Source organism: Aptenodytes patagonicus, chromosome Z (genome assembly GCF_965638725.1).
Source record: "Aptenodytes patagonicus chromosome Z, bAptPat1.pri.cur, whole genome shotgun sequence".
Taxonomy (NCBI): Eukaryota; Metazoa; Chordata; class Aves; order Sphenisciformes; family Spheniscidae; genus Aptenodytes; species Aptenodytes patagonicus.
Genome location: NC_134982.1, coordinates 16,730,180 through 16,874,358, shown reverse-complemented (window position 1 = coordinate 16,874,358; position 144,179 = coordinate 16,730,180). Strand labels below are relative to the sequence as shown.

Below are 144,179 nucleotides of genomic sequence, written 5' to 3'. Positions count from 1 at the left end.
TGCAGCTGTGTCGTACTCAGTTGCCGGCTGAGGTTAAACCATGACAGTCCTTTCTGGGGCCCTATTTTCTCACTTTTACTCTTCCGATTCTCTCCCCCATCCCACTGGCTGCAGGGAGAGTGAGTGAGCGGCTGAGTGGTGCTCAGTTGCTGGCTGAGGTGAAACCACGACACACTAGAAAAAAGCTATTTCATAGAGATAGCCCCTTTTGTATGAATTTGTTAAAGTGAGCCTGAAATTTTCCAAAGGTATTAGCTCGCTAGCCTGTGCTCTCACTGATAATGAGAGGTGAAGTGTAGAGTGGATATCTTTTAGATTTCAATGCTGAAGGAGAGGGTATAAAGTGGGTGGGGTTATAATACGTATTGAACATCAATCTGGTGCCAGAATATAAAACAAATACATCCAGAGAGAATAGATTCCTTGGATTAGAGGGGGATGAACAAAAACCAGACACAACTTTCCTACCTGGTGGAAAATGTCACGTCTTTTAGTACTAATAAAATGTTGTTTGTAGCAGCTGAGGTTCTGAAGTAATTAATCTCTTAGAGCCAGGATTACAGATGAAAAGTCTGTCCGTGAAGGTGTTATTACTTTGACCCCTTCACAACTTCATAAGCTTTTTTTCCCCCTAGAAGATAATATTGAATTTTAAAAGTCAGAGTTTCCTAGTAATGCCAGTTAGAGTTGTAGGTTTCTGAGGCAACCCACCAATTATGCCTTCAACATCCTGTTACATTATCAGTAAATGCAGGTATTGCAGTGTTAAACTTCTTGTCTTCCTTGAAAAAATATTAGATAACTGAAAAAAACACCATGAAAATTATGCAAGTACCTGAAATAATAAGCAGTCACACTGACATATGTATATATCTGTCCAAATAGGAATATTAAGCACAAACAGTTAGTGCTTTAAAGAGTATACTAGTATATGCACACCATTTATTTAAATGAATGGTTTATATGACCTTCTATTTCACTTCAGAAAATGAAAACCACATGTCTGTGTGTAGGAGAATAATTCCATCTGCAGTGACACAAATACCAAATGAAATGTTGTACCCCGTTTCTATGAAAGAAATACTACCAGTGATTTTTCAGTTATTATGACAATGATTGCACTAGATCACACCCTAAGACACCTTTCTTTGGTTGAGGAAGCACTTTCCTGTGAACTTGTTGACAGATACAGAGATACTTTTAAGCTTATGTAATCCCACAAGGCATCCTCATTAGCTCATACGGCAAAGATCTTAGCCCAACATTCGATGCCCATCACATATTTCAGAGACAGTGCTATGCTAAAGCTAAATGATATGAAGGAACTAGCTAACTAATAAATTTTATTTGCTAACACACCTGAAAACACACCTTATCCATCCTGAGAAGGCAACACTACCCACCCAGCCTACTCCAAACCCTGAATATATTTACTTTGGTCAGAAAGCAGCACACCTGGGACCAAACTGCTCCCACATTGGTTGTCAGCTGATTTCTGTTGCCTAATCTCACACACTTGTGTTGGATGTTAGTTAGAGCTTCATGGGAGCCCTCTGGCTTTCTGATACCCTTATGGTCTGCCAGGTAATCCAGCAGAGAAGGAGCAGAAGTGGCACCGCTTTTCCCCCTTAAGCTCTCTGTCCTGTAGATCTTCATGATTGGTTTAAGCCAATGTAAGTGGCGTGGCAGAAACAGTCAGCTAGGATGGGGGACGCGTATCCTGACACACAGCTCTCAGGGGGAAGAAGGAAGGAGAAGGGAACATTGGGTCTGGATGATTTGAGAGGCTGCTGAGATGTATTTCACAACTTTATAGTGAGAATTTTTTATTGGCCTTTTCCTCTTGCTTTATACCAGGTAAATGCAGAGCAGCCTTGAGAACTATCTTGCAAGCAAAATTATGGCTTTAAGTATCGCAGTTAGTAAAAGATCTATGACGTGCTCATTTTAAGCCACCTCCACTAAGGGGTCCATGCTCTTCTGTGTTACTACAACAAATTACAAGGGCTCTATAAATTCAGGCTCTGATTGTCCCTTAACCCACTGAATGGGATTTTGCTACTCCCCAGTTCATCATCACCTCTGGGATCAGTGTCCCCATACCAGATGTGGTGCTCCAGAAGTGGCCTCCCAAATGTGGTACAGGAGGGACACATCACTTCCCTCAGCCTGCAGGCTCCTGTCTTGCACTGTAGCCCAATATACAGGTAGCCTTCTTCACTGCAAGGGCACACTGCTGACAAGAAGAGCCCATACAGGTTTTTTTCCAAATTATATCAACTTATTTTAGTTTTGTGTGCAATAAACAGCTCCACAGCCCCTACTGCCATAGAGAAAAGAGCAATACCACCAGAGGTGAGTCTTGCATGAACCTCACTGCCAAGGAGATCAAATGGTGCAGCTGAATCTTTCGATTTACTTATTATTTGTTGGTACAAAGAGCTGAGATCCACCTCCCTCCTTTCCATTCCCCTCTTCCTCCTTAGGTGCCATCTGAAGGCAAGCAGAGAGGTGGGTCAGGAGGAGACAAAACAGATGAAAACCAGACTCCTCTGCTCTCTAGCTGCATTTCTTTGATACTCAAAAAGCCAGCTAACACTTTGCCTTTCTGAAGGCACCTGTGGTCTGTGCAGGCCCTGGAGGTCTCAGCAATGGCAGTGCTGCCTCACCTGGGGAGCGCCATGTCAGCTGTTGTCACTGCTGAGAGCTGCCTTATAGTGTGGCCGGGTCTGGCACCCACTCACAGGCTTCGTGTGAAAACACCTGATGAAACACTCCCGGCAGCTAGCTGGGACCTTTGCAACCAAAACACAACACATTTTGTCTTTTAATTGTGGCCTCTTCCCTCAGCGACAGGGTCTGCAGCTTGAGGGGAGGCCACAGCTCTCTGAGGCAAACCGAACATGGCAGATAGGGCTGCAGGTTCCCTGTGGGGTGGCCCAGGCACAGGGCCCTCACGGGAGCACCCAGGAGGCAGCTGTCTTCTGTAGGCTGAATTAAAAAGGCCTGTTGTAAGCAGGCTTAAAGTCATATAATGTAATTTCTACCCAGTCTAATGCTATTACCGTGACAGAGGGATGGTCAAAGACCTGTGGTGTAAATGGGAATGGGGCCATCAGTCTTCAGAGTAAACATCTGTGCACCTGTCAGTATAGATAGGCCAAAAGGAATTTATCACCTTTTTCCCCCTCTGTATTTGCATTTTTCTCACTCATTAAGCTTTGTAGCCTAACATGCAAGTCAAATGAGGATGATACAATCATTTCCCAGTCCCTCTGACGGAGAAGCCATAGCTGTAGCAAAGCGCAGAAAATATGCTGTGTTTTTTTCTTTTTGTGAGTGGGGCAGTTACAGGTTTTGTTGGGGTTTTTTAATTGTTGTTTTGGGGTTTTGTTTAACTTTTGGTTCAGGCAGTAAAGATTATCTCAACACAATGCTATTCCCTTTGAACTGGTAAACAGGAATCACTGAGCCGCTCGCCCATGTCCCTCTCCTCTCCACGGCCAGCTCCAGCTCCTGCTGTGGGCTGTCTCTCATGAGGCCTCTGGTGCAGAACAAGGTTTGAGGTCCTCTTCCAGTGAAATGTGCTTTCTTCTGTCATTTACATAGTATAGCATTTCACCTTTTGGCTAAGCTAGTGGCACAGATGAGGACATGAAATCAGGTTCTGAAGTTTAATTAGTGTGGTTAGAAATTGGATAGAAAAGCAATTTAGGATGCTGCTGCTAAGGGAGAAAACCCTTGCTGACAGCAGAGAATTGGACTTATAATGTACTATTCTCATAACACTAATCTCCTTATCTCTGAACTGACAAAGGTGTTTTTTCAGTAATTTGAACACCAGCTGGCATAAGGTTTTTGAATAACATGAACACTTGTAATACAGTTCTTATTGTGTCTGTTTATATCTCCTTTGCGGCTAAGAAAAGTTTCATTATGGGTTGATACTTACTTTCTCTACAAGGAGGGAGTGCAATTTGTCCTTCATACTTTTACTTGGCATACTGTCTCCAGCTGTTCAATGAGTTATCCAAATTTCAACTTAAAATTTAAAACTGCCACTGAACTCTTCAGTGTGGGTTCAATTCATTGCTCATCTTGCTCATCTACAGACTTTCTATGCTAACAAGGGCAAACAGACCATGCTCAGGTATCACAGCTGGGACTTTCTAAGTGATGCAAAACAGACTAGCCACTGTCAGGCATTACCTAATTGTCAAAGTTGCCTGAAATTCATCATGTCTAAGTTCTGTTGCAATTCAGAAATACTTTACCTACATCCCCTCTTACATGCCATTAGATCATATCCTGTTCAAATAGAAAACACTTAAAAATGAACGAGGAAGTTGGCAGGACCTTTCCAAAGTAGCTTAGTGGTAAAAGACTTGCAAAGGAAACAGGAGATTAAGGATTGAGGTCCCTTCAGCTTGGCATGACAGTGCCTGAAAGTGTGTTTCATCATCAGACTGAAGGCAGGGAAGTGCCAATACACAGTCAGAAATGCAAGAACCCTGTGACCGACTTACTCTTTTGTCTGGTAAGGTGAATAAGGAAAGAACATAGTTTCTGATCTCTGGGAGAACCATGTGTGTGTTTTCCACTTAAGAGCTCTGGGAGCAAGAAACAGAACTCAAGACAGTCTTCCCACTGAGTGGGAAAATCAGAAGTTCTCTTGATTATTATCTCTTCGGTGCCATGAGTTTTGCATTCCTTTTGCACTGGCTTAGCCTTGCAAAGATTTGCCCTACCTTAGGCTACTTCGTAGCTGTAAAGTTGGAGCAGTGGGGTAAAGTCCTTGCAGGCTGTTGAGGGTCAACAATGTGCTTTCTCATTTTGGGATATGCGTCATAACCACAAAACTATTGAACTAAAGAAATCGTTCTCCTCCTTGCAAGCCTCTCCAGTATATACAAAAGAGGACTCAAATTCTGAGTCTCAAACTCTTGTTTTTCTGTCCCATCTAGCCCTTTCCATTGGAAAGTATTTCCCTGCCTTCTCAGTGTTGCTGTGTATCACTGCTTTAAAGATCTTACAACTGCTGTTTGTGCCACATATGCTGGTGATGCACCTGAAATACCTTATTTCATGCATGTCCAGATTTTTCAAGTGTTTACGAAACCCACTCTGAATACTACAGTTTGTTTAGAGAAATCTGTCTCACACTGCCAGACAAGCGTGGCTAGACAAACTGGTTTTTATTTTTAACTGGGTTTTAGGCATAGTTTATTTGACAACCATTTTGTCAGTCTCAGTGATGACTGAATTCACGAATAGTATTTGCCAAAGGAAAAAAACAAGGAAGAAATGTCCAGAATGGCAAAACTATTAATTTACAATTCCCATAACAGAATATTTCAAATGTTTAGGCTATAACTAAAGAAATGTAGGTGAGGAAGAGGCAGTTACTTCAATGGTGCTGCTGTCTTTTACACACTATAGACTTTATGTTAAGAAGTTCATCCAGTCTTCAGAAGAAACAGAAATTCTATCTCCTTCTCTGGTTTGAGCCAAGATTTCCACCTCGTGAGAGAACAGCCCAAAGCTCTCACTAAAAGAGAGGTTTGGCTCAATCCTTTAATCAAGTCCTGTAAATTCTTGTCATATGGCCATCTGTACTTGCAGCCCTAGAGATGTGTACGTGAACTGAGAACTGTAGGAGACATGCAGGGTCATGCCATGTAGTGCCATTTCAGAAATGCTTCAGCTACATCTGAGTGAGCTCAGATGCCTACGTGACACTGCATGAAGAAAATACCACTGGCTTCAACCAGGTGCAGTGACGTAGATCTCTTGCGGTCCTCAGTCTGTCTTTCTGTTAGGGCAACATGATCCTGTTGTGTCATACCCTGATATTCTAGCAATCACATTTCATGATCCAACAGTTTCAAATACATCTTTGCCCAAGGTTTAAAAAAATAAATGGAGGCAGAAGTATGAATTTATTTTTCAAATAAATCTGAAAATACATTATACCTAGAAGACATTGCAGACTCATGATCTCACCTAGCTTAAAGCTAAAACCCATGTTTTCCATTTAATCCCTTCCTTTTTCATCCTACTGGCAATGAAGACCTCCAGAAATAGATTGAGGTGATTATTCATTGAACTTATATTGTTCAGATTATTAAGTTAGTTTGGCGTATTTGTCCTTCAGGAAACCTGCATGTGAATGGACTTTACAGCATTGTCTGCAGTCAAGTAGCCTACTTACAATGTTGGTATTAAATTACAGGTGGTTGTTGTTGCAGTGTTCCTATATAATGTGCTGAATTTACAGCAGGTGTAATTTAGTTAAGACTCAGGACTGAAACACTGGGTATTATTCTTGAATGACTAGATTTCACAGTCATCCATCACAGCTCCTTAGTTATTGAGGGACACGGGCATGTTAGTGAGAGTTAGAATGGATAAAGCTACATGTGAAATATGCAGAGAAATATTTAATGATGCACATGAAATCAGTCACAACAATTCCTGGTGCATCGACTTTTAACATTCAGGTAATGAGTTTCTTTACAGACCCAAAGACATAAAACAAGGAAGGTGCTCTTGAGAGGGCAGAATGCCACCAGGCCTCTTGCCTGATGTATACATGCAATTTTTTCCCCGTTAATAATGCTGCAGGGCACCTCCACACCTAAAAGCTAAGAACAAAATAACAGAATAACAACAGCCAAAACAAACAAACAAACAAACAAATAAACAAACACACAAACTGCTGGAGGTAGGATATTCCTTTAGTGCTTCCTCCTCCATGAGAAAGGTTGACTAGCTTATTTTCCCCCTTCTGTCTTCCAGTTCATCTTATTTGTATCCTTCCCAAACTGCCTAAAGAGTATTATAACAATTGGAATTAACACACTGCCTAACGTATCTGTCTGTATGGGAAGAAAAAAGGGAAAAAACCTCTTTCTCTTTATTTGTTTGGAACTATGTAGTGAGTTTTACTCAAAGCTAATGCTAGGTTCTAATAATACTCATTGGTCTAGTGAAATGGGTGCAACTTTTGGATTAAGCCACCAGTAATCAACATGAAATAGTAAGCATTCATAAAGTAGTTAAATCTATTTTTATGGTAAATTCTGCCACTAGCCCCATAAGAGAAGCTGTACTTTGGTAAAAAAATGCGAAGTGTTCCCAGCATTGCTGCACTCTTTGCTGTTTGTATGTTTAGTAGTAAGCATACAAATTTCATACTGTTTAAGCTTCTTTTTTAGTTCTAGGTAAATAAAAGAAAATAGTTGGTATGAGCACTGCAGAGCCAGTATTGAATTACCTCTTACCATACTGTTAATGATTCCTTTCAAGTACTGGGGCTGTTTTTTACAGTACATTGTGAAACACAAAGTCTTCCCTTCTCCAGTGCGTACCGTTTGGGCTTATTAGTATATCCTTTGCAACATGGCTCTGTGTCACCACAGCGGCAGCTGTTTGGTTCGGTGCTTTCTGCTCTTTTCTTGGTGACAAGCACATCCACTGTCATTTCTGCAGCAGACAGAGAACTAATTAGGCAGCAGTGATATTCTCCCTCATTGTCATAAGGAGAGAAATATTGAGGATTTTGTGTAGAATTCTGTTAGAAAGATAGAACTTTAAGCCTGTGGATGTCTGGCTGTGGAACCCTGCTTTGAGATGTGCTGTCTGCTATTACAGATCGCTCCAACATTTCCATACTGCATTTTCCATACATAGTTTTGAAGATACATATTCTTTCCATCACAATGCCTGCAGAAAATCAAGAAATTGTTATCACATATCTAAAATTCATTTTCCAAGATTTTCTGCACCTGGGGAAAATGACCAAAACCAAAAACACTTATTCAGTCTTTTTCTGGATTTAACAAAACAAAAAGAAAAAAATTGAAAAGGACAAATTCATGTGTGCTTGCTTGTAAGAAAGAATTTGTAACTTTCTTTACTGAGTAGTTTTCATGAGGAGTATCACAGCTATTTTTAACAGTACAAAGTACTTTTCTTGCGTTCAACAAAGAGCTAAAGTTGCATATTTCCATGCAAAAATAGGACATTTGATACAATTGTTAAAAATAGCTCACAGAATTTTCTGGAAATGAGAATTTATTTCCTGACTTTTTACCTATGGAGCAAACAGAGAGTAAGAGACTGTCAGTCTGATATTTTTATGAGAGTTGATTCTGAGCTGAGGGAAGAATCTGCTAAGACATGCATTGAAATATGTCTGATTTTGTTTGCCTTTTAAATTCTAAGAATTCAGTGGGTCCGAGAGCAGCACCACAGAAAAACACGTTTAGACCATCCAGTTTCTCTCCCAACCCTCCTCCCCCCAACCCAAACCTTTAGGTTTCATGTGCAGTTTTTATTATTTGCTATTAACCAGCAGACTGTTGTATGGCCCAGAAACCCACAAGCTCTTTTCAAGGGCAGTACATGAAAAGGTTCTCCTCATGTAGTGTGTAAAACTGATGATCATCAAAAGAGTGAGACTTAGAATTTGTAAAAGGGCTATTCACATAGAACATTTCTGAAGATGTTCTTCAGTTATCAAACATGAATAAGATTTTTTTTTAGGTGATAGGTTTCCCAGCTTCTTTTCCCTCCTCCTGATTTAGTGATGTGAACAGGAAAAAGAGTCTTTGATTCTTCTTAATAAAATGAAAGAAGCAGCAGTGAAAGTTTACACAATCTGGTTTTGCAGACAAGAGAAAGAAGCCACCGTGAGGATAACAAGTGGATGAACAATCCTGAAACACAGGGAAGATGACTGTTTACCTAAAGCAATATCAGAAAGGAAGTGGGTAAAGAAAGAAAAATGTCTTTAAAACTTTGTTTTACTGTGATTCCTGTATCACTGTGCAGAGCCATCCACTTTCATCCTATCCAAACACTCCCACTTACTTTTATCCACCTGGGTTTCTCATCTTAGAATTAAATGGTGAATGCACTGGAGTAAGGTCTGTCTTCCTGCCTTGGGTTTGAACAGTACCTTGCACAAATTGCTCCCATGTCTCTGGCTGAGAACAGTGGGTGCTGCAGAAATAAAAATAAAATCTGGATCCAGACACTTTGATAAAGAGATACCATGATTCACCTAGATAAAGAGATGATAGATGAGCTTGGCTTCAAAAACATGTAAAAAGAAAGGAGACAGCCACATAAAAAAGGGCAAGGAGGAGAAATTATTAGTGTTACTAGATGCAAAGATATCATGACTGCTTCAGAATACCTGAAAAAATGAATTGCTGGGGGCCAGGAAAGTACATTTCATCTCCAGTCACTGCAGATGATGTATCTATCTGCTAGAGATGATGGACTGACCCACTGTGGCCATTCTGATGACCTTATATAAATGACTAAGAGATACTGAAGAAACAGACAGAGATGTGGTGAGCAGACAGAGAAGGAAAAGGAGACTTGAAAGTCTGGAAAGCCCAGGGAAGGTGCAATTTTGAGAAGTACAGGTAATGGTAGAAAGTAAGAGCTCGAGCTAAAATGCAGCTGTTAGAATTGGAAAACAGCCAGGATATCTGAGGAAGGAAGGAGAGGGATTGGAGACTGGCAGGTCAAGCCCTGCTGGATTTCACCCACCTTGGTATTAAGAAGTCAGCTAGACTCTGTATGGAGACAGAGGAGAATCAGAATGGAGAACCAAAGTTCTCCCTGGGATTGGGAGGCCAGGATTAGGTCTGGTGGGAGAAAGGAGAAGGTCAGAGGAGTTGTGGGGCCAGGTGCAATGCACAGACGTTGAGTGCTGGAAAGGTACATATGGTGAGGATGTGGAGAATATGAGGAGATGCATCTCTGTCCATTCTGGTCAAACCCTTTGCAAGCAGGGTTGGAAGGAAGGAAGAGGAGAATGATGGTTAATGGAAATGGGGTCCATGCACAGATCAATAAAAATGCATTTGCATCTTGAATCAAAGTCAATAGTCACTAGTGACTTCAGTAGACTTTTTCCCTCACTGGTATTGATTGGTGTCTATTTCTTTGACAGAAAATTATACTGCTAATTCACTTTTGTTTAATTATGAAACCAAGTTCTTCTAGCCTCCCCTGGTTAGAGAGATTCTTCATTATGTTGTAGACTGAGTTATGCCAGAAACCAACTGAACCACAGGCCTGTAGCATGTTGCTAAATGAGGGAAAATCACTGCAGCAACCTCCAAAGTAAGCAAAGGGTGATTCTTGCTCTATACAGAGGGGAACTGGCAAGCACAGGACTCAATAAATCGCAGTCCTCAGTTTCTGACAACGAAATCAGCCAAGACATCTGTACCATCAAATAAACCTAGAGCTTCAAAATCAGTCTGATTAGAATACTTCAACTGAATAAGAAACCAATTTAATGAATTATTATATCTACATATATATCATTTATAATTTCTAAAGGAAAAGCAAGACACTCATTTTGCAAAGACTCACGTGCTAAATTTCAAGCATGTGAGTACTATTGACTTTGATGACCCTTGCCACGTATGTGGTACTTGAAGGATCTGAACCTGTAGGCAGATTTTAGAGCATATTAAGCATATTAAAGGAGTAATAGTGCTGACCCTATTACATTTATGGCAGAAATGCACTCTGATGTCCTAGACTTTAAAATAAACAGTCTGTACAGGAAGCTCTTATTATTCTGCAAACAATGGGGTAATTTCCCGGAGGGAACAGCACTGTGACCTCTGTGTGTGATCGATAGCAAGGAGCAAGACACGATATTGCCAGTGTCCAGACAAAAGCAGAGTATTAGCTGGGAGAGACTCCAGCACTTTTTTACCCAGGACTTTCAGGCTGTCTCAAACAGAAAAAACAAAAAAAGAATTAAATACCATAAACCAAATTCTTTAGGAGCAGTGATGTTGTAATGTGCTAAAGTAACACAGGATCTCCAAAATGCTCTCTGGGGATACCTGTCTCTCTCTCACTCTTTCTCTCTGTATGGGGACTTTGGGTCCCTAATTTTAGATACTCTCAACAACACCCTACTTAAATACCCTTGAATACTTGTATGATGAAACCTATCTTCAGAAACCTTGATAATAAATATGGGGGGGGCTATTTAGCAATTCCTTGATCTAGAGCAGCAAATTAGAGGATCCCAACCCTCTCTTAACTTGAGCCAGCAGGAACATGATTTTGGTGGATTCAGGCTACATCTATGCTCTGTTTAGGAACTGGTTCCAGCTCACTATCAATATGCCTGGGACTAAGTTTTAGGTTTTGGGTGGGGTCTGGTGCACTGGCACCTCAGAGGAGATAAGCCCACATTACTCCTTGTTACGGCTTGCTCTCACCCTGGATGGGCTGTGTGAGCTGTGCCTTCTGGGCCTGGGTCCACAAACATACAACTCACAATGCACTCTCTTGGCAATAAGCAACCATACAGGGCTGTCAAGGTGCAAACAGTGCTGCAGTGCATCTCTTTGGGATGTGCTGCAGCTGAAGTACAGTGTAAGCATGGCCCATAGCTTACTGAGGCCAGGATGTGTGCTTCACAGAGCCCCTGTGATCACAGTGTCAAACAATGATCCAAGAAGAAATAAAAAGACTTAATTCAAAGATTTAACTCACTGCATTTGTATTTTTGAAATACAATATTTGTTTATCTTACAGGACATTATCATTTAAGGCTTACCTTCTGTGAAGTTACTCTGGAACCATTTTATGACATTTTATCCCCGAGTATAAATCGGGGATAAAGTGCTGATGCTCTTTTCCCAGGACAGGAGTATGTCCTTCTGGTGTAGTTTAACCTACTTTGAATGAACAAAGAGCTCTTATTTTGGAATGAGAGTGGCCCTACTTGCAGTTGTTCAAGAATAGCAAATTTTTTCTAATTCACTTTCTATTTGGAGACAACTTTCCAATGTAGACAGTCTGTTTAGTTATTTCACAGAGGTGTCAGGAAGAAGATACCCATTCTGAGGAGTGGTGCCCTAGCTGCCATGCCAACTTCTACCTGCGCTCAGATAAATATGCAGCCTGACAATCTCTGGGTATGTTGCAAATGCCTCTCTGGAGCAACCTGAGCAGCCTTTCTGCTATTGCAGGGAATGGTGTGACAACAGTAATATTCCAGTATCCAAATATCTCCATTCCACTTTGATGTGCACAAAAAGAAATCAAACTAGCAACATATAAATGCACAGAAATATCTGAGCAGCATTTTCACCAGAAATACAGGATCGGGCTTCAGGAATTTCACTGCATATCGTGCCATAACTACTGAAATTCTGTGGATGTGGCTCAAATATTCTAAGACCCTCCTTTCTCCTGGTGTATGCAATTCTGTGTGCTCAAATACGGGGTAAATTTATACACCTGGGATGTGATGAGGATTAGGAGAGGGTTCCCGGTATATGGCTGCACCTCTGCGTGCAGAATCTCACGTGGGCTCCAGATGAAGCACGGTTCTGCATTTTCTTCCACCCCTGACTTCAGAATCATCTGCTCAGCAAATCACAGGTCAGGCCAATTAAATTAATTTGGTGCACAGAATAACAGAGCAGGAAAGAAACCGCTGTGCTGTACTGCTTAGAGACCAGAGACACATGGGAGAAAGTAAGGCAGGAGCTCACTGAGTCTCGTGCTCAGCATATGAGACTTGAGGGGGTGACTCAGATGGCAGTAGGGACACCAATAAACAATGGGCACTGTGGAAATATCAATATAAGGTTTTTGGATGTTAGCCAGAATTTTCCATTATTGGTGATTTTGGGTGCCTACCGGGAATCTTGTGGGTTGCCGTGGCAGCAGTTTCCAATGACTTCTTTTAAGTTGGGCCTTTCAAACTATTACACCCTCAGGCACACTCAGGCATATAAAGACACTCCTAAAAATCTTAACACCAACACTTCCTTTAAGTTATTTAATTTTCAGTTTATTTCTAAATTATTAGCTACTTGTGACTGGAACAAATGATAAGAGAACTGCTAGGGGAAAAATGTCTCATTGTGTGCCTGTACACCAGCTGATTTATATCAACTCACTTCCTGTGGTGAAAAGCAAGTTAAAAAACATAATTACTTGGTGGAAGTTTTTTGGGTTTAGTGAGTCCAAAAGCAGTTCAAGTCTATCAGCTGAAAAGAAGGATATTGATATTGGCTCAGCAGCAATTCTTTTCAACAAAAGACTGAAAGATGCTTGAATTCAAGTGCATAATTCAACCACATGTTGATTATACTCAGAGTTGTCCCTCTTATTTTATATGAATGTAGCAGTAATCAGGTAATTAGGTTCTTTGCTCTCAATAATTTATGTTTTTACAAAATTTGAGTCTCTAATTTTGGAAAAAACATAAGATTCTTTTAATATTTTTGTTAGTTAAACTTGTAATTTGCATTTATTTTCTTGCAAATAGCTTGTGCTTTTTAAAAGAAGCATAATGTGCAGCTGTATCATTGCAACCTTATGCTATACTATGCAAGGTTTGCACATGTGATGAATGAAGGTTATATTCTAAAAAGAGGTTTCCCAGGTAACTTGTTTACTTAAATCCTCGTGATTCAGATTCATGACAAAATTTAAAATAATTTATCCTACAGAATTTAATGTAGAGGTCAAATTTAAACTATTGCTTTCATATGAACTAAAGCTATGGACATTGCTTTAAATCTCCACAAAATTCAAGATGAAGCCAGCTGAATTTCAAAGGTAATTGGCTGTCAATACTATCAGTCTCACGGGAGAAAGTTCTAAGCAACTGCTGTTTCTAGAGTAATTTGTTTAGAAAACTTGTATAAAAACCTTTCATAAAAGACGAGCTGGATTTGATTCAAAGTAGAGAAAAAGGCTTGGTTTTGTTCTTGGAGAGTAGCCTTTATATGTTCACATTTGTGGAACATGTCTCCCCTGGTATCAGGCTGTGGAATTGCCTTCATAATTCAAGTCTGTGGAAAGATATAAAAGATGCCACACCAAAATGATATCCCTTTATCAATAGAACACTACTGATTAAGGAATACAGCCCTTAGTCCCTCAGTCACTACCTACCTCAGTTCCTTGACTGTCATTCCTGAGAACAAACAAAAGAGTTTATTTTATTGTTATCACTTTGCAGAGTGTAGTATTAAATAATTTAATGAATACAGTAGGTGTTTCTGGGTCATCACCAGGATCATTTCACAATGCAACTCTTTTCAGAGCTCGGTGAAAAGTACTTCTGGGACAATATCAGCCTTTCATATTCATCTCCCACCAGTTTGCCAAACTATGGAGGAATTTATTTTGAGGCTCTAAGACTAGTATTGTACAACTTTTTTGATGGAGCTGATGGCTTGATTGATTTCAGCCTTCAGGAAAAGACTGAATGCCTTTTTTCTCTCCCATCAAGTGCCTGATTCTACATGCTGTCATGTGCAGGGCCAGTGTTGCCAGAGATACCAGGCTTCTTGTGTGAGGACAGCCAGAAATACTGCAAGCATGCATTCGATGAGCCAACAGGTGCTTCAGGAACCTCCAGATGTTGAGCAAAGACAAACACAAAGTCCTGCATCTGGGAGGGAACACAGTGTGCATCAGTGCAGGTCAGGGACCGACTGGTTTGGCAGCAGCTCTGCAAAAGGGATCTGAGCTCCTGGTGGACCAGTGAACCTCGGCACCAGTGTGCCCATGCAGTGATAAAGGCTAACCACATACTGGGCTACACTGAGGACAAGTGTTCATTCCTCTCTGCCCAGGACTTCCGGGTCTGCATCTGGAGCAGGGTGTCCAGTTTTAAGCCTGCAGTATGGGAGATATAAACCAGAGAGAAACCAGCAAAGGGTCACTAAGATGGTTAAGAGGCTGAAGCACCTGCCCAGGGACCTTGGACAGTAATACCCAGACCGGTACCTGTGAGCAGTTGCGCAGCACAAACGGACAGGACTTTATGCCTGACCCTGGACCAGCTGTTACCTCCCTGCTGGGAAGGGTAGACATAGCAAACATAATGCTGGAGGGGGAGCAAGCTAGCGAGGGAGATAATCTAATCTCACTGGTTCTTAAATATACCCCTCTATCCAGATCCACTGTGTTTTGTTGTTTACTCTGTCTCACCCGTTGAACATCTCTGCTATATGCCTACCTACGGTCTTGATTTGTAGTTTCATCCTCCCGAGAGAGCTGAGAGCAGCCTGTGTGCAAACATCCTCTGGCTTGAGATTAAAGCACAAGCTCTAGCTATATCACCTTCTTTAACTGGCCAAAGAATACTATTTCTTTATCCTTGTACATAAGGAAAATAATTTATCCAGAACCACTAGTGCTAAAATGGCACAAAAGACAAACTAAATCACCAACTAAAGCATCAATCACCTTGCAATGATACCAGCAATTATTTCCATACAGCCTCCTGACAGCGACTCCAGCTATTCTCTTTAGCTGCAATACTCACCCTACCATACAAATTGATATTGATACCCATCAGATTAAAAGAAGAGGCAGCGTATCCCCTGTCTATAAGCCTTTGAAAAACATGTTGATTTTCTCATAGGGTTTTCTATAACTGCATCTGCTTGCTGCCATATCTGAGAAGGGAGTAAAATTGATTACTTGAAGCAATTTTGGCAACGGGTGTAGGGATGCTGCCTGGACGGCGTCAGTGGCTGATGTGGATCAGCAGTGCCATCCAGTGGGACACACAGTGAGCCACCGCTCCCCTCTGAAGCCGCAGGGAAGCGAAGGGTCCCCACTGCCGCTCCCGCGTGGAGCCTCCGCGACCACCCAGGGCCACTCCATTAGAAGAAACTGCAAGACACCTAGCAAGTTACAGGGACGCTGTCACTGTGCTGCCTCCTTTTGTCCTGCGAGCTTGGCAGGTACCCTCATTTACTGCTTTGGAGCTGGCAGCAGGCAAGTTTCAAAGACTTGAAAATTAGCATCCCCACTGGCACTTTCTTTTTGGGAAAGCTGCTCAGGGGAAGCCTCAGTAATTCAGTTTTCTTATAAATCACATGTACTGTCATTTGAACCTTTTATTTTGTGACCACTGTTTGGATAAACAACCTGCCTCAGTGGACAGGAAAGTGATTTTCTTTCTAGCACTGTTAGAATCCTTCATCCCAAGAACAAGATTGCTGGGATCCAGATCCTGATGGTTTTCTTTCTCACAAACCCATCATGGTTGCATTTACTGTGATAAATCAAAACCAAACAGGTTAAAATATTTTTTTTTTAATATTAAAAAGTTTTAAAATACCTTTTAGTGATGTTCTAATATTCCATATCCAACTAATGTTGAATTTGTAACAACTTAAGTCCCAAGCTTAATTGACTTACTACGCTTCTAAACTCGGGAGATTCAGGAATTTAAATAGTAGGAAGTGTTTGAGGTGAAATTTAAAAGGTAGTGCTAAACAAAATCCACAGTGCATCTCTGCAGCTATTTGCCATATGAATTCTCAACAGGCTGGCTGCCTCTTCCATAGCATACCTCCGTGCATCTAAGCTGTTCCTTTGCACAGCATACACACTCATGTTCCTTGCCTGTACTGATCCACCGCAGTACTCAAATCATGCAAGCTACCCCACCACCGGCTCTGCCGTTCCTACGATGCTGGAGCTCTGCGACTGCATGGACTTCTAATTCCCACTGTTTGTTTCCTAGGCTGCATCCTTAAAACTCATAACTCTTAATTCTTTAAGTTATCCTATCTTTAAGTTAATACAACTGATGTTCTTTAGGTTAAGAAAAATTATATTCCCTACATTATCTTGACCTTTTAAAATGACAGTGAATTAGTATCTGTTAATTAAACAGATAACATACAATAACATTGCTCACTAATGACTAATGACAGTAATTTTTTATCTGTTGTGACAGCATGACTACAGATTTGTGTGTGCGTGCACGCATGTGCACACATGCAGGGGAGCTTAACACACAGAAAGACTGTAAATACCGTTCTTTAAAAAATAATTTATTCCTCATGAAGAAAGAAGAATGGGGATCTTGCATAAAATAACATATTTGTAGTAACTAACATAGCAACAGGTTGCTGCATTCAACTCTTTACAGATTTATCACAGAATTATTATGACTAGCAGGGAAGTCACATACACCCAGTCACAAAGTGTGGAGTTTTCCCCCAAATACTCCTAAATCTTTTGTGTCTTCTCTATTCTAAAGGCCAAAGCACACATACCCTATTAAAAAACCATATGTCCTGATTAGAAGACATACAAAAATGTCTAGAAAGCGGAGTTAATTGTGCATAAAGATTAAAAAAAAAAACACTTCCTGTGTCTGTCCTAGCTCATTAAAAAATAAAAAACTTCTCAAATGGAGTGTTTCTGACATAGCTGTGTTGAGCATCGCACACATAAACCACAATGAGGGCAGTTACAGCTGAATGTGCACCATGTAGCCATTTATCTAGGTACCAAGAAAAAATTGTGAGACTACTGCATTTCCATGGAGAGAGGAGAAAAACAAAAAAACCCAGAACAAACCCCAAATACATGCATAGGCAAGAAATCCAAGGGAAGTTTCTAAGCATTCATCCAATAATTAGAAAAACATTAAAAAGGTGGAAGACTAGCACTATCCCAAATGACATCAATATGGAAAATGCAATTCCAGCTCTAAAATGTTGTTTCCCTTTTTATAAAAATATTTTCAACTGTGTAGAAAATTTTAAGCCAAGTACACTTCACATCTGCAAATGGCCACAACTAGTTGAGTAACTGATAGGTCCTACATATCCGATAAATGTCCTAAAGTACTAACGATTCTATTTAACATTTATTCATGACATCAGAGTAATGTCCAGTTCAAGCTGATAATTTCCCTGCATCAGAAAGCAGAAGATGCTGAAGTCTTGTGGTTGGTTAATAAATAAGATCACAAACAAGAAACAACCAATTCATACACAGTTATTTGTTTGCTTCTAAAAATTTTGGTCTGGGCCAGCAATTCTTCTGCAGGGGCTATTTCTTGTCTAGGCATTGTTTCTGGAAAAAATACAGGGGAATTTACTCTTTTGAAAGAGATATGTCTTTCTGTCAGCCTACTACTGTACAACGTACAGTATATTTTCTTTGGTTGGGAACCGTCACTGTCAAGATCTCCACTGAATATACTTACTAAATGTGTGATGCGTGCCATAGGGCTCTGCTGATAAACTAACCTAGTGTTAGGTACATTTACAGAAGAGATTAGATTATTAGAAATACTGAGAAAAGATTGCACGCTAAAGGCCCCAGCTTGAAAGAAAGAAAAAATCCAAAACACCCAGATTGCCCCCCAAAATCACTTCTTCATCAGCTGCTGGAATCCAGGCAATCCTACTTGTACTTCCAATTCAGGACTACCGTTGGAAGAATGTTAATTATTAAAGTACATGCAGTGAAATATACGCAGGTTTGCCTTTTAAATCTCCCTTCTGACAGTGCTCTGTCAGGACAAGATTCTCACTTCATCTGAACTGCAAAACAGCAAAGTCTCTATACAGTAAAACAATGCACACTTCCATTACTGTGCATTTTTACTATTTGCTTCTTCCAGGAGCCACTCAATTCCATTTAGCAATCCAGCTAAAGTTGCAGCTACAGTGTCCTGTACCTGTAAAAATAAAAAAAGCCTCATGTCATAGATAACAGGTAACGGGATCTAACAGCATTTTAGCATCACTCCATGTCTATCCCTGAAGTCAGAAATATTCATATCAAACCTAAATTTTTATCACTGGTTTAAAGGTGCCTTAGACAAAAAAGGTTTCTTAAGAGTAAGGTACAAAATGAATTGTAAGACCCATTAGGAAAGCCTTGCATTCTGGTATCAAGGTGAATTTTATCTCAATTGTTCCATCAGCTATTCTGGAACATTACAGTTGCTTTACAGATGAGAATCTACTTGAAAATTCTTCTTGTAACTCCTAAAGCAAAACTGCTGCTAGCTTTAGAATTCAATGCATATTATTAATTCTCAGATTTTGTAATGTATTATAAAGTGACTATTATAAATGGTATGTTTTTAAAAAAGCTTGTAAACATTTTCCTTAGGAAAACAAAGGAATTATCTCAAATCAGGATTTTGTTTTTTCTAATTAAGTATTATTCGTCGGCTACACAGTGTCACCAAAAATAAATTATGTGTGGCTGAGCCAAACTGATACATACTGTGCTTGACAAGCATAAAAGAACAGGTTCAGGACCTCACGTGCTAGGTAAAAAACTGATTTGTCAAAAACTCAATACATCACATCAAGCAAGTGGCAATTAACAGTCTCCTGAAAATGGCAGAAGAATCTACCTTGTGTCCAAGGCCTTGGGTCGTGACTCAGGAAATTTAGATTTCAATTAACTGAAGCTTCCTTACTCCCTTCAAGACCGGCATTTCGTCCTTCCTTACATTCTGGCTCCATCTGAAGTTTCTTGCGTGTTCCTGGGCAAACCACTTAGCTCCCCTATGTTCAGATAGGCTAATGCTTCATCTTAGAGGACCAGAGAAACTAAATTCTTCACTTCAGTGGAGACCTCACATACTAGTGTTGAAAGCTGCACACTTGCTTAGGTAGGTACAGTTCAGGAACTACCATCAGCCTAAATTAAATTTAAGCCACAGAGAAATATAAAATAAAGGTTTAAAAGCAAGTACCATCCAGGGCTGACGTAGCAGATTTAGTTGCAACTGGTGTGCCATGTAAACACACGGAATTCTTTTCACACCAATGTGAGAGATGCAAGACAAAACTAGCAGAGGTCTGTTCGGAGGCCCGAGGGCTGGATCAATCATTGCCAAAATACGAGCCAGTTCCTCTTGACGATCATGCTCTAAGAAACAATTTTTAATATATGAGTATTAAATATATGCAAATCCCAAGGAGAACTTTTTTTTTTTTTTACTTTTCAAATATTTAAGATTTCAGAGGTGAGGAAACAGGGGTGGAAGGGATATGGCCAAATTATCTAGTTCATCTTATCACAAGGCTGCATCATCCGCATTCGTGTCACACAGATGTTCATGTCGCACTTAGATGTTATTTAAAGATCTCCATAGATTCTACAGGCAGCCTATTCCAGTCCTTAACATCAGAGCATTTTCCAAGTACCTCACAGAGATCAAAACTGCAACAAGCCATTAAGAAATACTCACACACTGTACAATCAGCAGCCCTTCCCTACTGACTGTACTTTTCTCCTTAGTATATCCCTTCACATTTTTTTTACCCTGTTCTTTTATGAGCTAGCCCTTTCCCTCCATTTAAAGTTGATGAATGTAAAGACAATTATCATAATAGATATTTGGATTATCCTCTTACAGGACTATCCTAGTTTGGACTACTGCATCTTTTACTGCAGTTTTCCTGGTCAAGGTTCTGTTTCCAGGCTATTACACCACCACCGATGCATTTCAGCCGCCTTCTCCTACCCATGCCCAGGGTTTGTTTTGTTTTGGTTTTTTTTTAATCCAGATCATTTCCCACATGTAGCTTAGATAGCAACCATATCAGTATCCACCATAAATGGAAGAAGGGGCCATAACCCCTCAAAGGGAGATGAGGGAGTGTCTGGGTTAGGGGACCTCTTCGACTGGATAAGCCATGAAGAAATAGCACTAATGAAGCAGATTTTGGAAGAGTCAAAACATGGATTTTGATGTATTGCATATTCTCCGCAATCTTTTATGACATTCCAATCATTCACAAAATATGAATAAATAAAATAAAGAGACACCCCTTACTTTTATGAGCTTCTGCATTAGCAACATAAATGAATCCATCAACTACTTCGCACACCTTTTTCACTTGAGCTATTACACTGTAGTGCACGGCTCGCTGATTCCCTACTATGCTGTTCTCTTGGTAGAACATCTTATTCACAGCAACAGCTTGCTCTGCCCTCGCTCTCCTCCTTTCCACACTGAAAGATATTTCAATATTTCAGTAGTCAGGTTAATTGAGAACGTAAAAACTCAGTTTTGAGAGTCTAGGCAGCACAGGAAAGGGACAGGAAAATGGCCTGAGCCAGGAAAAGTTTCCTTTCTCCCTGCCCCCTCCTGCCCCCCCCCTCTTTTCTAGTGTACATATACAGACGGTTAGCCATCTGCAAGATGCATATGAAAATACACCCCAGGATGAGTTTATATAGTGTTTCAAAAGGGAATCAATCAAGGTATCGAGAGGGATAGAAGCACCTGTTATCTATTTGTCATACTCATTTGCTATGGATAAGGTTTGGAAAAGATTTATCACTTCCACGTGAAAATTTAGCGGTTGGAGAAAGAAAGAAAAAATGAAGACATGCATTGAAACTTCAGTTTATAAGGGATATCCATGCATGTGAATGCACGCATGAAAATCACATGACAAAAACATGAGCAAAAGTATGAAATAACCGAGAAACTGTACTTTTTTTTTGGTGGAGGACAAAACTTACCTGGTGGTTGAATACAATGTCAGAATATTGAATTTTTGATTGTGATTAAACTGAAAACTGACTCCTGATCCAATTCCTACAGGGAAAAAATGACTGTATGAGATTACAACTATTTGGTTACTGAATATGAAAACATGAGTATATGAGATTACAACTGTTTGGTTACTGAATACAACTAAGTGGAAGGCTGAAAGTTCCAGTGGTGCTATAAAATGGGTATACCCAAGCCTAGGTGTTGCCATTAGGGGTAGCATATTTACTATTTTACGATGAAATTTTATACATGGTCTCATTGATAAGACTATTAATTTAATTAAAATCAATTCAATAGTATTAAAAGAAAACAAGGAGGCATCTCCATGTTTCTGATACTTAAGACTTGAACCTAGAAACCTAAGTCAGAGAGGAGCTAGACTTGCGTTTATTAGCCGAAACTGGCATAGCAAAGGCTCTAGTCTGTTTACGATAAGCTGCATTGAAAAGGACATGAGAGAGAAAAGGTAACACTAAGAAACCGTATTTTCACACTTTCTATCAATACAATTTAATTATTCCAATTCTGCTGTGCTGAAATAAACATTAGTTAAAAAGTAATAAATTTTTGTCTCTGGTTTGGACTGAAGTGAAATTACAGATGTTCAAAACTATGTTTTTAAACGTTGAAAAAAATCCTTCACCTGCTCCTATAACTCTTCTAAATGAAATTTACACCATTTGGTACCACAAGACTGAATCATATAAAGGATCAGTCTTGACCTCCTGTATAAAAGCACAAGTGCGTTTTTTAGCCACTTACTGCAAGCAGTATCTAAAGAAAGTTCTGTCTGCATTTATCCATTACAACAGCAGGTGTAACATGTAATTTAGGGTGAAAATAGAAGTACAAGGAGCAAAATGATCCCTCTGACACTGTGCAAATTTAATCATAAATTCACTACAGTTGTAATTTTATCCCAAATGTTCATTGCATTTATCCTTCTGAATAAATACAAAGAGAGAAAATTTCATTTTTTCTTACCACTATGCTATTGAGTTTCAAGGGGAGAAAAAAGCATCCCTTTTCTGCATTTCTCCCCCAGTGTTTTTCGTGTTATATCTGTTTACAAAATAAAAAAGCCAAAAACCAAAACCAGCATTACCATGAATTTGTCTTTGAGGTAGGCCAGCTACTAGCAGAATTTCTGGGCATGTCATCATCTTTTGCACTAAAGAGTCGTCCAGCTCTTCCAAACCCGGCCCAAACATAGCAAAGCGAGGTTCTGCCTGAGTGACCAGTGATTGCAAAAAGGAAGTCACAGCCCCATACCGGGGACGGCTTGATTTCAAACTTCTTCTACTCTGAGGACAGCTTTTTTTATATCTGTGTAAAATAGACGCAACTAGAAATTAAATACAAAATATGAAAGAGGTATTAATCAAACAACATAAATTAATCTAGGTCCCACACTCCTCATGCTTTGTTACCGGTACAACTCAAGCACAGGTAAAAAATGATAAAGTTTCAAACTGATGGTTTCAAGCACCAGTACAAAGCAGGTAAAGGCATCAGTCCTTTCGAAGTCCAAATACAGACTTTTTGGACCTTAGTACACTTCTATCTATGGATTTTTTAGTTTACTTTAACAAATAAAATAAAATTACAAATTCCCCTATCCTCGCTGAACACACAATATTGGTTAAATAACATCAAAGCTGATGAGTTACATACAATATTAAAAAATATGAGACTTTTGATTGCATTTCAAACCTTAATTAGACCACTTGTGTTTAGTAACTATGAACCAGGTAACTCCACCTGAAAAGGGCCATTTCCCCTTGTAGGCACAGAGAATGCGTGTTGTGAAAGGAGACAGGTGTTGTCTGCAAGCTGATGTGCTCATTTGATGCAGAAGCTAGAAGGCATGAAAAGACTTTGGTAATCAAGGGAAAGAAGTTACAGTCATAGAAGTGACAGACTTCCTAGAGAAGCAGCTTCAGTCTTCTGTGGTCATGGCAGGCTGCTGCTGGACAAATCACTTCAAGGAAACATGAAATGTGTGCTCCTCTACACCCAAACTCAGTTGCTTCAGCTGAGATCAGCAAAACCACTAAGTGCTCACAGACACAATGGAAATCAGTGACAGGTGGTTTCAAATAGGTGATGCTCTGAAGTATTCAGACCTAAAGAGATTTAAATCCAGTAGATTCAAATAGATATTTGATATCTATTTGATATCAGTATTATTCAGTAGATATTTCGCACTTCAAATTCTGGGTGCGTCTTTCCCATCTGTGAAGTGGGGATGAAGGGCACAGAGATTGCAGAGGTTAGTGCACTTACCATGAAGCAAGAGTTTCATGAAATCACTTTGGAAAATTTAACTGCAAATTAAAAAAAAAAATACTGCAAATTAAGGGACTTGAATGAAGTTTTAAAAAAACCCCACAGAATAATCTGCTTGTCTTAAGAGTTCTTCTCAGTCATCCAAACACATTATGAGTGTTGCTATGCTTTTCAACTACACTAGCTGAAACCACAGTCTTTGCCTTACAGCCTTTGACCATCAGAGCTGAAGCAATACTACTTGTTATTCAATGCACATTCAAAAAAACCCTTTTTTTTCCCCCCCTAGGTCTTCCAGGTAAGATGAAAAAAACGAAGATTCATTCCATTTGCTGGAGTTTGAAGGCTTCTTAGTACTTTTATTAAGAAATCATTTGTCATTGTACTGAGAGCAAAGAACACATTTTTATCAAGATCAACAGTACACACAGTTTCTGAGATGACTGTTATTTCTGTGGCATAGTAGACATGCAGCGTACAGAAAGCTTTAGTTTTTTTAGAACGTTAGCTTTGACTTTTTTAAAACGTTTTACATTCTTGTGGAATTCCAAACAGAAAGAGCTGACCAAACTGTCAAACAACAGGAAACTGTATTTCCAAAATAAACAATGGATTTGAGATGCATCAAAATTTAAGCAGCGGCTTACAGCACAGCTTTACTGCTGTAAATATGAAACGTGCCTGTGGGCTGAATATTACTGCTGTAGCGAGGCTGTAAGAGAATACAAAGATACTTACACTGCCATGTAATCGTACAGCGCACTATCGCTGACCTCTGAAAAGGCTTTATTAAAAATTTCCACATCTGGGAGTGATTTCCAATCAACGGATGTCCAAAAGGGGAGATCCCTAAGGAGAAAATACCTCCACAACAACGGGTCTTGCACAGCCGCCCTCCAGTAACAACTCGTGCTTCCCAAATGGCACAAATCTTGGGGCGAGAGGAAGGACATGATGTTCAGCTGCACGTCGATCTGAAAACCGTCGAGAGCAGCGGTTGAACGACCCAGGAATCGAGCAGCGAAGATGCAAGAGGCGGGATGCCGAGCTTCCCTCCTCGCCCCCACGTCCCCCCAGCCCCGCCTGGGCATCACTCACCGGCAGAGCCTGCAGGGCGCTCACCTCCTCCACGTCCTCCGGGAGCGCTGGACGCGGGGGAGCCGCGAACACGGCGGTACCGCCGCGTTCGCGGCTCCCCCGCGTCCAGCGCTCCCGGAGGACGCGCAGGCGACCCCGCACGCCGGCCTCCAAACCGCCCCGCTCCTCCGCCCCGCCGGCCGCCATGCCGCCGAGCCCCGCCGCCGCCGCCCCTCGGACCTAACGCGCCGGCGCCGGTGGGCGAGGCGGGGCGGAGGGACCGGCAGCTCCGCCAGCGTGGAGGACACGCCATCACCCTTGCGTGCGAGTTCGTTACGCAGTCATTATTTTAACTAGAAATACTTGATTAGGCTTCCGACCTGTGTTCCAGGAGTTCTTTGAATGCACGTTTTTAATGCAACAAAAGCATACATTTTGGTAAGAAGAACCGTCAGACACTGAAGCAGAGACCACCTCCCTAAGCGTTCTCGTCGGGGACGAGGTTTCTTCCAGCACAGCCAAAGCGGCGTATTTTAGTTGTGGGATGTCACGAAGTAACGCAACATTTGTGTTGCAGTCGTTGTGTTCCACCCTTGGCCTTTTAAAGGTCCCTCACATACAGCCACATACTTCATTAACATGGTTTTGCCCATTTCTCGGAAATCCAGCAACACGCTCTGTGATCTGCGGCCCAGGTCACGGTTAGAGGCGGAATCTGTCGTCTCGAGGCTTTCCTGCTTCCCTTCTCCACAGTGACGCAGTCCCCAGTAGCACATTTCTCCACTGTACATCATCGCCAGTAAGTGAGTGTCACTAAATACACCTGCAAAAATAATTCAGATCAAGTACTTCATTGTTCTAAGCAAGTACACAGCTTGTTAACTTCGATTTTTTTTTTTTTTAAGTAACACTGGAAAAAAATTCCAAAATGGCAGTATAAGCCTTAAAGAGGTACACCAAAACCCCAAGTTTTAACCACGAGATGGCTGACACTGCCCAGAAGAGAACATGGATCAAGGCCTTGCTCATTACTCTATCCATTTTGCCCCTCCCTAATGCTAAAATCTTTTAAGATTGCCATATAAATACTATTCTGATAATTGTGTTTGCCTATTTATCTTGGAGAATTTCAGTATTGCTTTATAATCCGTTAAGCGCAGGCATGATTATGCGTACTTATGTTAGAATACTTCTGTGCCTCCCACAATTTAAGCCTAAAAGAAGATGCTGTTTGAGCATCATGTTAACTCAGGTTAACCAGCAGCAGCTTTAGTATTTGAATAGAAAGCCACATACATGCCTGTGATCACTGAAAAAAAAAAAAACCCTGCTAAATAAATCTACAAATCAGTTACTGAACTTGGCTTTGCATTGTGGAGCTGAATTGGAGCAATGCCACTTTCAGATGAAATTAAGTAAGAAGGTGCTCCATCCCCCCGTAGCCAGAGTAGAGCTAGTTTTGAGTGTGTACAACGTGGACATCATGTCCTCATCACCAGCTGTTTAACCTTACAAATCACCTCCTGCTGCATCACCCTACCTGCATCACACTGATGCAGCCTCAGATCCTCATGTAAAGTACTACAGTAATGCAACTTACTTTATGTAAAGATACATAAAGTGGAGACAGAGAGAATAAAAGTTTGCCAAATCTAACCAATTTGGCATGTACTTTCTACCTGGTCAGTAATTCTGTGTTCATATCTGTGTTCTCCTAAACAGGAGGACCAACATGGGAACATCTAGCACCCTCTGCAGTCGTATTTGTGCTTCCAACATTCGTCAGTTGACAACTGGATGGTTGTAAAACACACATGCTGTGCGTAAAACACCCATTGCCTCAGTTCACTTTCCTCCAGTGCACTCAGAAACAGAAAATGAGCACTGCCACCTCCTAAAATCCATGAGTCAAGAAGAAGGGGGGGAGGGGAGAGCACTTCTGCCTGGTTATCTGTCTCATCTGCGGGTTTTTTTGTTCTAAAAAGTGAGTTTTTGAATACAAATGAAGTCAAACAAAAATACGCAATAAAGCATTTCATAAAGTGGAGCAGTTATTAAGAGGAGCAGGTTGTGGGTTTTTTGGAGGTTTTGGGTTTTTTTTTTTTACCTTCACTGAGTAATCTAGCTGTGTCTTTATCTTGAAGTGAGACATCTTCATTTAGCTGAAGAGGGCATCTAAAGCTAAGCATCTTCATCAAGTAATGAACTCCATCATTAAGACACTGAGTACAGTTAAAAAATGAGGGAAAAAAAAACCTTTTAGATAAGTTCTGATTAATTTAACAATAGCCAGAAACACTTCTCACTACGAATTTCCCAAAACCTCATTTAAAAGGGGGGGGGGGGGGAAGCTGTATTTTAAAAGTGAAGAGTATTCACATGCTCATAGAACTTTTTAATCTCCTGTACCTTTTTAAATATGGCAATGTTTTCTTGTAGCCATTCACTCCTTTCTTTTGCTGTATGACAATACATGTAAAGCAGGGCTCCTTTTCTCCAGTAAAGACATTCTAACAACTCTGCACCAAGGATGTTGATGGGCTGAAATAAAATCCAACAAACTGAACTAACCCAAAAGTAAACCATCTGAACTACCCATATACACACTCACACATGCAAACAGTCTTATATTAAGTCTCTAACTTTAGAGGCTGTACTTAACAGCAACGGTCACAGACACAAGCCTAGTATGTTGGATTTAAACTGCCAAAAGCACATGAAATCACAAAATGTCAGCAAGAAAAATTCTGAGCATGCAACAAGTCACTTGAAAAAAATATTTTCAGGAATCACTATTTAAATACAATTAAGACTTGAAAATTTTTCAAAAGATCTTAAATTCTGCCCATCAAAAATACAAATACCACTACCCTGTTTCAGATTTTTTATTTTTAAATAACGAAATAATTAATTCTCTGGCTAAATAACATTAGTACTCACTTCTTCATTTACATTGCATTCCCTCACTAGGTCTTCTGGTTCTGAAAGAATACAAGTAAGTTCTTTAACTTTTTGCAAGGAAGATTCTTCTGGGAAATCTTCATCCACAAGCTGGTTTTCCTCAAAATATGTAATGTCTAAGACAGCCTGTGAAAACAAGAAGATACACAATGTAAAAATGCTACTAGCAAAATAATCAAATGGTGGTGTGCAGTAGCATACAAACTTGTTACAGTTTATAAAACATTACAATTTTAAGGTAAATTTTTAACATTTAGTTTACAAAAGCTGCAAGTTAACAAAACCCTTCCTGTCCTTACAGTACCAGCACAATTATCGACTCTAAGTTATCTTCCAATCCCGACAAAAGCAGCCCCGGACTTCATGGATGTTCACCGCACACACCAAATAACAGAGATCCCTTTCTGCTATACCCTCTTTCCTACACCCAACCCTCTCCCATACCCTACACAGTACATTTTCTTGAAAGGGAGTTCTTAATGCTTTAAATACACTACCTGCGTATAGAGCTGCAAAAGCGCGGAAGGATGTTCTTTCCCTTCGTTACAGAGGTCCTTCAATTTGTCCAGAGTAGCAGAGCCCTTTGCTAAGAAGGTATCTGAAGGAAGAATATAATGCTTCCTTAGCACTGAAGCGCACTCAGCAGGAGCCTTGCTTACTCTCCCTTTTCACTTCATATGGTTTTATCCATCCTTGCGGTATCTACAAGAGCAGCTGAATAATACAGCATTTAAACAGGCCTGCTGTCCCATTAGACTACACCTTTCACGACTAAATTATGGGCATTCATGGTTACGGTCTGATGTTTCAAAACCAATTCCATACACTCCATTTGCAAAGAAGCCATATACCAAAAGCACAACTTGCTAATGCACAGGTACACGTTCTAGGCCTCAGCCGCCCTGCTCCGCAGGAAAGTCTCCAGACGGAGGCCTGGGCCGGCAGCAGCCGCACTGCTCCCAGGGCGAGCCTCTTTTCGCAGGAGGGAGAAGCGGACCCCTCAGCCGCTGCCCCGGAGCCGGGGGTCCGCGCCCCCCGGCCCGCCCCCGCAGCGCTGCGGGATGCCGCACAGCGCGACGGCAGCAGAGGGCGGAGCGGGCCCGCGGGAACGCCGGGCAGGGCCCAGCCGCGTCCCCTCCCTCCTGCGGCCTCTCACCGTCGCCGCCCGCTCCCCCCGGCGCCGCCAGCCTCCGGCCCAGCGCCGCCAGCCGCGGCCGCAGCGCGAACACCGCACCCCCCGCCTCGGCACACCCCGCCGCCGCCATCGCCCGTCACCGCGCCCCGCCAGGCGCGACGCGGCGGCGGCTCGGGGCGGCGGCTCGGGCGGGCCTGCCCGCGGCCCCTGCCGTTGGGGCGGTGAGAGGCGCGCAGGCGCAGCGGCGCCGAGGTGCGCGGCGCCTGCCCCGCCGGGGCGGGACGGGGGACGGCCGGCTGCCGGTGGGGCTGCGTGGGGCAGGCTCGGGGGGAGCGGGGACAGCTGCGTGCCGGCGCCGCGGCTCCCCTCCCGCCTCCTGCCGGCTGGGCCTGCCACCACCGCAGGGGTGGTGAGGCTTAGTTGGCCTCGTCTGACCTTCCAGGCCACGGCAGCAGGAGGGCCAGGGCACCTCAGGTCTCCCCAGCACTGCCTCAGGCGGAGCGGACAGGCAGCGAACCGGCAGCCGGGCCTGCTGGGCAAGGCTTGTGCGCCCCGAAGGCTGGGACTTCAGTGTTATTTTTATGTGGACTTTAAAGCTCTTTCGTAACAGGCAGTTATGGCTTCTGCAGATCTGTGTCACGGTCTACAGGGGGAGTCCTTGGCATGTCCCTGTGTTGCCCCCATCGAACGATGCTCTCCAGCCTCGCTGCGAAATAGGTCTTGTCCATAAGCGAACCGAAACGAATGCTGAAAGGCAGCGAGGTTTTTTTAAGACCAAAACCATAGTTTTTATCAATAAATGCATCTTTATTGGAGGTTTTTTACTTACATTTTAGTATTGGATTACTTAACATGTAGAGGTACAACTGTAAAAGTACATGTTAAATCATCTTGAAACCGCATACCTTTGGTTAGAGGAATGAGACTTTTGTTCCAGTTTTTTGTCCAACTTTAAACAGTGCGCTTCATGAACTTCAGAAGTGCTAAATAGCTTCCACGTTACAAGGGGAAAACAGTAAGTTTTCCTTTTATTTTTAACAAAATCTTGCTACTACCCCACAGTAAATCATCAAACATTTTATGTTGTGTAATTACAAAAATGCTGTATTTCACTATATTGCTTCTCTAGCTTTCTCCATCTCTTTACCTGCCTGGAAAAAGCTAGTACCTCTGTGTCCACTGGAGTAACGTGTCATGCGCTCACACAATATTCTGGATTTTGTTAGCTTGAATATTTTAAAAGAATAATTGACTCACAACATTTTCCCCTTTTCAAGTCATATAGCATTCATTCTGTTAGTGCCTGTGTCCCACCAAAGTACTTAAAAAAACCCCCCAAAACCAGAAAAAAGCGCCATTTACTGGGGTAGTTTAGGTAGTGAAAAGCTGTCTACTTACAGACACACATGTTTTTGCTGTTGCCTGTGTTATGTCTTATGAAAGAGTTGCCAAACAGATCAAATACAACAAGAAAGTAAAACCTAAAAGGCAAAATTGTGTTTGCTTCCAGAAATGGTTTGATTTCTAGAAGAAACCTCTTAACATTTTGGTTGGATACGTATTGTCATTTATTCCTGCATAGTCCATAGCCAGATACAATTTTTCATCTAAGGAACAGCTGTGTTAACAATTCCAAAAGTATTACGGTAGTTAACCATATCATACCTGACAGTAGAGGAGATGGTGCTTCATGTTTTAAGTGAAACACACCACTTTCCATGTTGTCAGTTTTGGGACTGAAGAATGGCTGTGCATTGATAAGTTGCCTTCTTCAGATCCTTTGCTTGCTTGGTCTTGCCCCTCTCTGTTTCAATACCCAGCTATGATTTTGTTTTGCTTTCTTAGTTGCTTTCTTCATAACTAGTCAGGCGGGCAGGTGGGTCAGCCCTTAATAGTGAAGGAGACGTCATCCAGCTTTCAAGGTGTCTCTTTTTTAAAAAAAATTAAAAAAAACCAAACCAAAACAAAACCCCAAAATGGTTGTGTGCTGACTCATTTGATAAAGGAAGTGGTTATCTTTTTTTATTCCTGTGCTTCAGGCACTGCTGCAGCTTACTTTTAGCTGTATCTGTTTTGAAAGTTAGATGTATGTGCGACGACCTTTTTCCAGAAATTGTTATCCACTCTTTCTTTAAATATACAGTGAAATCTGGTTTTGACCTTTCTCATCAGTGTCTGAGATGGAAGAGGTGTGTTTCTGTTAATACCAAGGTGGTAAAATAGAAGCTGCTACAACTGTTAAAAGAAGGGGGTGATGTCCACTTCTCTGAGGAAAAGAGGACCTGGAAGATTTTTAGTGGGTTTATTTATTTACTCGTTTCCTTCCCAACCTGATTTTGCCATGAAATGTGTGAGGGAGTAGAAGACATCTCCAGTGGCTTTCAAGCGTTTTTCTTGTCTAATACCCTACATACCCCCTGTTGGGAGCTGGTTTGCAAGGAACGGGGGTGGCAGGACTTCTGGGCAAACACCTGAGAGACTGCAGAGCCTGGAGGAGCTGCTGGGCTGAGCCAGGGTGGGGTGCTGCCTCCTCACTGCAGTGGGCAAGCCCTCACCTCCCCCTGGGCTCTGCCTCGCTCCTGGCTGGAGTGGCCTCTGAACAGCCCCATGTCCACCCCTTCCTCAAGCTGTATTCCCTCCAGCACTAAAACCCTGAGCTGCATTTTGTAGTTTGTGGAGCTACTGTGCTAGTCTTCTCCCCACATCTTGCAAAGTGCTTTGGTCTGAAGACTGGTGAAAGACTAGGTGTCTGATTATTTGAGAAAACAGTGACCTCAGTTTGCCTTATATTTTGTTTTTGCTTAGAACCTGTTTAGATGAAATCCCTGCCAGATATTTGAAAGAGAATGGCCTGGCTTGGGGTTTGCTACCTCTCACCATTCTTTTCAGCGCTGGGAAATCTTAAAATTCAAATTATTAGAGCTTCACACAAAGATGAAGTTGCATCAAGTATTTTCCTGAAAATTTTCCATGTTAAAGAAGAAACACTCTTTCTGGGTGACACCTAACATAAATTATGTTGAAGCAAAAAACCCGTTTCACTCCATAAAGTTACTTTAGGGAATAGTTACAGTATGGTAAATGATCTCGGGTGAGGGGATTCGTGTGGGATTTGTGATCTTTCGGTGCCTAGCACTACCTGTTTTTAAGGCTACTGTTACTAGTAAGGGAAGGCGTAAGGTGTTGGCTGTTTAGAGGCAGGCTCTGTTCCTAAATTGGTGGAAGCACAACAGGAAAAGAGCTGCAGTGTGTAAACAGTTGCAGTTGATGGAAGAAGGAAGGTTCTTACAATTTTGTCCTGCAGAGCCAAGAATATGGCATTGCCACAACTGTTCTCCTGTGATTTTGGGCTTATATATAAATATATCTGTGTATATGTGCATGTATGTATATATGGTGTGAATGTAAAGTAGATTGCTACAGTAGATTCTGCTGCTTCTTTCCTTCCAAACCACATACTCTTTCTGTCCTTCTCAGATCTGTGTGCGTAAATGCGTATGCTGCTAGAAAACAGACTGGTTGTAACTATACACTTTGGAATTATTTTTGTCCTGTGGTATTCCATCAACACTTACTAACTGTCCTGATATATGTAACTGTGAAACTGGGCTAGCCTGGCATCTCTGAATACCTGAAAAATTTGAACATACTAGAACAACTGTCTTGGATATACATAATCTTTAGAAGTGTGTGTGTGTGTATATATCCACACATAATGCTTTAGAAGTTCTGTGACATCTTTTATTTCTGAAATAAACAATACTTAAACACAAGTGTGTTGTTCCTCTCTATATTTAGTATTATCCAAACTAGGAAAATGTTTTTAGCTTTAATTAAAAATATAGAACTGTCTAGAGAAAGCAGCTTTGCACAGCAATGATTGATATACTTTTATCATTATTAGCAGCTTCAAGAACTTTTAAGTTGTGCAGGTTGTACAAATTTTCTTGAACTATAGCACCTAAGTGGGGTGATAATGAACTCATACTAATTCTTGGAAAAAGTAGCTGAGAGAGAAATTTTGTTGGGTTCAAGTGAACTGTATATGTTCACAGAATCACAGAATATCTCCAGTTGGAAGGGACCCATCAGGATCATTAAGTCCAACTCCCTGCTCCTCGCAGGACCACCTAAAACTAAACCATATGACTAAGAGCCTCATCCAGACGCTCCTCCAACTCTGACAGGTTTGGTGCCGCGACCACTTCCCTGGGGAGCCTGTTCCAGTGACCGACCACCCTCTCAGTGAAGAACCTTTTCCTAATGTCCAACCTGAACTTCCCCTGACGCAGCTTCATTCCATTTCCTCGTGTCCTGTCTCTGGTCACCAGAGAGGGGAGATCAGCACCTCCCCCTCCACTGCCCCCCATGAGGAAGGTGGGGACTGCAATGAGGGCACCCCTCAGCCTTCCGATTGTGTGCTGTTTTGATCTCTAGAAAGAAAGCTGGAAGAAAGAGGCTTTCCTTTCAGCAAATTAGTCCTCTGACCAGAGGTTACTAAGCCTGGTGATGATTACTGGATTACTTACTGGTTGCTTTGGTTATGAACTGACTCTCAATGTTTAAAAATTTTTTTTAAAGAAAAAAAGGGGAAAAAAAGGAAAAAAAGAAAGGAAAAAAAGGATATGTGTGGAGGGGGAAGTAGTTGGTTATGGAAAAATTGAATGGAAAGACAGAGGTAGAAAAACTGTATTAGACCTGATCAAACAAGACTCAAAAGATGTCAGACATTGTCCCTTACCTGGCAGATTCCTAACAGTTTTAGAGTCTGTGGTCAAAATTTGTCTTCAAAGTGAACAGGGAAGACATAATGGATATTAATACAGATGTACATGGCTAATTTGAGTTTATAGCAGCATGCTTCAAGTCCTGTAGAACCTGGGAGAAATTATCATACTGTATTTGGTACAGCATCTCAGAATGACACTAAATTACTATGATTTCAAGAATAAATTTATGCCCTTATTTTGCAAGCATGAATAATATGTGATCCTCATAAATTTTTATAGGTAGTTTAAGTGTTAGACAGCTGTCTCTGAATTTAATACAGTAATTATAACTGAGACAGATGAGTTGACTTAGGAGAGATGAGATAGGCTTATTCAGCTGCACAAGAGATTTCACAAATGTATTTGATCTCTGGTAAATTACTTAAATTAGGGATATATTTGTAAAATGTTAAGTAGTTACGGTATATTTTTGTTAGCAAAGAAATAAGAAGTGACTTATCTTCTTCGGTGTTTTTGTTTTTTGTTTAAGAAAATTACAAACTTTGATAGTGTACAAAAGCATAACTACCTAAATCAGGGACAAATTCCATTTTATTGGGTGTTAGTGTGAATTCAGGATTTGATCAGAATCTGTGTGTGTGTGTGGTAGGCATTATGCTGATTTAGCTGTCTTAGAAATGAGGCTTTGCTGTTATGGTGTACCTCTAGTAATTAAGGAGCACTTTATAAAAATTAATCCAAGGTACTTGATCTTTTTACTTGTTTATATATATTAATGACATTTAGTCATACTTGTCTCCTGTGGATTTGAGTAATAGAAGTTTGCTCAAAGTAAGTTTGAAGTTTGCTCCAGGTCCATCTTGTTTCATTTTGCATCAGCTGATGAGCTTTAGTGAGCAAAGAGGTGAACTGAAGGGATGCGCCAGCTTCACAGTCTGTTTTGTGCCTCACCTGGTCAGAACTGCCTCAGTAACAACTGCATTGCTGCACTCAGGCTTAGATGTTGGGCTTGCACCATAAACTGTGTTAGTTGAGGTTTATAAGAAATGTTGTTTATAGAAATACTTGAGAGAAACTGAATTTATTAAAATGTGTTATAGAATATTTGGTCCTTCACATGTCTTTCGTCACTGTATTCTTTGAAGCAAATATTTCTGCACTTGAAAATAAGCAAAAAAAAATTGTGTTTATGCACAGAAACTATTAAACAAGGGTCTTTATTTATTGTATGTATTCATGAGTTTGTTGTATCTAAAAATATCTGTAAGAAAGGTGGTCAATATTACGGTGTCACATTTCAAATGTTCCTCGGATTCACAAAAGGAGATGTGTGTTCTCTTTCTCTTTCACTGTGTGGCTTTGCAATTACCAGAGAAAGGGTGTAAAACTGAAATTTATTCAGAATAATGCTAAGAAAGTGGAAGATAGTTACCAAAGATTTCCTCCATGTTTGTGGGATTAAGCACTATAAAATGATTTCCAGAATTCAGTGTCATAGCGGATAATGTCATGGCATTGAATAAGGAAGTATCAAATTCAGTCAGTCCCCTTAAAATAAAGCTATGTATTCAGCCTGAAACATATCCAAGTCAGAGCATGTGATATTCATACTGTTGATGCCAAATGTGAAATCAGGGCATAAGGGTGATCTGTAATGGAGTTTTACCTTTGTGTCAATAGATGTGAAATATATTTATTCTGGAGAGGCATGTGAGTGCCAACTATTAGTAGACATTGTAGGTGTGTCCTATTTTTGTTTGCCTAACCTTGCATGACCGTTCTTTGTTCTACCTGCCTTCTACTCTGTGCATAGTTCAGGTGGTGCCCTGACAAAATACAAACCAGCTGCTTTCTTACAATGTGGTCATCTGCAACCGGGACAACATGGTACCTGATTCGGATTTAAATAGGTTCTGAACATACAAGATGATTTAGCAGTTTGATTTTTGGTTCTTAGAAGTGACACGCACTGAACTTTGATGTCGGAACCTCTCTCTTCTGAAGTGACCTCTCTAGAAGAAGGGAGCATTAGAGGCTGACAAATAGGAACTGCTTCTTGCCACTCGAGGGAGAGCTGAAGTAGTTTCTTTTTAAAAAGCAAGTATAAAGTGTACAATCTTCTATAATGGAATGAAACAGTTTACTTGCAACAGGCAAGGAAACCTGTGTTTTTCTATTACATGGTTAGTGATCAAAGAACAGTGTGTACTGTGGACACCTTCATCCAGAAGAATGCTTGTGCCTGCCACATCTCATTTATGGGCTCCTGTACATGTCGATCTGGGAGAACTTGCTTGCAGCAATCTTCACCCCAGTCTCCAACTGTTATAGATTATTGTGTATGTAATTTGGGGTATTAGTTCACAGTTGACGTTGTGCTGGCTTTGGCTGGGATAGAGTTAATTTTCTTCACAGTAGCTGGAATGGGGCTATGTTTTGGATTTGTGCTGAAAAGAGTGTTGATAATACAGAGATGTTTTAGTTACTGCTGAGCCGTGCTGACACAGAGTCAAGGCCTTTTCTGCTTCTCACACCACCCTACCAGCGAGTAGGCTGGGGGTGCACAAGAAGTTGTGCGCACACTCTGGTCAGATCTATCGTTATCTCAACCCTTCAAGCCCCACGTTGGGCGCCAAAAAGGATTGTCATGGTTTAACCCCAGCCGACGACCATCACATAGCCACTTGCTTACTCCCGCCGTGGTGGGATGGGGGAGAGAATCAGAAGGGTAAAAGAGAGAAAACTCATGGGTTGAGATAAAGACAGCTTAATAGGGAAAGCAAAAGCCACGCACACAAGCAAACCAAAACAAGGAACTCCTTCACTACTTCCCATGGGCAGGCTGTTCATGGTGTTCATGTGTTCCCATGGTGTTCAGCCATCTCCAGGAAAGCAGGGATCCATCACGCATAACGGTGACTTGGGAAAACAAAACGCCATAATTCCGAGCGTTCCCCACTTCCTTCTTCTTCCCCCAGCTTTATATGCTGAGCATGATGTCATGTGGTATGGAATATCCCTTTGGTCAGGTGGGGTCAGCTGTCTTGGCTGTGTCCCCTCCCCACTGCTTGTGCACCCCCAGCCTACTCGCTGGTGGGGTGGGGTGAGAAGCAGAAAAGGCCTTGACTCTGTGTCAGCACGGCTCAGCAGTAATGAAAACATCCCTGTATTATCAACACTGTTTCCAGCACAAATCCAAAACATAGCCCCAAACTAGCTACTATGAAGAAAATTAATTCTATCCCAGCCAAAACCAGCACAGACTGCTAGCTAAAGCAGAAGTAATGTCATTTGGTCAAACAAGTGACCAGAGTCATGTCTGGTCTAACTGCATGTTCCCATCTTTAATTGTATTAATCCTGGAGTCACGTTACAGTTTGGTGTGTAAGGTCATCTCGCTTATCTGACTGAATGCTGCCCATTTTTTCCACAGACCTAGTCTGCAGTTGCATCACCAAGCTGATCTGGATGGCTATAAGCTGAGACTGTAATTTCCTTCTGAAACTGTAATGCGTAATGTACCCTCAGAGAACTTTCATCTGGCTTTTAGTAAACTTTTGTGCCACCATAAGAGGTTTTACACAGTTAATTCTCTTGGATCATAGCAAAATTAAATCTACTAACTGGGGTATTGTATTAATCTATGTAGCACTTAGCATTAAAGCTTTTCTGGTTCTTCTGGGGTTTCTCTTGAGAAAAAAAACCCTCTTGGAAGAGTAGTGGTTTAAACAGCTGCTCTGCTCTCTTGCCCCTTCTTCCCACTCTTCTATGATGCTGCCTTTTAAGTTGTGCTCATGTAATTGTGTCTTTCAGATGAACATGGCTGGGAAGCTCATCTGTGTTAAAAGGCTCCCCACCCCTTTTCCTGTACTACAGTTCAATGTTCAACTACGCAAATGCATGTACTGTCCTTGCTAGGGCAAGAAGTATGTGTTTCTTGTACGTTAAGCGTGGAGTAGGATGTGAACTGTCTGTGGTGTTCTGGTTGGCTTGCTGGAAATCTGCTACCTGGCAGCGTGACTGCCGAGAGTACCCTCTTGAGCCAAATACACTATCTTTCAAAGGCCTTAAGAAAATAAATATAAGCATACTGATTTTGAAGACCTATTCTTGTCACAGGTAATTCCTCTGTTACAGTGCACAACTGCTGGAGTGGCAAACCATGATAATGGTAATCAAGGTTTTACCCTGTGAGGTAAATGGGAAATCCATGATCGTTGACAAATTTTCCGATACCTGTTGTGGATAACTTGCAAGCTGAGTGAAATTCTGGAAGTGCTTGCCTGAATTTATTAACAATTTAAATGCACTACAACCAAAAAGCATCATGTTTATCACTTGGATAAATAATCTAGAGTCATGTGAATTATACATTCTAAAGGTGCTTTAAAATTATGTGGAATCTGAGACCCTTTTTGCTGTTCCTGTAGTAATTAGTTTCAACCCAGTCTTTCTGGTTACCATTGGTACTTAAAAGATCTCTATGCCAGACTTGCTACAGAAGTAGCACCTCATTGGGACCTGCTAGTCTTAAGTGAGGACAGGCATTGGTGCTGGAGGAAGGCAAATGCCAAACATCTTGAAGCCCTTTCTGTTTGAGACTTCAGCAGGATGCCACAGGGTGTCACCAGTGCGCTCAATATAGTCCAGCTTTTAACGGGGATGTTTCATGGTAGTGAAGTCAATCTGAAATGATTGTGTTTCCTGAAGCTCTGCAAAACCCCAAAAGCAGAGTACAGAAGTCTTCAGTGAACTGTTAGGCCATGGCGTCAAACTGGCTCCTGAAACAAACAATCCGGATCTTTGACGAGATGTTTGGAGCTGGTGAAACTGAGAGCAAGAGGGCCGAAAGCTTTGCAACAAGCAGCTGTGTGCTTGTAAATGCAGGGAACCTGCTGCTTAGGCTTAGCAGGCTTCCAAGCTCCTTTTGAATGTGTATTTGTAGAACCACATTTAAAATCAGACAGATATACTTTACCAGGACCAGTGGAGAGCTGAAGGAAAACCCGATATTCTAAGACTAACTGATTCTAAGAGGCCTTTTAAAAAGATGGACTAGTGAATGGTAGGGGTTCATTTTAAATCACCTTGTAAAAAATTTAACAACAGAAGTTTCAGATTTTGCCATGGTTTAAGCCCAGCTGCCAACCGAGCACCACAGAGCCGCTCGCTCACTCCCCCCCAGTAGGATGGGGGAGAGAATCAGAAGCATAAAAGTGAGAAAATTCGTGGGTTGACATAAGAACAGTTTAATAATTGAAATAAAATAGAATAATAATGATAATAGTAATAATAATAATAAAAAAAAAGTAAAGAAAAGGAAAATAACAGAGAGAAATAAAACCCAAGAAAGACAAGTGATGCAAATGAAAACAATTGCTCACCACCAACCGACTGATGCCCAGCCAGTCCCCAAGCAGTGCCCCCCCCCCCCGCCAATCTTCCCCCTAGTTTTTTATTGCTGAGCATGACGTCATATGGTATAGAATATTCCTTTGGTCAGTTGGGGTCAGCTGACCCAGCCATGTCCCCTCCCAACTTCTTGTGCACCCCCAGCCTACTCGCTGGTGGGGTGGGGTGAGAAGCAGAAAAGGCCTTGACTCTGTGTCAGCGCTGCTCAGCAGCAACGAAAACATCCCTGTATTATCAACACTGTTTCCAGCACCAATCCAAAACATAGCCCCATACCAGCCACTGTGAAGAAAATTAACTCTGTCCCAGCCAAAAACAGCACACCATATATCCCATGTGAAAGTTAAGTAACCTTCCTTACTAATTCTTCTGTTCATTTGATTGTGACTGAGAAATGAAATGTCGCAGAAGATGACTGTCTGCTTTCCCTATTAGCTGTGTAAGTTTTGGATCATTGAGAATATTAACCAAGCCATTGATGAGCTGCCCACTGTAGGGGGGGAAGCTGTTCTGAACTCCAGATGGCTGTTCCTCCAGCAGCTGGATGGACTAGAAGAATCAGACAAAACAATTCACACGAGGATGGATTAGCACTTGGTTTTGTCAGCGCACACAGGGAACTGGCTCCCTAGTCAGTGGATGATAAAATAATCACAAGGGCTTGGATTGCATGCGTGAGTTTGCATGCTAGATTCTTGTAGCCAAGAAATGGTGCTTGCCAATTAAGCTCCACACCCACGAAATGGATGGCAAAGTCCAAGTTTCAAAGAGGAAACCAGAGTTACAGGCGAAACTTGCAGACCAGGCAGGTGTTGCTTTTCCTCATTTCCAACTCTGGCGGCTGTCCTGTAGTCTTACCACACAGCACTAGCCGCAGTGAGGTACGGGCTGGGGTGGGTGTGTGATCTGTTTACTGTGTGCAACATCTGCAAAGTTCTGCATTATCATCATATGGCTCTATATTTGTTTTTGTAATTTGTGTATCAAATACAAGGAAAAAGACTCCTTCACTAGTAGGTTTCTGAAGTCCTCCTAGGCTCTGAGTTTAAAGTACATTCTGTTGCTGATGAGGTTTGTTTGAAAGTACCCCGTGCAGCTTATTAATGTAACGTTGCATTGCAGAATCCGGAAAAGCCTGTTACAGTAGTGCTACCAAACATGAACTGACTTGCAGTGTGACAGCTGCTCAGGATTTCTGTTTACAGTTTATTGTTTCTGTAGCCTCTTTTGTTATATTTACCTTTACTCTTTCACAACACTATTGGTATGGAGTGTAAAATAACCCCATTCTTTCAGCTTGGCCAGAGGGGGGAAGAAAAGACTTTCCTGTTCTGTTGCATTCTTGCAGCAAAAAATTCCCGGCAAAAATGAGGAGTAAGAGATTAGTAGGGTTTTCTGAATAAGAATTTAAACCAGCCTCCATAAATATCAATACACAAACATATGGAACTTGTGCAGCTGATGTCTGCAAATATCTGCTGAATAGGCATTTTGGTTTTTTCTCACTCCTGCTGTAAAGGAACGATAAGTCAGTTTCTCCAGAATTAGCAGACACAGTGGCTGTCGCTGTTGAAGGTTATTACACTTAACTAATTTAGACAGTGTTGATGACAGTTACTAAATATGCAATATATTAACATGAACAGAAGTACCAAGGATCATGCTGAGTAACAGACTTTGTGGTTCCATTTAAACAAAAATGACACCTTAATTTTAAGTACTGTATAATTACACCTTGTAAGTACTGTGGTTTTGAACTGAGGTGCAGCATTTGCAGTGGTCAGAAAGTCTGAAGTTTTGTATTTTTAGACTACCGAATTGAAGTAACTATTTAACTGTTGATTTAACTGCTGATATTTCAGTTGCTATTTCTCAGTGCTGTCGAGGTTAATAAGTGAATAACTTGCTGCGGTAACTTTAATTCTCCAATTTTGACGAAGTATAAAATGTTCAGTGACTTGTAAGAAGTCCTGCATAGTTGCTTATCTTAACTTGTAATAATGATATGATAGTCTGACATGATATAGAAACTTCTGTATTGTTTATATGAAAGTAGGGCATCCTGCCTAAAATATGAGACTGCTATAATGGAAACTGGACTAGTATAAAACAAACAAAAAAAATTCCCCCAGATTGTTTTTCACAATATGGACCTCCTCATCCAATTAGTTTTTTAAATTTTCTTAATTAGGTGAGCTCCTGTATTCTGCTATGATATTCATTGTAACAAAAATATTTGTTGACTTTCTATTGTCTGCTCAAGAGGTCCTTCAGGCGTAAAGAGCTGCTCTTGCCAAACGGTTGTTGATTCTTCCTTATTATGTAGCTTCAGGATCTTTTCATACTTTGGTATCCCCTTTGATCTTAAGCGTAGGACTGTGAAGAGAAAATGTTGCCGGAGTTAGTCGACAAAGGGAGTCCTCAACAGCTTCACAGGTTGTTTCCTTCAAAAATCTTGTCTCTGTGGTTCTATCACTTGCTTTACATTTCCATAACTGTCTAGAAGATAGCTTTTTGGGTTTTTTGGCTCATTTTCCAATTTAATTTTGCCTTTGGTATTTATGTTTAATTATGTATGAACTGTCATTTGCCAAATCCCTGCTGATTTTTAACACATATAGTTTTCACTAGACCTGTAAATACCCATTTTTCTTTGTAATGACCTTCCTTTCACCTGAACCTTGTTAATAAGTTGAACATTTAAGTTCACATGGCTTACTAGTGTAATCATTGCTGATGCAGGTGGCAGCCCTTTTGTCTTCCTCTAGTTAAATATATTTCCTGTAAATGCTATGAGTCAATCTTAAAATTGTTGAATGTATTGCACAGGAGCTTGTACTTATTTTTATGTTCTCAGCTGGAATATATTTATAATTATCTAATGCCTTTAGGTCTGTATCGTAAGTTTTATATCCTTGCTTTATTTGTTTTCCCTGTAGTACTCCATTCTTGCAGGAAGATGTAGATGCTTTGTAATAATCTTTCAATTTTCTTTGACTTTCCATCCCATATCAAGGGAATCAGGTTCATTCCACTTTACGCAGAGATGAGTTTCAAGTGCTCTTAAATGATTAATATAAAAAATACCTTAGTAGTTTGAGTAATACTCAAAAGTACTTAAACACCAACCTCTTGTTTCAGAACCGGGACCTATTAACATGTTGGAGGTAAGTTTAGGTGGTGTGTGTGTGTTCTAGTTGCTGCATAGTTTAATGAGCTTTCCCTTCTGTGTGGCTCCATATGTGATTTTCATGCCTCAATAACTGAATTTTCTTGCCAAATTCCAATGGATGTGAAAGAAAGGTAAATTGCTAAATTTTAATTAGCTAAAATCTGGGTCAAGTATAAACAAATTTTGAGAAATTTGTCTAGAAACAAAGTTGTTCATCTCAGAGTTCTGGATTTCCCCCCTCTACGGGTAAATCAAACATATAAAAATAGCCTGCCTATCTGCTTTGGTGGCTTATTTGGGAAATATTATTTCACTGTATTGGAGTGCTGACTTTGACACCTTACTATGCTTGGTAGCAGTATAAGTAAGCTGGTGTTATACGGTGTATATAATGATTAACCTATGGTAGCTCCAAAATGCCTACCTGCTGACTTGTTTTTGGCACCAAGTGCTCAAAACTCTCCCACTACTCATTTGTAAATGCTCTTGAACTTGAAAAGTGTTTGACTTGCATGCTACCGCTGTTACGTGATTTACTTCAATGAACAAAATAAGATCATATTAAAAATATTCTTGATCATTTTCAAGACTTGTTTCATGTTGGCTGCTTAGTTGTAGTCCTTGTTGTATGAAGAGCTTTAAGACATCTTAAAAATTAAGACAAAGTAGATGATCTACTATCCTTTATGAACTACTCCAGAACAAGTTCTTTTATCTGCTCATTCAGTTATGTTTGGGGCTTTTCTAAGCCAAAATAAGAGGCTTGCAGTCGAAGGCATGTGGACTTTGCACAATTTTTTTTTTAATAATTTTGGTTTTAGATAAACCATAGCACCTGATATGGAAAAGTTATATCCCCCTAATTCCCTAGTTCAGAAACTGTAATTTAGATAAGCAGAATTACCAGCTTTGCACAATAGATGTTCCAAGGAGGTATTAATACTCATGCACTATACCTTCTGCATGAAGTTAGCCCCTTTCCCCCAGCCTGCAAGCAGGAACACTGTTGGAGTCCCAAATAGTCCAAACCCCATGCAAAATAAATGCTAGCTGGGTATGTAACAAGTACTCAAGCGTGAACACTTTGGTAAGTTTGAGAATGCACACTGTTGGTTTAAAGGAAGAGATTTATTGAACTCAAGAGAATAAACTTCTTTTAGACAAGTTTTTCAATGCTTAGGGAATTTTTTTTCATGAAGGGAAACGTGACTTAAGGAATTTACATGTCTATATGAAATTTAGGCAGAATCAAGGTTCAGAAATCCAGTCCTGTAAAACTTCTCTGCTGATGCTTAGCCCTGGAAGAATACAAGCTATGCTGTTATTTTGTCAGTTCACTAAGCCCCTGTAATTTGTAGCTTTTTACACCTGGAACTGCCCCAGACTTAACTGACTAGCTAAATATGGTGAATATGTAGAAAAAAACCCCAACTCTGTTGAGTTGTTGAGCTACTGACAGCGAAGATGTTTCCACTGTGCTTCACTGGCATCTGCAAGGTTTGTCTGTTACGTGAACTGTAACTACAGGTACCACCACCTTTTAAAATGTGTAAGGAAGTGGCATGCAGGGGCCACGGACCAGCACCTGCAAGGCTGGACAAGTGCTCTGAATAAAATGGACTGGGTGTGCACAAACACTTTGGAGACTGGCAGCACGCTCTTAAAACCTTGTCTTCCTCGTAAATTATCCTGTGGCATGTTCATACCACGATGGCTAAGTACAGTGAGGCCGGCAGCTGCGTTGGAGACAGCCTGGAAACACGATGAGGAACAGCGTGACCTGGAAGAAGTGTGACCTCCCATCATGTGCATGAGGGGAATTTCTCTTTTCCTGCATCTGAACAGCTTCTCACACTTTTCTGTGAATCCTTCTGTTCCATCAGGCATCGTTAGGGCATGCACTGATCATTTGGGGTATTTTTAGAAAGCGTAAATAATGGCGGAGGCATGCTTTGAATTTTCCTCCTAGCAGCAGCAGAAGTGCCAGCAGTTCACATCACGTGGCTGCTTAAACAAGTATACATCTATTCTAGTAACATTTTCCCACCCAAACATAGCATCCAAGCGCCCTGCGGAGACCGTGTGCTTACTGGAGCCTGGCTCACCCTGAGGACTACGCATTGGAAACTTAACCATTCAAAGCCTCTGTCCTTACTTTAATTCTCGTGATGTTAGTCCTCAGTCACAAAATGATAGGACAGAAATTTAAGCCAGCTTAACTTCACAGGGAGACATCTGCGATGGCATGTCCGAGTTGTCCATCTGTAGAAGTAGTGGAGCATCAGACAGAAAACAGGAAAACCCCCACCCTTTACAACTGAAGCTACTGTAACATTGATGGGTTTCTCCACGTGTGTATTCCGTGGGTCTGAGGGTTTTTAAGAACAAAACCGCTGACTGCTGAGTCGGGGGTACCAGTGGGCTGTAGCACGTGGGGGGCTGCTTCTGCTCCCCGAGGCTCCAGGAGCGGGGTCTGCTGCCCCTGCCTGGCCCTGCCGCCGGCCCCCCGTGGGACAGCGCCCGGGCCCGGCCCCCTGGGCTCGGCAGCCGCGAGGCGGCTGGACAGCTCTCCCGCGCCCCGGCCTAGGCCGCCGTCTGAGGGGGACCGCCGCCTGAGGGGAGCCGGCAGCCGCCGGGGCCCTGGCAGCTGCCTGCTCCTCTCAGCCGGCGGCCCCTCGTCCCTCCGGCGGCCCCGCCTCGGGCGCAGCCGACGTCAGTGGGCGTCAGGGCCGAGCCCCCCCAACCTCCCTCCGCGCGGGATCCGCCGTCCCGCCCGCTCCCGCTCCCCTCGCCCGGCGTTGGACAGCAACAGCCGCCGCCTCGGCCCAGCCCGCCGCCCCTCCGCTCCCCTCCCCGAGAGTCGCGCAGCGCGAATATGGCGGCGTACAAATTCCTCCTGCCGCCGCTCAGCCGCCGCATCCTCCTTCCCGCCGCGCGGGCGCGGGGCGCCGGGGCTAAGGTAAGGCGAAGCGGCGGGGGCAGCCAGACCCCCGGACCGCCTCTCGGCCGCGGTCCCCCACAGCGGCCGGCCCCGCCGGCGGCCCGCGCCCCCTCCGCGTCCCCCTGCCCGCCGGGCCTTCGCCGCCGCCGCGCCCGCCCGGGCGGCGGTGACCTTGGCGGGGTACCCGCCCCGCGCTCGGGGCCGCCTGGGCCGGGGGTCGACGTCTCCCACCGGCGGGCGAGCCGGGCGGGGCCGGGCGGCCGGAGCCCCGGGGGTAGGCGGCCGCCCTGCTGCCCCGAGAGTGGCGTTGCCCGCGCCTGCGGGGAAGTGATGGGCTTTGTTTTGTTTTTTGTATTAACGTGACGGTTTTGGCCCGAAGGAGGCCCGCGGGCGCTGCGGAAGGCGGGCGGCAGGGAGGAGGGCAGAGCAGAGCGCGGCGCCGGGGCAGGCCTCGCCCCGGTGGTGGGTTGGGATGCGGTGACCTTGGGGGACCGGCCCAAAGGTTTGGCCTTGAGGTTTAATTTTTTTATTCCCCCTGCACTTGAAACCTAGCACAATTACGATACGTTACTGTATATTTCAATCTTGCTCTCACCACGTCGGTCTTTCCTAGAGGCAGGCTGCAGGTGTAGGCAGTGAGAGTGCAGGTCGGTGAGCACAGCTCCCTGGCAGTCCCGCCGCCTATTGCCATTCATAAACCTGTGGGGTTCAGCCATGCAGCTAGCTCGCTTGCTTGCTTTGCTCTTCCTGGGGGAAGCTTCTGCCAAACGTCACTGATCTAATGGTTTCCAGCCCACGTGTAACCATAGCCAAGTTAATTTTTTGTCTCTTCAGCCAAAATTGTTTCTGTGGCTTTTCTTATTTTAGTTGAAACAGCTCATCTACTCTCCTAATGCCCATGTTTACTCCTCCTGATGTCTTTATGGGCAAATAATCATAGCTCTTTCAGTCTTTGTTTTGCTAAGTTATATTTTGCCCTTCTATAAAATTTACTTCGATTTTGTTGATCTGTCCCCATGTTATTTCTCTCGTAAACCTCAGCTGCCAGAATTGCAGCCATCTCCTGAGGTCTTAGCTTGCTGCCCCGGTGTGCAGGGGTGGGTGGGTGATGCCTGGCACCTCAGCACCCTGAAAATCCCATTGCCCTCAAACGGCAGAGTGGGTGGGAAAGGGACTGAAAAGAACATCTTTAGTATAGAAGGGCAGATACCCTCATTGGAGACATCCAACCTGGGAATGCACGCGTGTAACACATGCTGCTCTGTTGTTCCCCACTGTTACAGGCAGTTGGGAAGATTAAAGAAAAGGTACCATGTGGTCTCTTTAAAATATTGTCCTATGTGTGGGTACAGTGACGTGGCAGTGGCCTGGCCTCCCTCCAGCCCTGGCCCTGATGCCTGCTTGCAGCCCTGTTGTACCGGGGCTTCCGAGGCTGCCAGCACTTAATACTCATTTTGTCACTTGCATACCGAACGTGACCAGAAGAGATGCTCTTTGCAGTCTTACTGTCTTTATGAAAAAACGTTTCTGAAAGAAATAGTCATGGTATAATTGAGCATGGGGAAGGGTCTTTTACTCTTTCTCAGCTGGCACTGTTCCTTATGACCCACGTACTGATTTTTTGAGCCTATCAAAGCAGAGGAACATCAGTGTTTCCACTGAGAAGGAGATAAGCCTCCATTCAGAAAGGTTTTCTTAATATTCAGTGTAAACTCTTGCAGCCTTAATTTTATAAAGAAGGCGGTTTGTGTAATCTTGAAACTGAGCCAAAAATTATTGCCCTGGTTGTAACTGGATCTTAAGGCAACTCTTTAGGGAAGAATTAGGCTATTGTCTTTAAAACGTGTGTAGATTAGCTTGTTTATTGTTTATTTACTCATCCTTCTCCTTCCTTCCCAGTTTAAAATTTTTCACTTCTACTATCAGATTAGAAGTGGAAACGCCAGTAGGTAGTATTTTAATTTCCAAATACTCTCAATTTATGGAGACCATGTCAATGTAGTGACTTAAATGTCAGTTGCTCCTAGTGCCTTGATAGTACTTGATTAATATTAATGCATGGTAGTATTAGTGGGAAGTACTTAGAGAAGAAAAAAAAAAAAGGTTAGGGTAACTGTGACCTAAGAATATAATAGATGAGTTATGATGGTTACTATGTAATGGCTTTGCACTGTGATGTCTAGTTTTGGGGGTGGGATTTGTATTGATCTCCCTCTTGCCCTCTCTATTTCATCAATTTGTTGGAGTCTCCCTGATTCTGGGCTGTTCTTCAGCAACACAAAGAGCTCTAAGACTGTGTTAGGAAGCTGGGGGAAGGTTCACTCCATTGAAGGGAGTCCCTGGTTACTATACTGCCAGCACAGCTCTGTACTTCATATTGTTCCTTGGCCTCCACTCAAATTTGGTGGTGGTGTTGGCTCTCTGCTTCAGCAATTTCTGGTTATGTTTAGTGTCTGGATATCTTTGAAGCTACAAGTAGCAATATATAGGTTAGAGCAGTCTTTGGGTTGCTCTAACTCGTGCTGAGGAATTGCATTTGTGACTGTTCACAATAAGTCACAATTTGTCAGCAGTTTAGGATGGAATTAAAAGATTTAAAATCTGTTTGGATATTGTCAAATTGATGCAGCTCATATGAAACCTAAAGCCTTCATAATACATAGGAATGTCATAAAATATGGGTGATGTGGGGGATAGAGAGACAATAGAGTCCTTGTTTTGGGGAGCTGAACCCTTCTTCCCTCCCCAATGTTTAGCGTTTACAGCAGCAATATCTTTTTTTGTATATTTCCGCCCTTATCTAGCCAGAGGGATGGTCATCATTATAAAGCTACTATGTAATGCTTTTTATTAATTCACTTGTTTCTTGTAATGTTGTTCCAGATTTGTGGATGCTATTTTTCTACCAGCTGTCACCGCAACACCAAATTTTACTCTGATCCTGTTGAAGCTGTAAAAGATATACCCAATGGGGCAACCGTACTTGTTGGTGGTAAATATTTAAATTCTTTATGGATGCAATCACATGTTTTATTAATGAGATACTTTTACCATTTTACCATGTTTCTTTTAATATTAACTAATTTGAGAATCCATATACTTGTATGGGTATTTTGAACAAGTGATTTCCAGCTCTGCTAATGAGGGGCGGACTCCTTCAGTGGGAAAATACCTGTTTGTTTCTTAGGGGAGGGAAAAAGCCTCAGAAAGATCATTAGTTTTTTTTCCCCATTAGTGAGGTGTTAGACTTGACTTGTGCCAGTTTGAATGCAGAAAATCAACTTGGGCTTTTTCAAGTTAACATTGTTATTTCGGATGGTGAAGAAATAAAATTTGGTTTGATTATTTTTATGGTAGCGTTCTCCATATTCTGTATCTGCCTAGTGACTGAGTCTCTGTGACCTTGAACAAATCACCTAATCTGTTTCTAGCTGTAGGAGGTGAAGATAATACTTATCTACGTTACACTAAATGGTTATGTGTAGCATTTCCAGAAGAATCAAGAAGTTGTGTCATACTGACTTTCACTGTGACTTGAGCTTTTGAACATTCTAGATGATTTCCACAATTTCATGCTGTTCAATCTACTGGAAGAAAAGCAATCTCTCTATTTAGTAGGTTATAAGTGATTTTTAGTATTGAAGAAGTAATGAATGTGATGTTGTAAAACATGGGAAACCTCGCTGGAGGTGTGTAAAGAGGCAAAATGCCTTCTAGGAAGAATTATTGTATTTTATTGTTTTTGTTAGAACAAAAGAAGATCTGAGGCTAAGTGGTTGGGAAGGAAATGGTGGTAGTTGTAGTGTTAGAGCCTGGCCTAAGACTTAGGCGCCTCAAATGTGGCATGGTCTTCCTTCTAGGCATATTGGGTTCTTGCATAATAGGTAGGAGTGTGAGGCACCTCAGCCTGGGTGGAGATCTGGGTTACTGTGCTTCCAGTTATACATCTTTCCAAGAGCATTAAGATTCCCAGATTTTTATCACCTACTTATAGGCTAAGCTGTATGGGAGAACTCCTCGCTCTTCCTGTTTGACATTATTATGTGCAGCAAAGAACTGAAGGTTAGTTGGGTAGAAAGAGAAGGAGGAATAATGAGTGCAGTGGTTAGGGCACACATCAGGAGAGCCAAGGTCCTGGAGCCCTTCTCCAGAGGCCATTTGTGTGTGAGCAGACCTTTGATGGTGAAATGGCTTTCATCCGAACTGGGAAGCATCTAGTCACTGGGAGATTCCAGTACTAGGCTACAACTCTTTCCAGAAGTGTTCGTTTATTTAGTCAATTAAGGAGCTTGTTCTACTCAGAAAAGATTTTTAATTAAACAGTGCACATTCTCAGACTTCTGATTAATCTGTGTTTTTCAAACACTTGTTACATATTCAGTTTTCTTTTATTTTACGTAGGTTTTGGATTGTGTGGGATTCCTGAAAACCTCATTGGTGGTTTACTGAAGACTGGAGTAAAGGAAATAACAGCAGTCAGTAATAATGCAGGGTAGGTATTCATATGTCTGTAGTCTAATAAGTACAGACTAAATATTCCATTCATGTGAAAAGGCTGATATTTATGAAAAAGTCTTACTTTTCATCATAAGACTTTTCATATTAACTGCATAGCTTTGTTTGAAAGTCTTATTTTTTGAATAAGCCCAGAAAGTACAGTACTGTATGTATACTCAGCTTTGTCAGGGAGCAATTGTCACTGTTGTAGACAGTTGCAATTATGTATATTTATATATATTTAACTGGTTGACTGTAGCTGAAAATTCTGACTTAGATGCTTTAAATGTAGTATCAGTGATTTTTTGTGTGTGTGTGTGAAGTTCTAAATAGGGATTTTTTTTTTAACTACAGTTTGGTGCTTTCTGACCTGCTTATTGTTCTTGTTATAATTCTGTTACTTTAAAAAAAAACCCAAACAAGATGACAACAGTGGAGAATATTTATGATGAAAGAATGGAGAGCCTCTTTAATGGGTCTTGGAATTTTTTGTTTATTTTTTTAAATGTTTGCCTGTTAAGAAATTCATGTGGGGTTGACAGTGAGAATAATTCTTTTACATATAATTTCTCAGCTTATCATTAGGGCTAATTTTTACACAAGCTGTTCATTGTAGTAGACTCCACAATACCTAACAATCTTCATATAGAGAAATAACTACAGCCACTTCTGTTGAAATGCATTGATAAAATAGAAATGAAATTAAATAGAAATATTGATATGCAGAATGTAATGACTTGTATTTGAAATCAGCCTGGTCAATAAGATTGATATTCTGTTCCTTGCAGTGTCGTTGGATGACTAGCATCTGCAGGTGGCCCTAACCTTGGTTCAGTGACTTATCCTATTAAACATGACCTTCAGCAACATAATAAGTCCAGTGTAATTTGTGTAGTTTGTGTAATTCCAGTTCATTGTGGATTTAAAGAATATTGGAAGACTGATGTCTCCTAGTGGCGTTTTACTTTCTTTAGCAAATTTTCTTTGATTAGGGAGCTCATCCTAAACTCTATTGTCTTGTGAAATAGGAGTCTTCTCACAGCTAGATGTACTGGGGTTACACACCCCAGTTGGTAAGGAAGATAGTTTGTGAGCATTCTTTCTGTTTGTTTTTGGGTTTTTTAAAAATTTTTTATAATGTTGCTTACTTTCAGCAAATGGTAATATCTGTGTTTTTACATTTTCTGTGAACTTTTTACTTTTGAATGCTGTATTTGTGGTGAAATAATAATGAGAATTTTGTATTGTTTTCACGGAACTTCCTTAATGCTTGCAATTATAAGCCCTTTCCTTGGGTTGGAAGTCTCCCATCTGTTCTGTAGAAGTTCAGCCATTATCCGATTGCAGAACAAGAGCTGGGGGGGGGGGACAGGAAATCACTGGGAAACTGTTTCCTTCTGTACCTACGTTAGAATAAAAGAGAGACAAGTTTATGTGGGCCAGAAAGGTTGTTTGGGTATAAAGAACTTTGTTATTCATGCAAAATGAAAATAGATGTCAAACCTTGCTCCTTCAATTCCTCCAGCCTTGCCAAAGAAGTGAATTAGGTGGGATTTATCTAATAATGCTTTGTGCTATTTTCAGCTGCATCATTACATCTCCCATATACTTTGTCCATAGATTTGTATCCCACTCTGTTTTGTTTTTAACCTGACTGCATTTAACATAAGTTAAAACCAGAATACCATTCAAAACCCACAGATTTAGTTTCTGTGTATATATATATGCAGTCCAGGCTTCTGAGGCTGAAGTTCACAATATGTTGATCTTCATTTTTTTTCAGTGCTTCATGCTTGCCATTGCACATTCATTGGATAACAGATATGAGTATTGGTATTTGGCACATAGACAGTCAAACTCGAGCTCCTTAGACTCTTGTGGGAAACAATTTCTGCTGGATGATAAAAAGGAGAGAGAAGGAGACAGAAATCATTTTGAGTGGAAAGATCAATCACTTAGAGTAGAGATCATTCAGTTTCCTCATACTCTTATTTCTGAATGACACACAGATATGTAGATAGAGAGATTGCACAGATGCTCCTGGGAGGGAGGTGAGGGTTTGAATGTGAGGAAAAGTGAAAAGAGAAGCGTTGTGGAATAGAATGGAGAAGACGACGTTTTCTATTGTATTCTGCATATAGTTGGTGGTGTTATAGGTTAGAATTAATTTTGCTTGAAATAATGCTAACTTTCCTGAAATTTCTTTGGACTTTGAGGCTGGAGTGATTACTGTGACACATTTGGTTGCTGGCGGGAAGAAAAATTGAATTCCTTTTTTCTTGAAACTTGTTTTCCATGAACGTTCATGGAAGTCTGGTAAGCTCCTCACAGAAGTGTAATGATTTGAAAATGCCTGAGGGCATCTAGGCTTTTCATAAAGTCTAGTTTGTAAAAATCCTGGTTTTGCTCTCATGTTGAACTTTATCATTATCAGCGGCTGGCAGAAGTTTCACAATCGCTAGCCCGTGTTCTCGTGGGGGACTTCAACTTCCTGGACATCTGCTGGAAATACAACATGGCAGAGAGGAAGCAGTCTAGGAGGTTCCTGGAGTGTGTGGAAGACACTTCCTGACACACACAACTTCCCTACCAGGGGAGGTGCCTCGCTCGACCTGCTGTTTACAAAGAGAGAAGGACTGGTGGGAGATGTGGTGGTCGGAGGCCGTCTTGGGCTTAGCGACCATGAAATGGTAGAATTCTCCATTCTTGGTGAAGTAAGGAGGGGGGGCAGCAAAACCGCAACCATGGACTTCCAGAGGGCGGACTTTGGCCTGTTCAGGACGCTGGTTGAGCGAGTCCCTTGGGAGACAGTCCTGAAGGGCAAAGGCGTCCAGGAAGGCTGGACGATCTTCAAGAAGGAAGTCTTAAAGGCGCAGGAGCAGGCTGTCCCCATGTGCCGTAAGAAGAACAGGCAGGGAAGATGACCGGCCTGGCTGAACGGGGAGCTCTTGCTGGGATTCAGGAAAAAAAGGAGAGTTCACCACTTGTGGAAGAAGGGGCAGGCGACTCAAGAAGAGTACAAGGATCTCGTTAGGTCGTGCAGAGAGGAAATGAGAAAGGCAAAAGCCCAGCTAGAACGCAATCTGGCCGCTGTCGTTAAAGACAACAAAAAAAGTTTTTACAAATATATTAATGACAAGAAGAGAGCCAAGGAGAATCTCCATCCTTTATTGGATGCGGGGGGGAACATTGTCACCGAGGATGAGGAAAAGGCTGAGGTACTTAATGCCTTCTTACATGATTTAGTGGGCATGGTGGTGTTGGGTTGACGGTTGGACTCGATGATCTTAGAGGTCTTTTCCAACCTCAATGATTCTATGATTCTATGATTCTTTGCCTCAGTTTTTAACAGTCAGACCAGTTATCCTCAGGGTACTCGGCCCCCTGAGCTGGAAGACAGGGACGGTGAGCAGGATGAACCCCCCATAATCCAAGAGGAAGCAGTCAATGACCTGCTACGCCACCTGGATGCTCACAAGTCTATGGGGCCGGATGGGATCCACCCGAGAGTGCTGAGGGAGCTGGTGGAGGAGCTCGCCAAGCCACTCTCCATCATTTATCAGCAGTCCTGGTTAACGGGGGAGGTCCCAGACGACTGGAGGCTTGCCAATGTGATGCCCATCTACAAGAAGGGCCAGAAGGAGGATCCGGGGAACTACAGGCCTGTCAGCCTGACCTCAGTGCCGGGGAAGATTATGGAGCGGTTCATCTTGAGGGCGCTCACAAGGCATGAGCGGGACAACCAGGGGATCAGGCCCAGCCAGCACGGGTTCATGAGAGGCAGGTCCTGCTTGACCAACCTGATCTCCTTCTGTGACCAGGTGACCCGCCTAGTGGATGAGGGGAAAGGCTGTGGATGTGGTCTACCTGGACTTCAGCAAGGCCTTTGACACTGTCTCCCACAGCATTCTCCTAGAGAAGCTGGCGGCTCACGGCTTAGACAGGTGGACTCTGCGCTGGGTAAAAAACTGGCTGGACGGCCGGGCCCAGAGAGTTGTGGTGAATGGAGTTCAATCCAGTTGGCGGCCGGTCACGAGCGGTGTTCCCCAGGGCTCAGTACTGGGGCCGGTCTTGATCAATATCTTTATCAATGGTCTGGATGAGGGGATCGAGTGCTCCCTCAGTAAGTTTGCAGACGACACCAAGTTGGGCGGGAGTGTTGATCTGCTCGAGGGTAGGAAGGCTCTGCAGAGGGACCTGGACAGGCTGGATCGATGGGCCCAGGCCAACTGTATGAGATTCAACAAGGCCAAGTGCCGGGTCCTGCACTTCAGCCACAACAACCCCATGCAGCGCTACAGGCTTGGGGAAGAGTGGCTGGAAAGCTGCCTGTCGGAAAAGGACCTGGGGGTGCTGGTTGACAGCCAGCTGAACATGAGCCAGCAGTGTGCCCAGGTGGCCAAGAAGGCCAATGGCATCCTGGCCTGTATCAGAACTAGTGTGGCCAGCAGGAGTAGGGAAGTGATCGTGCCCCTGTACTCAGCACTGGTGAGGCCGCACCTCGACTACTGTGTTCAGTTTTGGGCCCCTCACTACAAGAACGATGTTGAGGTGCTGGAGTGTGTCCAGAGAAGGGCAATGAGGCTGGTGAGGGGTCTGGAGCACAAGTCTTATGAGGAGCGGCTGAGGGAACTGGGGTTGTTTAGCCTGGAGAAAAGGAGGCTGAGGGGAGACCTCATCGCTCTCTACAATTCCCTGAAAGGAGGTTGTAGCGAGGTGGGTGTTGGTCTCTTCTCCCAAGTAACTAGCGATAGGACGAGAGGAAATGGCCTCAAGTTGCGCCAGGGGAGGTTTAGATTGGACGTGAGGAAAAATTTCTTTACTGAAAGAGTGGTGAAACATTGGCACAGGCTGCCCAGGGAAGTGGTTGAGTCCCCATCCCTGGCAGTATTTAAAAGACATGTAGATGAGGTGCTTAGGGACATGGTTTAGTGGACATGGTGGTGTTGGGTCGACGGTTGGACTCGATGATCTTAGAGGTCTTTTCCATCCTTAATAGTAATGATTCTATGATTTATTTTGAAATTAAATTCATAATAAAATATAGTCTCATCTATTGTTTTTATTTATTGTATTACTCTTATATGGAACTTAGCCTGCTATAGTTCAGTGGGGTTTGGGAACGAAGTTAAAGCACAAATGTTGTCATCAATAAAGTCAGAATCCTCATTGCAGCGATTAATACCATTTAAGCACCTTCTAATACCATGTCAAAAAGTATAGTGATACTATCATGTATTGCAATACTAATAAATAGATTTGAAAACTGAAGTAGCACAGCAATCATATACCCTGCAGTAATAGTATTGAAAGGGTGAATCGTTCCTGTAATCTCGGGATGTCGAGTACTTTGTGGGATGAGTAATTTGCCACTTTCCAAGATGCCTCAGGATTCATTGTGTTTTGCTTTGGCGCTGTTGTGCTGCAGTTGATGCCCTGCTGTGTTTCATCTTCCTGACTGCAGCTGCTTTCTCTTCACCAGCTCTTCCAGCAAACAGGAGGTAATTGGTTGTGGTTAGGTTTTCTCATCCTGCAGTGGGGTTAGCAGGCAACTTGTAATTGGAGCAGGGAAGGAGCCAAGTACATAGACAACGTATTCTGGAGAACAGTGCAGCTGCATGGACGAAGTCACATGTCTTTCAATATGTGTGAACCACAAAATGTGTTACAGAGCTATCTGTTTATAACCAAAATAGCAGCAATGGAGGCAGCGCTTCACTTGCATCTAGGGGAAAGCAGTGATTAGGGAGTCCTGAAGTGCTCTTACCAACTCTCTTTTAGCTGGAAAGAAGGTTCAGCGAAGTCCAGAAATGCTTGGTAGTGTCTGGAAACAACTTTAAAGGAGTAGGATGTTCACAAGTTCACACCCTACTGTTCTGTGCTGCAGTGTAATAGGGAGGAGGTTGCTCCTGCAAATTCTTGTTCAAATCCTGTAGTTGCTGGCAGGTAAAGTCCTTATTTTGGCCTTTGAAAGGCTTGCCAAGGACAGGCTGTGCAGTAGTGTATGGGCTGTTCTTAGGCACCCTAGTTAGAAACAGCATACTGCTAAACTTATTGTCTGTTGCTCTGCATTATGCTAGTGCGTACGCTGTGTGCTAGCTGGTGAAACGGCACCTTTAAGAGTAGTTACTCTTTTGCCAGGCCAAACAAGGCAAAGTGTTTGAAAGGGAAGCCGTACAAATATCCGGTATCTCTGATATTTACACAACTTGCTGCTGTGGAAACTGGAGCTTGTGAACCAGGGAGATAGTGAAAGATACCATGGTGGGTGGGTGTGCTTCTAAAATACAACCTCTCACACCTTCCCTTACAACTTGTCTTGCCTACGTTGTTCGTATTTTAAGTATTTCTTTACACTATGTTATTATAAGCCCTTTAAATTTAGAGGATTCTGTCTCAGTAAGCTACTAAAATCCATTTTATTAAATTTTTGCTGCATTATTGTTTAAATTTGGTTCGCTCCACATACGTCAGTAGGCCCTTATTTTAAACCTTGTCTCAGTAAATTCCCGACATAGTTGTGATTAGTATACAGTACCTTCTTGCACATGGCTGTTTTTTCATCTGCTGGTGACTTCGTTGTATGTTGTTGCACACTGATTTCAAGTTACAGTGGACTTGGATGTTTCAGGTCAGCTTATGCTAAGACTTCCCTGATGCAGGTTATCAGACCTATTGTTTCAGGATCTGTGTTGCAACAAAAACTATGTTCTTGTCAACACAGCCAAACATTTAAAATGAAAATTTAAGAAATTGGCACCAAAGTATTATTTTTAATTAATTTTGCTTAATGAAATGGATAACTAATTTTGGGTATAATCACATTCTGAGATCAACACTTTTGTTCTGTCCCTACCACCTCAATAGGCTGAATTTGTACTTGGTAAAAAAGAAGTCCATTACTTGTAGTAGCTGCATATGTGGTCTGACTGTTGTATCAAATGAGTACTTACTTCCCTCTGGGCTTTGTCTGCTTTTGAGGCTTAAATATGTGTTCTTTTTGAATGCAATAGTGTTGAACAGTAGGGTCTCACTTAGAGTAAAAATAGAGAAGTCACAGCTAATACCTTAATTACTAATCACCTGGGTGGTCACCTAAAAAGAGATTGACAGCATGCTGTCAGATTATCATGATTCAGACTGTCTGCTTGAAAGGCATTACCAGCTTTTTGAACCTTCAGTCTCTCTGCTTTTTTTGAAGAAGTTCTTTTTATGTTACAATGTTATGCATTAGTAAGGAGAAAATAGCTTTGAGATAAACATTTGAACTGTTGATCTTGATGCCTGAGTGCACTCTTATTTAGTTCTGTTGAACATAATACCCTTGTTTTCCTAATGGACTATTTACAGTTGCCAAATCTCCAGATAAGGCACTACTCTATGGCATCAGATGCAGTGGTAAACTTACTGCACCCCATATTCTAAAGCACAAAAGGTATTTTTATGTTCTTAGCAATTAAATATTTTGAATTTAAGGCAGGATTGATAAATGTTATGTATGTCAGAGTTTAAGGTTATATAATTTTTCAGTTATTGCTTTGAATTGCATGTTTCTGTTAAAAACCAAATGTGTCTGCCATCTTTGCCACAGACTCCCTGTTTGTTCTTGCATATGTAACTCCTATGGCTTAATTCCATCCATATTATTACTTTTTTTATATATATGTTATATATACTTTTTATATATATATTACTTATATATATTAAAATATATTAAAAATATATATAAAAAAATACCATCAAGTGGAAGTTGCATTCCAAATTCACAGAAAATGGAGAAGTTTTTTCATATAGTATAAGGTGTCGAGTGGTTTTAATGGCATGAATTTGACAATCCCTTGATTCACAGAGCTAAAATGTAACTGAAAAAGTCTATGAGGGACTGGGAAGAAAGCTTGTATGTACACAAAGATACGATCAAGGTGATGCTCAGAGTATCTTACACTGTGTATATTTTTATATATGCATAAGAAATCATTTAAACATCCCAAATTAAATATACTTTCAGAAGTGAAATAACAAGGTCACCAATGACTCTTATCTCTCTTGGTGGAGAGGTAAGAGTGGAGTTAGGTAAAATCCTACACATGGCAAGTTGCCAAAATAATGAGGCAAGGTATATAAGATATTTTCAGTGTTAAGTTGATTATTTGAAGCAGTTTACTTTTTTTTATCATCTCCATTCTTTGTAAAGAACCTAATTGAATGCTTTATTACAGCTGTTAAATTGGTGACACTTTGTGAACTGCAAATCCCTGAAAATCTGACCAGGTCATCTTGCTAATTTTAGTGTGGAGGTTATTTGGGATTTTGGCAGGGCGAATTGTACTAAACTTTGCACTACATGGAACTATTGAGAAATCAGCTGTGCAGATGACTTTCTGGTTGTGATTACGAATGAGGAAGACATATGTGTAGAACTCAGTGTGGTCAAGGAACTGTGTCAACTTGGTTTTAGAAAAGCAACAAAAGTTAAATCTAGCTTTTCACGAGGAGACTTTTGAAGTATGATGCATTCATGATGAAATTCAAATATTTATCGGATTAAGCCTATACCATATAACTTCACTGTGAAGGAAAAATATGGTAAATTTCAAAAGATCTGAATAGAGTTGTTTTATTTGTTGTAATAAAAACACAATATGGCAATTCATAGCAGAAGGGAATGTGGAAAGAGGAGACCTTGCTGCTGGCGTAACTGTGCAATGTACAGTACTTGTCCTCTTCAGAAATTACCTGCCTTCACAACCTTTCGATGGGCTTGGCCTATATGCCTGCACCCATCATTCTTACAGGAGTGGAGCATCGTTTTTGGAGGAGGAGGAATACTGCCATTTTGCTGTGATGCTGCAGCTGAGATGAAGTTATCGGAGCAGAGAGGACAGAGTTCCCCTAAGAAGGCTTTAGTGGTGGAGGGAGAAGAGTGCGGTGCAAACACTGCAGAGACAGAGCAGAGGGAGTTTAAGGCTCAGTCATGCCACCTTGCACGCAGGGCTTCATGATTCCCGGCAACCGTGGGCTGCCTTATCTTCTTTCTTCTTTCTCCCCTCAAAGTGGAAGAAGTCCCAGGCTGTGGAGCTAAGAGAGATTCAGTGCACTGTTTCTTTTGTCCTTTGCCATGGGCTGAAAAGGTGGTGAGACAGTTTCTCTGGTTTCTGGGAGCTGTCACTCACTGCCTTGTTTTCTGTCCTACCTCTTCCTTCTCCTGACCAGGACTGCCTTAGCACATGGTAGCACCCATATTTCTCTCTTCGTCTTTTCTCAGTCACCTTTCCTCAGAAAGCTTCTACCTCTCTTTCCTGCTTTCCATTAAGCAGTTCCCATTAGGACAGATGGGAAAATGTCCTAGGAAAAAGGAAAGAAAAAAGGTGGCTGAAGACAGTGTCTCAAGAATCAATAGGGCAAATAAACATTATGCCTCTGTCTAATTTACCTTCCTATGAGCTGAATCTGTTTTCCTCTCCCTGTTAGTTGACTCCCATTCCTCATCTTGCCCTTATTCTATGTACCCTGCTGGAAATGGCGGACAGAAAAGGAGGAAAACCAGAATATCATCTGAGCTGGCTCCTTAGTAATCTTCCAGTGTAATGCATGGGGGATTATTATGTGGCATAGTTTCACTGTTAAGAGCCAGCTAGGTGACCGGGAAGACGAGTCACCAAGAACTGTTATGTGAGCGATTGTCCGCGTTTATTTTACCCTTGATGTGCCTGCACTTCTGTTCCGTGTCTTCTGGAAAACGCCATCTAGTAGGCATCTACTCATTTTCTGCACAAAGGCTATAAAGGATCACTTTCTGGTGCTGTCAGGATTATACTTTATGATTGTTTTTGTGGACCTGTGAACATGCATCACTAAGAACTCGGATGGTATCTTCAGCCACATACTTTCTTTCATGTTGGTAAAGTTTCATGCTATAGTCAGGCACCCCTGTGAGCCTGAAAGCTTAAGGCTGTGTTACTAAGAGACGCCAAACAGGTAGTGATTGATGCATTCCTTTTAGTTGGGGACCATATGTGGACTTCTCTAGGAAGTGTGGACCTATCGGGAGACGTAATTGCATGTAACTTGGAGCAGATCATTTTGAGGACAGAAAAGCTGATGTTACAAAGTAAAACAGATGAGATGATGCCTCTTTTAAGTGGAGAATGACAGAGGAAATTGTTTCCCTCTCCCACTCCTAGCCTTTTGCCAGGAAAATTTCTAGCTCTGGAACAGGTCCATCTGTTATCAAGTTTCATGCATAGTTGTGCAACACTGGGACCTGCTGAATGCCTAGAGAAACTGCTCATGTATCTCCTGAAGCTGACTAGTGTCTTTACATAAAGTGTTCTCTAGGACTAGGACCAACCATAAATACACTTTTCTGCAGCAACAGCAAGTTGCAGGAAACTCTAATTTCTGCCTGAGGTGGAGCCTTGCCCCAGGATTCATACTACATGCTTTTCTTTCTCAATCCATAGTCTTCAAGGGTGATGTAGTTACCCTCCCATCCTTCCAATCCCCAAATTATGAGAGGAGAAAGGGCAGGTAGGACACCATGTTAGCTCCTCTTTGGCCAACATGTTTTAATTCTCCAAAACTCAAATATTCATGTTAATCTTTCATAACCAGTGACTTCTGGTCTTGGTAGGATCTCCCAGGAATATGCACTGCAGGTCCTGGAGAATCTTTGAACAACAACTATAGAGGAAGACTTCTCTTTAAGAGATGTAGAATGAAGCCCTCCTGTTACCAGTGGTTTCCAGTGTTCCCAATAAGGGCAGCCAGTCTGTCCTGACCACCCCTACTTTTCTTAGACACCTATAAATGTCTTCACAAGGGCAGAGAGAGTGGAGAGTGTAATTACCTCCTTTTACTCAAAAAAACCCAAAAAGCCATCTTACATCTCTTGCCAGAGTAGTGTGACATTCCAGGTCTCCTTTTTTCTGCATAAGAATGCAAATTTCTATTCCCTACTTCATCAGGCTGTGTAGGGCTTGTTGGTGTGTGAAGCTTTTACCAGCTTGGAAATTTAGGTAATCTCTTCTTCCTTGTGATGCTGTAGAATGTGTTTTGCTTGAGCCACCAAAGAGAAAACTTTGCGAGCTGCAAATTATCATTTATCTGGAGTGCAACATGGGCATGTTGCCTTTGACTGCTTCCAGTATACTTGAGATATGTGGGCTAGATCTGGCTAGGAGTCGTCTTTGGCTAATTTTTTCATTAGAAAAGGCAGACATTAGTTTTTGACAGGAAGGTTTTGTAGGTCTGAGAGGGACAAAACAACAGGAAAGAATGTGTTGCTAAAGAACCAGACCTCCTTAATTGTGATTACTTCTTCTCGTCCGCATCCGTAGAATGGGGAATTTGTGTCACCTATGTTCTTGATGAGTGCCAGGTTAGATCTGTTTTCCTATATGTGTTTCATGTATTCTGTTGATTCAGATTTCATCCTAATACAGTATGGGGAAACTTCTAGAGATCTTAACAATTTTGAGGGCAAAAGAACACATTCTCTGTCTAGCAATAATGTGTACTTTCACTCTTCTGACAGCATACATAACAACTATATCAACTTCCACCACACCTTTTTCCTTCCTATCTAGGGCAACACATTTTTATTGCACTCACCTTTGTTTAAATTTTTAAAGGACTGAACCCAGCTTTTAAAACAGGTGTACAGGATGTATTCTTTCCAATGCACTCAGTAAAGGATCTTTTTTTCTTTTTATGGTTTCTATTTGATAGGAAGGGCATTGCCTGCAAGACAGATATTTTAACGGTAACATTTTCAGTATAAACATAATATAAGCTGAAAAGTTCAAAGAAATTTTTGCACCTAAAACAAAACAACCAAGAAAGCAGCAAAATATGGAAAGGGAGAACAAGTAACATAAAAAATGTTACATTGAAGTGTTATATTGAAAGAAATTTCCCTAAACCAGAAATTTTTTTTTATTTTTATTCTGGGATAGAGATGTCAAGTAAAGAGCAAAAGGTAGGGAGAATAGGAGTAAGAACAGCATTTTCACTGCTGTGTGAAATGTTGGTTTCTTAGAACATTCAAATATAAGAAAAAAACATAGGAAACGTAAAATAGGCTGAAGTGCTCAAAATGAGTTTTTGGAGGGACATGAAAGGAAAACTGATGTGCATGGAAAGCAAAGGGGTTATTTCAGCTGGAAACCTGAATGCAGATTGCATCCTTAAAAAGGATGGACAGCACTATATTTCTTTTAAGAAATTTACATCTAAAATAAACATATAAGATGAGTAACAGCAATTGGATTTTGTGATGCTGCTCTGAAGATGAAATGCGGCTGGGAATTGAAGTAATTTTGTGTTATCAGACAGGCAGAGCCTCTTGGTGCATGACTTTCTGAAGGTAAAATTCCTCTTGTCATTGTGCTAGGGAAATAAGGTTGTATGACCTGTGTGCGCAGTGACTGATCCTTACTGCAGTTTTATTTTTGAATAAGTTGACTGCCTCTGAGGTGAGGAGAAAGAGTGACTTAAGAAACGAGGAATAACTTGGGATGAGTGTGACAGAGAATGATTTTGTGTGATTTTCTATTGAATTTATATAGGCAACTTTGTAACTACAAAGTTTTGTTTGAGAGAAGATACCTTCCTGTAGTAGCTGAGGGAATCAAGTGTATCCGTATAGGATCCTGCATGGGATGCTGCAGGATGATACGAAAAATCCTGTTAAGGACAATGTCCAGCTTCTGAGACTGTAGGAGGAAGGATTATAGATCTTAGTGAAATGAGGAAGAACTTTCTTTAACCATTACAAATCTGCTGTTGACCCTCTGTTGCCATCCCTTCTCATGTGAACATGCACTCAGAATTTTGTTGTCTGCATGCAGAAGTCTCGTGTCTGCCTGTTTCTATTTGATGGCTTGCAAGTTTTGCAATGGTAAGAGCAGTGTTAACCACCTGAATGATACACAGAAGTAGCAAACTCTGGTTTGTAAGCAGTTCAAGCTGCCCCTGCTGGTTCTTGCGCATTGCACAATTTTGTTTAACTTTCGTACTTTTGCTACACAGTACTCCAGTTATACAAACCCATTAAACTGCTCTCAGGTATTGCCTGGTCTGTTACATTTGCTTACTACCTTTTATAACGAGCGGTCAGGGTTTGATGGTTTTCTTGTGAGAGGGATTGTCCTGCTTTGAGTGACCCTATACAGGAAATTCTGGCATTTGTATTTTTATTCTTTTTTTTAATCCCTTTCTTTGCCCACAGGACTCCTCTTTCTACTCTATTTCCAGCTCTTTTAGTTTCAAACTGCTGGATTTTTTTCCTGTGGGGAGTTAGAAATATAGGTTGTTTCTAGGCAGTGCACATTTTATTCTCAAGGCTTTGGCACTGCAACACTTTTAACATTGCATCAGAGTTAGATTTTTAATTTTTTTTTAATAGGTCAGAGTTGGGGAGTGGAGAAAGCTTTTATAGTAAGTCAAGTTCTTTATATCTAGAGAACATAGAATAAATTCAGAGAACCAGACCAGAGAAGCTTGTTTCACTTCCTATCATGCAGTTTCCAAAACGCCTGAGTATGCATAGAAGTGGGCTATCTTCTTAAAATAGTCCTAACTTTAATATAGTCCTCATTATGCATGCACTTGAAAAGTCTTTCTGACTGCACATCTGTCCATGCAGCTGTTGTGAGTATTGTAGTAGGAGGTGAGAAGCTGGTGCTGGTACTGCTCTGCTCAGCCTCTCTCCCTTCACATGCAGCACTGCAGCACGTGCTATGGGACGTTGGTACTGGCAAGCAAGAGGATAGTGGTGCTGTTGTAAAAGTGGGCTCATCATTACCACTTTAATATTTGAAAATGAATACTGTATAATAGTAAACTTTTTGAATCTGGCTTTTTGAAAGGATGCCAGGAGGTTGCAGCTGGGAAGTCTGACATGGATCCTGGAGTGATGGAGTATTAACATACCTTAAGTGGTACCTTGTTTGTGGCTCAGTAGGTTCTTTCCTCTGATCTACACTGATTTATTGTGCAAAACAAATACTTCTCAGCTCACTCAGCATTGTATCTTGATTTTTAAGTTGTTTTTTTTCCCCTTTTTTGAGTAAGATAGTATTTTTTGTATGGGGAGTATAGATTCGTATTACAGTACTTATATATGTCTCCTTTACATTCTTTTTGTCCCCATCACCATAGCTTATAAAGCCGGGGTTAGGGGATATACTTACTTACCGATAATTTGGGTAAGGTATAAGGAGGGACACTACAGGGAAAGCAGTCTCATGCGTTACTTTCTCGATCTGGTCATTAGTGGAAAGAGACTTCATTTCTGACAGTATCTAAAGAAGGAAGCAGTATTGTAGACATGGTGGTGTAAGAATACCAATAAGGGGAGATTTATATAGGAAAGGGATATATTTCATTAAAGCAATTAATAGAATTAGAAAATACAGACAACCTTTTGGAGCTCTTCTTCAGGAGTGGTGTTTTCAATAGGATGCATATATTGTAAGCACTTGTGCATGTTAATTACAGCATGCTGGATATACTGGGTTTGGTTTCTTAAAGGATTCTTTTAATATTTTTCAATATTTCTTATCCTGAAATCTCAAGCCATTGTGTGGATAATTAAGTAATAGTGAATTGAAACAACTAGTGGCAAATATACATCACTTTTTGTGAGGTGCTTCTGGATCATGGCATCTTTCCCATAGCAGGAGTGGAAGGTCTGAGTTCTCCACTCATATGTTGCGGAAACCAACATAAATGTAGAGGAGCTTCGCACACATGTACCAGTCTGCCAATATCCTGCATAATGTGTTGGAAATGTAAAAGAAACATGCCTTTATAATATCATCTCTGTTTATTTCCATTTTTATATTTGAACCTCATGTTTTTTCAAATTGAAATGGCTTTTTTTAGAGAGCCCTTTTGTTACAGTAACTCTTGAAGTATGTTCTTGTCCCATCAGTACACAATATAGGGTGACAAACATCACAAAAATACTAAAGACTAATAGAGAGTAATGTCTTCAGGGTATCAGAATTCAGAAGCACTGGCACAAGAAAAATGTTGTATGTTACCTTTGGCATTCAGTTTAAGTGGTATTATGACACAGACAAGAAAATCCTGACTGCAGTGTTAATGTCTTTTGCTGGAGTAGGCAATTTCTTAATAAGAAAGTGAATTATTTTCTGCAATAAGAAAATTTAAATACAAATATTCTCCTACCTTATATACAAACCAGCACTATAAATATGAATATGTCTTTCTTCTTGAGCTGCTAAGCAATCACTTGCCTTTTTCCTGGGGGGCAAGAGTTTAAACAAAAAATAAGTCTTTGTTCACTCAAAGCCAGGTTGTGCCACGTGTGATATTTTATTAATTAGTAAGGCTTTTTAAAGGAGCAGATATGTAAAATAACACCCCTTGTTAAGCTGGTATTTGTACCTGTTACATGTGAAATGTCTTTAAAATGAAGTTTTGGATGTATTGAGTGCCTTGGAAGAGATGAGGTCTGAGCACTGGACTCCTAAATTTTAATTGTAGCTTTGATGTTCTCCCTCCTAAAAGCTGGAATTTGATTTTTGTCTCCAATTCCTTATGTCTAAAGTGGGGCGACATAACTTTGTCCTATCTTGTTAAGTCATTAAAGTTATCAAGTGCTTTGAATACAACAAAACTCTGTTATAAATGCTGAGTATTGTCTGGCTTTTTCTACACAGTGTTGACAATTTTGGACTTGGTCTTCTGCTTCAGACTAAGCAGATAAAACGCATGGTGTCATCATATGTTGGAGAGAACGCTGAATTTGAACGCCAGTATTTATCTGGCGAGCTTGAAGTTGAGCTTACACCTCAGGTAAGGAGTGCCTGTAGGAGACTGGTGATTTCTTTTCATCTAAAATACTGAGTAGGATAATGCTTAAGTGCTCTTATAAAATTATTTTGCAATCCAAATATTTTGCCTGTGTGCAGATGTCCAGTAAAGACAGATGGCACTTGCCATCTTAGGATCATGGGCTGCAGGCTGCAACTGGTCTGTTAAGAACTGACTGGTCAAATTGTGTGCATTCCTTTTATGGCATGTTACATTATATTCATTTCAAGTGTGTATATACATATATATGTATATTTTATTGTACAATATTTGATTTTTGGTAGTTCCTCCCAGATTGTAGGAAAAACACGAAGTATGCTCACTACTGTGGCCCATATAAGGGGAAAAAAAAGTCAGCGAGTTGCTGAATTCCCGTACTGGTGGCAGCTCGTGTGTGCTTTTGGGGATGTTGCCTGTGCGGTGTCTGCCATCTAGTGGGTAGGAATCAAATTAGGAGATTTCAGTTCATTGTGAGACATAACTCTTCTGGGCTTGTTCATTAAATCTTAACAAAATTAATCTCTGCACAGTGTTATGAGCCAATATTTACAGCTTTACTTTTTAGCACCATAGTTTTAACTATTTTAGCACTGCCAAGCTACTCAAATCACCTGAATGCAATGAGATCCTAAAATCATGAGTATCAGTCACATTCTATTGAGATCTAGTTTTGTGAAATTAGTACTCTAACTTTAAAGCCTACAGCATGTTAGTGTGTGGCATTTCCAAAGGTGACACGGAACCTTTGGGCTTTAAACAGGTATTGTTTTAAGTCTCTGGGAAAAGCAACAGTCTTTAAGTTTTTATGGAGAAGAGAGTCTTGGGCTCCATCTCTTGGGAATGTCTCTTAGAATCCCAGAGATGGGCAGGAAAGCTCCTTTTATACCCAGTCAGCTGACATGGAAATAACCAGGCACTTGTCACTACTCATGTTTCAAAAGTCGCAAATCTCACCTTTCTATCACCTCACAATTCTTTTTTTCCTTCTTCCTACTTAATGTTCAATGCTTTCATCTAGAAGACCTTGAACTCCTTAGGCATGTAGTTGGCTTTGTGGACTGCTCAGGCAAGCTATGTAGATCCAGCATGAAAATACTGGGTCTACAGTGTGCAATGGTAGACAGTACGGTGAATTAATGACTTGCTAGGAGATGTGGGGATTTGAAATATTTGTGTCAAGATAAAATAGCCTTTTGGAAAATGCTCTTCAAGTTTGGTATGACTTTAGGCAAAATGGGGGACTGTTGTGTCCTTGTTACACAGTAAGGGAGAGGTCATGGTGAGATCTTGAAATGCTAAGGCTGCTTGGAACACAGGACTTTGTATCATTGCATGGTACATCTGTCTCTTGCCACCATTTTGTAAACCTACCAAAAGTCATTGTGTTTCTTGCAGGATAACTGGGGAAAATGCAACCTATGTTTTGGAGGCCATCAAGCTAGATAATTGACCATCATGGTCTTTTCCTTGCATTTGGATCAATTGCATTGAATCCAGAAAAATATAAAAAAAAATTGGAAAAGGGCACTACTGAAAAGCAGGCAGACATGTCTTTGGCCATAAGTCCATAATAAGGCTGATGAGGAATTTGGGCTGTTAATATCCGTGGTACAGCTGGACATAGAGCAGAGTGCAGATGGGGTGGTCAAATAGAGTAGAAATGCTGTTCTGTCAGCTTCTTGGTATTCTTAGCATAGGTAACCCAGATCACCAGACTCCCTCTTCCTTTCTTGATCTGCTATGTGTGGCTGTTTCAACTTGAAATGGGGTATGAAGTTTTTCTTAAGATGTTGGAGAATGAAACATAAATATGTAGGACTGTTATAAAAGAAAAACCTTCTAGCATATGTAGCCAGGTGGGAAAGAGAAAAAGAACTCTGTACTTTTCTCAGAGTAATGGATTGGGAAACAAGCTGAAGGAGAGGAGGCACAACAAAGTGCTGGGGCTTGGGAGTTGACAGGGAGTTGTGTGACGGTGTGCTCTTGAGTAATTTATGGCCGTGTGTGAAGCATTTCTTGCCATGTCCCACAAAGGAAAGCTAAAATGGGAGGAAGAAATAGATGTGGTGGTCTGCTGAGTTCAGAAGGAAAAGCTCCAAATGACAGGACATAAAAATAAGTTCATGCAAGCCATCCATCAAAGTTTGACTGTTGTTCCCAAATGACTAGTTCTTAAATGTGTTTTCCCATAGGGTACGCTCGCTGAACGTATTAGAGCAGGAGGAGCAGGAATCCCAGCATTTTACACCAGTACCGGCTATGGGACGCTGGTGCAGGAAGGGGGTGCGCCTATCAAATACAACACAGATGGCACCATTGCCATTGCTAGCCAGCCAAGAGAGGTAAGATGTCAACTTGTTATTAGGAAGCTTTCTGCTTTGAAAATTGAATTTCTTACATATTTCCAAGATAAACAGTAGTTTAAGCACCTCCTGGCCAAGTTTAACCTTGGTATATTGGATTAACAGGATGGTTGTGGTACCAGACACATAAGTTTTCCTGCCACTGCTCACTTCTGTCCTCTGTGATGTGTTAGAAAAGTTTTTACAGCTTTAGGGTGACTTAGCATCAAGAACTGCTCCAAGTGTAAACCTGCCTTGCTGAGTTACTCTTCACTTGACAGTTGTCTGACAAGGTTCGCTGTGTATTCAAACAAAATCTTGTATCAGGTCACTGCAGTGCACAGTACAGATTGAGAACAACCTCTTATTAGTGGGGCAGGTGGTCCCTAAATACTGTGGGAGAGATGGGATGTTTTCCTGTTAAACAGGGAAGAGCTCAGTTGACACAAACTTTCAGGAAATGCATTTGCCAACAGTTGAAATGCAATTTAGTCTGAGTATTTGAAATTGCAAAGAAATAAAAAGTGTGGCTTCCAAGTGAGAAGGGCTTCATATTGAACTTGGATGTATAATTTGGAGAAGGGAAGAGATTTCTCAGTGCCATAACGGTGCTTGAAGAAGTGGATGGGGCTAATGCTGTATGTTCCAATTAGGCTGCAAATGGCATTAAATTCTACCTCAAGAACGTCTCTGGGGTAAAAGTAATTTTTCCCCCTCCATGGTTTTTGTGTATTTTTCTACATGGCTATTTTCAGTATCTAATCATTAACCTAATATTTTTTTTCCTTAGTTTTCTTACTGAATATGTCATTATGATGTTTTACCATTTGAAGGAATGTTTTGTTTATTAAATAGCTTATAATTTTGATAACATTTTTCTTCTACTTTTAACATTCGTGGAAAAGTCTCTCTTACTCTCCTCAGTCTTTTGGGGGGCTAATAACATCACTAGCATGATTTGATCAAATCCATTCTCCAAATCCGTTTTGAATGCAAGTGTCATTTTATAAAAGCTCAGATCTCCTTTTCAGGACCGAAAAACTGACTTCTGATCCACTTTTATCATACTTCCTCCCCCTCTCAGAAATTTTAAATAGCTCTCAAGTAGTCTTTGTGTATACTCTAACCTTCTATGTTGTTAAGAGAAATGCTGTTTCATGTTTTTATATAAGATTAAAATACTAGCTGTTTGTCAGTTACATATTCTGCCTTCAGGCACAACATCATTACAAATATTGATCACAAATGCAGAGAAAATCAAATAAAATTCAGCCTGTCAGATGATGTGATTTGAGTACTCTATCTCAAATCCACTTCATTTTAGATTTGGGGTTTCTGGTTGTGGGCAGTGTTTATGAACTTTTTCAACAGTTCTGCTTTAGCGACTTCAGTTTTTGGTTATCTGGTAGATGTGCAGGAAAAAGCATGTCTAATTCCAGTAGATGGAGCAGCAGGATTATGGATCTGCTTCTCATTCTGTTTCACTGAACAGAGACACTGATAAAACTGGGGTTTACAGCCTTTCCGTGCTTCTCTGTTATTACACAGTTGAGCTACAGTTTTTCAGCTAAAACTTTATGTATTACAAAAAGAAGTCTAAATATAATAGTCTGTAAAATTAACCCCATAAAATAAATATTACATGGGAGATCTGTTTGGAGATCTCAATAGTGTACTTTCCTCTCTAGGTGCGAGAATTTGATGGCCGTCACTTTATTCTGGAGAAGTCGATTACAGGAGATTTTGCTCTTGTGAAGGCATGGAAGGCTGATCGTGCAGGAAACATCATTTTCAGGTATGACTTGTTTACCAGTGGGAAAAGATTCTTTAATGGTTTAGATAATGAAAGAGGACAATCCTTGTCTCCTGTGTGATGGCAAAATGTTTTACTGATTCCACTTTCTTTCATATTGCCTTTCCCTGCTGTCAAATTATACGGCTATAAAAAACAAAATATAATTGCTTTTTCTAATGACTTTTGAGAATTCAAACATAGCTGTGAAATAAAACATTGGTAGTTAAAAATGAGACATAGCAGACCAAAGTCATTATGATGACTGTGGAGAAATGTAGTGACATTCTGTTCATTTCAGTTTTCATGTTAGTTTGGGTCCTTTTCCTTGTGCAATTGAAGGCTGACCCAAGAAGTGCAGGTTCATGTATGTCAGAAGAGAAGGGAGCTGAGTCAGTCTCCTGGCCAGTCAGTGATGGGAAGACTTGATTCTGTCCCTAGAAAAGTGTGTTTAAAGTTGATTTGATCTCAGTGGTGTAGGGAGAGGCATCATATGAATTTAAACATCTTTTGTAGTGAAAAGTTTAGGCATTGCACTAGTGATAACAACATTTATTTGAATTGCTATATTTGTGCTCTGGTTTGTCCTGAACTGAAGCAGGAGAGGTTTGCTTATGTTTAATGTCTGGTTTTTATTTGTTTGTTTTATGGCTATCAGATGAAAAGGTAAGTGTTACGGTAATCAGTTGCAGTTTACCACAAGAAGATGCTGAATGATGCAGTCTGGCTTTGTATATATTAAAACAAACAAGGAGTTGAAAAAGTAACTGAAAAATATGTGGATAAAATAACACCGATAAAGTAATGCTTTTTTTTGCATATATATGTATATACACACATGTATTTACATAAGCTTTTATCTATATATCTTATAGACATAATATTAAATTAAAATACTTGAAAATTAATTAAGAAAGGATTTTTTATTTTACCCAACTCTTGACATCCTGGCTTGCCCACTGGCAAGACAAGATGGTTTCTGATTGAAAACTGAACTTTCTTGTGTGCGTGCATGTGAATTTGATGGCTGCTAGACTGCTTTCTTTAGGCTCTGGGACATGGAATACAGGAAACAGTGTTCCCCCTTGGGCTTGTCTTCGTTTGATCTTGAGCCTCTACTGTCTGCACTTTTACCATGTATCTAGCTATTGATGTTTACTTACCTCTGAAAAATTCTTTTATTCTCCGCAGAAACAGACTGGTTGCGTTCTTCCTTTTTCCCCCTCTTCCTTTATGTCCCGTGGTCTCTCTTTATGCCTTTCCCTCTCCCGCCTGTTCCTTTCAGAAGTCTTCATATGTCTCCCACATTCACACAATACAGTTGATGCCAGATACTACTTCCATCTGGAGTGGAGACCTAAAAATCTTAACAACTCCTTTCAAGTGTAACTAATCAAAGATGGAAACATCATTATCCAGTGTCTTATTCCATGTAGAGTATTGCTAGCTTAAAAGAATTTGGTCATAATAAGCAGTGACCCATTCTGGTTTTGGATTGGACACAGATTACCTTGTGGCCTACAACAGAAAAATAACGCTCATCTCATAGTCTGCGGGAGACAACAGAGGAGGAAACTGTAATAGACTAGAATATAACAGCAATATTTGTGTGATCTACAGGATGAAAAGGAAAATGAATTTTTGACATCGTGCTACATACTGAGTATGTACTCACTGCCAGTGGGAGCCTTCCATACTTTTTTTATCATGTGACTTCTGTTTTTGTTTGTTGAGGTATGCCTAAATACACATAGGCTCTGTGTTTACTCACATCTGCCACCGCTTTCACAGCAGTGTGGTACTATCTATAGTGTGTTTCCCATGGCTCTGGTATCTGTGGAGCCAATAGGAATCGAGTAAGTGTCTGCCAAACTGTTAATCACCCTCAAGTTAAGAGCTTTTTTAAATCTAAAGGATGTACTTTAGGTAGACTTACTTGGACCACAGGCCAGCATGAGGTTTTTTTGTGTGTTCTCATACATGAAGCTATACTGTTTTCCGGAGGATCCAGAATGGCACCAGCTCCTTTAGAAAGCAATTTTTTAAATGGGGTTTTCCACATGGTACTTCATGTCCCCTAGCTCTTTTGCTCCATACAGCATGCTGTGGCTGCTTTCCTTCTGGGCATCTTTATGCTGAGTGGACTATTTTGCACCACAGCTTTTACCAAGACCTGTGTCTGGCCCAGTAGATAATAATTCTTAGGTATAGAGCACCATTACTAAGACAAATAATCCAAGACTCTCTCAAACATAATGAAATAATCCTACCTTGTCCCTGTGCTAGCTGAAAGGATGCATATATGGGCATTTCGCTTTGTTAGTTCAATGCAGGTACTAGTTCTACTTAGCAGAACAGAGTGTCTCCAGGTCTTAAGCTCCCTTGGAGCTTTGCTCGTTAGGGACAAGAGCAGGGAGTGCCACTGCTTTTGTGGACATTCTACCTCCTTTGGCTCCCCTCCCTTTTCATCTGGTACCATTCTGTTTTGGAGTTGCTCTAGTCCAACATACTTCCACTTTACAAGCAGAGGTGTGGTTTGGTGCCAATGAAAGTACGCTCTTGACAAAGGAACACAGACATTGAAGGGATAACCTGAGTCAGGGCCCCTGCTGTCACAGACAGTCATGTAAGGTCATCTCTTCATGCTTGAAGTGGTTCCACAATACGTAAATTCAGCTCGTATCTGAGGTGTCCCTTCATCTCTGCACCATTACGTACATAGTGGATGTAGTTCGTTGGTTTAGTCTACTATGAATTAGTTTGCTATCTTTTGCCTTCGGGAGAAGAGCTGCTGTCATGCCTTTGGGTCAGCTTAGGAATCCATTGCTGGAACAATGGACTTTGTAGACATTACTGAGTCTAGATGTCCAGAAAGTTATCTTAAAATAAAAAGGCAAACTTGGCTAGCTAGTTTCTGGATTTCATACTCCAAAAACCTGAACATTAATCTGTGTTGGAAAGTAAGTTTAGTGTTACTGTTTCTTTTCCTTCTGGATGATGTGTTCTTTAGAAATAAGACCTTTGACCTTGTAAAGGACTTCTGCTTCTGAAACAACTTTACTAACCCAAGATCATTCTAAATTGCATAAGCTTTTATAAATAGGGTCAGAATTAAGCCCATTAACTCTTCTTAATTTGACATTGAAATGTTTTCTTGTAACTTTTTTCCCTATGTAAAAATAATTTTATAGTTTTTGCCTTCTGAAAATAATATATTTATTTCTTTTGCTGGCAGACCAGCCACTATGATCTTCAGAAAGTCTTTGGCTCAGAAAAGTAGTCGCTTGGGATGAAATACTGAATTCTTTGTTTTCACGTCTGCCTTCCCCCATCTGTATCCATTCCCCTGCTATTTTAATTCAGCTTTTGTAACTGTATTTTTCTTTTCATTTTCTACTCTACCTAGTTTAGGGTAGTTTTCTCTAAATCGCTACTAGCTAGTATTGTATTCATGCACTAAGAGAAGAATATAAATTCAAGTCTTTTTTTTTTTTTTTTATGGTTTCCTCTTCTTACGTCCTTTTGTTTTTACACAGCCACAGAGGAGACCCAAGGCCAAAAGATACTGTCCCTTCTGTAGACTCTGTTAGAGGCTTTGCAGCTGCTGTGTATTGCCAATAAAACAGGATTTCCCCAAGATACGTGTCTTTGGGTATAGCTTTGATTCTGAAGATGGCTGCAGTAGAAATCCTGTTAAAACTGCATGGTAGTCTCAAGATTTGGCCAATTCCCTACCTCCTCCAGAGCCACGAGGTGGCAGCAGCATCCCAAAGTTCAGCACGGCTATAGCACTAGGCAAGGTCATTGCACAAAAGGGTGAAGAAAGCAGGAGGCGCCGTTGGGAAATGAGGATGGTCAGAAAAAAGGCTTCTGTGGAAAGGGGATGGAGGGAAAGGAGGTTTTGACTTGTTTTGAATCCTAGTTTCATGCATTTTGATGAAAAATTTTCAAGAATTCTACTTTTTAAAAGAGAAAAATGCTGAGAAGCTATCAGTGGAACCCCACTAAAATATACATTATTTTTCTTTAATATTATACCACACAGTTTTGTTTGCCTTCTGAAAAATACAGAGAGGGGCTGACACAGGTCACTTGTTTTCCCCTGTGCCTACTAGGATCTCAGTGCAGATCCCAGCATGGTTATACATGTCACGTGTTACTTTTGTTCCCTAGAGGTTCTTTTTCCTATTACAGAAATACTGCGTGGGAATACTTAGGATGAATGCCAGAGTTTTGCAGGGAGTGCCAAAACTGGCACAGCTTTTTTAATCAAGAGAATTGGATTAAATTTACTACTGTGCAAAGTACTATCCGAAGTCCTAGTCTGAATTATGAAGGCATATGTGGGACTTGAGAGGTTGTTAGGCCCTGTGCTGGCCCCCCTGTGGGGATTAATTTCTTTGCGCAGTGAGATAATGGGAAGGTAGATTGTACAAAGCCCAGCTTGCTGCTGCTCTTGGATCTAATAAGTGAAGATATCAGTAGCATACCCAATTTCAATTAAACATTGTGCTGATTAAAAGTCAAAAGAGCTGTAATTAATATTTTGTAATGTAGCAAAATATGATTTAATTTCATATTAATCTTACACAACTCCATAATACTTTTTCCTCCCTCCTATTTTTTTATTAGTCTAGCTACTTGGTGAAAAGATTTGTGATGTTTATATTACAGAGATACTTGTAATAGCTTATCTCTGAAAAGTCTTTCCTCGTACTGTTACAGCTTTTAATATTTATTAATTTTCTTTTCTTTCACAGGAAAACTGCAAGAAACTTCAACCAACCTATGTGCAAAGCTGCCAAGACAACTGTGGTAGAGGTAGGGAATTGAAACACAGTAAGCCGTATACCCCTGTAGTCAACAAACCCCTTTGTTTTGCATCGTATTCTGGGGACAGAGTTCTCTTTTTCTTGACTCATTGGGGGATTTCATACCAGGGACAGTGGTCTAACCTGTCTCCTTGGATTGCCTGCTCCTAACACTATGCCTTGTTTTCGTGATTAGTTCACCATGGTTCCTCAGTTTATTACTGTTCATCTGATTCTGGCCAGGACTTCATGTTCACTGTGATCAGCCTTTGAAAGGGAAACACGGCAACAGCCTTCAAATTTGTTAAATAAAATAATATGTAGATGAAAGAAGAAACAGTAGGTTTAGGCTGTGCTTGAGAAGATTCACATAAGACCTTATGCAAAACTTTCTAATAACAAGGATAAGTACATAACAGCATAGATTGGGCAAATCATGGAGCTATCACAGTTGCAGTCTCTAAAATTTAATAAATGACATAAATATCAGTCCAGAATGAGATACAGACATTTGGTTATGCCTTGAGAAAGAGGATGTACTAGATGATCTAGAAGTTTCTTCCAGTCTTTTTGTCCTTTTTCCTTGGTGTCTAAAAAGATGTTTAAAAACATGGAGCAGCCTACACTGGAAATGTATTGGTGACTGGAGAGTTGCTAAGGCATAGCAATATCTAAAAGATAGAGTGCTCTATTAGCTTTTTCATCACTGGTAAGTTTTTTTATATGCCTAATAAAAGATAAATATGGTTTTGACAGTAAGATCAAGACAAACTCTTGTAGACTATTTCTACTAAATTCTAAATGGAAGAGGCTTGTGTTTCTTCAGGGTTTTTGTTTTGGTTTGGGTTTTTTTTGTTTGGGGGTGGGTTTTTTTTTTGTAAAATCTTATCTGGAAAATGCATAAACATCTCTAGATAATACATTTGGGAACTTAAGTTTTCTTTGTGTTTTACAGAACTATGGCAAAAAATACCATAGAATTTGTCACACGACTTACAGTGACAATTCAGCAACAGTACCTGAATTTTCACAGTTGGTTTTCAAGAAAGGTTTAAAATATTTTTCCATTTAAAAATGAAATAAAGAATCTTTCATCATTTCCTTTCCTTCTAGTCACTTGCCCTTCATACTCTGTTCAGTCTGGCGTTTAGAGAATTTAAGTAGATCAAAGCCTCCCACCTACATTCCATCTCATTCTCTCTTTCTGCTCTTCTATCTACATGTGATAGGGTAGAATTTTCTTGTCAGTGAGCAGCAATTATGTGACATCCTTCTTGCTATAATTACACTTAACAGTCTTTCGTAGATCTGCTGTAAACTGTGTCCACTGTAAGTCTTGTTGCATTTTAAATACCATTTAAAAACTGACAAGTTTTTTGCAAGATGGCACATTAGTATTACTTTACAACTCTAGTTTTTTATGGACAAATTACTGGGTGAAGAGGCATAACCAGAGATTTAGGACAAATAGATATTTTGAGCCAAATGCAATGCCTCATTGGCTTAACTTTTAAGAGTCTTTCTTCCAAAGTGGAATTCAGAAAGTCATGTTTGGATTTTAGAGTTCAAACCCAGGGAATCGGGAGGAGATATGTCAATATGGCATGTAGTACATCCTCAGTACTGAGCATTGTCAGCCTGCATCTGTCTAGAGGTAATCACTAGGGAACTGAGGCAACTGAAAAGAGTTTTGCCTGACTCCTTAGTTAATGTTGTTCAAGGCTGAAGGGTGAAATTCTCAATCCCACTTACAGGGAGAAGAAAAAAGTTTGTGTAGGGTAGTAATTTGGATACTGTCTTGGCAGCAGGGATTTCTGAATTCTGATATCCATTCCCAGCTCTGTTTCTGTTTTTCACCCACTGACCATTTAGCTTAATTTAAGCAGACAGTCCTAGAAGTAGAGATTGGAAGCCATCCCTGCTCCTTTCCGTGAAACTAGCTAGAGGTCAGACTTGTCTACAGAGTCATTCAGTGATTAATTGGGATTTGCAGGATTGTAGTTTCTCAGTCTGGTGCTCCCATCCTGATTGTGAACGTGGAGCTTTGTATCTGTTATGCAACCAGACTTACGCTGCCAACATCTGCTTGTCTAGCACGAAGCACCAAGCTGAGGCAGGTAACTAGCAAAAATTAGAGGCATATCTCTCTGTTTCTGATTTTTGAGTTGCTGAAATTTTTCCTTTAAAATGAATGCTATAAACACACAGAAAAGAGAGTTGTTCCTCGTAGCTACTCTGATGTCGTGGTTTAACCTCAGTCGGCAACTAAGCACCACGCAGCCGCTCGCTCACTCCCCCCCACCTGGTGGGATGGGGGAGAGAATTGGAAGAGCACAAGTGAGAAAAACTTGTGGGTTGAGATAAAAATAGTTTAATAATTGAAATAAAATAATAATAGCAATATAAAAATAATAATAATAATAATAATAATAATAATAATAATAATAATAAAAATAATACGCAAAGCAAGTGATGCACAGTGCAATTGCTCACCACCCGCTGACCAATGCCCAGCCAGTCCCCGAGCAGCGGCCCCCCCCCCCCCCAGCTTTCCCCAGTTTATGTACTGCGCATGACGTCCCATGGTGTGGAATGTCCCTTTGGCCAGTTTGGGTCAGCTGTCCTGGCTGTGCCCCCTCCCAGCTTCTTGTGCACCTCCAGCCTTCTCAGTTGGTAGAGCATGGGAAGCTGGAAAGTCCTTGACTAGTGTAAGCACTACCTAGCAACAACTAAAACATCCCTGTGTTACCAACATTGTTCTCATCCTAAATCCAAACCACAGCACTGTACCAGCTACTAGGAAGGAAATTAACTCTATCCCTGCCGAAACCAGGACAGTTATTTATTTCCCTTTTCTGATTATTTGTATACATCTAGTTTTATCCAGTCCTTTAGAAGCAATCTCATTTTCAGGAACAAAACTTCATTTGTTAAACTTTACATTAGAAGGATGGGTGCTAGGCCATTCACTTATGTCAGTCTTAAGCTCAGTAAGTACATTCAATCAGAGTATAACTTGAATTTTGGAAGATAGGTTTATCAGAAAGTTATCCTGCTTTGATGCAAACAAAACAAGAGATGCAAAACCCATCCTTCTGTTTGTGCTTGTTCCAGTGGTTAATCACCCTCACTGGTATAAATATGTCTTTTTATTGTACTTAGTTTGGCTTTAGGTTCCACCCAGTGCTTTTACTCTCTTCTGCTAGATTAAAAACCTTTCTGAAGCTGGCATTTCCTTCCCACTGAGTGACTTCTCAGTGTTGTTGATATGATGAACAGATTGAGGTCTTAATGATTCTAACTGTAAAACATTTTCTTCAGCTCTCCTATCCTTTTTATATCCACCTCCTTCTCGCTCTGTTTTTTTCTGAAACTTTACAAATATGACCAACTGGAGTCTCTTCAGCATTGTAACACTGCTGCCACTAATGTCACCTGAAAAGCAGAGTTACTCTTTGGTCCTGCTGCTTCCTTGTTTGCATACCTGTACTCTTTGCTGATCATTACACAGGGGGTCCTACAGCATTAGTTGCTTACACCTTGTTGATCCATTTCCCACATACTTCAGGAAAAGTGTAATCAGTGTTTTCCAACATGTATTCTGTGAGTATGTCAGGTATTTCTTAATCACAGATGTCTAACTTTGTGTTTTGATGTGAAACATGTTATGTTTGAATAGACCTAGTTTACCTGTTGTGTCTGGTACTGCTGCTTCCTTCTTAGGATTTATTATTTCATTAGTCTTTCCCCAGATTTATTTTAGTTTCTGATCATTGGTAAAAATATGGAATGGCAGTTGGCATAGTAAGATCCATACCAAGGGAAATATAAACTACTGGAAATCCAATCTCAAGGTACCTGTGATCTTGGTGAAAGTGAAAAGTGCACTGGGAATCAATTGCATTTGTTAACCTGTCCTTCTAAGTTAACCCAAGGAGCTGTGAAATCTCCTGACATGCATACACAGTAAAAGACACTTTTTTCTTTAATGTATTAAAGCTGCTGTTCTCTAGTTTAAGTCAGTGTGGCATTTTACACTCTGTTGGCTGAGGTACGGACAGACACTTAATTTTTGTAACAATTCAGAGGTGGGAGAACTTGGCAGCATTTGCGGATGTGGAGGATAAGAGTAGAGACAAAAAAACCCACCTCACAAACCCACAAACTGATAGCTAGTGCTTGCTTAAAAACTGTCCCGTGTTGTGAGGAGCAAGGCTGGCTGTGCATAAAGAGGCTTCTGAACGAGGAGGAAGTCAGGCTGTACCGTTACCAGTTGTGTGTGGCACACAGTGGAGAGTTACTGATTCTTAAAATTCCCCTAAAGCAAATTTCAGATTACAGTGTCTTAACCTCAGCCTTGTTTATTTTGACTAGGCAAATGGTCAGAAGTAGCTGTTCAGTACCCTTTTTGGGATCAGAAATACATTGATTGTAAACTTATAATGAAATGCAAGAGGTGTTGTCGTGGTTTAACCCCAGCCGGCAACTAAGCACCACACAGCTGCTCGTTCACTCCCCCCCAATGGGATGGGGGAGAGAATCGGAAGGGTAAAAGTGAGAAAACTCATGGGTTGAGATAAAGACAGCTTAATAGGGAAAGAAAAAGCCACGCACACAAGCAAAGCAAAACAAGGAACTCCTTCACTACTTCCCATGGGCAGGCAGGTGTTCAGCCATCTCCAGGAAAGCAGGGCTCCATCACCTGTAACGGTGACTTGGGAAGACAAACGCCATAACTCCGAACCTCCCCCCATTCCTTCTTCTTCCCCAGCTTTATATGCTGAGCATGACGTCATATGGTATGGAATATCCCTTTGGTCAGGTGGGGTCAGCTGTCGCAGCTGTGTCCCCTCCCAACTTCTTGTGCACCCCCAGCCTACTCGTTGGTGGGGTGGGGTGAGAAGCAGAAAAGGCCTTGACTCTGTGTCAGCGCTGCTCAGCAGTAATGAAAACATCCCTGTATTATCAACACTGTTTCCAGCATAAATCCAAAACATAGCCCCAAACTAGCTGCTATGAAGAAAATTAACTCTGTCCCAGCCAAAACCAGCACAGGTGTTTACTGACCTGCATAAATATTTTGGACTGTTACATGCATTTCTTTTGTTTATCTAACTGATAGGAAGTAGAGCCTGCTAACATTCATGATAATACAGATATATGCTGAGGCATAGGTAACTGTACGTAAAGATCCAACTGCACTGAGTCCAGTGGAATTTCAACTTTAGTTTGAAGATGACCAGTATTAAGGGTCAAAAAGAAGTTTTCAACTGAATCGCATGATTCTTGTTATTTGGAAGGTAATCTTTGCAGAGAAAAATGTTAAATAATCCAGTATTGGCAGCATTAGTCAGTTTGGCTTTATATGTGAAAGCAAAATGGTGCATGAATTTATTTGGTTTTTAGTTCTTCTACAGTGTTGCATTTGAAAAAAGTTCTCTGTTCATCTGCTTCTCACTTCATCTTGCAGAACTTGCAGGAGTTAAGTATGCAGTCAGAGCTGTAGCTTTGTTTGGACCTGAGCCCTCAAGCATGCACTCAGCCCGAGGCTTTCAGTTGATTTTCAGATCTATAAACACTTTCCTGTTCCTATTGCAAAGACGGGAGAGTCGGGAAATCAGCTGATCTAAAAGGAACTCAGCGGTCACAAGTTATATATGAGCCACCAGGTCTTGTAAAGGTGCCAAGGAAGGGCTTGGCCTGTGAAGAAACTTGAGGGCTTGTGTGGTCTTACGTATGTGGTAACATTTCCAACACTCTCTGCTGAATGAAGGACACGTCTGCTGAATTCAGCAGGCGGCACTGCTGTCTGGCCCCTCAACAGACCCGTTGAATTGTGTGATGGGAAATGAAATATGCAGCAGCTCAGAGTTACAGGGAGACCTCCTGGATGTGTGCCTAGACTGCTAGGGCAAGGGCTGTGATATTGGGACGCTTCCTAAGATGCGCATCTTCTTGTAGAGGCTCCTGTGAGCAGAGCCCCACTGGGAGGGACAGCTTTTGGTCATGATGCCTCTTTTTTGGAGAGAATCGAGGCAACCCAAAGCCACAGGAAAAAACGTGGTGTGACCTTGCCAGATCTGGGTGTCATGACGGCACAGGAGAGGTGAAGGGTGATATAGGCTTGCGCTCTTGCTCTCTGCCATGGAGGAGTACATAAACATCCATAACAGCCCCAAACGTCCGTAAGCTGTTGTGTGTTTTCTTGCCATTGTTATTCTCTGCTGTGAGACCTACTGAATACTTGTCCCTGGTGAAGTGGTTTGAGATCTCAGCCACTGCCATGATGTAAGTGTTTGATAGTGGTAATAGTCAGTATGTTTAGAAATACTTATTGACTGGCTGTTTGAATATCCAGTTTGAATAATTTTCTTGTTCAGGGTGCAGAGGATGGCTAAATATATCTCCCTGTGTAAACAGCATTTCCACCTCAAATAATATCAGAGGAGGAAAAAAGAGAGTGTACTTTCTCATAAAAATGCATTAAATAAAAATCATTAAACCCTGCATTTTATCTCTGGTTGCCTAGTAACCGCACAGCCACGTCAGTGAGCGCCATTATCTCAGGTACAATGAACTGCACTGCACTAAGGGACAGAAGCAGACTGAAATATGCTATTTGTATTCTGTTATCTGTGCTAAATCATGGCATTGTGTTTTATTGAGGAAACTGGAAAATGAACATTTTTCTTTGATGTCTATTCCTCCAAGTGATTTAACAACGGCAAAACTTTCCTCAGATGCATAGCTCTGTTCTGAGGAATTCTTCAAGGTTTTTGCACAGTGACAGTTTACTGTAAAAAGCCTGTAAGTACTATTTTAAAGTGGAAAAATGATCTAAAAGAATAGTTTTCCTTACCTGGATGCCCCAGCCATGGAACTCAAAACTGAACCGTGGTACCGGAAGCGGTTCTGGATTTGGGATGGGCACAGACTTTGCATTAGGATGTGTTTCTGGGAAACCACAGATCAGGATTTGAGGCCAAGGAGGATACAGAACTGAGGTCCTTGTGTGCAAGTGCTGTAACCACTGAGCTGTTGTGTTGCTATAGCCTTTTTCGATATTGTTTAATTGCTCAGTGATGACTCTGTGTGCGCTCAGGGGATGGTTGCTCAGGGGGTGTCCCAGGGGTCTGCAGTGGGGGAATGTTTTGTTTGAGAATCCCATTTGGCACAGGATAGACACTGAGCTGCTTAGTCCTGCCACCTTACCAGCAACTTTTGGCACAAGTGACAGTAGAATTCTAGTTGCCATAATATATTAGTATAATATATGCAAAATATGTTATATATATAAATATGTATTATTAGTATAAGTATGGAAGTCTTTGCATCTTAAACATCTAGGTGGTTAGTCAGGGCTTTTGACCCAATCCTGATTGGATTTACATGCCTAGGTTTTGGCTAAATCCTGACTCAGAGATGCTTGTGGATCTGAATTTAGGTAACCCAATTATAGAGTATAGACATTACAATATCCTTTCCCAAAGGAACCTTAGATGAAAGATTTGAGTGAACATTTGTCGGAGAGTAACTATGAAATGCAAGCTCATGATCCTTAGAAAGCATAGAAGGGAAAACGGCAAAATATCAGGAATGCTTCTTAGGAAGACTGATTTCGTGAGCTCAAAGACTCGGTAGATGAAGGCTCCTGGGAGGTATAGCTAGGAGGAAATGAAGTTGGGGAAAGACTGTGTTAAGAGCTTGAGAATAAACTTTTCCAGCATGGAGAAAGCATTGGAAGAGCAGTAGGAGTTTGACCGTGATCACAATCATTGCAATCTCAAACACAGAAAAGAAAAATGACAGAAAGTGGGACCAAGGTCAGATGTCTGAGGCTAAGCATTACAAAACCCAAACAAACAAAAAAGCTTAAGCACTTAGGAGCAAACTCAGAAATCTCCAGCCCAGTACAAAATAAAGACGACTTGAAAATAGCAAGAAATCTTTCTAAGAGTACATACATAGTGTGTTGGGAGACCAAGGATGTTGATACTTCACTGCTCAATGAAGAGAGTAAAATTACCAATGCAGAGTATAAAGAAGGCTGAAGTGTTTAATGCCTTTTCTGCTTCAGTATTCAGCAACGTTAAAAAGCAGTTTGGTGGCTATTATGGCGCCAGTCATAGAAAGTTAAAGAAAAAGTCAGGGAAGGATTGGAATTTAAATCCAGGGACTACTAGTACTGATTTGGAAAAGCAGCTCCTAGAAACATTTGCACACCATTGCCACAGTAATTTTAGTTTGCCAGAAAGAAGCCCACCCCCAGACTTGAATGCTCTTTTGTTGTTTTTATTTCCCTTCATTGTATTTGATTCTATGATTCTGTGTGTGCGTGTGTTTATTAAAAGACAGAACAGAAAACCAAAACATTTTTAAAGCTGTTGTACAGACCATCTTACAATGATTTGAGAAGCACTGGAATAGACTGGGCTAGAAGGGAGTTCATAAGTTAGTTCTTTTTACATATGATTAACATGCTGCTGATTTTCAGGGGAATAAACTTCTTTAATAGTTAATTTAGCTAGGTGGTTTTGTTGTTTTTTTTTCCGAAGGTTGCTTTTCTTTTATATATAATGTCTAATTATGTGGCACTTAGTTGCTGGAGTAGTGAATGTTAAGGGGTTAAAATTCATAGCAGATCAAATTGTTGCCAACTGTTGTTCACATAGTTTTACATACACACAACATTGTGCTGGAAGATTTGAATTTGGTTTTCTTTTATCTGTCTCATATTATATTCCTTTCTAAATTGATACTTTCTTGAATGAGTATCGTGAGCTTTCTCAGCATTCAGCTTCAGAAGTTCATTGCAGATGTGAATATAATCTTCAATGAAAAAAAATCCTTTTATCCTTGTCACATATGTTAAGAACAAAAATGACATTCAAAAAGAAGAAGCTAAAGCAAGTCAATGGTTGATCAGTAGATACTGCAGATTGCCAGGAAGTCAGCGTGCTGGCAAAACTGATGGAAAGCCTCTGCTTGCTCCTAAAGCTAAATTTAGATTTTTTTCATAACAATTTGTAGAAAGCCTGATATACTGTGCATTTAAAGTGTATTTCATTAACAGTACTCATGTCCTGTATCATGAGAATTTGAAAATTAGTAGGATTTGAAAAACTCTAGATTTAACTTTTCATTGTATGTGCTAATATGTACAATAAATTAATGATAATGCTTATGCCCTGCTTTGTGTGTAAGATGCGTTAATCAATCAATGATTTATCAGTCTTTGCATTTTAAATCATACATGATTATATCACTGAAAAGATGGTGCAGAGGAATTTATATGCATATATACTTTTATTTATGTGTCAAAGCAATAATTTGTTTTCTGTGCTATTAACATCTCTGATGGAGATTTCTAGTACAACATGAGAAAGATTTGACATTCAAACTGCAAATCTTACAAAAAGTTCACAATGTGAGTAATTGCCTACTGACATGAAACAAATGCATTTTTTCAGGTGGTCAAAATATTGAGATTTGAAAAGCTGCAGCCTTGTAACTATTGCTGCAGTGAGAATTTTGGAGCAATCATTTGAATTAGTAGCTCAGATTTTAGTCATCTCTTGCAGCATCCTTCCCTGCAAATGCTATAGAATAGAATTACTCAGTGAAGAAAGTGAGGATTTAAAGAGCAGTAAAGGATTGAGATACCAAGACTGTCTTCACTTCAAATCATGCTGGTTTTTCAGGCTGCAGAAGATGTTAAAAGAATGGATGAGGACCACAGAGTAGTTTTCTATTTCTGTCTCCCAGTTTCCTGGTTTATTTGAAAGTTGCCTAGTCTTCCATTTTTTTTCCAGAACTGTGTTAGATTGCTTTCTAGAAAACCCGGACTCCTGAAGTCCAGTGTGTGGAAATGCTGTGGAATTGATATTCCCATGAATTAGATACTAAGTTCCTTAGTTTGCTGTTTGTGATTAAGCTGGAGAAAGCGATAGCTAAAAAAAATCTTAAAACAACTTCATGTTTAAACAGGTGTTTTGGTTTTTTTATTATAGAAAACCAAGCACATTTCTCCTTTTTGTTAACCTTTGGAATAAGTAAAATGTATTATATCAGTTTTTTCCTTCTTGTTGAAAGAAGCATGGAAAAGCAAAGAGGAGAGCTGGGATATATTCCTGATCAAAACGAGGGAGGTATGTAGCCAATTGGCTGTGTAAGCAATGCCCTAAGGAGCACTTGTGCCCGCGAGACTCTCAAAGTGCTGAATTTCTCAAACACTCTGACCATCAAGAGCTGCAAATGAAGGTACAAATGCATCTAGCAATTAGATTTTTAACTAAATTTCTCAAGAAAAATAGTTTCAGGTACCAATTTTTTCCCACAGTACCTTCAAAATAGACACTTGCATTTTTATGCCAAAATTTTTGCCTATTTGAGTTCCAGGCTGATGGAAGTTATATTAATGTCTCATGGTTCTCCCTTGTTCTTTTAAGTGAATTGGGCGAGTTCTTATGCACCTTGTTTCTGTTGCTTTGTGCTGTTGCGTATTTTTTTTTTTTTTTTTTTTTAATTGTGTATTTTGAAAAGTCTTGTAGCTTTTGTAACATCTTGGGATGAGTCCAGCTGAGAAACAGTCTTCCTAGCTTGGGTAGCAGCACATTCTTGGTGCTGTGGTATTTGGTCATTTCCTGTAAGGCATTTAGGAGGAGTTATGTGCTTTGTGTTTGCCTTTGCCACCAGCCATTAGTAGAGACTCCTGTCCCCACACACACACCAAAGTAGACTATCCCTTGATTTTCCTGAGCTATGTATGCACTCAGTTTCTCCTGGTGTTCATGCATTGAGAAAAGCTATTTTTACATGGTTTTGGTCTTAAATTTTACAGAAATGTCATGGTAGATGTGCTTCATTCATCCAAAATTAGAACTGATTTGGGACTTTAAGAAACTCCGGATTTAAGGGACTAAATTGAGACATCATACAAGTAGAAGTGAATTGCTGTTTGTGATGGATTACATCAGATTCCATCAAGGTTGAACATACGCTAACCAAATGCATCCGATTTAGATGTCTGCCAGGAGGCTTATGGGAGAGGGGAGAACCAGACGAGTTATATGAAGTTGGCCACCCAGCCACCCACTTCAAGACATTGTCTAGACTTTCAGACACAAGAAGAACAAAAATTGCTAAGTGGATGTGAAGGTTTCTGAGAACACTGAATTTTTCTTTCAACAATTCAGAGGAATCAGAGACAGCAAAGAAACCTATCATTAATGTATTTCTATTTTGAGGGGGCTGGGGAGGGAAAGGTTAAAAAAACAAATAAACAGTTTATATAAAAACCAGTTTAAGTAAGTTGCGTAAGAGTTCTATTGGGAATTTTAAGCCAATTGGTATTGGCTTGATGTGCTTCAGTGGTCACTCTGATTAATAAATACAGATATGGAACAGAAAACTTGGTATGATCAGGAGATTAGAGGTCATACTTGTTATGACTTTGAATATCAGATGTGCTAAAGACAATTTTTCACCGTTGCTAGAGGGAGAGGAATCAGAATTTTCTCATTCAGCTGTGATAAGCAAAAACTTTTATTTTTATGGTGTTAAGGACTGATTTAACATGTTTCCGTCAGCTTCAGCGTCAAATAATATTTTTGGTTTGGTGAAGCACTTTATTCTTGTTTTTTTATTTCCATGCATGTTTAGTGCTCTCCTTTCCAGGCAGCTTTCAGGAAGGATAATGATTAAGTGTAAAAAAAGTTTTGTTTTTCTTAAAATTTGTTAGTTACAATCTCTTGATACCCACATTCCTGTGGTTTATGATTAATCTGTTGGAAGTGTCTAAGCCACATGACATACTACTATCAGTTGTTTTCTTTCTTCCAACCCTTTCCTTGAAAAATACTCTGACTACCTTCTTTCTTAACACTGCAGAAGAATTTTATTGATCTTGAATATTTTGGGGTTTTAGGATATCTGCTATGAATTTAAAAGTGAAATGGACCACACTGATCCCTTGTTGAGAAAGAAAGTGGTAGCATGTAAAGTAGTTTTCAGAAATCTTTGTAAACTACCACTGTCTGTAATGAATGTCTGAAATAAGGAGGATAACTAATACATGTGTGCACATGAAGTGCCATTTTGAGATGATGTGTCTTTTCATTGCCTTTATGGAAATACCTGTGGGGTTTCCAGAGAGAACCAGCAACATAATTTGTTACAAAATAGCTGCTAATATATTGTTCTACCCTGATTACCTTCCTACGTGTCTCCTGCTTAGCATGCTCTGGTCTGATCCTTAGTTAGAGGTATTCCTTGAATTTGAGGGTGGTTTAGTTGGACTTGCATAGCCTGGAAAATACGAAGAATTCTTTCTTGGATGATGCAATTAAATCTCTGTTTGTTTGTTTGGGGTTTTTTTTAACTTTTCTACCTCTCCCTTCGGTACTTAAATTCCTCTTAATTCATTTTTGAAAGTAAAGCTTAGATTTATCTCCTGACCTTTAAGTTACATTTCTTTGAATGCGTAGGAGATGAGATCTCTTTCAGTCTCTTTTCATTTGTCATTTCTCTGATATGACTACGAAAATAAAATCTTTTGTTGAGATTAAAGCTAATTTTTTTTTTTTAGGATTTGATTATTCTTGATAAAATGTGAATAATTTTAATAAAAAATGTCAGTTACTTATTTTTACCTCCTAATCAGTTCAAAGGTTTTCAATCTAATGTATTTTGAAAATAAGCAATGAAGTACAGGAATAATGTATTTAAAGCAACGTACATGTTGTTGCAAAAATGTTAAATAATATCATTTCAGTAGAGTTAATATTGTTAGCAGCTATTCTGTTCTGGAGTGGAAGGATTTGGGATGTGGTCAGTTACCTTATTCAGCAGAATTACCTAGTACAGGTTAAGCACGTTCTTTCACCATTAGCTAACCCTTAAACAAATGAAGACTATGTTCACCGATTGTGGGGTTTTTGTTTGTTTTCTTCTGGCTCTTCTCCAATTATTTTAATTATTTGATTGAAAAATAATTACATAATGTAATCTAAAAAAAATATTTTCCAAAATTGCCTTTTCCAGATCTGAGAAGGCAATTTTATATGTATTCCATGTGGATGGTTGTGTTTCATTTTGTGTTAAGAACTTAGGTACTGAATACAAATTGAGCACTTTATAATTAAAAGGTAACATAATTGCGTTCCCGTTTTTGTTATCACTACTATAATCCAGTTGAGTATAGTAAAAATAAGCACTGAGCACTATGAAATCATAGAATCATAGAATCATTAAAGTTGGAAAAGACCGCTAAGATCATCAAGTCCAACTGTCGACCCAACACCACCATGTCCACTAAACCATGTCCCTAAGTGCCGCATTTCATCTCAAATCACCTCATTTCATCAAAAAAGCACAAGTCATAAAACGTGATCACAACCAGCATGAATTCATTCATGGCTTATGTCAAAACAACCAGATTTTAAGAAGGGTTTAGGAAGGAATCACTCCTCAGGTTTGCCTGCTGCAGGCGGCTGGGTTGGTTGGTAATACTGGGACTGGTAGACTGCTGGATCTTAAAGTAATCTCTCATACTTTAATTCAGGTAATGTTACAGTAGAAAAATAGTGTAAAATCCAAATGAATGAATTTAAGGAAGCAAGAAAACAGCTATCATTTATCACTTTCGCTTTTTGATGCATACAGAATTATATAGACCTATTTGTGCAAATCATCAAACAAGCAATTCCATCAATTTAATGGAGTAACTTCAGTAACCAATAATAGTTAGCAGACTTTGCTTTTTTCTTCATTACCTACTTTGCAAACATCTTGAGGAAAAACCTGCAAGTTTCAGTTTATACTTACAGAATACATTTTTACGGTACATATTTATAGGCACAGTTGATAGCAGGCATTTATTGTTGAAGTAGCTCAACACTACTCTACTTTTTTATAAAATCACTTCTATTGTGATTTAAATGAGTCAGCCTAAGTGAGTTTTTATTTTGGGTAAAACTGCCTAGTTATAAGAAAAAAAAAGTGAAAATACATTGTTTTGAGAATGTTATTTTCTTAGGATTATTCTTTTGAGAAACCTCAGTATCTTCTGACTTCAAGTATGTTCTTGAACCTTAAGAATATCGTGTATCCTGGCTGTGCTAAAATGTGACTAGCTTAAAAATTTCTGAAGTGTAGTTCTATGTATATGGTAGAACTTTTTCAGAGGGTGGTGGTTAAATTCTTCATATTCTTTCATGCATGCACACAGCTTTACATATAGATAGCTTCTGCAGATAATCAAGTATACTTCCTCTTTTCTTTGCCATTTTAATCCCAGAACTGCTATGTGTGAGTATCTAGAGCAGGCAATTTAGTGCAGTCTGTTTTCTTCTTTGCTGTCAGCATGCTGCCAGCATGGAGGAAGAGGTTAAATGCACGGAATGGAAAGGAGTGGTTGGAGGAAACAGGCAGCAGGTGCAGAGAAGTGTGAGAGAAGAGATTAAGCCTGAGGCAACTAGAAGTGGAGGTAATTGAGGAGATTTAGAACAGAGAAAACAAAGGTGAAATGAGTATAATCTAGCAGGGGCTCCTAACTTATGAGGATCTGTAGCCACATGATGAAAAACCTGGAGGCAAACCTAGGAGATTTATGTCAGCTTTGCTTCCCTAATGATCAGATATGATGTATTGGCAACACACCTCACTGTTTTTCTCTGTGGTGTTCACAGAGGATAACAGTCTACTAGAAACCAGGAAAAAATATAAAGGTACATAGGATCTTCATTGATATAGAACAGGCAAATAAAGAACAGTTGTGTGCTGTTCCTGTGTTGCAAAGAGAAGGAAGCACATGGTGAAATTACAAGAGATAATGAGAAATGCTTTTCTTACTAGTTAAATTGTAGAAATGCAATGATAGAGTCTTTTGGGTTCCAAGAAAACTATTAGACAAGTTCATGGTCCATCAGAAGCTATGAAGCAAGGTGGTCTATGTCCAGCCTCTGACTGAGGATGTCCTTAAACTGCACATTGCTAGAAGCTGGGAGAATATAACCAGAAGTACCACACTGTCTTTTATGCTCCTGTTCTTTGCCAAGAAGAAGGGTTACTGGACTAAACAGACCTTCAGTGTGACCCAGATCAGTCTCAGTAGGCTAAAGGTTCCCTAATAAATCTGAACTTTACAGATTTTTACTGTTTCCCTGCCCCTCGCTATGCTTACGAAGACATCTATTCCAAGTCTGATGTGAGCATAACGTGGTGATTATTGACCAAAATGTGCGTTTATCAGACTACTTGGTGGTAGTTTGCTTTTTAAAGTTGTTGTAAAGTCTCTTCTTCAGGTTGGCTATTAACTGACTGTCATTTCATTACCATAGGAGTTTGGCAGGAGTAGAAATTTCATGGTCTGGATAATGGATAATAATTTAATAAAGCCAGTGTAAAAATAAGCTACTTAAAAATGCATAGGTTTTTTTAAGCTCTCTCCCCCCCAGTCTCTTTCTCTCTCTCACCCACCCACACACGCATGTTTTTGATTTTTTTCCCATAATAAGAAATTATATTGTCATTTCTGGTTATAGCTTAGTTTTATGAAAACTGAGATTTAAAACTAAAACAGCTGAAAACATTTCATGTATCATAAAGGACCTAATTAGGCTGCAGAAATAGGTTAAAAGGTACGTACTCAAAGGAAAGGCCTTTTTATTTTCAAGTGTTTTGGCATGAATAGTTGTGTCATTGTAATTTCCCTGCCAATTTTTGGACAAGAACTGGAGTTCTTTATCTTTCTTACTTGAAGTCCATAACCTTCGAGGTTCCCTTTCTCTCTCTGGAAGCCTTCAGAAATTCTGAGATAGAACTGTAGAAGAGTAGCTGAATTTCCATAAGCAAAAATAAATCAAGCTATTTTAAAAAGGGAAAAGTAGATGTAAATTACAGAAGGAAGTGATATTGTGAAACAAATGACCATTGATTCTATGAGTGCTGATACCAAAAGGAATGGCAGAAGGCTCTTGTGAATCATAGCAGAGAACAGCTTTTGTGTTCTGGGTGTACTTGCAGATAAACCAGTATTCAGAAATGATTGAATTTATTCATTCTGCTCCCATTGTCAGCAATTAGATGAGATTTGCAAGAACATTTATACCCAGGAAGAAAACCAACACTGTGAAACTCCTGAAACAATGAAAGGATTGCTGAATCACGTTATCAGAGCCCCCCCAGAAGAGGGAACTCAGCCCATATGGTCTCTTGAAGTTACTCTTTAGCTTTACCTGGGTAGCAAAGATGTAAACATTTTCTGTCTTCTAGCACACTGATGATGTTAAGATTTAAAATCAACACGTGATCAAGCAATCTAAATGGTACCAGAGTATTTTGATTTGCTAATTAAAAAAAGTGCAGGAGGTGGTCTGACCTGATTAGTTCCAGTTGCCAGACTTTGTGTCTCTTGGGTGAGATGCCATATAATGATTTTTGATGTTTACAGGGATTCTTCTGTACATGACAAAATAAAGCCTGAGGCAAGGTAAGTAGAGAGAAGAAAGAATAGAAGGATAGATTAGGTGGAGAGCAGAACAGGAAGAAAACTCACACGCACCCTTTTAATTATTAATATGAATGCTCTCCTGCTTGTCTCATTGAGGCTTAGGCTATGGATGTGTTACAGAAAAGACTCATAAAGGAATATGAAACTTGAAAGGGAAGTGAATATGCCCAGCTATGGAACTATTTATTTTTGCATTATCATTCTTATCTAGAAAGATGCTTGGGTTATGTCTTGCAGTGGTCACAGAAAGTTTAAGTTGCCGATTCCCATAGCCATCAGATTTCCTGGTTTCACTTTTGTTGGCACAGCTTCATCTGTGGTAGCAGTGCTGGCAATACTGATGGAGGCTGCTGGCAGCCCATCTACAGTGTCTCAGCTGGAGTATCATCTAGTTCCCTGTGAGCAGAGTTGGGAGAGAGAGTTGGAGCAATCGGATGACATTTGTACTTCCCCTGTGCAAATTCTTTCTTTTTCATATAAACATGATGATTAATTTCACTTGCAGAACTGGATGATATGTATTCTTGCAGACATTACATGCAAATTTTTAATCCCTTTTCAAAATTCCATTTTATTGCTATACGGATATTTTAACATACTTAATTTTAATTACATATGCTGCTAATGGTAGAACATAGAAATTGCGAAACACCAGTAAGAATAGTGGGGAGCTGCCTGTGAACACAAAGGTGTTCCAGTCTGCAGGGATCCTTAGGCTCATTTGAAATCCCTAGGACAAAATACAGTTTGTCTGTGTTATGTTCATTTAGGATAATATATGGAAATAATAATTAGTTGATGGTTCATGTGAGGAAAAGCTATCATGCTGACTGCTGTTACCAAAGAGACAAAATACTAACCAATAAAGGGAATGGGGTGACTAATAACAAAATCCAACAATTTATTGTTGGATAAATTATTTATTTTCTGTATTCTATAGGGAGAGAGATACAGTGTGTCAAGTTTTCTGACAGCATAATTCTGTTGAAGTTGGTTGAATTGTGCCAGCAAAGATTTTGGTTTTATAATCTCAGCTACTGCAGCAAATAAATGTAGTTCTTTTATGAAAAAGTTCAGATCAGTAGCAATTAGTATTCCCCAGGCCTAATTTTCTACCTGATAAGTGAAGACAAATTTTGTGAGAAAAGGTGAATTTGGGAATTCTGCTGGTAGCAGGTCATCTGCTTGCGTATGGCTTCATTGAAAAGTTGTCTCCTGCTTCTCCTCCCTTTTGAGCACGTTCTGATAGTAGTCACTGCACCAAGAGTGCAGTGTGCTTCAGTTATGTGCTTCAGCATTTTTTCATTTTACTCTGTGTTTGACTTGGTCTCCACATTAATTTTAAAGTTCATGTACAAAATAATAAACTCCAAGTGAGATAGGGCATGGATGCGAGTGTACCTTTTTTTTGTGAATACAGTAGTCTGAATTTTTAAAATGTTGATTTGATTGTCTCTCCTTATCTTGTGGATAAGGACTTTCTGGATGTGTGATTCTGCTCTCCGTGAACACTGAGGTTGGTGTCGCTATGGCTGTTATTGCCTCTTCCTTACCACCTTTGCCTTACAGATTTCACAACTTGTCTCTTCCTGTCTGTTTACCCCAGGGCTTTTTTTAGGGATCATCTGAAACTGATCCTGTGGTCTTTAGTTTGTTAATTTTTCCTCTCCCTCTGCTGCTTTTAGGGTGGATTTGTTTGTTTGTTTATTGTCACACTGCAAGGCACAGTAGGAAGGTAATTGCCTATCAGATGTACTATAGATTTTGTTATTGATCACATTGTGCAGTAACAGTAGAATGTCAAACTGAATTTTAAGCTCTTTAATGTTGCTTCACTGGTAATGGCTGCTAAGTGATGTACCCCTACTGATATGTCAAACCCTGGGTCTTGTTTTGGGGTTCTTAGACTTTGGGCATTCCTGAAAGTTTAACTAGTTCCTGGTGATAAAGAGGTTTGGAAACTTACTTAATTTCTTTTTGAGTAGATTGTTTCAGATGTTATCTTTGACCTGTTGCTTTAACATTATACATTTTCTCTGTGGTTGGTTGCAGGTACAGCCCTAACAGTAGTGTCTGTTCTGTGGCAGTGAGATGTGCTCTCTGCACCTGAGACTTGTCAGGGAAAGCACCAGACATGGTTGAGGGTCTGTGCTGCAGGCATCTGGCCATAGCAGGGTCTCCAGCTAGACCACCTTGAACTCAGACTTAGAAGGAAGGAAAACTCTGTTGTCTGTGGTGCTCCAAATAGGTGACATTTCAACTGTACTATGTGTGTGGATCAGTGCTATTTTGTGCTGAATCTCTGTTTCACCAACTGTAGAGACGTCTAGATCTTCACATCTTTCTTGCAATCAATTATTACAGTTCAAATGTTTTCAATTTTATTTTTGAGTACACTCTGGAGAAACTTCAAGCCAGCTTCTGTGTTTGTATCCTTAAAATTCATACTTCTGCTTTGTACTGTGACATTTTGTTACCAGCATATTGTTTCCTTCTGTTTGGATGGAAATTATTTGTAGGTACAAACATCTCTGATGTAACTGTACATGGTGTATTTCTTCAAGGGGGTCGTACAAATTGGGCTGTTAAAACATAAACTACTTTCAATTTGTATGTAGAAATATCCTTTGAAAGAAGGATAAGCATCGAAAATAGCCTATTTTAAAAAGTATATCTATTTTGTCCCATTCCTTAGTTTTCTTGATTTGATCCACTGTATATTTAATATTTGAAACTTCATTGCTAATAAAATCTTGCCTTGATTACTTTTTTCTGAATATTTTCACTTTCCCTTTTCTCTCTGTAGGTGGAAGAAATTGTTGATATAGGAGCATTTGCCCCGGAAGACATTCATGTTCCCAAAATCTATGTTGATCGTCTGATACAGGGAGAGAAGTTTGAGAAGAGAATTGAAGTAAGTAGCTGAGCTTCTTGGTCACAACGTATTTCAGCTTGGGGTGTATTTTAGAATTTACAGGGTTTTTACTCTAGCCACCAAGTCTTAGCACTGAGAAAATAGTGGGAGAAAGAATTGTCAAGTTTTGCTAACTTGGCAGGTTAGGTACTTAGGTAGTTAATAGTTAGGTGGGGGCTTGAGAATTGAGCCTTGTTTCTTATACCTCAGCCTCTCTGGTTAAGTCCTTGAATAAGAGCAACTGCCTGTAGTCCTGGATGGCTTTAACGCAGTTGAAAATTTGATGGAAAATGCTACTTCATTCTCCTTTCTCCTCTCAGTTCACCTTCTGTAGACACAACAAGGGGAACACCTAGACTAAGAGCTGACTTTGACAATTAGATACTTTCTTTTCTACTGGAGAGCTTTTGATATGGGCACATAGGGCCAGTCTCAGCGCCTTTTGTGCCATGTATTGAATTACATTACATTGCAAAGGTCCTGGAAACTTTCTTTCCTTTTCTTTAATCAGGAACATTTTTAGCCAGTGGTATTTCTGGTCTGTATAAAAGATGTCAATAGCTATTAAAAATTGCAGCAATAATATTCTGTCACTGAAAACATCCGAGAAAATGATGATTATGTAATTGTTCTTCTGTGTTTCTGTGGCTTTGCCTCACTCAAGCTATGTCCCTATATTCATTTTGGTGATGTGACAATGCTTTTAAAGTGCAATTGAAAATTCTGTATTTCTCCTGTGTCTCCATACTCTGGAGGTGGGAATTATTCAAAATGTCATCAGAAGAGCTAGTGGAGGGGGAGATATTTGACACAAGGAAAAAAACATCTTGGAAAAAAAAAGTGCAGAAAGAAATTGTAATAATTAAACTTTTATTATTAAAGTCACAAAGTCCTAGAAAGTCATACAAGGCCTTTTCTCTGAGTAAACACTTTCATGAATGTTAAGGTTTAAAAGGTATTTTTCCCCCTTCCATCTGTTCATTCTGCAAAAGCATATTGCATGTTGTTGAGTATTGGACTGGAAACAGATATGTCAAACCTCTTTTTTTTTTTTCCCCCCTTTCTCTGGGCATATGTTAGACTGCAATTAATGGCCTGTTTCCTTCTGAATGGATGCAATATCTCACAGAAAAGCTTTTACCTTTCATGAGAGAAATCCATTTTGCATTTATTAAACTGCTGTTCTTATTGCAGTTTGGCAATGGATGAAGAGGTGATTCTCTGTCCAGGGAAGACCTTTATACAAACACCTGATTTTCTTTGGCTTGGCTGCATAAGTGAATACACCTACCTAGTCAACTGCCCCCTTCGCTAAATGCTTAAAAAAAAAAAGGAAGGAGGGGGGAAAGCTACTATAAACTGCACAGCAAAGTTGTAACAGAGATTAATTTTGTTTGTGTAATTTTGTAATTCTGGCAGTGGCGCCTCTCATTAGTAGAAGTATACGAACGAAATGGCAGATTTATTTACTCTTCCATAAAAGATTATATATGAAGGAAGTGGCTGTACATATGAAAGCATTGAGTATGATAAGTGGTAAGGGGAGAGATGAGGAATAAAGAGAAGCTAGCCTGTCATAATTCTTACTGGCTTTAAATAGCAGTTCCTGCCTAATTTGGCTCAGACGTGGTCCCTTTAGTAGAAGTCATACTTTCTATCCAGCCTTCCCTTTGCTGCAGAGAAACCCTCTGTAATTGTTCTTACTTTTTCCGTATCTCGCAAGTGAAGTAATTCTAGGGAAAATAGCCAAGGCATAAAAAGAAAGTTGCTGGGAAATTTAAGAGGATTGATACTGACTGTTTCTGACTGCCTAAGAGGAAAGTGACTCCCAGCGTGGGGAAAAAAGACACTGCAAAAATTATTTTGTGGTGATGAAAAGGAGCAGAGGACAATTTTGCCTGATGTGTTCATTATGGCCTGAAGTAGGAGAGGATGTGAGGACATATGGGGGTGCAGGACATGATGTTGCCCAGAGCAGTTTTATATGCATGGGAGAGACGTGCAAAGAACATAATGTATGTAAGCAATAATTTACAAAAAAGGCCTTACAAACTTCTTGAATGTCATGGCATTTTCACCTACATGTAATTTAGAAAGCATCAACTTAAGGTCTGGAAATCTCAGGAAACAATTTCAGCCAGATTTATGCAAGATTATACAGATTTATGTTTGAAAACTTAGTTGCTTAGCTCCCAGTATCTTTAGATGACTGGCATTTGTCTGTCTTATGCATATAAATCTAGAATAGCACCATTGAATTGAATGAGGGCAGAAAGAGAGCAGTATTTGTATTTTAGGCTGACATTTTACAAATCTATTTAGGTATCTCTGAGGTAATGAATTTCAGACTTGCTAGTATTTGCACTAATGCTTGGTGCCTTCTTAACCAGTTGTCTATGTATCACATACTCTCTCAGCCTTGGCAATACAGAAATAACATTTTGCTCTAAGGCTATCATTGGGGATATTTGATGACTCCATTGGCTTAGATAAGCTTGAACTGATAGAATAAAAGGTCGATTTTTGTAGGTGATGTATAAATAATGTTATTCTTAGACCAAGTATCTCAGTGCAATCACAAATCAGGCTTTGTGTCTTGAGAAGCAAGAATCTGGCTTCTAATCTTTACTTATGATTACTTCTTCTTTTGCAGCGCTTGTCAATCCGAAAGCCTGAAGACTCAAAAGCAAAACAAAAACAAGGAGACAATGTGAGGGAGAGGATCATCAGACGGGCTGCTTTAGAGTTTGAGGATGGCATGTATGGTATCCTTCAGCTGTGCTATAGGTTAAAGTGACGACTCACTAGAATAACAACCACAGCTGTTTTGTTTAAAACAGATTAATTACCATGCTCATTGTCTTTCCCAGAGCCTGGCATTCTTTCATTTTATTAACACCCTATTGAAATAGATGGGATGTTAAGACATAGGGTACCTGGAGTTTTTATCCAGGCATATCTGCAGAATTTGTTAGCAGTTGAATGTTTTGCAAGAAACATTTCTCGAAAAAGCTACATATGTTGGAAATGAAGCTTACTTGCGCTGTGGGGTTTTTATCATGTAAAGTATTTGACAGAATGCAATTAGACAGTCCAAATGGCAAAATAATTCATCACAAATATGAGGCATCTAACTAAAAATGAAAGTGTTTTGAAGAGAACAGTTCTAATGTAATCATAGTACAATGATAACTTCTTTTAATTTACTCATTTGCAGTAAGTGTGTTCCTGTTTGTGCCTTAACCAATTCTCGTCAGCTAATCTGGGTATTGGAATCCCACTGTTGGCCAGTAACTTCATCAGTCCAGACATAACTGTTCACTTACAGAGTGAAAATGGAGTCCTGGGTTTGGTAAGAATATATCTTGGTCACTTATTGCAGTGTACTTACCTTGCAGGGGCTGGGTTTTACTCCCTGCCCATCCCCAGCTTGATTAGAATTTTACTAAAAATCATATTCAAATATATACCATGTTGCATGATCATAAAATTCTCATCACAGTGCAGGGAAGTTTTTAAGGAAATGCTCATTTCAGGGTTATAGTGCTACTTTGCTAAGTATGGTCTTAAGTACATGTTTTGCTGGAAGGAGTCAGAACCTTCAGTAGTTTGCAAGACCAAGCCTTGTAAGCCTTATCAAACATAATTTTAAATAAAACTTAAAGTGAATATTATTTTCACTGTCGTATGGCTTTATGAAGTTCCACCTGCATACCCTTTTCTGAAGAATGTCTGTCACTTTGGTTAAAAACAAAAAAACCCAAAACCAAACAAAACCCCCACTTCATGGTTATTTAGTAATTCTAACAGCCTCTAACAATATGTCCATCAGTCCTGATATGTTAGTTGATGTAAATTGTGGCTTGTATCGTAAGGGATGTTGTTCTACTAAAGATAAAAAAAGTGCATGTCTGTGATGATCTGTTTTCAGTAATAGGCATTAGAAATAATAAAGCCGTTAGGAATTGTATCTCAAAGGTATTTTAATATAAAGTTGACATATGTCTATGTTGTTGTCAGGGTCCTTATCCACTTGAAAATGAAGTAGATCCAGACCTGATTAATGCAGGTAAAATCTTTTAAATAAATTTAATTTATGGAAAATTATTATTCATTGTTAATCTACAAATTTTCTTTTGATTCAGTATTTGAACCCAGACTTCTGTTTTATTTACTTATAAATATTAATGTATTTGTCTTCTTTTAAGTGAAGGTTGGTTTTGATCAATGGAGATGTTTAATATTCTAGTTAGAGAGCTGATGCTTTGATGCATTTTAGTAGCTACTGAAGGAAACCCTCTTCCAGGCCAGGTAGTAAAGGGTCAAGTCTTCCTTTTCAGAAGTGAGATTGTTTTGCGAAGCCTATATGCGAATATGGATTTGTTTTCCTGCTACTTTTCACCTTGTGTCTTCTAGAAAATGGTTTTCAATGGTTTATGTTTGGGACATGTTTTAAAATGTCCTCTGTCTAATGGCCTCATTTATTCCTGGCTAGTGAGTTGCCAGGAATGCAACTCATTTGCATTTGGAGAGGGAGTGGTAGCCAGGGCAGGGGGAAAGAGCTCCCCAGATGGGACCTGGCACACTGGAGGGCTCTGCTGCTGGCGGCTGCTTTTGCCACTTTAGGGGGGAGCATGCCAGTCCTCACATATGGTTTTTCCCCAGCTGTTTTTGGGCATTTCACCTCAGAAGTAGCCATGCAATGTATTAAGCTTTTTTATGGTTTAGTGTGTCTGTCTGATTTCTGTTTTCTTCATGGAAAGTTGTGCCTGTGTCCGTTCTCTGTTTCCATGTAAAATTACACCTATATATTGCATTGTGACAAACAGATGTAGGCCTTGGCACCGTATAAATTCTCACTGATGTTAATGATATAGGTTACAGACCCATAGCTGACATCATAGAGTTGTTTTTTCATATGGAAAACCTATGGATTTTATTTTTTTTATTTATGTATACATTTACATACATACACATATATGCATGGGTGTGTATATATGTATCTATCCAGACAGTACCTTTCTCAGCGGCTGTTAGCAAGTACAATTAAACTTTGAAAGGAGATAAAGCACTGACATCAAACAAACTTTTAACTTAATATCAGGGTGCAGTCCAGCAATTGTTCACTGACTTGAAACATTTGCTACCTGGCTTAACTAATGGATACCATTACCATAATGCTATGTTATTGCCCCTGTTTCAGTATTATGTTTTAAATAAGGAGTGATTTAAGGCCGTCTTCTGATTTGAAATAAGAAATTATTACGGAATTGAGTCCAACATTTCACCAGTAGCTAGGTAACTGTTGTGATACACTGTATGAAGGAAAATGTCAGAGGCACATGAGAGCTGTGTTAATGCTTGAATTGAGGTGTTTTTAAAAAAAAAAAAAAATTGAAGGTGTCACTGGAAGGAAAAAAATATTTAGAATAAAAACCATTTACTATGAAAGGTGAAATTATATGCACATACATTAGAACTTAAGTTCTAATACGGGTGCATTAGAAATGAACACGTTAACAGAGTGACGATGGGAAAAAAATATCCAAGAACTTGATGAATACTCTGAAAAATCATTGTGCTTTTATATGGATGTCAATATGATCTTGAATTGTTGTTTATGGTTTATAAATATTTTTGAAGAGATAACCTTGCAGGGATGAAGCTAACATAAGAGTTCAGAATACAACATGGAAATCAGATTATTCTAGTGTTGGTAATTCAGTGTTAAGCGCCTTCACATCTTCCTCTGAAGATGGAGTAGACAGGACACAGGATAGGTGAACCTCAGCTCTACCACCAAAATTATTATTATCACTGCTGAAACATTCAGAAGCTGCTAGATCCCACTGACACTTAGTTGGATTAAGACCATTCTAGGTGCTTTCCAGCCAAATTTATAAAACCATGTGAAGAAAGCAGAAGCTAAATAGCAAAGGAATAGGATTTGATTCTGTTTGCATTCATCGACTGGAATGGTCCAGTATCAGCCCCCAAAGCCTACATTTTCAAAATATACTCCTGGTTTGGGCTTTTGCCAAATTTTTATCTGGAGATGTAATTGTATTTCTCTGAAAGTTGTATGTTTTTTTTTTTATTTGTTCCATTTTCTGAATGTCTCACATGAAGTTTATCTTCACTGTAATTGAAAGGTAGACTTCTGTCTTACAGCAGAAATATTTACAAGTACTGACTCCTGAGAGCATTTTCAAGAAGTGGGTAATACGGTGCTCTTGTTACATTATCCTGTGGTCCTCAGCCTGCGTCTCTTTCTTCTCAGCATTGCCTTCGCTTGTCAGTTTATCCCAGGGTTATCACTCCATGTTGCTGCTTGCATGTTGTGTTGTCTCTCCCACTGCCTTGGGTGGGTGCCTGGTAGGGAAAGACAATTCATGCAGTCTCAGCAGGTCTGGATGTTAGCATGGTGAATTCTTGAGATTTGACTGCAAGACTGCTTGTATGACCTTAATTCTACACCATTTTGTGTGTCAAAATTTAATTTCCATCCAATGTCTTGGCATATAATATACATCAAGTGAACTCAATAAATTAAAGCAGGTAACGTAGGTCTCTCTTTTAACTTTCCTACAGTGTTTCCTTCCCTTTTCCCATCCTCTCAGTCAATTTCATTGTATCTTTTTCCCTGTTTTCTGGGAACTGTTTAATGATGTCTCATTCCTCTTCCCCTTTGTTGTTACACTAACTTTTTCTTCACAATGTCATCTGGTGCTAAAGTCTTTTGGTTTTTTTCTCTCAAGTTTCCCATGCTTGGTTTATAATTTCACCTTCAGCTGTGTTTCTTATGCCTTTCCAAAGGCACTCTGTACACATGGTTGTTGCTTAGACTGATTTAAAATGCTGGCAGGAGAGGAAAGAGAGGGCTTTGGACACAGTCAAAGTAAGACATTTCCATGTGCACTCCATTGCTTGACCCAAGCACTGTGCAGAGTGCACAGAAGAAGCATGCATCAAATGCATCAAATGCATGTGTGCACAGCACACAGAAGCACATTTTCTTGTGCGCTGTAATAAAGCAAGAGAAGTCTAGATCTGTCATTTATTTTTCTGTATTCTACATCATTATCACTCTAGACTGTTCAGTCTGGTCTGTTTGCTCTTCCTTGCAACCTCCCTGTCTCCTGAAGATGCTCTTCTCTGTTTCAAAAGAGAGTTACCTCTCACTTTTTCTGTGGGTAAAGAAGAAAGCTGAAGTCCACAGAGATTTCTTAGCCTCTGGTGTCAGTGATGTCTTGCCTGGAACCGCCGGTGGTCAAGGAGCGGGCAATCCTATCGCTGCAACAAACTGCTTCACAATTCATTATGATTGATTAGGTTTACATGTGACATAGTAAGTGTAATCAGGTCCGTAGTTGTACAGAATCCAAAGGAATTTGATAAAAAACCCTTATTTCTTGGTTAATAGCTGTAACATCATTTATCAAAGAGGCAAAATACATACATATTATAGCTTATTTCTTTTACAGGATACTATAGCTTATTTCTTTTACAGGTAAGGAGACAGTCACGGTTCTTCCAGGTTCTTCCTATTTCTCTAGCGATGAATCATTCGCCATGATAAGAGGGTACGTAACAACACAAACCCTGATCTTTTGAAACATGAAAAGAATAAACTGAGTCAGTGACTGAACTCATTAGTAATTCTTTGAAATGTGGTTAGCATTTAACAACCTGTAAAATGATGATGGACTTAATCAGTGATGCTTCACAGAGGATTAGGTCTAGCTATTGGAAATAGAAAAACAATGTAACTAATAGATACTGTAGTGATCGTATCTACCACCACCTGGCCATATATAAACACATTTATAACTATGTTTTAACAACTACTTTTTGGTCATTTCCAAGTGTCTAATCTGCACTTGCACTCTGCATATTCTCTTTGCTCAGCTTGCAACTGTGATCCTCATTCCGCCTTCCTAATGGAAATTCACCATCTGCACCTGTTTTTTGTTTGTTTTTCAGGAAGGAGGTTGGATGCAAACAAACACTAAATCCTAATGGCTCTGAAAAGATAATGAGTGCATGTAAATATGTGAAGGAGTGCACTTAAAAGTATGAGTTCAGAGCTCATTGACTGTGCATACAATTAACCAAAACCAGACAAAAGTAATAACATTTTTGAGGCTCAGTAGGCAGAAAAATTTGCATCAGCGATACATCTAGAGGGGAAAAAAAGCCAACTACATGTGTGACAAAATGGTTGCTACCTCTGTGGTATGCCACTGTTTTTATATTGATGTAATGAGAATGTGAACAAATGCTTGTTAAGATTTGTGGGCTGTTACTTGAACATGGTATGCTAATTACACACTTTCTGTTGCCAGAGGACACGTTGATTTGACAATGCTTGGAGCTATGCAGGTGTCTAAGTACGGTGACCTGGCCAACTGGATGATTCCTGTAAGTAGGTGTTTGTACCACTGTCGTGCACTATATTTAGGATAATACAAGTGTAGCTGAGGGTCAGGCAAAGGAGAAAAGGGCTGAAGCAGAATGGGGGTTGTGAAGCTCAAAGCATTAAAATACAGGATATGAGGAGCTTTAAGGTTAACAGGTTTTCTTGCATACTGCTGGCACCAAGCAATCAATTGCCAGGAGTCAGCCCTCTAAAGTTATGCTTGTGCTAAGCATTGTGAAAAGCTAAACATGATTTACGTAAGTGTTTTTCCTTTCTTTTGGGTCTATGCCTTTCAAATGTCACTTTTTTTTGCTGAGGACTGATGCTTTTTCTTGAGAGTGACAACTCTTGTATAGTTGTACCTGGAGCAAGAACTTGAAGGAAGGTGTAAAATAGCATGTAGCTCATCATAAAGTTATAAAAAAAAGTCTGCATTATTTTTCTCAGTGTTCCTGTCAAAGGATCGCAGCATTGCCATTTTGAATACATCTAGAAGGAAGCAATACTATTGTATTCACCCGAATAGTCCTACAGGTTTCAACCATAGAAATATAAGCTAATCCCAGTATTATTTAAGCAGCTGATGACATTAAGCCATTCTTTGAACACAGTTTATGTTTTAACATTAAACAACATACGTATCTTTCACATGGTTTACATGTTTGATATTTTCAATGGCTTTCAATACGGTACTTTCCGATACGGTTTAGTATCAGAGATGTCTAGAAACAAATTTTCTTTTTAGCCTGGTTTAAGGTAATGAGGCATATTTCTATCTGTCTGAGCAGTGCTAAAGGTCTCAGGAAAGTCTTTGAAAACTGAAAGCTGGGTAGAGGAGGAAAAAAACCCAAATGAATGTCCTGTCTCTTGGAGAAGCAGTCTGTGTGACTTCTCCAGCAGGCCTGTGAGTGCACAAGTGGTGGAGTGGTGGCTGGAGCATAAGCTGCTCGTAGCGAGAGGGGACAAAGACAGGGACTTTACAGGCAGACATGGGAGAAGGGGTTATCTGGAGGGCTATTCCAGGTGTCTGTGTGAGCGGTTGTAGGGGATGCGAAGGGGTTATGGCTAGGTTGGAATGTGGCATGTAGGAGATAAATCCATAAGAAAACAGTCTTCCTTAGAAGTTCTCACAGCACAACCTGGCTTTATGGTAACACAACTGAGAACAGACGGACTAGTGCTGGCTAGATCTCTTCAGACCCCACTGATACAAGTGCTAGCTTTTTCAAGACTCTTTTCTACTTGCAGTGTCATCCAGTTAACATTGTGAAAAATGGGGTCTGAAAATTAATGCTGCTGTTAGTGCATCACTCTGGGATCCTGTGTGTGCTCTTCTATTGCTGTTTCATGTCTTTTGATAGAACTCTGTGTTTTAAACATAATTTGATGGTCAGATATACTGTAGGAGTCCAAGTATGACATGCATTAAGGTAGTGCTGGTTAGCTTTGCATTGTCCAATTCCAATTTCTCTTTTTGTCTTGAGTTACAAGAACTTGTCACTAGAATCCAAAATAAAGCAACTGGCCTCTATGGAGGAACCCACACACACTTTGAAATATAAGGGATAAATCAAATCACAATTTTAACCCTAGGTTTGCTGTTTGAGCCGAGGCAAATGTATGATAGTGTAAGTTTTCAAGGAGTTGAAACCTTGGGTAACTAAAATTGGAGTTCACCTGATTTATCCATGGCTCTGTATCTCAAAGGTATGATAAGTCACCCAAACTCTAATTATATATTTTAAATAGCTAACTTTAAAAAAACTTATATATAGTAAACTGTATTTTTTTCCAGATGATTGATGTAAGTAAATATAAGTAATCTACACTGTCAGTCCAGTACTGCAGATATATGTCACTGAGAAGCTGAGTGGGATATTTTTTCCTTTGTGTCAGTCTAAGAACTACTCTTTTACTGGATGAAGTAGCTCTGGTTTTGTGAAAGCATTTCCTGCACGTTAACTTGTGGTGGCTGTGATGTCTCACGCAAGTAGAAATTACTTGCTTACATAGTGGCTTTTAAAAATGATTCTGAATTGCTATATTCTCTGTCAAAATTTTGAAGATAGCCTAGAAAAAATATTTAAAGGTAAGTTGCTATAGTAAAAACTCAATTTTTTTTTTGTAAATAGTATTTAGAGGTTTTCTTATAGGCACAGTTCAAAATTATTTTAATCTATACATCTTTTTATTTCAATTGTCAGATAAATTCTAGGTTTTGTTTAGCTGGGTTGCCTTAGACTGACGTTCTCTTTATACTTTTGCAAAATGAAAGTCACTATGTCCCTAGACTATCCTTTATATCCAAGATTACTTAAGTCCTGAGATTTTCTTTGACAATCCTTTGGTTCTGCAAAAGCAGTGTTAAATGTTTCTGCACCTGGTAAGGCCTTTAGTTTACTCAAGCTGTTTCTGAAAGGCCTATTAGAAAGCAGAAGGGGGTGGGTTGAATTTTAGGTAGGAAGAATTGCTTTGTTTGCTTTTTTGTAAATTGAAGCGTCAAGAAAAGTATTCTTCAAAATACCTACGTGAACAAGTAATAAATAAAGATTCCTGCTCTACAGTATTCCTAGTAAACCAGCAGCAATGCACCTCTAGTGATAGCTTACAAAGCTGAAATGTTTGAAAAAAAGCACTCCTGAATCATCAGTGGATAGATTTTAATGCCAAAAACCCCCAGTAATTTCAACTGACCATATTGTTATCTCAGGATACACAACGCTTTCAGAGACTAAGTAATATTCACTTTTCCAGTAGCTTTGTGCACTTTTAACTTTCTTTCAGAATCCTTTTTGCCGTATAGAAGTTAAATTCATTTTTCTGATCATGATGTTGAAATTCTTTCACTGACAGTTTTTGTGACTTGTCTTTCAAAATCTGAACTATCAAAACATGAAGCCAGCATTTTGCATTAATAAAACAGATCCATTTACAAACATATTATCTTCAAACATTGAAGCTTAGATTGTATTCCAAGTTTTTCTCAAAACTGTGCAGACTTACATATTCCTTCCTTCAGTGCTTTATGTTCTCTATAAGATGCTGATTTTAGTTTTGCATTCATATCAAGGGCATTATTTTCCATATCTGGAATTGCTTATTTTGCTTATGAAGATGCCTCTCCATTCTGTTCAGGCCCAAATTTATGAATAACAGGTACGTTTTCAAAACAGGAAAGTATAAAATACAACTTTGGGTAGCTTTTATTTGTCTTTTTGTTACCTTTGAGGTGTACTTTTTTTACCAGCATACACCACTTGGGTCCCTGTGACTTTTTGGTATCCTCATTTGCCACTCTTACTAACCCTTGGTTGTCTGCAAATTTCTTTTGCAGTGAGTTTGTATGTACTTGTGAGTAAATATGCCTGATGACATTCCATAAATCCAGCCAGGAGCCTTTCCAATCAGCAGTCATTTCCCTTTGGTTACTTTGTTTTGAGATCTGTTGGTCAGATGATTCTTAATCTGCTTTAGTGATGTGTTACTACTCTTCTACAGTACAGATTTTTAAAATGGGATTAACCAGCACATAGGCATTCAGCTCTTCCTGCTTTTCCTGTAAATAAGATGATACGTTATCATCAGTTAAGTTGAATTATGAGCGAGATGCATCTTTTTTTAGTCACAAGATTTGTGTGGGGTAATACAAAGATTGACTTTGCTGAAAGCTCATAGCGTAAGGAAACTTTAAGCTGTATTTTGTTGTAACATTTTTCACTTAGCTTTGCGTTTAGGTTTGGTTTAAGTATTTCTTATATGCTGTAGCTTTTGGGTTCTTGGATTAATGGTATTCGCCATTATTTCAGAAGCAAGTAATAACTCTAAAATTTTGTGTTTTGAATAAGTACCATCATGAAGCTATCCCTTCTGTCCCATAAGAGCTTGATAACATTTGAGCCCTAGTGCATGCATGTGTGTATTTACTTGCACTTATTATTAGGAACTGAGCTAAGGAAGGCTTATTGCAAAAATTGCAGTCCTTTCTTCGCTCTTATCTGCTAATTTCTAATGGAGAGGAAAATCCCGTGAGTAAAGGAAGAAGAGCGTGAGAATATTTTAAGCACATGAAGTAAAAAATGCTGTTTGCTTAGGCAGAAGTTACTTCCTAAACACTGGCATTTATTGGTAGTTTTATTCCGTTAAGCACTACCGCTTAATGGCTTTTGTAGAATCATTAAGGTTGGAAAAGACCTCTAAGATTATCGAGACCAACCGTCGACCCAACACCACCATGCCCACTAAACCATGTCCCTAAGCACCTCATCTACACGTCTTTTAAATACTTCCAGGGATGGGGACTCAACCGCTTCCCTGGGCAGCCTGTGCCAATGTTTAACCACTCTTTCAGTAAAGAAATTTTTCCTCATGTCCAATCTAAACCTCCCCTGGCGCAACTTGAGGCCATTTCCTCTCGTCCTATCGCTAGTTACTTGGGAGAAGAGACCGACACCCACCTCGCTGCAACCTCCTTTCAGGTAGTTGTGGAGAGTGATGAGGTCTCCCCTCAGCCTCCTTTTCTCCAGGCTAAACAGCCCCAGTTCCCTCAGCCGCTCCTCGTAAGACTTGGTCTCCAGACCCCTCACCAGCCTCGTTGCCCTTCTCTGGACACGCTCCAGCACCTCAACGTCCTTCTTGTAGTGAGGGGCCCAAAACTGAACACAGTAGTCGAGGTGCGGCCTCACCAGTGCTGAGTACAGGGGCACGATCACTTCCCTACTCCTGCTGGCCACACTATTTCTGATACAGGCCAGGATGCCATTGGCCTTCTTGGCCGCCTGGGCACACTGCCGGCTCATGTTCAGCTGGCTGTCAACCAGCACCCCCAGGTCCTTTTCCAACAGGCAGCTTTCCAGCCACTCTTCCCCAAGCCTGTAGTGCTGCATGGGGTTGTTGTGGCCGAAATGCAGGACCCGGCACTTGGCCTTGTTGAACCTCATACAATTGGTCTGGGCCCATCGATCCAGCCTGTCCAGGTCCCTCTGCAGAGCCTTCCCACCCTCCAGCAGATCAACACTCCCGCCCAACTTGGTGTCGTCTGCAAACTTACTGAGGGAGCACTCGATCCCCTCATCCAGATCATCAATAAAGATATTGATCAAGACCGGCCCCAAAACTGAGCCCTGGGGAACACCGCTCGTGACTGGCCGCCAACTTGTCTTCCTCCCTTTGGTATTTCTCCAACTAACAAGAGGGTTTCTGGGGAGGGAAGGGAGAACGAGCTGGCAAATCTCTGAGGAGCCCCTGGGAACAGAGTGCAGCTGGGAGAAGGTGGCCAAGAGAGGTGGAAGAGAAACTCTGAGGACATGGCCATGGAGTAGGGCAGATGGGCCAGAGCAGATGGAAGCCCATGGCTGCTGGGAGCTACTGGATGGAGCCACGTTTCAATTAATGAGTGAAGGACACAGTATCTGACCTATCTGTGTCTCACAAGCTACTGTCAGAAATTGCTGCTAGCAGGGCAGCCTCACTGCATCTACTGAGCAGCAGCACGAGCATGTACTGTCGCAGCTGTCCTGGCTCCTGTGACAGTTTAAATTGTCTCACTTGGGATTTTGTAAGTTGTGGGATTGACTGCACATCTCCCTGCCTGTACTTGCTTTGTTTGTAGTTCCTTTCTTCCGGTGACTTTTTGAGAACCTCAGAATAGAAGCATTTTATGAAACAGTTTCTGCTGCCCTTCTGGTGGCTACACCTTACTACGAAGTACTCCTTTATTTTCTACAACCTTCCTAATGGAAGGTACATGACTCTGGTTGCCGTTGTGACATGTATCAGGGGCTGGGCATAGACCAAAACAAAACACCAGAACGTCTGAAATGTTCCCCTGTGACACCAGTCCTCTGTTTTCTTAATGTGCATTTCTGAACATAGCTCAGCCATTAAACAATGCTAATAATATAACTACTGATACGGCTGACATGCCATACCAGCAGAAAAAACATTGAAGCAGTGGTGGAGGAGCCCTGCAGCTGGAAGTTGATGAATCTGAAAGAGCAAAATGAATGAAATGTCTCTGACATCACATTTCAGTAGGCAGAAGCTTATACAGGTAAAAAGTATAACTATGAAGCATATCTTTAATGAGGGGGTAACATACTCAGAAGGACTACAAGGATGTCGTGAGGTTATGCAGGGAGAAAATTAGAAGGGCCAAAGCCCAACTAGAACTTAATCTGGATACTGCCATAAAAGACAATAAAAAAATGTTTCTATACATACATTAGCAACAAAAGGAGGGCTAAGGAGAATCTCCATCCTTTACTGGGTGCAGGGGTAAACATAGTGACAAAGGATGAGGAAAAGGCTGAGGTACTTAATGCCTTCTTTGCCTCAGTCTAAAGTAAGTCTACTGAAGTAAGACCAGTTGTTCTCTGGGTACCCAGCCCCCTGAGCTGGAAGTCAGGGACGGAGAGCAGAATGAATCCCTCATAATCCAACGGGAAACAGTTAGCAACCTGCTACACCACTTAGACACACACAAATCTATGGGGCCGGATGGGATCCACCCAAGGGTACTGAGGGAGCTGGCGGAAGTGCTCACCAAGCCACTTTAAGCAAGTGGCTGAAATTGGCTCACCAAGCCATTTATCAGCAGTCCTGGCTAACCGGCGAGGTCCCAGTTGACTGGAAGTTAGTAAATGTGGCGGCCATCTAACAAGAAGGGCTGAAAGGAGGATCTGGGGAACTACAGGCCTGTCAGTCCAACCGTGGTGCTGGGGAAGGTTATGGAGCAGATCATCTTGAGTGCCATCATGCGGTGCATACAGGACAACCAGGTGATCAGGCCCGGTCAGCATGGGTTTATGAAAGGCAGGTCCTGCTTGACTAATCTGATCTCCTTCTATGACAAGGTGACCCACTTAGTGGATGACGGAAAGGCTGTGGATGTGGTCTACCTAGGCTTTAGTGAAGCCTTTGCCACTGTTTCCCACAGCATTCTCCTGGAGAAACTGGCTGCTCGTGGCTTGGACAGGCGCACGCTTTGCTGGGTAAAAAACTGGCTGGATGGCCAGGCCCAAAGAGTGGTGGCGAATGGAGTTAAATCCAGTTGGCAGCTGGTCACAAGTGGTGTTCCCCAGGGCTCAGTATTGGGGCCAGTTCTGTTTAATATCTTTATCAGTGATCTGGACAAGGGGATCGAGTGCACCCTCAGTAACTTTGCAGACGACACCAAGTTGGGCGGGAGTGTTGATCTGCTTGAGGGTAGGAAGGCTCTGCAGAGGGACCTGGACAGGCTGGATTGATGGGCCGAGGCCAACTGTATGAGATTCAACAAGGCTAAGTGTCCCCCCTTGTATTCGGCACTGGTGAGGCCGCACCTTGACTACTGTGTTCAGTTTTGGGCCCCTCACTACAAGAAGGACGTTGAGGTGCTGGAGTGTGTCCAAAGAAGGGCAACGAAGCAGGTGAGGGGTCTGGAGAACAAATCTTCTGAGGAGTGGCTGAGGGAACTGGGGCTGTTTAGCCTGGAGAAAAGGAGGCTGAGGGGAGACCTCATCGCTCTCTACAACTCCCTGGAAGGAGGTTGTAGTGAGGTGGGTGTCGGTCTCTTCTCCCAAGTAACAAGTGATAGGACAAGAGGAAATGGCCTTAAGTTGTGCCAGGGGAGGTTTAGAGTGGATATTAGGGAAACTTTCTTCACCAAAAGGGTTGTCAAGCATTGGCACAGGCTGCCCAGGGAAGTGGTTGAGTCACCATCCCTGGAGGTGTTTAAAAGACATGTACATGTGGCACTTGGGGACATGGTTTAGTGGTGGACTTGGCAGCATTAAGTTAACAGTTGGACTCGATGATATTAAAGATCTTTTCCAACCTAAATGATTCTATGATTCTAGGATTCTGGATGAAGGCTGAGGTACTCAACATCTTTGCCTCAGACTTTAGTGGCATGGTCTCTATGGCTAGTGGTAGAATTTGGGGGAGGATGGGTAGTACCCACTGTAGAAGAGGACTGAGGACTGATTAAGCAAACTGGACGTGTAAGTCCGTGAGGGCAGACAGGAGACATTCAAAGGTCCCAAGGAAGCTGGTAATTTCCTAAACCACCAGGCTCAAAGCCTAGTGGCCTGCAGTTCCGTTAACAAGCAGCAGCCTCAGGGATGACACTGGGACTGATAGTATTTAACACCTCTATTCCCTACAAACTATATATATCAACTACAATTTTGAGCAAGAAAATTAATTCTAGCTTTGTGTATTCTTCTGCTGGAATATAAAATTCATGTTTTGATAGCTAAGCTAATGCAGTTAGGGGGCTGAGGAAGAGAGTGATGTTATTTGTGCAGAGTGATGCAGGTTAAATCTGGACCATTCTTGGAAAAAATAAATAAATAATCCTTGAATTTTAGAAGCAGCAGCCTTAATTTTTAATGCTCTGACTTGGAGTAGCCAAACCTAAGGGGTAAAAGAGTTAATAATGAAATAAATTGAAAGAAAATGATACAAAAATTCTAAGCTTTATCAAAGAAGATTATCTGAAAAGAAGACATGAGGAAACCCAATTCATATTTAATAATAGATCTTTTAATTTACCATCTGTAGAGGTCAGTATAACCTAAGGTGTTAGGAATATAATTTTATACATTATTGGTAATTTTTCTACAGAAGAATTGCACAGTTTCGGACACTTTGACCATGAGGTGAACTGCATGTACATTTTTAAAATGAAAGTAAACTGGCAGAGGCCAGCTGAGTATGTGACTGCAGGTGGTTTTTTTGGTTTTGGTTTTAATTATTATTTGTAGTGCCAAATCTGAGAGCAGAGGGCTCCACAGCAAGAGCTTTTCTGACTTGAAATGATCCTTTTTAATGATGGGAGAAAGGACGCATATCCCTGAATGCCTGAGAGCACTGTAGGTCTTCTCAAAGGAGCCCTGTTGCAGGCTATTTGTCACTTTGCTTGAATAGAGTGTCTTTGCACAAGGCTTACTTTCCTTTTGAATCCAAACACACTATCTAGTAACTCTTCTTCTAGTATTTCTGTTGCACTGAGGGCATCAAACTGTCAGTGCTTTGTTTCAAGTTGTATAGCATTGCAAGAAATTTTGAGAAACGTATTTTAACTATTAACTGTAAAATGAATTAAGCACTACAAATTAAATTCTGTATGAATAGAAAGTATGCAGGTTAATTATGTTTAATGACTGGGTTTCTCTTAGTAGTAATGTGAAGTTGTCTGATGTCTAGGACATGACTGAGTAGGGCTTATACAGCAGTAGTTGAACAAAGGAGGACAGGACCTGCAGTTACCTAGATACTCCTTGGAAATCTACGTTTCAATGTGATATTATTTTAATATGAAGATATAGTAGGTTTTTGCGGACACGTGTCTTGGAATGAAGCCTACAGTAGTATATCAGCTTACTGTTTCTCTCCCAACAAACGTGCCTGGAAGCCCTGCAGAGCCCTTGCAGCACATAATTACCACCATTGGGAGTGTCCTGGAGCCTCAAAGGAGGAAGGGAGCGTATTGTGTTAGCTCTACTTCTTCCACCTTTTTGAGGGCTTTTCCTGTCAATTTTGTTTGTGTTTATTCCTCTTCAGACTGTGTGGAAGGAATGTAGGAACTCACTGTTGGTATTTTATTCATACTCTCTCAAATTTTCAATGTGGGAAGTGGCAGCTATGCATTAGGCAGCAGCTGAAGAAATTCTGCCTGTCTCAAAAATACAAGCATATGTCAAAAGACTCCTGATCTGTGGGTTAGTGGTAACAATTGTGACTACAATATGGAACTCACTTTCAAGTGAGACTAGTATTATGTTGGCAGTAATATTTAATTATTGCGTGCTATGCTGTGTGTTTTGGAAATGGTATGCAAAGGTAAATGGAAGGCTTAACTGTCCCACGACACTGAAATAACATTCATCACTGTAAAGCAAATCCATTTCAATGAAGCATGTCACAGACTGTTTTGAGTTGCTCCTGAGATGCAGTTTCTCAATGTATTCCTTTGAGTTTCACTCAGTCATTCGAATCTGTTGCCAATGGTTATTTCAAGTTAGCTTTATGGGAGAACAAAGGAATAAAATTTGACCAAATTTCTCTGCACATGTTTTATGCTGCCTTAATTTTCTGGTTATGGAAAGTAGAAATATAAATATAGTTAGTGCACATATTTGTGTATGCTACATTTTAGGGAAGAGTTATTAATATTGTCAAGAAATATCAGTCACTCAAGAACTTTTATTCCATTCTTTCAAAAATTATACTTACTTTTTAATTTTGCTTTTCATTATGTGTATGTTAGGAGATACCTGGTTAACATTCTTGAAAATCATGTCATTTTCTGTATGGCTAAGCCATACAACCAAATCTTTATTTTGGACATCCTTTAAAAAATATCTTCACCCTGTTGTGCAGGTAGAGTGTGCTCAGCTTTGTTGCATTCAGCCAGTATTAACTCTTTGTTGTGTTGCTGCATTATCAACTCTACTGATTCAAAAATCCCATTAATGATTTCCTAGTGTTTCTTGGTAATGTTTATTCAGTTACATTCTCAGAGTAAAATCAAATCTAGCTGTCATAGTTGACAATATAACTACAGTAATTCTGTAATTGTGCCATATAAGGACATAAAATGAGTGGAAAATAGGACAAGGAAGTGTATTTCAGAACACTTAACCGTCAGCTTTATTCATCATTTTTGATACAGTCTTCATCCGGTCTTTTTCACTGAAGAAATGGAAAGTGAAATCTGGAAGAGTTGTGGCTTTCATTTTAGAATCAACTATAAACGTACCTTTCCTTACAGGACTGTTAGCAATGGCAAAGAGTTGTCCTCTACATTTTTATGTAGTTAGAGTAGATTTATGCGTATGTATTTTTTTAATATTACCTTCTGATTGGTATCCTTTTTTGTACAAAGCTAAGGTCTGTACTAATATGCACCCCCCCAACCAAACAAAAAAAACCCCAAACCAGCCACATCTAACCCCACAACAATTGATGAGATATTTTTGTTAAATAGTTATATATAGCTCTGATGACCTCCTTACTTGTGCTGTGGGTATCATTTGAAGCTGGCACATCTGTGAAGACAGACAGTACCTATGCGGAGAGGGAGACGTGTGTGACTAATGTATGTTAGTAGTGCATACGTATCACTGCAGGGAAGGGCGGAGCAGAAAACTTTGAAGGGGTCCTAAGTTCATCCTTTTGACTGCAGCATTAGCACTGTTGATGGTGGTGATGGAAGTATCTTGTATCCACTGCATTACCTTCATATCATTACCTTCATATCTGCTTTTCTCTGTGGAGTTCATACTGTTCCAGTTGCTCTGAATTTCAGTAGCTGTCACTGGCACGATATAATTATTTCCTTTCATAAGGAAGCTGAAACTGGCAATGGAGTCTGTACCTGCCACCTAGTCTGTGTCTGTGGCCGTCAGAGACCGTACTGACATTCTTAAAATTTTTACTCTCCCATCCTAGGTAGCTTGTTCAAGGTCTCCCAGGGGGATGCCTGAAAATTCAGGTTGAATGGGAAGCCTGTGTGAGGACTGCAGTTTAAACTAGAAGCATTCATTATCTTCTGTAAGAGTTTTTGAAATAGTAGTTTTACTAACTTTGAGCATAGTGCGAGGCATATGTATTCTTTCTTTTATTTAATGGAAGGAAAGAGAAATTTCAGACTAAATGCTATTTATTTAATATAGTATTAGGGCAGTTGGCAACATGGGCAAGGACTCTTAACAGAGAAGTTGCTCAGTTCCTTTTCAAACGGGTATACATTTTCACCTTGGCTGTCCTTTGATATTCAATTTTAAATAGAATTATTCAAGCTTTTATTTCCATCTGCATTCTCATCCTTAAAACTGCATTTACCACTGATAAGTTTCCAGTTTCTTGAACATGTCATTAGCATCTGCTTTGCTGTACTGTTGATGTGATACATGTTTGTCTCAAAAGATTATGTTCTTTTAACATAACCAGATCAGTTCAGATGCATTTTATCCCATGATGTTGGGAGTAGCTATAAAATTCAGTTACGGAAGAAAAGTCCTTCCCCCTGGAAATACAGAGTAAAGGTGTAAGACACCAGCATGGATTCAAGATCTTAATAGTGTTTGAAGGCTCCTGAGTTTTCCTCTTTTCTCTCAGCCACCTCTTCTTAGTCTGTCTGGATTTTCCTGTAAATTGTTTCCTGCTTGCTATAGCATCTTTCTAGCTTAGAAGACCATTGTGGAAAAACTTCACACTCTCCTGAAAAATATCTTGACTGTCTTGCCCACCTTGGAGTACTCACAAGCTTCTGCTGGAATGCCATAGATTGTCTTGGATGCCACAAGTGACCAAACCAACGGGAAGGTATCTGTTTAGGAATTACTATTAGGCTAAATTACTTTCTCAGGCTCTTTAGTGTTGTATTTTGATCACTCAAATGATGTTCAGATACGAAGACATCAGATGAGAAAATATGTACCCTTCTCTCATATTTTCTTAAAGATGCCCCGTCACTACAATAACAAAATAATTTATTTTGCAATGAGTAGACGTTACAAGAAATTCCACTAATTTTGTGTGGGTTTATGGCTGTGAAGAAGCAGAAGGGCTGAATATCTTAATTTAAAAAAAAATTAAAATCCATCAGGTCCATAAATTTCCACCTCTTGCATCCCAAGATTATTTGGATTGAGACTTAGCAAGAACTGCTGATGAAGCACAATGGGAAAAGCAGAATTCCTCCCTGCAGTATGGACCTTTTATGGTAACTGAGAAGCTACAAGGAAACTGTCAGCTTGTTTCTGTCCTCTACCTAGCCCTCTGTATAAATATTGCCAACATTGGACCTCCCAGGAAGCGCATGGCTAATTCAAAAAAACTTTTCTTCTCACTTAGAGCTCTTGCTGATGAAGTGGACTTTATAATAGTGCTTCAAATTACCAGTGCTCTACCACTGAACTAAGTCGTTCCTTCTGGTTTCTTAAGGAAGCAGCACCAATGTAATTGGGAACTAACAAAAATAATCTTAAATAAATAAAAATAAATGGGGGGGGGGGGGCATGCAAGCCCTGGAGCAGGAAACCTGCAAATGTACTTTAGAATCATAGAATCATTTAGGTTGGAAAAGACCTCTAAGATCATCGAGTCCAACCGTTGACCCAACACCACCATGCCCACTACACTATGTCCCTAAGCGCCTCATCTACATGTCTTTTAAATCCCTCCAGGGATGGGGACTCAACCACTTCCCTGGGCAGCCTGTGCCAATGTTTAACCACTCTTTCAGTAAAGAAATTTTTCCTCGCATCCAATCTAAACCTCCCCTGGCGCAACTTGAGGCCATTTCCTCTCGTCCTATCGCTTGTTACTTGGGAGAAGAGACCGACACCCACCTCGCTGCAACCTCCTTTCAGGTAGTTGTGGAGAGTGATGAGGTCTCCCCTCAGCCTCCTTTTCTCCAGGCTAAACAGCCCCAGTTCCCTCAGCCGCTCCTCATAAGACTTGTTCTCCAGACCCCTCACCAGCCTCGTTGCCCTTCTCTGGACACGCTCCAGCACCTCAACGTCCTTCTTGTAGTGAGGGGCCCAAAACTGAACACAGTAGTCGAGGTGCGGCCTCACCAGTGCTGAGTACAGGGGCACGATCACTTCCCTACTCCTGCTGGCCACACTGTTTCTGATACAGGCCAGGATGCCATTGGCCTTCTTGGCCGCCTGGGCACACTGCCGGCTCATGTTCAGCTGGCTGTCAACCAGCACCCCCAGGTCCTTTTCCAACAGGCAGCTTTCCAGCCACTCTTCCCCAAGCCTGTAGCGCTGCATGGGGTTGTTGTGGCCGAAGTGCAGGACCCGGCACTTGGCCTTGTTGAATCTCACACAGTTGGCCTGGGCCCATCGATCCAGCCTGTCCAGGTCCCTCTGCAGAGCCTTCCCACCCTCCAGCAGATCAACACTCCCGCCCAACTTGGTGTCATCTGCAAACTTACTGAGGGAGCACTCGATCCCCTCATCCAGACCATTGATAAAGATATTGATCAAGACCGGCCCCAAAACTGAGCCCTGGGGAACACCGCTCGTGACCGGCCGCCAACTGGATTGAACTCCATTCACCACAACTCTCTGCGCCCGGCCATCAAATAAGCAGTTGCTTATTTGAAATACCTCCTTTTTTTTTTTTTTATGAATTATTTAAAACAATTGAGCTTTGTACATGTTATTACATTACACTTAAATGCCTTATCAAGTAACCAAGAGTGAACAGTTTTACTGTCTGCAATTTGCCCTGTTCAATCAAAAATAAATAAAAATTAACATTTTATTGAAATGAAATGTATACTTCCCACTTCAGCTAGTATCTAGCACTATAAACCCAATTTAGGTTTTTTCAGAGATTTCACAGCAGAGGTGGCTGTTGCAAGCGGTCTTCAGGACGAGAAAATGTTTCTTCTGATAGACTGCATATAACATGCAAAGTATTCAAATAAAACAGTCTGACATGTCAGATGCAATTAAATATGTTATTAAAATTTAAAAGAAACAGAAATTGCTTGTTGCTTGTAAATGTGCAGTGTTTATAAATATCAGAACTGTTTTGGTCTGCATGCTTATCCTAGGCAAAAAGGAACAAAATATCTGTTGGGAATCACCTTTTAGTCTCAAGCATTTTAATTCAAATTTAAGATGCAGCTGTGCCCTATGCCAGTATGGTGTGGGGGAAAGTGCAGGTTGTGGGAGTTTGGTAGATGCACTGAGAGCGATGTAAGGCTCTTATGCTTTGGATATTCCTCAAAATAAAAGCATGTAATTACTTGGCTAGTTGGAGTTAATGCTTAATTGTTTTGCTTTACCAGGCATCGTACAGTGATGAGTATGTTTGCCTAAAGAGGAAGAGCAGATGCAGCAATTTAAATGTCCCTAAGTCCTTCTCTTCAACTTAACTTGTATTTTCCTGCTTCTGCGTACACAAAGGGATGAAGTCTCTTCTCTCAGTCCTGTATGACAGCTTGTCCAGCAGTAGATTTGTCATTGTCCTTCATCAGCACTTATTTCTTCAGATATTTCCTAGTTGCTTTAGGTCTTCACTAGTTAATAGAACTAAAAGGCCTGGAAAATGAACTAATGGCATTGTCAGGACAGGTGTATTGATAGCATAATCCTCAATGCAAACATATTCTGAGTTACTGGGGAGATAATCCATCGTCTTCAGCTACTCTGCGTTATCTTGTCAGTGAGCCTCTGGCAGGCAGGTGAGAGGTCACTGCAGTCTCTGTAAGAGCTCTGTATTTCTAGGTAGGATGGAGAATGATCTGAGCAGTGACAGGAAGTTGAGGACAGACATAAATCCTCTCATGCCTTTCAGGTTTGTATTTGCAAAGAAATATGTAGTAGTAATGTTAATTAATGTGATTAATAGTAAATATTAATCTGACCTGAGAAATTCCAAAGGGGTTGTTTATAGATATGGGAAGAGGTGACTTATTTTTCACTGTGCAAACAGTAAGAAAATATGGGTGGTTTTTTTTTTGGTGGGGGGGAGTATATTCCTCTCATTATGATCTAGAGACCATAATGATCAAGAGACCAATAAGTTGCTGGCCTGGCAGCTTAATGAGACAAGTCTTTTCCATATGTTTTATATCATGGACCATAGGTACTGATAACTAGTAAGGTACTGAATCTCATAGCTAATAAAAGGAAGCATAAGAGAAAAGCTTTATACTTGGAAGTTTTCCAGTCATTTAACCATATTCTTTAAGGTTTTATATATAAAACAGCGTACATTGTATTACTGTCCATAATCTATTTTAATTACAGATAATAACCAGTCAAAAGAGAGCAAATGCAGAACACTTGAGACAGAAATCAATTTATTTTAATCTGTAGAATTCCTTGCCTCATGTTTCCTACTAACCTCCCCTACCATGCAGGTGCCTTGATGTTCCACTCCCCTTTCTGCCCTCCTCAGCAGCCCTGCAGTGGCATATGAGGTTGTTGCCTTGTTTGGTTTTTGGGGTCTAGTGCTTGTTGTCCAAAAATGGCTGCTTTGCTCATGCTGATAGAACTTTGTACTTAAGGTAATTTCCTGTCAGAAGTGTGCCAAGTCTGGACCTCTTACCTTCCAAGATCAGATGCGTTCAGTTTAAGGTGGTGGAAGCAGGCAGGGGTTGAATGCTGTAGCATTGTGGAAAGTAAAAACAGAGGTAGCTGAACACCAAGCCATAATACGGCTGCTGTGATAACAGGTGCAGTTCTGACACTCTTTAAGAGAAGAATGAGTCACAGAGGCAGAAAGCATTGCTTGGTTTGAGGGACAAACAGAAGTGAATACTGATCCACATTCATTTATTTGCCCGTGTTCTGAAATGACATCCACAGACATCTGGAATAGAACAAAAAGAACGGTTTGTGCTGATACAGTGATACGAGCCATGGCTTTCTAAACTGGCAGGTGGAGAGTGCTCAGATGTTCTTGTTGCTACATTTCATAAGCAAAGATTTCTTTTGAGGAAGTAATGACATTTCTATCAACAGGAGAATGAACACTTTGCTTTTCTAAGGTCAGAGCCATTGGAACTAAATTCATCGCTCCTCAGTGTCAGTGCTTCCATTAAGCCAATGATACTACTCATTTAAGTTACACCCCAGGGCACCGGCCATGGCAGTGGATCCTTATTCTACTCATCATTCTTCTCCTATTTGCATCATATAGAGCCTAGAATAAGATATCTGTTTTCACTCTGGTGAATCTCTGTTAGTGTTTAAATACAGTAGTAATGAAATAGGTGGGCTTTCTATGCAGGAAAAGGTGAATATTTTGTGCTGTCATTGCAGCGAATATATTCATTATTTTTTTTTAAATAGTGAAATTGTTACATTTCCATTAAAAATTTAATTTTAGGGTAAGATGGTGAAAGGAATGGGGGGTGCCATGGACCTGGTATCCAGTGCGCAGACCAAAGTGGTTGTCACCATGGAGCACTCAGCCAAGGTAAGGCTCTGCTGCTTCTTTCTAAATAAGTGTTTTGTGCTGTACAGAAGAAGAAGAAGAAGAAAAAAGACATTTTACATTCATTCTGCTACTTTGTGAGGATTTGACAATTTTGCCATTAGTTATTATGGAGGTGCAACAGGGGGCTAGGTTAGTATGGTTCCTTTCCACTTGTAAGTGAATCATTCACCACAGAAAAAAATGAAATACTAACTTGATGTTTAAAAGCTGCACACATTTTTTAGTTACTTCATGCAAATTTAATGAGAGTGGCAATTGCCAGACCTACAGTAGGTGCTACCCCAGAGGTTTTACTCTTTGCCTAAGAATAATTTGAAAAATGAGGTTCCCCATGGTTAAATACTTATTATGAAGGAAAGATATTTACCTTTGAAGTTGCCAGTCAAATTGGTACTGACAGCTTAATAGAATAGATCTTTTTGGCATGATGAGATGCAGGCTGCCTTACATCATTATGTGATAGAGGTTAATCTAGTGACTTCTTTGTGAGGGGGGGTTTATAGATATAAACAGTCTCCCACAGAAGGTCACAAGAAACTTGTTTTTTGAAACTTCTAAAACAGGACTGTCCAAAGTATGAGAAAAATGTACTGAAGGACAAAAATTTCTATTTTTAGGGAACTATACCGAACATTTAAAATGAACTTTTTGTTTAATTTATGTGTTTCTGTTATTCCACATTCGTTGTATGTCTGCGATAAGAAATACTTGTGTATTGTTCAAGATAATATCCCTGTCAGAATGCATAAGGGCAAGCATAAGGAATTTACATGGTAAACTGTAGTAAATATGTAAATATGAAAGCTAAATACATTAACAGTTGTGTGTTTTTTAAATGTGATTTGAAGAATGAATTTTCACTTTAAAAAAACCCAACTATTGAAAAATATAGTAGTTTCACAGTTTATACTAAGCTGTGATCTCAAGGGGCACATTTTCAGTAACAGGGCTGAGTCTGACCCAACAGTTTTCACATGCATATGTGTAAATAAGTAAACAAAAGTACAAAGCAAATTCATGTATATGACTTGCATCCCTATCACAGCCTCCCAAAAACTGGATAAGTAATTATCCATTTGCTCAGACGCATACTTCAGGTATTAATGTGATCTGAATAAATATTTCTAGTTACTGTGGAATTTGGTTAAGGCTCAGAGTCCACACACAGTGTAATTATTCATGCCAGTTTTTCTCTTAAAAGTACTGCTACCAAAATCTTTTTTCAGTACAGTGTTTGGAAGTTGTTTGCATGTTGTTTTTTTGTCAGTAGGAGTACTGAAACCTGAAAAAGATGAAACCACAGATAGGTTCACCGTTACAAACAGTCCAGGCATAGACGTACTTATTTTGGCATATGTATACATAACTTGGGCTCTTATGTACATGGGATGCCTGGTGTGCACTTCTAGAGAGCCAGTTATAGGCTTTCATAAATTATTTCTTCTGCTTTTGTGAGAAGGCACTGCAAAACTAAACTATGTGCATGATTTTTCATTTTATTCTTATTTTAAAATGGAGGGTATTCTTGTCACTCTTTCCTCTTACCTAGCCTCTTTTTGGGGTCTTCATACTGCTTCTTCTTGTTTGCTCAGAAGTGAAGATGATGAAATGTGGAAATCTAATGTTTGGAAGTCAAAAGCTGCTGTTATATTTTTCAGGTGCTCCTCTTTTTTTTTTTTTTAATACACAAGCAAATATAGCACCCGTGAGACCAGTTCTGAAAGTCAGAAGTCTTTTATTGGGGTGACTGCTTCTTACAGAAGCCTATTTTATATTCATGACTTTTTAATTCTTTACACCAAAGATTTTCTCACAAACTTACTGCATCTGTATCTATGCATCAGAGGAGCAATCTTTCGTCCTGCTCAAAGCCCAGTGTGCTACTAAGTGAAAGAAATGTCTGCATGTACTGTGACAGTCTGTTGTGTCTGCTGGCTTTTTAGTGTAGGGACATTTTTGTCATCTTATTCTCCAAATAAATAATAAGATATCTATCATCAGATGCCAAAGTCTCCTGTAAATCAACAGCAGTCAAGATTTGGTGGATGGAAATACAGTGGAAAGCTATGGGATATACGCAGTACCTTCAATGGACACGTTCAAGAGTTGCTGCAATAAGTAGTTCCTGTAGTCAGTTGTGTCTGATTTGTGATCTTGTGAAGGATCTTTTAATCCTTTTCAAGTTTTTTTGTATCATAGTAATGGCTTGTTAAACATTAAAATAAGTTTTCTAAGAGTTTAAAAGTGCATTCTCCTTTCTCTACATGTTGCAGTTTTTAAACATAGCAATAGTCTGAGTCCTTGCAGTGCAGCCAAAATATAATTTATACTTAGAGAGTGAAACTAGTATCTGTCTTAACACTCTAATGAATACTCAAAGAATTTTCCTCTTTTTAAACTTTGATATGCAGTATATTACAAATAAAACTAAATAAGCTTTGCCCCAAATTATTTACATTTTTAATTACTTAATCTTTACATGTAATGAAAACCAAAAGGTACAGAAGAAAGATGACAGAACATGAAATGAGTTTTGTAGAAGACTCTTCAGCTTAAGAAATGCTATTGAGGAAGGGTAACATAGAAATACAAAAAATAATAAGGGCATGGAGAAGATGGATGCAGAATGGCTAGTCACTGCCTTATAAAAGAAGTAGGGGTGGCCAACTGAAATTAGCAACCAGCATGTTTAAAACAAGAATCATAGAATCGTTTAGGTTGGAAAAGAAGAAACAGTTTTCACAGCCAGCTAATGAAGTTGTGGATGATCAGCAGGATGATGCAGGAACTCAAAGAATTAAGTCTACATGAAAGGGACTAAACTATTTTATGAGCTTAAGTTCATCAGTGACAATTAAACAGCATTGCCCAGAAGCAGTCTCTAGCTCAGGAAATCTATACATCACAGCATGTCAGGAACCAGGAGAGCATATCTGTGGAAGGGTGGCTCAATTTTTGCTCCATATGCTTAGGCCACTGTGAGACACTTGGCAAATGGCCCTTAAGTCTAATTCATTATGGTATTTCGTAATGTATTTTTTGCTAAATTACTTTTTTGTTCATAACCATGAAGAAAAATAGTAGAATGTAAGGTTGTTATTTAATCTCTAAACAGTCACTGTGCATCTGTGCCTAATCTGCTAAATACTGCCTAAGAGAAATAGAAGTCAAGTTCTTACCCCCATACTGTCATTGACATGTTTTGCAAAACATAGTAAAGTTATGGCTGGTAATTGTTCCATGTTGTGAAATGAGTTGTCTACACCATTCAGAAAAATAGAATGGAAACTTGTTTTAAGCACTTGATTTGGACGTGACATGGAGCACTGAATTGAAAACTCCTTTCTATCATTGTGAATAGTTTTGATTTTAATGTGTTGTGGAAGATTAAGGACATTTTTGTTCTTCAACAACAGAATTTTTTACTTAAAGCAGACTGAAACACCGTAAGGTTTTATGTATCTACACAACAGTCTTTTCCTTCATCTGAACAAATCCTATATAAACTCAGACAGTAAAAATTCATGCAGTTCCATTTGGATTCCTATTCTGATAGTGCCCTGATGGATGTCTTCCAAAAGTCGCCTTTAATGCTAACTGGTAATACAATAATCTTCAGCTCAAGTGTTAAGAAGCTGGAATGTATTAGTTCTCAGGGTCACAGAGCCATTCAAGCTGTCACCTCTGCAAGTCCATGCATTTCAATCTTAGTAGGGTTCCAAGAAGAGACACTTCATTTCATATGGCTGAGAGGTATACCTGAAGATATTGCATATAGCACAGATTTGTAAGCACTTTTAGGCAAAGTGCGCAGGAAGGTCCTCGAGATGGACAAGATATAAGTAGATCAATTAAAAGTAACACTGTCACAAGTCGTTATTTTCATTAAGGGTGAATGAGTTTCATCAGAGTAGTTGCCTTGATACCAGATGTGGATCTTGCCACTATAATTAGAATGAAGAAATAGTTCTTCACAGAAAAAGATAAATTCAAAAGCACATGGATTGCTTATTTTGTTATCACTCAGGAGTCAAACTGGCTGAGAGATGGTTCCTGAGTTTATATTAAGACTTAAGGCAAACTGATTATTGTAAATTTAAGAAGTATTGAGTTCAGATGGTTAAATGAGACATGTAATACTCTGAGAATTTTGAAATGCATAACTGAAAATTGATAATTAGAGAAAAAATAAAAGCATGTGATAATGGGAGAAATGTGCACTTAATGCTACCTCTGTAAAACGCCTACAAATACTGACTAAAAATGTAGTGATCCATCAGAGATCTTGCAGCCTACATTCATTTAGCAGGATCTAAAGCCATTTGTGAACTCCTATTAAAAAAAATGAAGAAAAAAAAGAAAGGAAAGAAATAAGAAAAAAAAAGAGAAGGAAAAAACCAAAAATCTCACCACCCAAACCTTACCTGCCCAGCTTCATGTCAGAAGCTATGTCTTCTCATTAGGTAATATTTTTCCCAGGATTTAGAGGAACTGGCTTTTGATGCCCCAGAAAAGGAAGTGCCTTAAAGTAAATCCTATTGTCTATATATACATTATTTTCTACTATATTTGCATGCTGATTTGTTCTGTCTGAAACAGAGGTAATGTAACTTCTGTGTAGCACTTGAAGATGAGCATATTGCACTCACCTCTTAGTCTGCTTTTGGGCTTTCCTGGAGAGATGGAGGGAATGGGAATTCAATGTGGGTAAAGAAACTGGATTTACTATTTTCAGAGCGTGACTATGCACTTGAGACCTGGGGATTTGAAATGCCTGTGTGTATGGCTGATGCTGCACATACTGTTTGTGATAAAGTATAAGACACAGAAATGTCATGCCCGCAATGTCTTTCTCTAATTTTTGTCCTTTACGTGTCATCGGTGAGGTCCCATGTATCTCTTATCCTCACATTGCAGCAGGAAAGACAAATTATTAGCAGAAGCATGCAGAACTTCTAAACTCAGGAGCCCACTCAGTGGTACAGTGAGATTCTTATTAGTCATCTCCCTGTATGTGGGATTTAAGTAACAACTGTCCCAAATTGCCAGAGATGTAATCTGCCATAGAAGTTAATTCAAAGACTGTTCTGAGTACAGTGAATGTTTCAGTAACACTGAATGGCTACAGCTGTGATTTTCATGTACATATTTGAATTCTGAGTAAGTTGTGTTGTTTTTGAAAATTAATGTTTGTCTGCATATTGTTAAACACAGGGCAATGTCCATAAAATCTTGGAAAAGTGCAATTTACCACTTACTGGGAAACAATGTGTAAACCGCATCATTACAGAGAAGGTAAAGTACTTTTCTTGAATCCTTGTCACTACTTTCCTCCTCTATCCCTAAGAAGGGACACTCAGTAAAAGTAGTAAAGCTTAGTAAAAATGAAGAGTATATTCGGTATCTGTTGTCAATGAAGGGCAAAGATTCCCTTGGAGTTCAATTCCAGAGGTCTGGGGGCTCATATTTTTCCTTATAAAGCTTTCACCATTGACATCTAGCATACTGGGCCATACTCTTAGACACTTTCAGAACAAAGATGCTACACATGAGAAACCTGCAAATTGTGTATCTCCTTATTTTTCCCAAAGTATTCCTGTAAATTTGCCATGTGAGATGCAAATCCTCAAATACAGCTGTAATCACAGCTCGGGTTGTTTTTTTCCAGCAGAGTGACAACTGTGTAGCACCTATATGTCAGACAATTGGCATCTTCCTTGGTGTATACTACAGACTTTTTTCAGAGAAACACAACCTGTAGCTGTAGCAGGGCTTTAATTCTTTTGTCCTTACTTGATTCCATTTGTGAAGCAGTTTACTCTCCAGTGCAAGTACATGTGAGCATCTGATATTGCTGCTGCTCAAAGTACATTAGTGGATCTTTTCAGCAAAGTATAAGTGACTTAAGGTTTTTGCTGTAATCGCCTTTTATTATCAGTGTTTACATTTGAAGGGCTTAGAGTAGTCCCTCTGTGACCCATCTATCATGCTAAGTAGAATGCATCAAAGGTGCTGATGTAGAATTTGCTTTCGTCCAGTGGTGTATTGCTACTGTAATTTAAAGGGATTTTTCTCCACAAAGTAAGGGAAAATTAGTGAAAATGTGGAAGTCTTTCCAGTCTTTTACTAACTGGCCACATACAAATGTAAAGTACAAAAAGAAGAGAGTGAACAAGGGCTGATAGAAAATAAACAACAAGCAGAAATTTCTCTTAAGAGTCACCTCTTGTCAGATCTGGTTGCTTTATTAGGACATGACACAAATGTACAACAGTACTTAGATAGTGTTGCAAATTCTGTTTCCACACTAGCTTGCGAGTCTGTATGTTCCTTATGCCCAGCTTCTCTTTTAACACTTAGAGGAGCTATCGTTTTTCAGTCCCGTAAATCAGCCTCGTGCCCAGAGGACAGCTGAACTTTAGTATATGTCTGTGATGAGCGTAAGACTTCACTTTCATTTCAAGTTCAATCTTCACTGGTTTTTGCTACTGCTTTTTTTTTTCTTTACGGAAAATGACTATAGACCTTATGGTTCCCTGGCAACTAGCTTTCAACCTGTCTGTCTCCCTTTGGTAAGCACCATTAAAGTGCACATCGTTTTACAGGTGTTTTTATTTGGTGCACTTGTGAGCCTTGGAAGTGGAAAGCATATCTTATGAAGACATCAGAAAGAACAGCCTTTGCTCCTTCAGCCACTTCCTCCCAGGCTTTCTATTAAAAATACTAGAAATCTTGTCTTTCATTGCTAGCTTCCAAAAATACTAACATTTGCACTGGGTGTGCAATGGCTGTTGGAGAAGCTTATAATCTGATGAAGGTGATCGGCCACTCCGTACCTGTCTACCATCCTTAAAGCGAAATAGAAGAATGAGGGAGACATTGTATTTCCCTGTTTTCCTTCATGATCTCTTGGTGAGCATTGTCTTGCAGCAAAGAACATCTCAGCCCTTTCCTTTGGACCTCCCAATTCTCACCAGATTGGAGCAGGAGGCATGGTCCTCATTTCATGCAGTGAAGAACAGTTGCACGTTTTCCCCCCAAAACTAACACATCTCATATTTTAGATTCTTTCAGGTATGAATAAATGTAGCAGAAATCTTTATTCGTCAGTCAGGAAAGTGAAAAGTGAAACCAATTGATAATGGCATCTTTTGTTATTGAGGGAACGCTACCTACTTCAGCACACGATTTTGTACAATATTACTACTTAACATCCTCATTTTCTATTTTGATAATAAAAAATTAATTGTGTGTTATTTGAACCTGACAGGCTGTGTTTGATGTGGACAAGAAGAAGGGATTGACCCTTGTGGAAATCTGGGAAGGACTGACAGTGGATGATATCAAGAAAAGCACTGGCTGTGACTTCATGGTAAGTCATTTTACAAACATATAGTTAGTCTGGTGTCAGAACAAATATTCTCCACAAACATCACATGAAGACTTGTAGACGCAGTAAGTTTCCTCCTTATAGGTGAGGGCTGGATAGATTGCCTGTGGGATTTACAGTGAAAATAAGATAATTTAGGGCTATTCTAGTATGATTATATCGGAAGCATTAGAAGCTAGGAAAAACTGAAGACATGGAGAAATGCCAAAGAGTAAAAAGACAATGTGGAAAGGGAACTTCTGTGATGCTTTGAAGAGGGGTGCTGATTCATATCTGAGAGGTGGATGAATATTTATTTTTCCACTGTATAAGTTAGTTTACCTAGCTCTCTGTTGCTAAGTTTTCATGCTATCTTTAGGTGGGGTTGTGAGTCTTCTCAACAGGGGTGAACACACCTCTCCACTCTGTGTTACTAGTGCCAATAAATTAAATTCCTTACTGTTGATATCTTTGCTTTTTCTCTCCCATTGCCTTGTACAAATGAAGCTTATGCTCTGCATTAATCCAGAAAGCCACTGCCTTTTGACTTTCATATTCATTCTTAAGTCTCACTTAATACTAAGACAAAACTGGCTTATTAATGGAAAGCTGTAGCGCACTAGATTGTAACTGATTGCGTATGTGTGGTTGATAACATACAGTTTCTTCATGGCCTTCTCCTACATGCACATTACGAAATTTTTTCTTCTGTGTTGTGAAGTCTCCTGAGGCAGCCCTCATTTGGCGAGGACAGCGAGTATGACAGTATACAAATTGTGCTGTAAAAATAGTCGGGGAATATTTGGTAATGAAATGCAATACTCTTCCTCTTTGCAGAGTTTCATGGCAGGGCTAGGGCACATAATTGAAAGATTGCAGAGCAGTTAGTATGTGGAAGAGTTTGTTATTAAGGCTTTGAGCATACCATTGGCAGTAAGTAAAACTTTCTGAGCAATGAGCCTGTGGAATTTCATTCATTTCCTGTGTCAGTAAGAGAGCATTTCTGATAACTAAATATGATAGTGTATGTTTTTCTTGTGGAGTTTTAAATATTTTAAATGAAGATCTGTTCACTTCTGAAAATACATTCATTTATCTGAGAAAAATTATTCAGTTAAAGACGAGTGACCTGCAACTGCAGATTGCAGGAAACTGCTACAAAATCACTTTGCTCCATTATTAATTTTCCATGTAACATTTTATGGAAGTCATTATTATTTTTTAATTTACAGTGGAAGCAACCTTCCATATTCAGCAATTCTGTGTGCAAAAGAAATTATTCATTCAGCTTCTGACTGTGATTTAGGAAAAAATGATCAATTTTTTAAAACTTTGATAATGTCAGGACTTCTTTTTCTTTGGCTGGTCAGCCTGTCAAACAGATAGCATCCAAGATTAGAACATAAAAATGACCTTGTAGGTTTGTATCTGTCGCAGTCAGTGACTTTGTTTTGTTCTTGCATATTTAATTTGGGGATTAACTTCATGATGAATTTGAAGGTGCCATGTTTAGTAAGCATTTAAATAGACTGAAACTACAGGAAAGGACTTTTGTTGTCAGAAGGCACCAGTCCTTACGTGTTCCAAACCTGCTTGTTTGGAAGGAGTTGGTTTCCTTTTGGTTCAGGTGACCAATATATATGTATTTAATTGAGTGTGTGTTACCCAAAGTAAAGTCCAACAGCCTATGCTCAAGGCAATGAAAGCAGAAGCAACCAAAGAATTCAGAGAAAGAAGTGATAAGCTTAAAATGATGGGCTATGAGATTAAGCTTTGCAGCAGCACAGTGGATATGATAGGGCAAGACTATTAGGACCAAAGAAAAGATCAGCACCACCCACTGTCCCTTAGTGCTTTCCTGTAAATGTTACAAAGGAATGGTACAAATTTTGAATCTTTACGATAGCCTGAAGTGGGATGGTATTGCAATAGTCCACCATCTAGGTCCCTGGGATCTGTCTTACTGGGAACAGGAAGGGACACTTCACAGGCACCATTTCCTAGTTCTCCTGAAGGGAAACTCCAGTGCAGTCTGCTTTGTACGGCTGCCATGGTCATGCATGAAATCACGAGCTGCACCAAAGGAGCTGTGAGCATGAAAAATGTAGATGCTGCTTGGTTTATGCACTTTCATATTCTTATCTTGAAGGCACGCGGCTTGCATAAATGCTTGCAAAGCAATGCTTGCTTGCAAAGCATGTACCCCTGCCAAAGTATGCATGGCGGTCAGCATTACCTACTGATTGGTAGTTCCAAAAATGCCGGAAATCTCTATAGCGCTGCAGATGGAAAGCATGAACCACAATGATTTGTTTATTAAAGCTGTGGCATGGAAGAGCACTAGCTGTTCCTTTCTTTCTTCCTTGCCCTTCCCCCCCCCCCCCCCCCGCCCTTCTAAAGAATGTTTCCAGGCCTCAGTGACCCAGTCCTCCTCTCATTGAAATCCTTACCAAATCTTCTACTGACATCTGTGACAGCAAGACTGGGTCACTGTTGCATAATATTGGACCCTTGATGGCCTGATTTTTGTATACAGCGAACACCTACAGCTCCTTCACTTAGTTTTGGAGTTCAGAAAATAGAGATTTGAGCATTGTGATAGGCATTTGTTCAGAAAGCAGCATCCTCAGTTCTTTTTTCCACATTTCAAGGCTCTGCCTCAGGCTTCCTTGTAAGAGTAACAGTTGTGCTTGTGATTATGTTCACTGAATGAGACATGTTGTTCTTGTTTATGTCGGTGACAGGAACTTTAGTGATATTGTATTGCTACAGTAAAAGCAGTTTTTTTGGATCATGTCTGAAGAAGGGCAACAAAGTTGGTGAAGGGTCTAGAGAACAAGTCTTCTGAGGAGCGGCTGAGGGAACTGGGGCTGTTTAGCCTGGAGAAAAGGAGGCTCAGGGGAGACCTCATTGCTCTCCACAACTACCTCTACAAAGGAGGCTGTAGTGAGGTGGGTGTCAGTCTCTTCTCCCAAGTAACAAGCGATGGGACAAGAGTAAATGGCCTCAAGTTGTGCCAAGGGAGGTTTAGATTGGATATTGGGGAAACTTTCTTCACCAAAAGGGTTGTCAAGCAGTGGAACAGGCTGCCCAGGGAAGTGGTTGAGTCACCATCCCTGGAGGTATTTAAAAGACGTGTAGATGTGGTGCTTAGGGACACGGTTTAGAGATGGACATGGTTTAGACTTGGCAGCGTTAGGTTAGTGGTTGGACTCGATGATCTTAAAGATCTTTTCCAACCTAAACGATTCTATGATTCTATGATACGTTTTGCTAGTTTGAAACAGAACTAATGGGTGGAAAATGAGGAGTTGATCCTTTTCTAGCAGCTGTTTTCAGTGGATGCAGTGAATGATCTTAACTAAAGCAAACATCTCTCTAGGTTCATTACAAGTGAGATTTTAAGGGATGGCTGTACTTTTATATATAACTCTCTCTCCCCATGCAGACTACTCCTTTTTGGAGAGGAGAACATTATAGCTTATATGGCTTTCTTTGAGACACATTTGGCTATACAGTCCCATTTTCACAGCCTGCTTACTTATTTGGAAAACATTTCCTAAAGGACATTTGCAACAACAAAATGCCAAAAAAAGTGATTTAGAGTCAACAATCTTCATTATAGACTGGCATCATATCAAAAATAAACAATTCACCCTCGATTTTACTGTGCTGTGAAAACAGAGTGTTGGCTTATCTTGCACACTTAAATCAGATTTGCTGTAGCCTAGCATATAGATCACCTTGGCAGGTAATCTGTTTGGGCTTGTACTGGCTTATACCGTTGATGAGACCATGAGAGAACAGACTGAGAACCATACTTTTGCAGACATATTTCATTATAAAAATAATAAGGATAAGTCTGTCTGGGTAAAAATTCCCCATCCCCCCCCCCTTTTTTTCCTTAATGTAAAAGCTCAGTTTTACAAAATGATCTTAAAAGATAACATGGAGTTTAGGAAAAGCATCTGCCAAGGAAACATTAGGTAGTTGAATAGAGATTGACTAGGGTATGTTTAAAAAGAAATCGACTGTCCAAGTTCAAGCCAGTGAGTACAAAATAAGAGAGGATATGGTTTTATTTTCTGGAAGTACATTTTCCTTTGAGGAAACAGGCTGTTGCAGGATTGAGTCCATTTTTGCATGGATGTTGTGTTTTTCCCTGATCAATCACCCCTACTGCAAAAGTCACATCAGGGACAGATTTTTGTACAAAAGCTGATGTTGAAATTGTGGTTTGTTTTTATCTGCAATTTCAAATAATTAGGAGTTAATAAGGGATAAGCAACTTTTATTATTTTAACAAATAAGCTAACACTGGTCATATCTTTTTGAGGGGTTGTTTTTACATTTTTGAACAATAACTTGCTTTTGCACACCTGATGAGGTCATTAGAAGTTATTAGGACTCAGCATCATTCAGAATCAGGCCTTGAAAGAACTGCTTGCTATAAAGAAACATAATGAAATAAGCATAGGGCTGTTTGTGTGGCTGAAAAGGGTAGTTTGGGGTTGGAAATCAGTCAACAAGCTTGAATTGCAGGGAGTCCCTGGGGCCGTGTGTCCTCTTACCAGTTCAGAGGCTGCATACAGGACTGCCCCGGCAAACTTGTCCCAGTACACCTACCTGTTCAACGTTAGCTAAGTATTTTGAAGCTTCCAGGATAAGCTGTGCTTCCTGTAAGTGAAATAATGTTAAGAATGTGTTGCTTAGGAGGTACTATAAGAAAATAGCAACTCTGCGGCTGCGTACTGTAAAATAGTCTTCATTAAGCACATTCAGCCCTTACCAAATGCTGTGCTCTTAGTACAGTGTTACCAAATTGACTGACTCTACTGGGATTTAAAGCAATGGCCTCAGGGGGCTTTCTGCATTTCAGACTTGATTACTCCTTGTTTTCCAAGCACAAACTATCCCTTTTGCTACATTAGCATTTTTCTGCTTATATAACCACATTATATTTAGAGCAAACAGTTGTATTTGGGTCCAGTTCTGAGTGGTGCTGGGCTCTCGCCACCTCTGTCACCTTCAGCAGGCACTGTGGCACTTCAGCACTCATGGGGATCAGACCCTTTCTGGAGCGGATAGTGGTACACACAAATGACAGCTGTTAGCATCAGATGTGCAGACATTACATTTAACGTAATATGCTCATTCAAATGTAAAACACTTGAGGTTTTGATGGCACCAACATCTACAACAGCAGAAAAACAATAATCTACTCCAGTAATTGGCTTTTGTCATTATTTGCAGAATACAGATTTCAGTGGTGCTATCTTCATCCTCCAGTTTTTGTCAGGAACCATCCCTGGGTGAGGCAGAAATAGGCCCAAATTAAGTGAGGCACATAGGCACTTGGAGTCAGAAATGTTGAAACATTTCTGGAACTAGTCCAGGAATGTTGGTGCACTCAGGGACTTTTTGCAGCTCCTCTACACTTGTACCAATTACATCTATTTGTTATCCTAGTTCACACACAACTTTGAAAAATCAATGACGGTTTCCATCCACTGAAAATGTTTCATTAGCATTTGATACAGTAAACACATTCTTCATGAACTAAGCTTTCCTTGGTGGCTGTTTTCATAAGGTTATAAATGATGATATATAGTGGCTGGAGGAAGGATAACGTAGAAATCTGACTGGTACAGGAAGTACAGCCCTGTACCTCTAAAAGAAAGAGGCTTTAATGCTTGGAAGGGCCCTTATAGATCATTCTTTCATGCGTTAGCTTGTTCAGTACTATTAAGTGAAAAAAATGGGATAAGGAGGCAGAAGGAATGCAGTATGTGATGTTTCAGTGGGACACATTAATCAACTAGGAGCCAGATTATCTGTGGAACTGTTTTTCATCCTGAACAAGTAATATCACATGAGTTATTTTTGATCTTCATCCTGGGGCACCTATTTAAATAGGGCTGGGAACAGGAGATATTTAAAGAGGCTTGAATCTTCTGTGGAGAGCTTTTCCTCAGGGTATTTGTGTAGACCTGCAGTCAGGGTTCGACCAAATGTTAACCATTGCTACTCTTCAAAGTATTCTCTGTATTGTTCCCATTTACACCTTGTTCCTCACTGAGTTTCCTATTTAGGCTTACTGTGTTTTGTTTTTGGTCTGCCGGATATCTTATAATATCACTAGTTGATTTTTACAAGTATATGGAATTAAAACAATAGAATACATAAGTGTGTCCTCACACAAAAATGAATGTGAATGGAAAAAGGCAAGTTTTTTAAAAAAAAGGTAAAATTAGAAGTATTGAACTATATCATCATCAAACAAATCAAATGAATGTGAATGGAAGAAGGCAATTTTTTTAAAAATAGGTAAAATTAGAAGTACTGAATTATATCATCATCAAACAAATACTCAAATGTATACACATACGATAGGTACAGTATGTGTATAATATACATATACATTTGATTGTATACCCGCTGCTAATATGCATGTTCCAAAACTCAGTTGACTACTTCTGCACAGATCCAGCATGGACAGACAGCATCCTATCTCCTGGTGGGTTGGGAGGAAAAGCAGAATGAACTCGGCTATTGAGCAAAGAATGCAAATCATCAGTTTAAGATGCCTTGGCATGCTTGTTTTAATACTGCAGTGGCAATTCAATCATATATTGAATATAATCTGTTTTGTTGCCTCTACATCATTCAGTGTATTGATGCATGAATGCAAGTGGATTAGAAGGTGATGGCTGAATCTGTTGCCCATCTGCAGCTATCTCTTCTATTGCTGTTCATGGCAAGCGCAGCCCAACTGTACACAAAGTATGACCATTTATGGGCCAGTGCATTAAATAAGCCACAGCCTATTTTTGAGTTACGTTCATGCACCATCCTGTGTGCTGTATAATTGAGGAGCTGCTTCACCTCAGTTCAGCTATCCCTTCTGCTGGCATTGGAAGCCATCTGAGAAGACCATGCAGTTAGCAGGAGCAAGTACAGGTTCAACTGTCCAAGTTTAATCTGCTTGCATTCTTAAATCAATAACCCAACTCAAAATAAATGAAGTTTACAGGCTGGATACTAGCACCACACATATCTTGTATTCCTGCATCAGAGAATTTAGTTGTGGGAGTGTTTCTTTCTGAAATAACTGCAAATATATCAGTTTAAACAAATACAGTGTCTCTAGTCTTCAGTGGCATGTAGTTGATAGAGGTGGAAGTGAATGGTGGGTTGTACTGCTATATCTGTATGCCAACTGTTGTGTTTTTTCCCTCCTTTTTGCTAGGTTTCACCAAAACTAATACCAATGAGGCAGATTTAAATGTGAAATACAGACTGGGCTCAACTTGCCAGAAGGCTTGTTTCCAAATGGGAGCTCAGTGAAGAGAAAACGATGACTGTTTTGCAATTTTTTTTTTTTTTTTTTTTTAAGGGCTTTGTAAGTAGTTTCCAGATAGTTAAACTCAGGCTGTGACTGTCAGCCTAAATTGTATTTTACTTTCATAACATTACCAATTTTAATGGAAGGGTGAATTTATTCCCTAAATTTTGAATGATGTTATACTAAAATGTTAATGAACATTGTCAAAAAAAATGCCTTGTAGTCTCTCTGCCAAATACTACATTTTTTACACAGAATCAGAAAATGACCACGCAAAACTTATGATTGCCTCTGCTTTTCCTGATGTCATTAATCTTACAAGTCACTCCATTGCTTTGGAACTACAGCACTTACCATGTCCATTCTCCTGTAAGGGTGTGGGTTTTTTTTCCCGGCATGTTCTATAGCAAATGTACGCAGCTGTAGAGAGACATCAGGAATATGGACTTGCCTTTTCCTGAACCTTTTAATGAGTCTGTGACAAAACTGTTTATACCGGTGGAAATAACTGGGTCCTTAACCCTGAATGTATCTGCTGTTTCCACAGTGTGTGTCTGTTGGCATTAAGAAGCCTACACCTCCCAAAGTCCAACCTCTGACCCCTTCTGGTTAAATCATACAGACTAGAATGGGACTAGTATGAAGGAGGAAGATTAAAAAGTCTCTGTCCCCGTGCAGACAACTGGTAGCTGCACAATTGTCCCACGTGAACCACTCTTACTCTCCAGATATAATCCTTCTCCCCAGCCCTCATTCAGAGGGACATGAAGATTGTTTCTGAAGTGAGGTCTGGCCTTCCAGTGTTACGTGCAGAAACAGGGGAAGAGAACATTGGGGGCACTTGGAAGATTCTTCTGAAGGGAATACAGTTGGTTAAGGGTAAAAGCAGTAAGTTTGCACCACTTGCCGATCGAGGCATCGGCAAAAACTAAAGAGTTTGGAACCCAAACTCATGATAACTAGAATGAATGCCGTGAGACAATCAAAATGAAAAGTCATTCTGTCATACTGGTTCTGCTATTTGATAAAGATCTTCCTTTCCGTGCTATTAATTACAAAATGACTGTTATTTTTGCAAATAGGTAATATGACAGCATTGGATCTCACATCCCAAATCGGCATATGTCTTTATTATACAGAGCATGAATTGACTGGAAATCCGCATTTACTAAAATACAGTGTTATCTCTAAGTATAATGGTTTCTGTCATTCATATAAATAGGAACACATAAAACACTTCAGTTAAAATAATTCCTGACATAATATTTGACATCAGGACTGGAGCAGATTGAGTGACTGAAAAACATGTAAAATGTAGATGCACAAATAAATATATATATATATGCGCCTATCATACATGTGATAAGCAGTGTTGGAATATGATACAGAAGGGCATTCTAATATTAGCTGGATGAGGTATTCACCATAGTCAGTGTGTGTTGTGGAAGGAATGTAACATGTTTCTAGGGAACCAGGTAGGAAAATCCTGCAATATTTAGCTCCTGTACTAGCCTTTGTACTGCATTTTTAATTCTAAAATAAGAAATGCTTCTCTTTCATGGGACAGTTACAGAATTTGTCTTGATCCACACATGGGTTTTATAGCAGTAAAACTGTTTTGATTAGAGAGATTATTTTGTTTACTTGCACTTACTCTAAACAATTCTTTGATGATCTCTTGTCGATACCAGAATAGGTTATCCTTTGTCCCACAAAGGAATAAACAAAATGCCTTTGTAAGCATTTTTATGCTAGTACAAAAGTACTCCCATAATACTAGGTTGTATGACTTGAACTCATGGCTGCTAATGGGTGGTAGGCTGTTGTATAGCCTGAATGTGTAGGCAAGACCTGATGCTGAGCCCATGGGAAAGAAACGTGTTGTACAAAGACTAGTGTTAATTTCATGACTAAACATATACAAGTGATCTAGTTGATTGATAGGTAATTTTCATGCAAGACTTGAAACTACATTGATCAAAGTGCTCCAGAATATCTTAACCCAGGATTAGCACAAGTTAGTTTTTACCTAGCTTTAGTTTTCACCTGTTTCGTCTAATTAGCTGTATTCCCTATGTTATTCACTCATTCCAAACAAGTTACTTTCTTAAAGTTTGGCCATTTGTATTGCTGTGGAGGTGTACTGAAGTTCTGCTGACAGAGGTTTTGCAGATTAAAAGTCTCTATATAACAAAAGTTGACTCTATTTTAGCTCAGTATGAAACAGCTTTGGTTTTGGATAGAGCAGTCTAGAGGCCTCTTCTCCAATCCATAAAGACACTTCAGTGACAATTCTGACCCTTGTGGTGCTGTACACAGCAAAAGTTGCCTATCTTTGCCTTCAGGTCCAAGGATGGGTGAAGAGCTACTGAGGGGATGGGTGTGATCCCTGAAGGTGTCTTGTTCATCGTCACTCAAAGCTCTCGTAGAGAGTACCCAGAACAGATGCTGTTTTTAGGGGAGGAGTATAAAAACTATTATACAGGGGAAGGGAGTTACTATTAACTTATCCAGAGAAAAAAAATATATTTAAATAGCTGGGGAGGTCTTAAAGAAATCTATAAATGAAATGTTAATCTATTGCAATTACCTGTGCTACATTAGTTGTAGGGCTGATTAGTTAATTACAGGGAACATTTATTGACATATATAAAGTACAGGAGAAGTGTCTGAGGGCAGCATCAGGTGTATGCTGCTTCTGCCATAGAACTATGCTTTGCTGGCATACGCACAGAAGCCATCATTGTCATTAATATATGGCTATAAAAAGATGAATGACCTGATAATGTCTGGGAGTTCAGCACCTTGGTTTCTGAAGCAAAGAATTAGGAGCCAAGAACTCCTGAGTTTCATCTTTTCCAGTTCTCCACTTACTGCCTTGAGAAATGTCATCTGTGCTCTCTGCCTTGTCTCCTGTTGATGGAAAAGGGGATGTTTTTCTTCCTACCTCACAGGGATGTTGTGAGGAATAACCAGCTAAGGTCTGTGCAACAAGTTATTTTTCCTCTTCAGTTTGGAGATCACACTTGATCAAGAGTGTGGAAGAGTACTTGAAGAGCTTCATACATGGGGATATGAGTTCTGTGTCTTCTCATATTTGTATCAGTGTTAATGCAAGGGAGTAAAAGTCAATATGGTGCTGAAAACTGGCTAAGAAAGAACAGGCTCTCCTTGTATACAACAGTGGTGCAAATACCTGTATGTCACACTTGAATTTTTTTTTGTCTTGAGGACAATATATTGTGGTAGAATATTGGTATTGTTATGAAAACATCATGTGTCTGCACAAGCTAATTGCAACAAGCTGTGACTCCACTTTTTTAATTGATTTGTAAAGTAGGATTAGAAATTAAAGCACTCCTAAGTATTTCCCTCTCTGTGGACGCAAGTGTGGTTTGTAGGTAAGGTATACTCTGAGCAGTAGTTGCGATGATCGGTATTACAGGGATGAGAGCTTCTCCTTCCTCTTTGGCGGTTGATGGTATGCATGAAGGTTTATTGGAACATCACTGAGATCATCCCCTGCTTGACAGCACTTCACAAGACAAGGACAGCTGATACTCTTTGTCCTGAAGAAGATGATGATCCTACTATATTATCACATTGGACTTATTTCACTTTATATTTTACTGACTTTTGTCCCTGAAAAAGCAAAAAAAATTATAAGTATTATAGAAAATGTAGTTGTACTGTAAGCTCTGCAAACTATATGTCAAAATCCTTCTATGTATTTGCAAAACAATCAATAAAATAAATATCAAAAATCTTAGGTTTCATTTGTTGTTACCATTTTTTGTGGTGTTCTGTTCTGCCATTAGGAGCAGTAAAAGATTAGCTCGTGTTCACATTAGCATGTCACACCTCAGCACACGCAAAAACCTCGAGGTCTTGGCTGAAGGTGGAGGGATTTGATAAACAGAAATAACTAAGCTTGAAACTCAGCTAACAGCTGGATTCTCCATGTTCTCTCTTCTCACTAATGTCTCTGTTGGGTCAATCTCAAACATAATTATCACATTCATTTTCATAATTACTTGTTTTTCAATCAAGTCAAATAACGGACTACATATGTAGTCCTTAGAGAAGTGATTTTTTACCTTTTGATTAAAACTGCTGTAGAAATGATAGCATTTGAGATGTTAATCATTGATGTTACTGTATGGCTGCGCTCAGAAAATAGTACTAGATGACACCTGAAGACAAATTCCATTAACCACCTGGTGAACAATAAAGTAGATGATTGCAAAGTGATGAAAATGCTTGTCTGTGGATAGTGGGGTCATCCTTCCATACATGTCATAAGGACATGAGTAAATATGTAATAGTATCATTTTATCTTCAGTATCATTGGAAAGCAGGTTGATAAATGTGAAGAAAAATGTTTAGGCTCGGAAAAAAGCTTGATGATTCGCTCTGAAATGAAACTCTTCAGTAATTTATATGCGTGGTCAAAATCCAACAGTCTGTCACCCTTGTGAAGGGGGGGTACAAGGTAAGTGCCAAAACCACTGAGGTAATACATCAGTCTTGCAGCTCTAAAATCCACTCATAGAAACGTAGAAGGTAAAGTTTTCCTCTGGCAAGAGGAGAGAGTTGGTTATGGGCACATCTGAGCAGTTTTGTGGCATCTTGTGTGTCTTCTGTTGTTGCCTGTTTTACAACATCCCATCGTTTCTTTGATGCACTGCAGTATTCTGAGCCCCTCTTCTGCCCATGTGCTTCTGCTGCTATAGACCAGGGGTCTTAGCTCTGAATATACCTACACCGCAGTATGTGTGGCAGTTTTTAATGGAACAACTTCAGGGGACACCTTGGGCAGGGGGGCGGGGGGGGGGAATTCCTTTCCTGAATGTATTTACGTAACATCAGATTTTGAGGCTCCAGCAAAGGTAAATAACTATTGTATTTGTGTTGCGAGAACTTGCTGTGCCTGGTTCACATATTTATGTACATATTTAGAAGAAGTGAGATCATGGAAGAAATTCTTGCCTTCAAGGCCAATGGGTTCTCCACATCTGCCTCCCATGGTACTTAGATTTTATTTATTGTATTTTATTATTGTAATGGCTTGCAAAAGCAAGTAGAACATTACTTGTTTGTGGGAGCAGTAGAGTCTAAAACTAGAATTTCTATTTCCGTGCTCTTAAAGCTGTCCCCTGAGCATGCAATCCAGAGAAAAACCGTTAAATTTGTGTAAAGCTGTGATAGGTGCTTAGACTGCAGCTGCTGCGATGCTTTCGGACATTGCCACTGCTGCTGTTGCACAGGGTGAGAAGTGCTGCCTTCGGTGCAGTGCAAATCATCACGTTTGTCTCAAACCTGTGCCTGTACGAGATTCACAAGCTGGTGTCCATCCACCTGACTGCTGAAGGGTCTCACCAAGTATGTAGGTTTGTGCAGTTTTCAACATAGTAGTGGCACAGCCCCAGCTCCTTTAAAAAATGCCGATGATGCTTCTTTCCCTGTACTAACTCAGCAAGGAGAGTGTTTGTGGAGGTTCAGTTCCTAACTCCGTCCAGGAAGATTCAAAGCACGTATTGCTTGTCCCAGGAAAGCACCTAACCCGCCATGCTCTGGGGTGAGCTGGCTAAGACTGCTACTTCGGGGGAACTCGGCTTACTTTGCAGAAAGGATTGCAAGGGCTACGAGGCTGCGAATAGAGAAAGAAGCAGGAGAAGGTCGTCTAGTGTGTAAGTCATTCACCCGGCAGTCGCAAGGCCTGAATTATCTTTTGAAGAATGGCTTTTGTTTTATTAACGCAGGCTTTAAACTGTGTAAGCAACTCACTTCCCCTCCTTTCTGGCTCCCCTGCGTGTAGGCACCTACTTGCATTCAGCCAGGTGTTTCAGGACAAGCGCAGAACAAAACATGGAGGCACCTACAGAACTGTTGGCAGGTCAAGCAGTGTGGTGCTCTGGCACCTTAGTGGGGTACAGAGCGGGATTTTCATTTTTAAAATTAGATGGCCTGAATTAATCAAATTCTCTTGTAGGTGCCTATGTCAATTACTTTTATTTTTTGGATAAGTTCCTAAATATTCCCTTTGGTTCTGTCAGCTGGAAAGTACATAATACATAGGTAGAAAAGGGAATTGAAAACTTTTGTAAATGCAGGGAAAACGTGTTGCAAGCACAAAAACTGCAGCCAGGAAGAGAATTAGTTTGCATAAACTGAGCAAAAGCAACATGAAAAGCAAACTTAATATGTTACCCAAAAGAAATAAAGGCAAGCTACAGAACCAGTGTGCTTCACTGGTACAACCTACAGAAAGTATACATTAATTCTAGGACAAATTCAATCTCGTCTGTTTAGGCGGTGAGTGAATAAAGACTATAAATTGGATCTGATGCCCATATATTGCAAAATAGTACTTCCCCCACCCCTTTGGAAAATCCGGCTGTATGAGCAATTAACACTTTCTCTCAGATCTGTCCAAGAATAAAGCAAGCTGTGTGAGGCTACAGCAGGCAAAGCTGCCTTGTCCAATAAATATCCCTAAAAATACAAACTTTAAAGCTATAATCAGGCACTCTGGCTTGCTAGTCATTTCTGTCTAGTTCCATCTTTCATTTGCTCCAATAAAACGCATCGCCCATGCTTTCCTCCTTCTGGCAGCCTTCTAATCCTAAAGGAATAGCTCCCTTTGCCCAAGGAAGACTGCTCAAATTTCATCAGTCTTCCTGCTTGCCTGGGCTCGTTCTCGGGTGAAGGAGAGAAGGTAGAAGCGTGTGTCCATGTTTCTGCTGAGCCGTGCCAGCGGGGGAAGGGAACCAAGACCAGAAGAGCGGAGCTGATGTGTGCTGTGCTCGGCTGGGTAGCTGCAGGGGGGCACTGCTTGCTCTGGCTGTTCTCAGCTGAAACATGGCTGCGACGGACGGCGTGGGCAGTGATGGTGCTGGGGAATGGCGTCACAGAGCTACCGCTGAGCATCAGCACGTCTGGTTTGCTGGCCTGTTTCTAATGCACCGCTACTCACGCACCTCCTGCCAGAAAAAAAAAAGATGCATGGTATGTTCTTCTCTCTGTTTTTCATTTCATTTCAACTTGGAGATCATGTGGATGCCTGTGTTTGAAAAACGAAACGTATGAAGTTGATGGATCTTAGCGAAAAGCCAGGGCCTGGCTAGCCCAAGCCCTGGGCGTACTCCTGGCTGCAATGCGTGCCGGGGCAAGGAGGAAGACATCAGGCTTGTACATGGCTCTTCTCAGATCCTAGATGCTCGTCGTATGGCCTGTGCTTACGTAGTGGCAGGGGACAGGGCTGTACCACCACATCTGTCTGCCTTGTCTGAGAATGGCTCAGAACTTCTCTGGAGCAAAAGGCAGGGCTGAGATCTGGGACCAAAATGGCACAAAACCAGTTCTCTGTCCTGCACGGCAGAACCGCTACTGAAGCTTTTGGTTCCATGGGGAGATGCTTCTCATGGTATTGCTGATACTTCCTTCTTCTTCAGGCTTACAGGCTGGTATTTGCTGATTCTCTGCTGCTGTATCGATTAATACTGACATTTTCAGATTCTTCTCTTCTTCAGGCAACCTACAGCCTGGGGAAAAAAAAAGGGGGGGGAGGGGAAGGAAAAAAAAAAGCCAACTGCATAAATCTGCTAGCTGTAAAACTGAAAGATGGTGAAATTAGTCTGCAACAGCATATCCATGTTCTCATTAACAGCAATTCAGCGTTTTTAGGACATGTTAACTGCTGCAGTGAGGAGAAGAGGCTGCAGATCAATATAAAATAAACCACAGCCTCGCAAAACCTCATTTGTAATTTCCAAAGTACTTTCCCTCAGTCGTGCAGGACAGTCATTGTGACTACATCAGTGGGGCAATGGTTACCAAGAAAATGTCACAGACTGGTTTGGGTGTGGAGCTGCAAAACTCATCCAATCTGAAAAAAAATCTCCGTATGTTAACAAGGACAAAAACCTAGAGGTAATGTATATTGTCACAGAGAAACGGAGAAAGGGTAACAATCACTGATAGCTTCACTTCAAAAGTGGGAGAGGTCATGGCTGGTAATTAATTATCCAAATCACGGCTGTTGTATGTCTCTGCCTAACTAGCTGTCTGACCCTTTGCAAAACAATCCCTCTGAGAATGTATCAACCTGAGAGCTTGTTTCTATAGGGATTTTAACTGTGCGGCAGATTATTTTCATGGTGGAGCTGAAAGGGGTAGAGGGACCAGGGAGCCGCAAATGTAAGCCGGGCGCAGCAGACGGGGAGCTCGCAGGCAAATGGCTCCACACATCGCATCATGGCACCGCTGGTCCTGGGGCAGTGAACCCACCCACCGGAGGTCACTGCTCGTGGCTATTGATTTGGATGGGATCCTCTTTTGGGTGATCTCTACAAGCGCATGTTTAGTTTAAGCATATCTTCAAATCTAATCAGATTTAAGCGTGTGCTCGGGGACCTCTGGGAACATGGGCTTAGAGGTGAAGGCCAGAAGAAGGCAGACGACAGGCATCCTGACCTGAAAGGATTTTTTGGCTCCAGCAGAGCGTGGCCAGGCAGGACCTTCCAGCAGCCGGGGCATTTGTTTCCAGTGTGTGCAGGACATACTGCTATCCTCGGGGCAGAGCAAGTGACAGTGGGACAGGAGAGCTGGGAAGTGCTATGCAATGCCGCTGCTGGTGCGACAGTTGCCCCATGGTGTTAATCCCCATCTCAAGGACTGATCGATGTTGTGCAGAGCTGCGTGAAAAGGGAAGGCACTTCAGCCTGTTTTGCAGAGATATTGCATCTTTTCCCTGAGATGCTGAGTGCTGAACCCTGGCTTGGATAGGGCACATCGGAAGGCTATCATATACAGAACAGTTCTAACATGACAAATTTTGGCAGTAGCTGACAGTTTTACAAGAAAGGGAGATCAATTCTTAATACAAGACAATCCTACACACAGCATGATGCTCCGGCTGGGGCAGACATGTGTGGTGTGTGTGTGGAGGTTGCCCAGCGCAGTTTTAGCTAGTTAAACATTAACTACTAAACATGTATTAATTTAGTGAGATTGTGGCCTAAGGATCCCAGGATTACTGCTCCCAGGTATGGGCTGTCACCATTGAGTCACAGTAAATGTTTTAAGCCTGTGGCTTTCAAGTATTGAGACAGGTTGCACTAAAACCTAGAAATGATCTAATAATAATATAATCTAACAACTATATTTAATTTGAGAGGTTCTGTAAAAATCTAGTAAAGAAAGTGCAGGAGGAGAAAGGCTTTCCTATGACTTTCTTGCCACTTGGTACTCAAAACTTCATACATTCACACAGTGCTTCACAGTTTTAGAGGGCCTGGGCAAATCAAACCCCGCAGCAGCCATTCATCTGCATAATTACTGGGGGTCAGCTAAGAGGAAACAATTTCACCACCCCTATTTGCAGGTGAAGCCTTCGACAATAAAAATGAATACGGCTTGAGTCTCGCTAGTTATATTGAACCTTTAAGTCGGAAAGTGAAAAAAAGATAACTGGTTTTGCTGAATAAATCAGCACCATCATCTCTGCTGGGGAATGTGGTTACCTGTATTATGGCAGGAGGAGGAGGTCGGTGCCCCGTGCCCAGGCACTGTGCAAGCACCTGGGTGAGCGATGGGGGCGCTGCAAAGATGGCTGGAAATAGTGCATTCAGCACATCCTCACCCACAGAGGGGTCATATCCAGAAATGACAGAAGAAAAGATCAATTCTTAGCTGGTTTCTGCCACAAGGCCCAGGACCCTAGACAAGGAAAGCTGCTATGTCCTCTGAGGTGAATTAAATTGATGGTCTAAAATGAGCATTAATTCCTCTCCAAAGCATGGTTTGCTGGGGTGGTGTGGGCCCCGGGGTTTTGTTGCTGCCCCTGGCTGTGAGGGACTCGGTGGCAGGGAGCCAGCCCACTCCCACTAGCACCTTTCCGCCGGTTTGGTGCCATTACTGTTTTTAAGGCATCACAAAACAATGGAGGTCTTTAAGGATGAAATGGTGCTGTGGCAGAGATATTCAAAGCAGAGGGCTCTTACTTCTATTCGAGTGGTTCAAAGTAAGATTGCAGAGATATTTGCTAATCCCAGTAAACAAAAAATCCCTGCAGCCGAGAACCATCTCCAGAAAGCACAGGCAGCGTTGGCTCTCCCACACCGTTCCCCCATGGTTTTCCTTCCCTCCCTGTCATGTACAAACACAATATTTGTTTTTCACCCTTTGCACTGTGTGGGGAAAAAAATAAATTCAATTTTTTCTTGGAACAAGAGATTTATTTTTTTTGTACCTTTTCTTCCACAGATGCTAACAAGATAGTCTCAGGATCCTTGGCATG

The 144,179-nt window shown here is 40.3% G+C and overlaps 3 protein-coding genes across 4 annotated transcripts; 1 reads left to right on the top strand and 2 right to left on the bottom strand.

The window, feature by feature from the left end:
• Positions 1-16,850: 16,850 nt before the first annotated feature.
• FBXO4 (F-box protein 4) lies at positions 16,851-24,946 on the bottom strand. The gene is made up of 7 exons (XM_076362229.1): positions 24,752-24,946; positions 24,392-24,627; positions 22,470-22,690; positions 21,331-21,406; positions 20,636-20,814; positions 19,550-19,725; positions 16,851-18,514 (listed from the first exon to the last, which is right to left on the bottom strand). The coding sequence occupies exons 1-7, from the start codon at positions 24,935-24,937 to the stop codon at positions 18,425-18,427; spliced, it is 1,164 nt and encodes a 387-aa protein (XP_076218344.1). The 5' UTR covers positions 24,938-24,946; the 3' UTR covers positions 16,851-18,424.
• A 316-nt stretch (positions 24,947-25,262) lies between these two features.
• Positions 25,263-28,956, bottom strand: RIMOC1 (RAB7A interacting MON1-CCZ1 complex subunit 1). The gene is made up of 6 exons (XM_076362230.1): positions 28,848-28,956; positions 28,189-28,289; positions 27,671-27,817; positions 27,140-27,271; positions 26,838-26,952; positions 25,263-25,553 (listed from the first exon to the last, which is right to left on the bottom strand). The coding sequence occupies exons 1-6, from the start codon at positions 28,954-28,956 to the stop codon at positions 25,264-25,266; spliced, it is 894 nt and encodes a 297-aa protein (XP_076218345.1). The 3' UTR covers position 25,263.
• A 15,937-nt stretch (positions 28,957-44,893) lies between these two features.
• On the top strand, positions 44,894-137,655 carry OXCT1 (3-oxoacid CoA-transferase 1). Of its 2 annotated transcripts, XM_076363205.1 has the most exons (17): positions 44,894-45,099; positions 47,965-48,073; positions 49,483-49,573; positions 65,271-65,406; positions 67,617-67,766; positions 69,455-69,561; positions 74,319-74,379; positions 93,686-93,793; positions 96,447-96,558; positions 97,051-97,145; positions 97,814-97,862; positions 101,304-101,376; positions 102,139-102,214; positions 119,055-119,144; positions 124,380-124,460; positions 126,436-126,537; positions 133,784-137,655. In XM_076363205.1, exons 1-17 carry the CDS (start codon positions 45,016-45,018, stop codon positions 133,817-133,819), a joined length of 1,560 nt encoding a protein of 519 aa, XP_076219320.1. In that variant the 5' UTR covers positions 44,894-45,015; the 3' UTR covers positions 133,820-137,655. The 2 variants fall into 2 exon arrangements, with proteins under 2 accessions (XP_076219320.1, XP_076219321.1); XM_076363206.1 differs by lacking the exon at positions 124,380-124,460.
• Positions 137,656-144,179: the final 6,524 nt, after the last annotated feature.

Excerpts from the sequence above, each read along its gene's own strand:
- FBXO4 (XM_076362229.1), bottom strand. The coding sequence starts at position 24,937 with ATGGCGGCCGGCGGGGCGGAGGAGCGGGGCGGTTTGGAGGCCGGCGTG. Across the intron at positions 24,628-24,751 it reads GCGCCCTGCAGGCTCTGCCG|ATCGACGTGCAGCTGAACAT; the intron begins GTGAGTGATGCC and ends GACGGTTTTCAG. Across the intron at positions 21,407-22,469 it reads ACCTCAAAGACAAATTCATG|GAATTGGATCAGGAGTCAGT; the intron begins GTAATGCTGGTT and ends TTTTCCCTGTAG.
- RIMOC1 (XM_076362230.1), bottom strand. The coding sequence starts at position 28,956 with ATGGCGGCGGCGGGGTGTGCCGAGGCGGGGGGTGCGGTGTTCGCGCTG. Across the intron at positions 27,818-28,188 it reads TTTTGCAGCTCTATACGCAG|GCTGTCTTAGACATTACATA; the intron begins GTAGTGTATTTA and ends TTGTTTTCACAG. Across the intron at positions 25,554-26,837 it reads AGCTAGATTACTCAGTGAAG|GTGTATTTAGTGACACTCAC; the intron begins GTAAAAAAAAAA and ends TTATTTTTGCAG.
- OXCT1 (XM_076363205.1), top strand. The coding sequence starts at position 45,016 with ATGGCGGCGTACAAATTCCTCCTGCCGCCGCTCAGCCGCCGCATCCTC. Across the intron at positions 101,377-102,138 it reads TCATTCGCCATGATAAGAGG|AGGACACGTTGATTTGACAA; the intron begins GTACGTAACAAC and ends TTCTGTTGCCAG. Across the intron at positions 126,538-133,783 it reads GCACTGGCTGTGACTTCATG|GTTTCACCAAAACTAATACC; the intron begins GTAAGTCATTTT and ends CCTTTTTGCTAG.